Source organism: Anoplopoma fimbria, chromosome 2 (assembly GCF_027596085.1).
Source record: "Anoplopoma fimbria isolate UVic2021 breed Golden Eagle Sablefish chromosome 2, Afim_UVic_2022, whole genome shotgun sequence".
NCBI classification, from domain to species: Eukaryota; Metazoa; Chordata; class Actinopteri; order Perciformes; family Anoplopomatidae; genus Anoplopoma; species Anoplopoma fimbria.
The window spans coordinates 25443696-25581758 of NC_072450.1; the positions used below are offsets into that span (position 1 = coordinate 25443696).

Here is a 138063-nt window from a genome sequence, read left to right on the forward strand (position 1 = left end):
ATATAAATGAATTCGAAACTGAATATATACAAGATGAAATATTTTCAACTCTTTTTAAGTGTGGATTTTTCATTTTCTAGCCTCAATATTTACTTATTAAAGAAAATAGTCTTTAAAAATCTTCAAAATTATTATAATTAAGATTTGAATTTAAAATAATTATGAAAATATTTCATAAGAATATGATTTACATATGAAGAATATGTAAATCATATTCTTCCATTTATGACTGAAATGTCAGCTCATTATTGCTTGCTTTAATCTTAAATGTGATCAACTGCCCTTAAGTGTATTTGCAAAAACAGTTACTTTTTTTGCCGAGTCTCTCGAAACTAGAATAAATCACAAATCCATCTTTGTTTAAACGAAGGCTTTCACATTTATTACACAGTAACACCATTTTATATTTTTAGCATCACTTTTTGAAGACACATACAAACGGATGATGGTAGATGAACACAACAGCTACCACAGTAGATGCTGTCCGTAGCAATAACTCAGGTATTTAATCTATTTGTTGATCAACTGTCCCATGTAAGTCCAGCCCGTGCCAGGGCACACTGATCGCCATTATGCAAGTGAACCTGCTCCGCTTCCCCCCTGAGATCTCCGGCGCATGTTGCTAAATTCTTCGCTAAACCCAGACGTTCTGCTCGCTGAAGTCGCAGCAGGTCTGGCCTGTTTACACTGCAGCAGGTAGTATGTTGTCATAGCTTTTAGGAGGTAATGGACACCATGTTGTTAGGACTCAGGATCTCAATCCAGTAACCATCAGGGTCCTGAATGAAGGCCAAGCCTTTCATTTTACCTGAGGAGAAAATAGGAAGAAAAATAATTGATAATGCTGTAAGAATAAACATGTATAATACCTATGTTTTAAAGATTCAGAATGAGTGCTCTCTAATGGCAGTATGTAATGACAACAGGTACTGAGCAGTGGTTTTCTGATATTATGTAATGAGGCAGTACATGGAAAGCTATAGCAGAATATTAGGGCAATAGATCATATTTATCTTTTGTGAATTACTTGTCATTATCTGGTTAGAGTTCACAGAAATCTGCAAACAGCAAAGGCATTGCTTTAATAATCTTGGGTTGATGTGAATGAAAGATGAAGATGTGCTGTGTAGAAATGACTACAGTCTTGGTAGATTTATGGTTTAAAATAATAACACTACTTGTGAGAAAGCTATTTTTTTTTTTCATCTTTACTGTAGTATATTTTACCGCCCACCCCGAGAATTTGAATCAAGACTTTTCTTTCTTGTATACATGATTTCAACCCTTATTACAGTTTTAGTTGGTGACTATTTTGATTGTTTGGGCCAACTGAGTGCCATAGAGAAAGAAATAATTATATATACACTTTACTGAAAAGGCTGTCAAATCTTATCGATTATACGATATATGACCCTCATATTCACAAACACTTTACATCTTACCATCATCTGGCTTCTTGACAAATGCAACTCCTTGCTCTTCAAACAGTTTGCAGGCTGCATAGACGTCAGGAACTGCAATTCCAATGTGTCCTGTTAAACGCCAGGTAGAAAAATAGAGCGCGGTCACTATAAATCCACACTACAGTTGCACAAAGTCTGCTCAGGTGAGCCTTTAAAAGTACCAGTAAACAGTTAAACAGCAACAAAAAAAGGCATAAATGACGGATGAATTGGCATTGTATGAATCTTAAAAAACACAGCTCATGACAGCTAAAATGTAACTGTTAAAACTAGAGTGTGTTTAATCATTTTACGGTGTGTTCCTACATTTTAAGTCAATGGAATCATTTCAAAGTTTTCTTCTTTCAAGAAAACTTTCTCTTGTAGGACAACAAAGTCTTGAAATGTAAATCTAACTTTCCATGGCACTTTAAAAAAAAAGTGTTATAAAAAAAAGGGAAGCAATCTTACCAAAGCCACGTGGATCTGAGTTTCCATTGTGATAAGACTGGCTCTCATCAGCCTCGGAGCCCCAGTTACTGAAAGACAGGAGGGGGACGGGAGGAGGAATAGAAGAAGGTAAGAGCGGAAATGAGGAGAAGAAGAAGGAGGAATTAAAAAAATAAAGCTCATATTGAAGACCCTTACTGAGTCAGCTCAATGGTGGCTCTTCTGGAGAAGGTCCAGGCCGTCTTCTCCTTCACATCTGTGGGAATCTCCTTCTTGTCCTCGTAGCCCAAGAAGAACAGTGAGAAACGCATGGAGGGGAAGTCAAACTTCTGCATAAGCCTGGAAGATATTGCACACCAGAGAGAAAAAAAAACACTTTAGCCACCAAGTGAAGCTTGTTTATGGGATAAGTTCTCATCAACACGCACACAAACAAGCAAGAACAGCTCCAAAAATGTTCATTGTGTCACTTTTTTAGGACAATTTAATGCAAGTGGATATGAAGATTCATTGAACTGAAGACATACTCACGTCATGCCGAGGATTCTAGTGTAAAAATCCAAGGATTTGACTGGATCTTTAACCCGCAGCATAGTCTGCTGCATCATGAAATCCTAAAACACAGAAACACAAAAAACAGAGCTTTATGACACTGTAAAACAAGCAGTCAGCAGCACTAGGAATCTAGTTTGCATGTTAGCCAACGCCACTCTTTTTCCTGTTATGCTAATTCCCTGTGAGCAGTACACTGTATGTGCATTTAAAGTTTGCTTCCCCCACCGAAAAAAATGAAATGACATGAATACACATACAAAAGGATTAACACTTGAGATGTAAGGTACAGCGGGGATAGTTACAGATGTGAAATATAAAGCAGTGTATCATATAATTCTGTTGCAAAGCCACGAGAGGCTTTCAAAACACATTTGCCTGCAGGGTAGGACGAATTCCAACAGAGGAAAATTTGTGGCCTGGCACTCCCTCGAGGGATTTCAGCCAAGCTACACCTCTGTGCAACAAGGCGTAAATACATCTATGTGAACTATGCCTCGGTCAGTATCACCACACGGAGCAGACCAGGCCTGCTTGGATAAGTGAAGTCTGATGATGTCCTGAAATGTGTGCCGTACTAGGGGCCAGTTTAACAGAAGCGTTTTGCGAATAAATACTAAAAGCATCACATTTCACAAGGGGTTGCTGCTCATCAATTCTAGAGTCCTGCAGGGATCAGGCGTGGCCATGGACGGGTCAGAAGTTCACGCGTCTTTTTTGATTGGTTTAATGTGTCACAACTGATGCGAGAGGAAAATATCTCATAAATTGCAGCTTGCATGTGGCAAACTCCGTGTAGCTTGTTTTCTCTCTGATCCTGATGTTGTATGAGTGCGAAAACAGAACTGGGCTCTGTGCGTGGTTCACAGTTGAGTGTTATCTCTGTGGTTGCCGACTGTTTCTCTTTCCTGCGCCCCTTCCTACAGCAGTGTCAAATTTTCACTATGTGCAAAAGTGTCAACACATCCATAGAAACCCCCCCAAACACTGCTGCGGCACAATCCGTCTCCCCACTCAACCACGTCCACACGTTGCAAACAGTCGCAGTTCTGTCGCCTTGTAGCTAAATTCATTACTTCTGTGAAGGGATGACACAGAAGCGGTGCATTTGGCGACGCTGTCACGCTCTGATTATGTGGAAAAACTCTAAGCAAACAAACAGCAGAGAAGTGGATCACGATGCAACAGAGGTTTCTATTGATGTCCATCCAGTATCATGAAGTCTCTCAGATGTGGACTCTGATCTCTGATTCTGCTCCCACTATAGCTGGAGACACATTCTTGAAGGTGTTAAGCGTGGAGTTTGATGATAGACCTCTTCAAGAAGTACTACCCTGAGCCTTCCACTTAGCACTTATTGTATTCATATTAGTTTGTTGCACTTATTGTTCATATTAGTTTGTTGCACTTATTGTATTCATATTAGTTTGTTGCACTTTATTAGTTTGTTGCACTTATTGTATTCATATTAGTTTATTGCACTTATTGTATTCGTATTAGTTTGTTTCTGCACTATACTTTTGCTCTGGTTTCTGCTCTTAGATGCTTGTTTAAGAAAGGAGATGCACTTATGACTTCTGGTGACTAGTAGTTCTCTTGAATACCTATGTTGAATACACTTATTGTAAGTCGCTTTGGATAAAAGCGTCTGCTAAATGACTGTAATGTAATGTTATGTAATGTAATGTAAAGTAATGTAATGTAATGTAAAGTAATGTAATGTAATGTAATGTAAAGTAAAGTAATGTAATGTAATGTAAAGTAATGTAATGTAATGTAATGTAAAGTAAAGTAATGTAATGTAAAGTAATGTAATGTAATGTAAAGTAATGTAGTAAATGACCCCCAGAGCAAATATTTAAAGAGTTCAACTTTTTTTTTTTATTTTACAAGGGCTTGCAGAATAGAAGGAATCCCCAGAGTCCAGACAATTTGGGAGATATGGAGATATAGATCTGCCCCTGAGCAGAAATGGATTGTTTATATCATTGGGTATGGTGTACACACAGTGTCAGTGGAAGAATGCAGGCAACACAGTTGGGAGGGAAGTTGAATGACAGGCAGTGAGGACAAAAACATTTATAGCATCAAAAAAAGGTGCATAATAAACTTGTGGACGCTGGCCTGGTTAGCTGCAGCGGCTAATGCTTGCAACACGTCCCACATTTACGCCGCAGACAGAAAGTATACGTCATTCTGTAACAACTATTGTTGTGTCTGGTGTTAAAAAGGACAAAAGTCAACTTACCTTGGTGATTGGATCTGCATCTTTACAAGCTGACGCCGCTGCCTCGTCCGACAGACCTTTGTCGCTCATTTTTGCTGACAGACTGTACAAAGCTGGAGCAAAGCTCTGCGGGACTGACTGACTGACTGGGAATCAGCTGCGGGGATCTTTAACACAGAGACACCTTCCGGTACTAGATTTCAAAATAAAAGGCATGTATTCGGAGTGTGCGATTGATCCAGTCTTTACGGTAATGCAAGAGCATATTCGTCCACTCTGAAGTTGTCGTAAAATCCTGCAAGTAACACTTCAGGTCTGGATTTCAAAGTAAAGGATTCTGGTTCAACTCTCATGTGGTATTAAAAAAAAAAACATTCTTCCATAAGTAGTTTATGAAACTAATATTTAATACTTAATACCTCTTAGACTATCTGCACACATACTATGAACTACTTTTACTGTGTGCTTTTTGAGTAATCCAAGTCTCTTTCAGTGACCAAGACTTTGATGTGGTATTAAAACACTTTTTTCCATAAGTAGTTTATGAATCTAATATCCTTGGACTAAGTACTTCTTAGGCTACTCGGACAGATATTATGAAGTAATTTTACTGTTTACTTTTTGAATAATCATATGTCAAAATCCCCCTCACAGAACAAGAATATGCCTTTTTTGTCTTACTTTGACGTTAAATAAAAACCCTTTCTTCCATAAGTAGTTTATGGTTCTGATATATTTTGACTAAATACTTCCTAATCTATATGCACAAATACTATGAAGTACTTTCACTGTGTACTTTTTGAGTAATCCACGGTCAAAGTCTCTTACAGTGACCAAGATTCAGCCTTTTCTTCTAACTTTGATGTGGGATAAAAACACTTTCTTCCATAAGTAGCTTATGAATCTAATATCCTTGGACTAAGTACTTCTTAGGCTACTCGGACAGATATTATGAAGTAATTTTACTGTTTACTTTTTGAGTAAACATATGTCAAAATCCCCAACAAGAATATGCCTTTTTTGTCTTACTTTGACGTTAAATAAAAACCCTTTCTTCCATAAGTAGTTTATGGTTCTGATATATTTTGACTAAATACTTCCTAATCTATATGCACAAATACTATGAAGTACTTTTACTGTGTACTTTTTGAGTAATCCACGGTCAAAGTCTCTTCCAGTGACCAAGATTCAGCCTTTTCTTCTAACTTTGATGTGGGATAAAAACACTTTCTTCCATAAGTAGCTTATGAATCTAATATCCTTGGACTAAGTACTTCTTAGGCTACTCGGACAGATATTATGAAGTCATTTTACTGTTTACTTTTTGAGTAATCATATGTCAAAATCCCCCTCACAGAACAAGAATATGCCTAAACACTTTCTTTCATAAGTAGTTTATGAGTCTACTATTTTTAGACTGAATACTTCTTGGACTACTTGCACAAATACTATAAAGTATTTAGTAACCCTACAGTATATAGGTAGGCCTACTGTACCACACGTCACTTTTTTTGTTTTAAATTATATTTAGATGCTGTTTGTACTTTTATTTAAGAAACATTTTGAATGGAGTTTTGTTTTCACTACTCATCAATGTATTAATTGATATTATTATTTTTCTTATAATTTTTGTGGTTCACCTTGTAAGGCAATCATCAATGTATTATTTATTATATTTTTTTGAAATTATTATTTATTTTTTTTCTAAATATAATTTAAAACAAAAAAGTTAATGTACTGTGACATTCCATCCCCAGATTGGTAGGATTGGTGTATCAAACTGAAACATGATGTTGGAAATATTCAAGTCCATATTTGTACTGTTTCTCTGGAAGGGATTTGTCATTAATTCAAAAAGTGCACAGTAAAAGATCTTCCAAGTTCTTTTTGCAACTATTCTAAGAAGTAATAAGTCAAAAAATATTAGACTCATAAACTACTTTTTTTTATCCCACATCAAAGTTTGAGGAAAATGCTGAATCTTGGTCCCCTGAAGAGACTTTGACCTTAGATTATTCAAAAAGTACAAAGTAAAAGTATTTTATAGTATTTGTGCATATAGGTTAGGAAGTGCGTACTCAAAATATATCAGACTCATAAACTACTTATGGAAGAAAGTGTTTTTATTCAACATCAAATTTAGACAAAAAAGGCATATTCTTGTTCTGTGGGGGGGATTTTGACATTAGATTACTCAAAAAGTACACAGTAAAATTACTTCATAATACCTGTCCAAGTAGCCTAGGAAGTACTTAGTCCAAGAATATTAGATTAATAAACTACTTATGAGAGAAAGTGTTTTAATACAACATCAAAGTTGGAGAAAAAGGCTGAATCTTGGTCACTGGAAGAGACTTGGATTACTCAGAAAGTACACAGTAAAAGTAGTTCATATCATTGCTGCAGGTAGTCTAAGAGGCACTAAGTATAAAACATAAGTTTCATAAACTACTTATGGAAGAATGTTTTTTTTCATCCCACATCAGAGTTGAACCCAAATACACGAGATCCTTTACTTTGAAATCCAGACTGGAAGTATTCCTTGAAGGGATTTGCGGTAGCTTTAAAAGACGAGTTTTCCATTGCATTACCGTAAAAACTGGATGAAACGCACACTCAGAACACAGCGTCAAAAAAGCATTCCCGCAAATTTGAATGCTGAAAGGGCCTGCAGAGCATGCTGGATCTGTACATCCAGAGGTGCGTGGACATTGGAGGCAGGCTGAGAGCACGCATGGCCCCTGCAGGCGCAAGCTTCCAGAAAACCTTGTGGCAAATAATCGATTATGCATCTCTTTTTGTAAAATTGCCAATGTTCAAAATCTACAAAGTTGATCTCTCTTGAGTCAAACTTAGCTAAGCTTTCCAATAGATTCCAATTTTTCAGAAATGAGTTTAATGGTTAAAAAGCATACTAAAATTGTAAAACCTGTTGGAAAGTAGAGTAGATAAAGATAAAGATAAAGAGGTTTTTATTGTCATTGTAGTGATACAATGAAATTCCGTTTGGTAGCCCTCAGCCAGCCAGCAGCAGCGAACAACAAACACAATAACAACAATATACAACACAATAACAACAATATACAAGATAAAAATACACAAAAGGAATGAAAACTTTACTATGTACATCACATTTGTGCAAACAGTGCAGTGTAAACATTTGTTTTGGCAGTGCAAACAGAGTATAAAGTATGAATTTTCAGCAGGTTGATGGGGGGTGGTGATGGAGGCCACAGCTCTGGGGAAGAAGCTGTTCCTCAGTCTGTTTGTGTGAGTTTTTATTGTTCTGTACCTTCTCCGATGGCAGGGGGACAAACAGACTGTGACCTGGGTGGGTGGGGTCCTAGCTGATGTTGCTAGCCTTCTTGTGTAGAAGACTCGCATAAACCGTGTCCAGAGCCGGGAGCTTGGTTCCTATGATCCTCTGAGCTGTTTTAACTACCCGGGCCAAGTCTTTCCGGTTCTCTGCTGTGCACCACAGTGGTGCAGTGGCAGAGGATTGTGGCTGAGAGTAGAGTTTGGCTTTTTTGAGTTTCCTCAAGAAGAAGAGCCTCTGTTGGGCTTTCTTCACCAGGTGGGAGGTGTTAAGGGCCCGTGTCAGATCCTTTGTGATGTGGATTCCCAGGAATTTGATGTCACTTACACTCTCCACCTCTTCACCATTTATGTGGAGATGGGGAGGTGTGGTCTTCCTGGTTCACCTGAAATCCACGATGATCTCTTTGGTTTTTACAGTGTTAAGGACCAGGTTATTGTCAGTACACCACTCAACCAGATGTTGTACCTCCTCTATGTAGTGCGCCTCCTCGTTGTCTGATACTATACTATAGTGGTGTCATCAGCAAACTTCACTATAGTGTTAGAGGAATGGATGGGTGTGCAGTCATGGGTGTAAAGGGTGAAAAGGGCAGGACTGAGCACACAGCCCTGCGGTGCTCCTGTGTTCAGGATGAGGGTGGAGGATGTGCGGTTGCCCATTCTGACGGTTTGTGGTCTGTTTGTGAGGAAGTCCATAATCCATGAGCAGAGTGTAGTGGGTAATCCAAGGTTATTGAGTTTGTTTACCAGTTTTTGGGGGACTATTGTGTTGAAAGCGGAGCTGAAATCAACAAATAACATCCTGGCGTAAGTGTTTGGATGCTCCAGGTGGGACAGGGATGTATGAAGTGCTATTGAGACAGCATCCTCCGTAGATCTGTTTCCCCGGTAGGCAAACTGGTGGCTGTCCAGATCAGTGGGGATGTTGGCCTTGATGTGTGATAGTACAAGTTTCTCAAAGCACTTCATCGCAATTGGTGTCAGGGCTATTGGGCGATAGTCATTGAGACCTCTGACTGTTTGTTTTTTGGGCACGGGGGTAATGGTAGTGGATTTGAGGCATGTGGGGACCACAGACTGTTGCAGTGAGAGGTTGAAGATGTTGGTAAACACCCCTGCTAGTTGGTCGACACATGACTTCAGTGTGCGGCCTGATACCCTGTCTGGTCCTGCTGCTTTGGTGATGTCAATCTTCATCAGAGTGGATCTCACCTGGTGGCGCTGTAGGACGAGTGCAGGCTCCTCCCTTGGTGGTGTTGTCTTAGTTCGCACTCTGCTGGTGTGGTTGTCAAAGCGAGCAAAGAACTGGTTCAGGACATCAGGAAGCGTGTTGTTGGGTCCCATAAAAACACTTCTAAATGACTTGTTTTCATAAAAATAATATATGGTGGACAACAGGTGACACATTTTACTTAATAGGATGTTTCTGAAGAAAGTTTGCTTCCTAAAGGGTCTGTAGACTCAGTATTTAAAGTGCAGGTTTTAGTCATCAGATGGAATGTTTTTCCAACTCTCAGGCTGGTTCTACCATTTTCTGAGAAGTTATGACCATTTGAGAGAATAACAATTGGGTACACAATGTGTTTCTTAGAGTACTGTCGTTTAGCGTCTCTCAACGCCTTGCTAAACCTGTATTTTGACTCTTTAATCGTGTCCTTTTCCCCACTGCTAAATGCCATTGTCCATTTAATCTCCATTGGCCTCACTTTGAATTTGAAAAGGTTCCATTTCTCTATCTGGATTTAAAGTTAAAAAATAAAGAGAAAAGACTGGTATGGCAATTTGCCATTTGGGTAAGGACAATTGGCCTGAATGACCAGATGGCAGAAAGTGTCCCGAACGGCAGTCCATTTTTGTATTCTTCCTTAAAGAACTTGCAATTGAGTTGTTATCATGAAATTGAGATATAGTCCACAACAGAGCTTTTTTTGAACAAATTGAAAATAAATAAAGAAATAAAGGGGTTTGTGTGTGTGTGTGTGTATTTGTCTGTAGTTGGGGCTGCAGCACTCTCTGCAGTATTCATAGAATCAGAGGCAGACTCTCTGGCACCGCCCCTGAACAGCTTAGCCAATCAGAACAGGGCTTGAGTGGACTTACCCTCTCTCTCTCTCACAGCCACAGCATTTAGTTACCTGATCCTCCAGAGAGAAACACATGCTTCTGTAAAAACTATCTCTCTCTTTACCTCCCTTCTTTTCAGGTAAATTGAGTTCAAAACCTTTGTTATCTCTCTGTAGCTATTGCTCTCTTTTCCTCCGTTTTTTGTTATGTATTGAACTCAAGACATGAGTGTGTGAGTGCAGGGATCAAAGTTAAGCAGTATACAATTTATAAATGGCTCAATTCGTGAATTACACATTAGCTAACTAATTTTACTGTTTTAAATGTGAGATATATTGAAGTCGGCAGTTTTTTTCTGGTTGTCGAATATTTATAGGTGCAATATGGTTAAAAAAAACCCAAACCTTTTTCTGATCTACTTAATTTTTGCAGTTTTATCCATGTGTGGGTTCACTGCTAAAATGTCAACCTCATAGCTCAAGGTATAGCAGAATTATCGCCACTTATTACCGTTTGAGATGTTTCAAGAGGATCTTTTTCGTGCCATATGCCTTGCTGTTCAGCCCAAGTTAGTATTTGCTAGTATTCATCACCTATGTTTTTTGTCTAAAGATGTCTCTTTTTCTTGTTTTGTTCTTTCAGAAATGTCCCCGCCAAAGTTAATCATCATCTGCCCACTGTGCCTCAATGACTACGCGGCCTTGCCAAATCATCTCACGAGGTCACACAGGGTCAGAAATACCGAAGAGAGAAGACTAATTCTCAACCTCGGAACCGGTCGCGTAAACATCCGTTTGGAGGCTTGTCCAGTCTTGGGCTGCAAATATAAGAGCACAAGACTGGACAAGCACATTCTGGATGGCCACGCAGAGCTCAGTGAGGACCGCATCCAGTTCCACCTGCAAGCTGTAAGACAGCAGCTCACTTTGCGTCTCCTGGCGGCTCTGAGGGCATCGAACCCTTCCGTCCCTATGGTAACGGAACTTGACCTTGAGCTGAAGGAGGGGGAGGAGGAGCACAACTTGGCACAATCTATGAAAGGAGAGGAAGAAGGGGGATTTGCAGCAACCCAAAATGCACCCATCTAAGGGAGACCAATAAGTGTCTGTCAGAACGGGCAAAAAGTCTGGAGAATGAGCTGTCCAGGGCCCTTAAGTTGTCCCAGAGGCTTGCGAAAAAGCTCCGCCGCGTCTCCTCTGCACGTAAAACGGTGAGTGCAGAGCCGAAGCCAAGTGAAGCTGGCAGCGGGGCAGGTGAAGAGGAGACATCCGACAAATTTTACGCTCTGATGCTGGACACCGCCCAGGCCAAAGAGTTGTGGAGGCAGTTGGAGCATTCTCCCATCACCCCTGCCTCCTCCTCCCCGGCCTCCATCTCGCTACTCGAGTTCACCTCTGCCTCATCCTCTAAAAAGAGGAAAATCAAGAGGGCAGGACGGACTGAAAACTCAGACAGTGATGGACATGTATCCGACCAGGAGTTGGGCGACTCCTACAAAGAGGAGGATCAAGAGGACATAAACATAGAGGAGTTCCCCCGGGATGTGGAACGTGTAAGTAAAGATATCTATTTTAAAGTTGTGCGACATCAAACCTCAAATCGAGATACTCAACGTGTGTTTTGGGTTTGTCTTCCTCACTAGACTGTCTAAATAACTGTTCAAAATGTAGCTAACTTTCCTTCTATAGGAAGTCTATTTGGCTGGATGATTATGAAAAACTTGAGTTGTGTTTTAGGAAAGGAACCTTCTTTGTAGCAGTTTTTATTTGCCAGGCCTGGGAGAGAAGGCAGAATGTTTTGTTTAAGATGGCGCGGTGAAGCAACCGGTTGTTTTGTAATCAAATGTGACCTGATGAGATGTGGATCCACTGCAACTGTACTGTCGGGCGGCTGTGGCGTAGTGGAGAGCAAGGTAGTTCTCCATTCAGAGGATCGGTGGTTCGATACCCGGCTTCAGCAGTCGATGTAGCACACTTAACCCCAAGTTGCTCCTGAAGGCTTGCCATCGGTGTAGACTGGATGTTGCATGAATGTTAGTTAGAGTCTGATGGTGGCACCTTGCATGGTAGCCCTGTCATCAGTGTGTGAATGGGTGAATGATCTGTAATATACTACTGATATAATACTGTAATATACTACTGATTGTAAGTCGCTTTGGATAAAAGCGTCTGCTAAATGACTGTAATGTAATGTAATGTTGGTGTCTTGTAAACCCATGAGGGTTGGGCACGTTTTTGTGCATGACACGAAAATAAAAAAATATCTATCTATAGGTTTATTGATGATTGTTTTATAAGTATTATTCAATTTGATTCATAGTTGTACATGATGTTTATATATTTTCTTGAATAAATCATTTTTTTGCTGATATCGATCACTGCTTGTTCACTTAAAATGTCATGGGTGGTTACCAATGTCTGTCCAAAGGGGTCTTATTTGTCCTACTGACATTCGGGACACATTCTGCCATTTGAGTAAGCACAATTTGCAGCCATGTCCACTCCATACAAATGTGGTCAAAATGGCAGATTCCTTATTTCTTGAGATCTGCTATTGGGACTACATTTTGATGGGCTGGTCATGTAGTCAATTGTCTGAACCCAGATTGCAGAGTTTTTGGTCCGCGGGAAGTTATTTGTTTTGGTTTTGGAAACTAATATGCGCGAAGTAACTCTCGCAAATGATCGCGGATGGTTTCTATGTAACAAAGGAAAATTGGGCTACTACTTTAATCCTTTACAACATTTACATGCTTTGCCTTCATTGACATATGTACAACTTGCATTTAATTTGCCCTCCAACACAAATAATTTATGATCCCCTGGTTTAACATCACCCCCCTTTATCCTGGATCAAAAACAACACAGGCCAGTTTGCCATGGAAATAACTTTATAACGGACAAGTTGTAGAGTTCATTTGACAGGTGACTAAATAACTATTAACCATATTCAGTTCCTTACAGCATTTTGTCATTTGGCTCCGATGGATCTGAGGAATTTACATTAATCTGTGAATTATGAGCCACATACTGTAACCAGTCAAACAGAGAGAGCAAGCATGATAAAGCTGTGAGAATAATACAACATCTACAAGCCTGAATACCTGCTTGTAGTTCCTGAGACAGTTTAGGACTGTTGCCAGGCAACAAGTACTTTTCCCCAGACAGCAATTGATGGTATGGTTCTCAGGATTTATTTCCCCTTCAGTGTTACTGAATCAGTAAATGTTTTCAGAAACCAAAAAAAAAACCAAACCACATTTTTTGTCCGACAGTTTTGAGTAGGAACTTATAAAAAAATATCAATTCTGAAAGGATAGGAAAGACTTAATTGTTTGGTTTCTGGTGGTATTTCCAATGCTAATACAAACCTCTGCAGGACAGTTAGTGTTTGTTTGGTATAACCTTTAAAGAGCAATGAGCCATGTGGGAGAGAAGCAGCGCCACACAACCATTTCCTCTCGTAACGGAATTCAAAGAGTAAACAGTTTCTCTCACCTCCATTTTCTTCCAGATGCGTTTATAACTATGTTAACATATGTTATAAAAAAACAAACAAAACACCTTCCCATTATAATACCACAGTCCAGTCACCTCATACTCCTATCACCCTATATGCTCACAACAGACCGGACAAAAAGAAACAGATGGGAGAAGGTAGGGAAGCCCTTTTTCGACTAAGATGTTCACCCTCGTTCTCCAGCAGAACAGGTGTTCAGTAGCTGCGTCCAAACAGGGTGTAGTACTGGGCCGCCTCCTTGCCACTGATACACATCTGACCAGGCTGCAGGGTCTTCAGGGGTGAGAAGGGGATGCAGAGGCTCTTGGCTCCCATTGAAGGAGCTCCAGGCTCCAGGTCCTGGTCCCTACAGGACAAACAAGCACAACAATGTATTTTAATGGTTGAAATTCAAACGCAAAGCAAAATCAGGGTAGTATGTGCAGTAAAAAATAATCTTGTGACATTTTTTCTTTTTTAAAATGATTTGAATGGGACAAATTATTATATCACTTTACAAATAACCTGAATCTTGAATACATGCATTTGAAAATTACTTTTTGCCTATGAATATTTTATGGATACTCGTTATCATCATCTGTACACATAGTGATGTGGGCGACTTGGTTGTGTGGTTGAGCAAAATCTTTCACAACAACTCGTGTCAGCCAGTGATATGTTAAGACATACTTGGCAGTGGTTTTCTTGATCCAATCTTCGCACTCGATTCCTCCACAGAACGGGATCTGGACCATCTACAGAGCGAGGTAAATGTGTTGTCAATCATTCCCTCAGGTGAGAGACAGACAATGAAACGTTGTGAGCTGGATGTGGTGGTTTGTGGTACTCACCTTGCCCTGGTCCAACTCTTTCTGGAACTGTTCCATTGTGTCTGCAGGCACCATATTTCTCTTCAAGTCGTTTGAAGCTCTGACAAACACAGACGTGACACACTTTTATCAATCTTGTATATTTATGAACACCTGTAAGCATCCAATTATTTTGCTGTAATTCTGTGTATTCTCATTTAACAGCTAGATCTGTCATAGTCTGTGTACATCATTTTCTGACAAAATGTTTCTCCCAGCTGGTTGGGAAACAATATCGTTTAAAAATCTTTGTGTTAAAATCCTTTCAGTGAGATTTAGAACAGGCAACAGGCACTGCAGGTTTTTTTCCCTAACAACAAAACACAAGAGTATTGTGCAAGTCTGACCCTAGTGGGAAGTGCTGCATCTTACTTGTTGAACAGGCTGGTCTGGATGTCCTCCAACATGGCGACCATCCTCTTCTCGACCTCAGCCTCAGGAATTGTCACCTTTGCCCCCGAGTCTCTCCTCACTGCGACGCACTGACGCTGCTGCATATCTTTAGGACCAACTTCCAGACGTATAGGAACTCCCTGGACGAGAAATGCAGAAATACACAGATGGAGACAACAAAGAGAGAGAAAGAGAAACAGTTAGTCACTATCAATGCCTTCACAACAATCCTGGCTGTGGTGACTCATCTTTTTTGTATTGTCTCATATTGATGCCTTCAGATAAAGCACTTCTATAGCTATCACATTATTTCTGACCTTGAGTTCCCAGTGGTTGAACTTCCATCCTGGGGAGTAATTTTCTCGGAGGTCAGTCTTCACCCTGATGCCAGCATCCAGCAGCCTGTTCAGGTATTTAGAGCACTGGGTCAACAGAGCCTCCTTCTCCTGCTCCGGCAGGGAGGCAGTGATCCCACATGCAATGATGACAACCTAGACAAAAGAAGAGACATTTTAACCAGTGCTGTGTGAGAGAAGATTAAAACGCAGCTGACTTGGGCTAAATGGGTATGTTATTACACATTTGTCAGTTAACCTGCTGTATTTCCATGTCTCTGTGTGAGAATGTGTGAGTGTCTACCTGCAGGCAGGCCACCCTGGGTGGCAGCACGAGTCCCATGTTGTCTCCGTGGACCATGGTGAGGACACCGATGGTCCTGGTTGTGATTCCCCAGGAGTTCTGGAAAACCAGCTGTTTCTCACCAGGCTTCTTTGGATCTTCAAACATGATCTCGAACATCTTGGCGAAGTTCTGACCGAGATGGTGAGATGTAGCACCCTGAGGAAGCAGAAAGAATTGCAAAAGGCAAGATGATTTTATCTTTTCTTTTGCAGTGCAATGTTTACTACCGCATGTGGATAATGAATATAAAGAATAGAAAAATTAGGAACTAAAAGTAATATTCTGCTAGCCTCAGCTTGAAAGGATCAAATGAAGTGGCCCAGTATGACACAGTACCTGAATGGCTCGGCCGCTGGCAGAGATGAAGGCTTCCACAGTGGTGGTGTAATCTCCTCCTGCAAACTTCTCCTTCTCCGTCTTCCTCCCCTTCACCACGGGGATCGCCATCAGCTCCTCGTACACCCTGGCGTACAGATCCAGGATCTGAAGCACCTGCAGATACATAATGTGTAAAGCACACAAAGTCTTAGTTTTGAGAAATACAGCATAGTTACTAATTTGTCACTAATTTGTACTGTAAAAGGTAAAAGGTACATCTCAGCGCTGATACACTAAAACAGTTCTGGTGTATTTTATCAAACATAACGTGCTCGTGGTAGATTTAAGGCAGCGTTGCTGTGGCTGTTACCTCCTCTTCTGCCTCCTCTTTGGTGGCAAAGGCCGTATGTCCCTCCTGCCACAGGAACTCTCTCGTCCTCAGGAAGGGCTGGGGGTGTTTGAACTCCCATCTCTGGGGGAAATGTGGGGGAGAGAAAAATACTTCAGGATGCCAGTCTTTTGTGTACCAATTTTCTTTAACAAGCTTTTAATTTCAAAGTAAAGATGCACAAGTGGGAGGTGTGGAATAGCAATCACAGATGAAGAGGGTGTAGATGTTACTGTAGGAGGATACTGACCACGACGTTACACCACTGGTTGAGTTTGATTGGCAGGTCTCTGTGGGACTGGACCCATTTGGCGTAGGCAGGGTACATCGCTGAAGCAAAACAAAACAGAGCACAGGTTCATAGGGAACAGCAAAAGCACGGCGACCTATGCATTAAGAAAAGATCATTGTTTAAAAAGATATTTACATATTAAATGTATTGCATGTGTCTGCATTGATATATATACAGTGTAGTTTGGTCTTAAAGTCAGAGTCTACTAAAGAGTTGTGGTTCAGACCTGTCTCACTGGTGGGTCTGACAGCAATGGGCTCAGCCAGCTCGGTCTTTCCTGACCGGGTTACCCAGGCAACCTAAAAAAGATGACGACATCATCATTAAGTGATTATCAACATTGTGAATTCCTATTGTTGTGCTGCATTCATTTGCTTCTTGTTTCAGTAAAGTACACTTCTGTTAGTTCTATTTTCATGTTTATTTCCCTGCATTATGTAATTAGACCTATGGGAGGTCCTTTTACCTCTGGAGCAAAATCTTCTATGTGGCTTTTTTCCTTCTCCAGGGCAGCCTGGGAGACGAACATGGGGAAGTAGCAGTTCTCCACGCCCATCTTCCTTATCTCCTTGTTAAAGAATTCTTGAATGGCCTCCCAGATGGAGTAGGCCCACGGCCGCAGCACGTAGCATCCGCTGACGTCATAGTACTCAATCAGCTCCGCTTTCGTGATGACCTGGAGGAGCAACATTACATTGAAAAGAGGAATTTTCAAAAGACATTTCAGAAAAACACTGGGATTTTAAAAATGTTTTAAAAAGCTTTTCTTTAAGTAGGAAAAAGGTTTTATCGGAGTTACTCACCTGAGAGTACCAGTCGGCAAGGTTCTCCTCTTTCTTGGCCTCCAAGCCCAACCTGTCAGGAGACGGACAACAAAGTGAGTGTGATGCAACCTTGCAATTAAGATGTCCAAAATACCGCATTACAACACATATTAAAGTGTTATGAGCTATGGTGTTTTTATTTTGTTAATCACACATTTCAATTTATTTTTTGCTTGTAGACATCACATTTTTAAAGAAGCAAAGATTGCTGTTTTTGTCTGTTTATTATTAGGGAATACCCACTCAAACTGTTATATTTAGTTAACTGAATTAATAGCTTGTCAAATTAAGAGGAGGTGGTGATAAAACGATGCCCAAACACAGTTACAAAGCATGTGGTAAATTATCACAACACAACTATAATATGTCAGACCATGCCTCCTGTTAGCTACTCTAGGGCTGTACCGAACACCATTTTTTACATTAAGAATTTCTAATTAGGTTTTTGAAAGCAGTTTAGATTGGCATCCCCCTGACCAAGGAAAAAGATTTTGTGTTATTGTGGTTGTATAAATGCAACTTATGGTGTTGATAGATTGATGCATGACCACCCCGTTAATACAGGTGTGCCGCCCTTTGAGTGCGGCAAGCAGGAGAGCAAACCATTTTTACCGCAATAAAATTGTAGATTTTGAAAGGCTTAATGCCAACAAATATGGATTGAAGCAGAATATTTCGTTTGATAAAAACATGTTGTGAATTATGGAAATTATTCAATCCACCTTTTTCAATTCAGTTGGACTTTTGGACTTTAAACCATCAGTCGGAAACAATCCTTTTGCAGCCATCACTGAAATCTACTTCTATAAATAGTATAACATGAATAATATTAGTGTAGCCTGATCTTTATCTGCTAGTGTGCAGAAACATTGTGTTCAAATAAACAAAGAATAAAGCTGCTGCACAGCTTTCGTATGTTAGTTTAGAATTCAAATTTGGGGGGAACCTTATGAATGCTTCGTCAAAGCTTCGATCTATTCGATAAAGCCCTAGTGCAGGTACAAGAGTACTCAAGTGCGGTAACACAATTGAAACAAAACACAGCCATTCCCAGCACAGACAACCATGCAACTCAAAGCTCACATCAGTAGCTATGAAGCCTGCAAACCAGCTTCCAACTGCTAACTGACAACACAGAGATACAGCTGAACCATAAGGGCCAAATCTTATTTTCCATTTTTGGGGCGATATTGTGATTATCAATATGATCAGTCTTTATCTGAGGAACAGAAGTATTTATACTTTTGCATCTTACATCAAAACCTTATCAACTTCAGAGGGTCTTCAGGATTTAAGGGTGCCGATATGTTCTGTATTTACTCTGCATAGCAAACCATGCAACAGAGCGATCACATTTCATTCATAGGACTTACAGCAGACTACAAGCACTGATCAAGCAGAGGAAAAACACACCAACCATTAAATACTCACTTAATCTGATTACAAAAAACCTCCTCAGTCGTTAAGCAATCCATCTTCAGTGGCCAAGTAAGAAATCCGAGCATGTGCCTCTGTCCCCACAATGTGTCACCGCTCCAGTATTTGTTTAAAGACTAAAAATATTCAACTCACGGAACCGCTGCATGTTCAACGTTTACTGGTAACAATTCAAAAACCTCCGTACAAAACAAATGCATCTCGCTAAGGAAGCATCTCATTCAACAAACTATATAGGTGTCCTTAACAGAAAAGACCGTTCAGAACAAGGCGTGTTATTGGCTCTGCCGATAAGAGCCAACTGACATCTTAAGTTTAGCCAAATTGATTTCAGAACAATCAACTGTAACTGCCGTATGATCTCGCCATGCATCGGTTCATCTTACTGCCTATAAATCCATACATCTTTCTTAAGTCTCCACATGTTGGATGACAGAGAAATACCTTCACTATTTCGGGCATCAAAATAAAACTAAAAGCAGGTTAATGTTTAGAAAATCATGTAGGAGGGTAAATCTGCACTGACAGAGAAAGGCTGAAAGACGGAGTTCGAAGTAGAAAAGTTGACTTCAGATGCAAAAAGTACAATAACATTTTGTTCCTCAGTACACAACTGATTGAAATGTTATCAAAATCGCAACATGGACTACTGAAATTATAAAATCGGGGGAGTATTTGTAAAAGTAGAAATGTGTGTCAAAATACCATTATAAACTAAATATTGTCACACTGCAGAGATGTCTTGGCCTATTCTACAGACTGTAGAAAAAACTTTTTACATCATAAATGAGAATTATGATGTAAAATTAACAATTCTCTCTGAATCGCATATCATAACGCAATTGCAACAGTCAAAAACAAAACACAGTTAAGATGAATTTCTTTTAATTGTTCAGCCCTACTAAGTAACCTTATAATGATGTTCACAGTATTGGTTATTAGGATTTGATCTGAAATCAGATACGACTCACCATTATGGAGCCCATTTTATACTAAACATTGATCTGGCTGGTAACATTTCACACTACTGCTAAATGAAGAAAAAGCTAGTTTATCATCATCTGGATCGACCTCTTCACCCCTCTCCTTCTAGAACCGTTTCCAGTCTCTCACCGTGTTTGTTTCTTAGGTCCTTGACCCTCTCCTGAGCCTCCTGCTCCTCCTGACGCCTCCTTGCCTTGGCTGGCTTTGTCTCCTTTACCCTTCTTTCCTCCTCCTGGTCCTCCTCCTCCCTGTTTCTCAGACTTGTTCTCTCTCTCCTTGCGGTTTTTGTCCTCTCCTCCAGTGGCTCCAGCAGCGGCCACTGGTTTGTAGTCCTGTCCAGTAAGCGTCTTGTACCTGCTCTTTAGGTCCAGGAGAGACTTCACGGCTTCATCCACCTGGTCCTGAAATGGAAGCAGAGTTGTTGTTATTTTCTCTCCAGTACCAGCTGTGTATTTAACTACACTCTGTGATTTGCTCCTTACCTTGGGGGCCTTCTCGGATTTCAACTTCCTCACTCGCTCTCCCTGTTGGGTCACCTGGGAGAAGAGTTCCTCGGCCTGCGGTGGAGAGCTGGACTTGGTCGAGGAGGAGCTGGTCTGGGTCTGGGCCTGGCTTCCTGGGGCTTGTAATCCTGGTTTGTAATCCTGTCCGGTCTGCTGTTTATACTCTGCCTTTAGGGCCAAGAGCTGCTTCACTGCAGCGTCTACCTGATCCTGATGAACAGCCAGCACAAAGACAGCCGTTTAGTCCTAGCAGCAGTGACAGTTGCAGGACTACGACTACTACTACTTATCTAATAATTAAGGACTCTAAAAACAAGGGAAAAACAGGTAGTAGATGGATATGTAGTAGTTGTGATGCTGTAGTTACAGTCTTACCTTGGGGGCCTTTTCCATCTTCAGTTTCCTGACCACTTCTCCCTGCTCAGAGACCTTCTCATACAGACTGTTGGCAGCAGGGGCAGAGCTAGGACTGTTCTGGACCGGGGCCTGGGCTTTCTGGACCGGGGCCTGGGCTTTCTGGACCGGGGCCTGGGCTTTCTGGACCGGGGCCTGGGCTTTCTGGACCGGGGCTGCTCCAGGCTTGTACTCCTGGCCTGTAGCCTGTTTGTATTCGGCCTTCAGGGCAAGCAGCTGCTTCACTGCAGCGTCAACCTGATCCTGATGAACAGCCAGCACAAAGAGAACCGTTTAGTCCGAGCAGCAGTTACAGTTGCAGGACTATCTAATAATTAAGGACTCTAAAAACAGGGGAAAAACAGGTAGTAGATGGATATGTAGTAGTTGTGATGCTGTAGTTACAGTCTTACCTTGGGGGCCTTTTCCCCCTTCAGTTTCCTGACCACTTCTCCCTGCTCTGAGACCTTCTCATGCAGACCGTTGGCAGCAGGGGCAGAGCTAGGACTGTTCTGGACTGGGACGGGGGCTTTCTGGACTGGGGCGGGGGCTTTCTGGACTGGGGCGGGGGCTTTCTGGACTGGGGCTGCTCCAGGCTTGTACTCCTGGCCTGTAGCCTGTTTGTATTCGGCCTTCAGGGCAAGCAGCTGCTTCACTGCAGCGTCAACCTGGTCCTGGGGACACACGGACAATAATACTGTGACTGAATTTATATTTTTATTATCCTGTAATGGGTAAAAACTTTGTATCAACACATGTGCATAATTAGCAAAAGCACCGTGTAAAAAATATTAGCATTGTGATGATGAAAATCAGCGGCCAGGTCAGCCCAAATTTAGCCGTGTTTTAGCCTCGATGTCAATTTGCTTGTTGGTCTTCGGCTATGATTAGAAGTGTAATAAATTCATCAACAGTACAATTCCCACTGTAGCCCAGCTGGTGGCTAGGAACAGCTGTTCTTTTTTCCTTTTCTTGGACAGAGGAGAATGTAGAGGCAGATTCAAAAATGTGTGAGAGAGAGAGAGAGGTATGAAATGCAGCGAGGGTCCCACAGCTGGAATGGAAACGACCAGAAATCAGACCAGAAACAGCCCTCGCAATGTTACTTCAAGGAAGCTTTGAGTGGCTCAGACTTTACACATTTTTTAACCAATACATTTCCAAGACTTCTCCATGACTTTGAGGCAAATTGTCATTCAGCGTATGTATATTAATTACATATTAGAATTACAGGTCAGAGTCTGACCCACGCAGATAAACAACTTATTTTTCCAGAACTTTTCCAGGCCTTGAAATGACTTTTTTCAAATTCCAACACTTTTCCAGGTTTTTAATGAACTTACAAAACCTGTATGGAGGCCTCCCTGGATCAGACACTAGCTAGTGAACCTAAAATGGTCATTTTAGAAATCTGACGTTAATTTGTTTTATTTAAATGGTGTTTGTATGTGTAATGAGGTACTCTTCATTAGGGACAATAGGTAGCTACCTGTAGCACACTGATTTGCAAAATTATGCTTTGGGTTTTTATAAGCACTTTTTCGTTATTTCTAAATTGTTTTCAGTAACTACGTCGTTCTCTACTGTCTGCATCAGAATACCTTGGGGGCTTTTTCAGACTTCAGTTTCCTCACATTCTCCCCCTGTTGGGAAACGCGCTCATACAGGCCGGAAGAAGAGCAGGAGGAGGAAGCAGAAGAGGAGATCGCAGGAGACGGAGCAGAGGAAGAGGCAGGAGCGGAAGGGGCCATCCCAGGTTTGTAATCCTGACCAGTCAGCTTTTTAAACTCCGCCTTGAGAGCGAGGAGCTGCTTCACTGCAACGTCAATCTGGTCCTGGTGCCATCAACAAACCAGCTTATTGTTGCAGGTAGTTATGGATTAACTTGACTGGCATGCAAACGACGTGGGGACATGCGCAATGACTGGACAAATCATTTAGGACACGAGCAACGGAGCGACCAGACAAACGACTTTGGACGTGAGGATTCACTCGACAAAAAATGAGGACACGAGGGATGACTGGACGAAACACTCGGCACAATATTAATGAACGAACAGATGGCTGATTGACGGATGGGGACATGAAGAGTGAGAGGACAAGAAAATGTGGACATGATCAGTTGTTGAACAAATGTCCAGCTACCTTAGGTGCCTTCTCTGTCTTCAGTTTCCTGACCAGCTCGCCCTGCTCGGTAACTCTGGTGAACGGACAGGAGGCGGAGTCTGTTGATGCGGCGGGCGGGGCTGGAGCTGAGGTGGGAGGGGCCATGCCTGGCTTGTAGTCCACACCTGTCTGCTGCTTAAACTGTGCCTGCAGAGAAAGAGCAAGAATGAGATTGCAAATCATTTGAATAAATAAAGAGTGTTGTCATTGCTTTGCATTCCAGCTGACGTACCTTTAGAGAAAGCAACTGCTGAACTGCCTTGTCCACCTCTTCTTTAGCAGCCTTGGCAACCTTTAGTTGACGGACAGCTTCACCTTGTGCTAAGATGCTGGAGAACAAGTCACTGGCTGAGGTTGCGGCAGGCGTGGGGGCAGAGGTTGAGGCAGCTTTGGCCGGGGTCGAGGCAGGCTGAGACGAGAGGAATGTCAGATTTAACAAGATCCAACGGGTACCAGCTCATCCCAGACAACAAAGAGATGAATGCAAATTCTTCTTCTCTTTCGCTCCACTGGTATATCTGGACTCAAAGCCAATCTAATTTTAGTCTAGCTATCATTTGGCCCACCTTTGCATTACTGGTTGGACCAGTTGGCATTCACTAGCACTCAGGTTCCTGATTCTACTGCTGTCACAGCTAACTCCTCTTACAACTTCTCTCTTTACCCAGCACCCTTTGACCCTTCTTAAGACTATAGAGCGATCCAGATCTGTCATTTTACATACACAATTAGTGGATTCTAAGAAACAAAAGATCAAAAAGAGTGCACAAGGGTCTAAATAATCAGTGAGCTGACTTAAGAGGAGGACCACAGCCGTGCTCTCTGCGGCTGTTGGATTATTAATTAAGGAGATCTTATACACGGATTATGAGTCTGATTTACAGATATAATTGGGCATACAGCTCATTGGAAGATAAGTAAAAAAAATAAAAACATTTTAATGGGGTTTTCTTGAAGAGCACTCACTGTTTTGTTGGAGGCCTGGCTCTTGCTCTTGTCCTTGTCCTTGGATCCAGCAGTCGGCATCTCCTTTACGTGTCCATCAGGAATGTAGAACAGGACACAGGGACTCTCCTTACAGCTGTTAGGACTGAAAATGTTGACTACAGTTAGACACACACAGAAGAACAACCAGCACAGTGAGATCGAAGTATTTGTTGATCTCCAAGAAATGGGGTGGTTCTAAACCCAAACATATGTCCTTCCCCTCACCTGATGGGCTCATAAGGCTGGTCACAGATGTAGAAGCCCCGTCTCTGGAGCTGGATGATGTCACCTTTCTTCAGGCTCTGCAGACAAGGATCGCCGAGCATCTTCTCCTCCAGCTGAAAGAGTGAGAACCAGACGATCAACCAAAAGAAAGAATTTGAAAATGACAAATGCGAGGCAAGCCGTGAGATTAAGAAGACGCTTCCCAGAGCAGACCTTGCTGTTTTTATTGATGTACTCCTTGAAGTCGTCTTCTTTGGTGATGACGGCCTTGGAGATGAGAGGCTGGTAGTTTATGCAGATGGTGGGTAGCAGGGGGGCACTGTCTGTGTCGGCCAGCCACGTGATCTTTGTCGTCTTCTTGAAGTCTTTGTTCTCCAGGTTCAGACGAGCCTCCATGGACACGACCTTAGCATCGGCCCCTCTGAGCAGGGAGAAAGGGTGCGTTTCATTACTTTTAATTCTACTCCCAACAACAATCCGGATGAGCTGAGCAGTGGTCCTACATACTTGTTGATCTTGGTGATGATGAGGTTGCCCCAGTTGATGAAGGTGACCATCTCTCCCTCTGAGAAGGTCTCAGCATCGGCTCCTTCAACCAGAACTCGAGGTCCGTACCAAACCTTCTTCATGCCCACCTCTGCGTTCTGGAGGGACACAGAAATGAGATTACAAAAAAAAAAAAAAAAAAAAAAAAAAAGATGTTGGACAAAACAGAAGATGATATGGCAAAAAACAGAAGATGATATGGCAAAAAACAGAAGATGATATGGCAAAAAGCAGCATCCACTCAACATTTTTTTTAATCTTCTGCATCAGAATTTCTCCAGGCAAAAACAACATCACAAGTTTGAGGGCTGCTGATTAAAGTGTTGCTCTAACCTTAGGGTGTTTGGCCACCTCCTTCATCTCCTCTGTAGCCTCGGAGACGGTGACAGGAACCACGTAAGAGCTGGACAGAGCTGTGAACCTGGGAGCTACCGGGTCAATAACCTAACACAAGACATGCACACACAAAAACACACACACACACACACACACACAGAGAGAGACAACGGTCAGGAAAAGAAACAGCAGACCGGTGCTTTGTAACAATCTCTACATACAAAATGCTGAGTAATGAAAGGACAAAGCAGAGATTGATGCAACTTATTTCATAAACAGTTTTCAAACAAAAAATGATTGAAAAATAACCCAGCTCAGTAAGTGACAAATGGAGAAAGTAAGACAAACAAGAAAAAAGACAATTGGAGAAAGAAAAGCAGATTAAATGAGCAAATCATGATCATATGCAGTGGAGTGAAACAAGCTTTTCTTCAGTGGCTTCTTCAGTCACCTTTCACTTTCACTATTTTACCAGCCAGCTTGAGTGTGTCAGAGCCCAAATGACGGGTTGAATGATTTGCAGAATAGAATAACCAAGAAGAACACAACCAAACGATCACAGAGGAGAGTCGTTTGGAGACTTCTATGCAAACTACTTGACAGTACAATAGAAGTAGACATTTACAAAAAGTATGGAACAGAACCACTTGATAGGCTCAGTTAAGTCACAATATAAAACCAGACACTCTTCAAACTAAAAAATATATTTTATTTTGATTGCTCTTTCAAAATAATTATAATTATCTGTTTTTACATCTATTTATGGTGATTTAGGAAATGAAAGTGTGAGGCACTTTTGAAATCTCACATAAAGGAATGAACATGTTATATAAGTGGATATAGTAAACAAATGAAGAGGAAACATCTTAAGTGCTCGCTAAAAAAACTGCAATGGATTAAAGGATGAAGGGAAGGGATTCGAGTGGGAGGAACACATTAAGGGAGGAGGACTGTCTGACTTATTAAATGTAGCACTTAATGTTACCAGTCTGTTTTTCTAGAGATTCAGACCTGCATTTTTTTTAAATCCCTCTGTTAATTCTAACCATCTTTCTCCCTGAGTTTTAACTCATTCCAGATCACAGAATGGCTGCAGACTGGAGCATCCTGACAACGCAGTCTCACTGTTGTGGTCCCAATTATTCCCATAACTGGTTTGGTGTTTGGTATGAGCAAATGGCATATCCTGTACTGATAAGTTTCCATAGCATCATTCCGTTATTTCTTATTCTTACTCCATTAGTTCTGGTAAAAGCCAGGTTCCGTATTATTATGAACATAGAAAACTAAACCCAAACAAATGTCTCCTCAACACCTCCATCCCACCTCCTACAGCCACATTTACTTTCTTCAAAGCCAAAGCAAGCACATTGCTCACTATTAACTTCAACATTGGTCAGAATCAGTTTAAGTCTGTCAGGATGGAGAATAAAACGATGAAAGTCAGGCTGGGCAATTATCTTATGTGATCATTCATCGTCTTTTAATGGGACCATACCGTGATGAAATCATAAATACAGAATTGTTATCAATTGTGATACACAACTCACTTGAAATTGTTATGTTCATTTTGCACTAAAGTTCTTAATAAAATGAGAAAATGTGTGTTTATAAATAAGTACTTCTGTATACATACTTCTCAGTGCGTTTTTTACCCTGTAGTTGTTTCATACAGACTATTTGAACTACCAGAAAACATACATATTGTTTTCTATATGACCAATTCAGAGTTTTAGAGAATCCAACATAAGATAACAAGTTTACCTATCACTTTCTATTTCTCCTTACTACATCCTCCAAAATGAGGTCAGACGTCGGTTTTAAAAAGCCCCTGGGAGCTGGTGGAGACTACCTGTTTCTATCACGTCTCTCTGACTTCCTACCACACAACTCTGCTGTCGTTTGCTTTTGAACACGGTTGGTTCTTCGACAGGTAACCAGTCATTATTTGGATACACTATACATCTGATCGGCTGGTAAAACAGTGAAGGCTGTTGGTGGATTCTCAGTAAAAACCAGCCCATGACGAAAGCAGGGAGGGAGTGGGTGAAAATAAGCAAGAGGAGGTGGAGCGGGAGGTGGAGGAGTACCTTCAGACAGCTAATTGGCAGCTTGGAAACAGAAGAGTGAGATGCTGTTTAATGTCAGATACAAGGAGGAGGGAAGAGAGAGAGGAGAGAGGTAGAGACACATTTACATAGAATGGAACGTTTACAATATTTACCCCTCACCGCTTTTTCCTCAATATAACTGTTACAACTTCCTGTTTTTGTTTGTTGTTACTGTTTGCGTCGCTAGTCACCTACAACTCTTGTCCTGAGAGAACATCATGCTAAACTGGATCTATGAAGTCTCATATGCATTTATCTTGGAACCCATCGGTCTGATGATGATTTGGCATCTTGGAGCAACTGCAAATATTTATTTGGAGGCGGTGTAGCCACCAAATATTCAGATAACAGATATTCAGCCCAATACTAGCTCTTCCGTTATTGTTTACAGTCGGATTAGCAACTTGAGACTCGATAACGGAGTTGGAGTTGAGATTTGACGTCCACCGCTAATCTCTAAAAACATATCTGCAAATGAATGCAGATAAATGAAAGAAAAAAGCTTATAAAAAGCTAAATCCTGGTCAGACGATTGCTGATGGGTTCTGAGATTGCATTTGGCCAATTTTTACGCATGGACTGTTTACCTGCATGCAACAAAAGCCTGCTCATACGTGATAGGTCAATTCTACTCTAACTACAAACAGATGCCAGAACACTTCCGATGCCAAACATCCTGTTACCTCCAGATTCTGCACTCATTGGCATATAACCGTTTATTGACATTAGCTATGCGGATAAATCCAATATAAATGTGATAAATAATTCAAAAAAATTAATTTCTGTACTCTAGAGATCTTATGACTGTTTATAATCTGTACGTTTTCTGTTGGCCCCAAAAAATTGAATGGGATCAAAATATCAATTGGACCGAGTAAAATCTATGACAAGAGCAAAAGCACAGAGGTGTTTCTGTCGAGAAGACCTTTGAAGAAGTTATGCGACTTAATAACATATGCATTCCCATGTTCACTGAACTCGGAGGCTTAAGCTTAATAATTTACCTTCGAAATCAAACAGCTGTTACAGCAAATTTTAAAATACCCAAGTTGACTTAAAGAAACTTTGGGGTCTTGAAACTGTCTGAAGAGGGCAGGGAGGAGTGGGTTAGTGGAACATGCATATGAAGCCGAAGTTTGTTCCCAAGACGCCAACTGTCATCACTACTTTGGTAGATCTTCTTGGTATAAAATGTTCTTTAAACTTTAAAATTTAAACTAGGGTCACTTACACGTTCTTTCCCTAGCATTAGGTATGTATGCTGTCTCTGTTTATGTGCATTTTTAAACTATAAACTTCACACCTTTTACTTGACTCAGGGATGAAGCAGCAACTGCCAGCAGGGAAAACCACACAGAGGAAGCAACACTGGTGTCCAGACAGATGAAAATGGGGAAAACAAAACATGACTACAATCAAATGTGGGACATGAAATGAGGCGACTGTTTGGGTTTTTGAGGATTTCAGTGTTATTAGGGGGTGATATGGAGGGTGAGGTAACGAGGCAGGAAACCGGGTAGCAAATGAAAGCGTTCAACAGAATGAGAACAGCAAAGCAGAAAGAAGCCATGCCAGCAGCAAACCCACGGCCCATTCTCTGAACCTCTGTCAAATACAGTGTCAGATTCATTTAAAACATTGTCTAACATACGAGCCAGGTCCAACTAACATAGAATTAGCCATTAATCTTCAAAACTACCACAATACACAAATGTCAGTGCTCCAAAATGGTCTGTTGTATCTTATAAGATACAATTCAACGACGGCCTACAGAAAGACCCTTTGAAAAATGTTATAAATTATTCGTACATCTTGGAAGGCCGTGCCTAAAAAAATAATTGAGCACCATTCAATTTCGGAATCATTATTTTTATACAGCTAGGCTCACACCATCAGGCCTAGATGCAAGATGACACAGGAGAAAAATGTACCTTCTTATTAAAGGCCCAGATCTTGTCCCACTCCATGTTCACCACTGACCGTGATCCACCCTGGAAGGAAGCGGATAGAAGAAAAACACGTTTTTTTTAAATGCAAAAGCCTTTTGCACTCAATGGAATAGGGAAGCTTTATTAGATTTGACATATTTGCCAACTCTCTTAAGTCCTTGATTTTGACATTGTGACACTTAAAAGAGGAAACAGAAAAGGTAATTGTCTATGAAATCATGTACGCAATGTTTAAAAGTATACCAAACTAGAGTAGAACTAATAAAAAAAAGGTTTTCAGGTGACAACATGTACAATTTTCTCTGGTCTGGTTTCTCATTTATTCTTTATCTGAAATGATCAACTCCTGTCTTTGTTTTAAAGATGAATCCAGGCTTTTGCGTCGCCCATCTTTAACTACGACAGATGTACCTGAGCTGCTATGAACTGCTTCAGACCGTCTACGGTCATTCCTCTCCTCAGGACTCCTCTGACAGTGGGGAAGCGAGGGTCATCCCTGGAGGACGAGATGAGACAGGTCAAAAGAGAACATGTAAGAGAGGGGGGGGGGAAGTAAAGGTAAAGAGAAGAAGGGGAGGAAATAAAGGGGGGATTTGGGGACAGGGCTGCACGGTGGTGTAGTGGTTAGCACTGTCGCCTCACAGCAAGAGGGCAGACACACACAACCTTCTGTGTGGAGTTTGCATGTTCTCCCCGTGTCAGCGTGGGTTCTCTCCGGGTTCTCCGGCTTCCTCCCACAGTCCAAAGACATGCAGCTAAGGTTCATTGAAGACTCTAAATTGCCCGTAGGTGTGAATGTGAGTGTGAGTGGTTGTCTGTCTCTATATGTCTGCCCTGTGATAGGCTGGCGACCTGTCCATAGTGTACCCTGCCTTCGCCCAATGACAGCTGGGATCGGCTCCAGCACCCCCGCAACCCTTAACTGGATAAGCGGTTACGGAAGATGGATGGATGGATTTGGGGACAGGGAGTGGAAGAGGATGTTGTGAAAGGCCACCAAGAGGGAACAGAAGAAATAGATGCCTTAAACATTCTGGATGGACACACGAAGAAGCATCAATCAACAGATAAATCAAAGCAGACCTACCATCCGTCGACGTATCCCTGGTCGACAAACCAGGTGAGCTTCCTCTTGGACAGCACTGTGTTGTTGAGGTTGAGTCGAGCGTACTCCCAGATGTAGGGCTTCCTGAGGCGCAGAGCTTCGATTATCCAGTAGAACTGATCATCGCGATCGTGATACTCAGTGGTCCTAAGGGCATGGGTCACACCCTCCAAACTGTCCACGATGGGACAGGCAAAGTCGTATGTTGGGTAGACTCTGAAGGAAATGAAGGGGACAGTTTGAACAATGAGTACTTGTAGGATATTTCAATATCTGATGTAAATAATCCTGATGTTAAAGTACAAATTGTCAATTTGCCATCCCAGGACTTATTTAAGTTAAGTACTTGTAGGTGCTTCCAGTGCGAGGGTGGGGCGTGTTCTTGCAGCGGTAGAGGGTGGGGTCTCTCAGGCAGCCGTTGTTGGAGTTCATGTCGATCTTGGCCCTCATGCAGCAGGTCTGACCGCTCTCTGTCCCAGCTTTCATCTCCGACCACATCTTCATGTTCTGCTCCACGGCTACAGAGAAGAGAGAGAAAGAGAGAGCCTTCAGCTACATGAATTCTCACTGTAGCTTCAACATTCTCGGTGATTGGTAAACAGCGCATGTTTCCTCTGCCGTACTGTTATTTCTGCATTTGGACTCGGTGCGCTGCTCCCTCTCCAGCTTCATCTGCTCAGGAGGCGTGTTGTCGACGTAGGCTTTGCCCTCAGCGAGCAGCTGTTCCGCATATCCCATTATGGTGACGAAATGGTCGCTGGTGTAGGTGAACTGGTCTGGACTGATCTGGAGCATGGCGACATCTTCCAGGATCACCTGAGAAGCAATAGAGACGAGTAGAAATAAGAACACATAACCCTATTTTGGCCGTTTTTTTAATCTGAATGATGAAGAGACGGCACTATTTCCTCCCAGGTAGTATGGAAATAATAACTAATTCACATGTCTCACCTTCTCAAAGTCCTCCTTTTCCTTCTCAGGGTTGGTGTCGTCGAAGCGCATGATGAGCTTGCCTTTGAATGTGACCTGGTAGTGCTGGTTGAGCAGCGCAGCCTTGGCATGGCCGATGTGCAGGTATCTGGAGAGATAGAAAATAGGTCTCTGTTAAGAAAGGTACTACATGACCATGTATAATCTGAACCTCTCCTAAAGATTAAAATTTACCCGCTGGCCTCAGGAGGGAATCGAACCACCACCTTGCCCATCTCGGCTCCTGGCAAATCCGCAAACTTGCCAACATCTTGCTTCTTATCATCGGACTGTCAAACAGGGACACAAACAGTCAAAGAGAGTTCCACTGAGGTCTAACTAAGAGTTCATTTGAATTATCTGAATACAAAATTAATAAATCAACCAATGAATCTGTGAGGATTGAGAAATGTTTTTTTCAAGATAGAATTTATAAATACAGTTACTATACAAGACAAGAGCTTGTGTTGTTTTGTTATCAAATAAAACGACACTAATCATTAGTTTTTTCTCTAGTACAGTGAGCATAAACACTCCAGGTCAGCACTACCTGGCTTCAAAATGATAACCCTTTTCACCAAATATTTTGACCATTAAATCACAAATCACTTAATAATAATTGAAATAACACTTACGTTGGCTTTGTTCAATGGAGCTTTCTTCCCGGCATACTTGTTTCCCACAGCAGTGAAGGGAACCTGCGAGCTCAGGAAAGAGAACCAGCGATTGACGTGGGAGAAGGACTTGCCCTGGCTCGGCCATTCCCCATGACCTGCAGAGAAACAACCACAACCTGTAGTGCTCCATTTCACCTTTGAAGCTAGAGAAAGTCCACACTTAAATAGACAAACAGATCCAAACTAACATATCCTGGATGGTACTACTGACCTTTGAGTGCAGCCCAGACTGAAAGGTCAGCCAGGGTGATGGTGTGTCCAACCAGGAAGGTCCGCAGGGAAAGGGCTTTATCCAATTCACCCAGTGCTTTGCTCAGAGCAGGCTGACCACACAGACTCCGAGCACTGAACTCCAACCAGTGGTCGACCTGCAGGTACCAGACAGTATCTCAAATGAGGGGAAAAGACCACCAAACACAACAACAACAAAAAAATCACTTAAAATGCACAAACACACACCTCAGTCTGCTCCATCATGTTGGCTCCGTAGAGGCCAAGAGCGGGAGCCACTCGGGCCAAGTACCGACTGATAGAGTTGGTATCATTGAACTGGATCGCACTGAGGGAAGGAAAGTGCACACAGAGTAGATATAGAAGAATTTAAAACACAAAAATTGCATATCCTAGGATTTTTTCTAAAGAGCAATCTTACGACACAATAATGTCACCTACTCTGAGACGTGAAGCTGGGTGTCTTTGCCTTCCTCCACTGAAACCTGCACACTGCCCTTCACATGCTCTGCTGTCAGAAGGGCTCCTGCAGGACAGAGGAGAAAATTTAGTGTCAGAGTTTGTTGTGAGTCTGGGTAAACATGGCTGAAGAGCCTAAATCAGCTGCTATCAACTTTGTTTAGAGAACCTAGAAGAGTAAAGTCAAGGGCAACTTGACTTTAGATTCTTCCATGTAAACGCATCTTCGGTGCCAAAAAAACATGACCTGTAGGACTATCAATCTTCACAGACATTTTGATTTGAGTACCAGTTGAACTGGTCTTGTTATGCACTGCAGTGTTTCATGTTACTCTGTTAGCTGCATTCTTTGTAGAAGTACTGCCTTCGTTATGCAGTGGTTTTCAACGTGTCAGTACTCGAGTGGCTTGGCCTAAAAATAGTTTGCGTTGCTTGTGAGACGTAATAATACGTAGAATGGAGCATGAGCTCGAAGCACAACCAAAATATCCTCGGAAGATACATTGACAATTCTCTGGGATTAGAAAAAAAGTGAGGCAATCCTACAAATTTTAACAGGTTATAAAAAAATAAATAAACATTTGAATACGAAATAGACTCATTATTTAGCTCAGGCTCAGAGTCAATGATGTTCCCCTGCTTATATAAGCCCCATTATCTTTATCCCCATGTAAACTTGCATTGATATATCCTCTTTTGACCCCTCAAAGCACTACGTGCCATGCCAACATGTAACCTATTCATACACCAATGGAAGAGGCTGCCATACAAGGTGCTCAATCACACAACTATGGGACAGCCATCACTACATGGACAGGCCGACTCAGCCTCCTGAGCCACAGCTGCTCCATGCTCCCAGCATTCTTGATTTGTCTTATACCTTAACAGTCTACCATAAATGATCTAGTGAAAGAGCTGCTTTCACTTTTAAGGGGCGGCTGTGGTGTAGTGTAGTGCAGTGGTTGCATGAATGTTAGTTAGAGTCTGATGGTGGCACCTTGCATGGTAGCCCTGTCATCAGTGTGTGAATGGGTGAATGATATGTAATATACTACTGATTGTAAGTCGCTTTGGATAAAAGCGTCTGCTAAATGACTGTAATGTAATGTAAGGTTCACCTCTACAGAGAAAACACTGAGTCAGTAGGCACACACTCAACCCCTGACCAATGGTCTCCTGGCAATACACTTTCCCTTAGTGCTGATGTTAAGCAAATGAAACAGCAATCAGCTCTTATGCCAAACGATGCACACTCCATACCCGGCCCTCCACGTTTCAACAGGCTTGCATCAGCCTGCTGTACTCAGTGTGGACGCAGGGGGCGCTGCTGAGCCGCTGTCACAGCCAGGAACCATCACATCAGCCCTGGGAAGCTTTGTTCTGACTTTTGTTGAACGTGACACAGTAAACAATCCCACACTGATACAATACGTGTCAGCATATTGATGCATTTTTGCAGCACGTTATTCCATTAATGTCTAACCCCAACCATGCGTAAACCACGTGATGCATGTGTGTGTGATGTGTTATGTCCAAGTTTATGAAGAGGTTTTGCATTTTGTTTATATGCATCACACGGTGAGAGTTGGAGAGTGAAATTGCAGTAAAGAGTATGCTGCTGTCATTAAAAGGGACATTTGAACGACTTGTCTGCATGTTGTGGTCCCCAGTGCCACGACGACAGCATGCACAGCCTCCATATTAACTTTCTGTTGATTAATATTGTCTTTTCTACAGTCCTCTTCATCTCGTCCGCATGAACCAAATCACATGACCCGCCCGGTGTCTTTAATTGTCTTGGACACAGCTGTTGATCTTGTTTTAATACGCAGATAAACATTAAAAGGTGGTATTTTTTGAATTAGTCTCATTGGTGAGGGTGACACGTAACACTGGTACATGCGCACGACTCATTGCAGAAGTATTTACTCAGGGGTCGCAGGCTGCAACTCACCTAGAGGCGGATTGCTCGTGTTGATGGTGAGGTTCAACGCCATACTGTGAAATCCTTCTTCAAACACAAGGGGCTGCACTGTTTAAGAAGATGCACGGCAATCCGGTAGACACCCAAGACCACACTACACACCGAGCACCCAGTGGCAGGAGAAAGAGGCTCCTCCTCCTCCTCCTCCTCTTCCTCCTCCTTTGAGGTTCATTGGCGGATGGTGAACAATGTGCATTACTGCCACCAGCTGGTGTGGAGTGTGGATCAGGATGTCCATTACTTATTTCTCAATAAGATTATACATTACTTAAGATAATCCTTTATTAGTCCACAAGCACACAAGAGACATAGTAGAAGAAGACAAGATAAAAAATAAAAAATGAAAATATAAAATAAAACAGTATTATAAATAAGCAATAAAAAAAAAACTAGAAAAACAACAGTAACTGAAATATTATATTTACAGACAGAGAAAAAAACAAAACAACTATTTTAACTATTTTAAACTTTTTTACTATTATTGCACAGTGTAATGTGTAATGTGTAATGTATTGCACAGGATTTTTATTGTCATGTGGTCATACTTATTTCTCAATAAGATTATACAGAAATAGTATTTGATGACACTTACTTCTTGAGTTCTTTTGCAGAATATCTATAGATATCAAAATGTACTTTTATCCTGCTGAGGTTTCCAAATAGGTGCCTTCTTTCTTGCTCATATTTATGACAGAGTACAATAACATGGTCTACTATTCTTTCACACAATAATCGCATTGGCCCATATCATGTTTTCCTAGTTTTAGTAGCGTACTGTTAAACACCGTGTGTCCAAATCTAAGTCTTGCTGTTACTGTTTCATCCCTCCTGTTCCTTCATGCACATCTTATTTCTCACACCTCCCCCTGAACTCTGTAAAACCATCGTCCTTTTTGTCTTCCTCCCATTTCGTCTGACACCTTTCCTTCAACCTCTGTTTGATAATACTTTTGGTTTCTGATTTACTGAAGCTGACTGCAACATCAGTGCAGCTATTTTTTTGCAGCCTCTTTTTCAGCTTTCCCTGCCTTTTCATTTCCTTTGACACCAACATGTGCTGCTACCCTTAGGAATACAACTGTTTGACCCCTCATTTGAATTCTGTAAAATGTTTTTTATATTTTAGCATAGATGTCTGGTATACTGTCTGAATGGCTGTTCTGTAAGCTGACTAATGAAAACCGTGATCAGAACAAATGATTGCCCTCACTAGTCTTACGTCCTCTATCCACTGTAGTGCTAACATCATTGCCAGCATTTCCCCTGTGTACACTGATAGTCCCGCAGTGATCATTTGACCTATTTTGACATTAAATTCCAGAATAATAAATGCTACTCCCACCTTATTTACTATTTACTTTGATGCGTCTGTGAAAACCTGGACTAACCGTGGTTACTGTCAATATGTGACTGTATTGTGTGCAAATTGAAATTACCCCCTCTGCCCTTCTTGTTATTTTTTAATAATGCAAAGTCTACTATGGATTCAGGCAGTATCCACGGTGCTATTGCTGGTAGGCTGAAATTTAATTGAGCTATGCTAAATTCCGTTCCTTTTTGTGCATCTGCCTTTCCAAAGCTTCTTGTCTCCCTCCTCTCCTTTTCCCTGCATGGTTTTAAAGTTTCCTTTGATGGATGCTCTTTAATGTGGCCCTGTAGATTAGCCCAATAATTCAATGCTAACTGAGTCCTTCTTAATTCTAACAGCAGTTGTCCCTTTTCCACCTGTCCATAAACTCATTGCCAGATTTTCAGCCAATTTTTTTGAAAGACTGGCTTGCTGCTGATCCATACACTACACAACCATAATCTAATATGGATCAGATGAATCCACTATATATGGCTTTCAAAGCAGTTAGGTGAGACAGGCTAAGACTGCCTTTTATTTTATGACTGATAACCAACAATTCATTGGTGCAATACTGCCACCAACTGTCCAGGAGTATGAACAAACAGACACAAATTACAAGCACAGAACTGAGACTGTATTTTTTTTTTTTATTGTGAGTAGAAGCCAGTGGGTGAAGGGTATTAGTGATTTGTGTTGTTAGTTAGCACGTTATTGTACTGTCTTACAATATGATGATTTAATGGATTTTAAAGCTCAGAAGGTGTTTGATCATGTGCTATAGTATATCACATAGTAGACTTTAAGATAGAAAGCAACTGCAGAAGTGCCTTGACTCAAGAATTAATGCCTATTGTTTTACTTAATTACAACTAAAACATTTGATTTAAATATTGATAACAGCCCCTGAAATATATTTCACATATGTATGATATACACTTTTTTTTTATAATCAGTGACATGTTTTTCTGAGTTCAGAACTTCTTTTATATGGTGCTTCTATTATGATGACAGCGGTGTTCTACATTCCATATACTGAACATAAGGGGTATTGTAGATTCTGAGTCATTTGATTTGAGTGCTTAGTGGTCTAAACCCTTCGTACGAACCGATGCATTCACTCACTGTGATCAACAAACTCTGAGAGTTTTTTCTTTGTATCAGGTATGTTTATTCTTCATTTCTTTTGCCTAGTTGATAAATAAAAACAGAAAGAAACGCATCTTCTAAACAGGAACTTGGTAAATTAAAATGCGCTCCATACGGTGATACACATCATCTTAACTAGATGTTATATTGCATTTGTGCTGCTTTTCTCTCTCTCTCAGAAGTTGGACACCTGTTCAAAATGGAAACTCGCTTCACTTTTCAAAGAGTCCAACAAATGAGACTGTCTACTTTCTCAGAGAAAGAGAGACACCTCTACCAAGCAGAGGTCAGTCACTGTAAATGGCCGTACTCGTGCGCTGTTCTTAAGAAAATACCATTTTAGTATATTGCATGACGCCTCTGTGTCAGCATGCTTCACACTGAATCTGTTTTGCAGAAAACTATAATGAGACAGTTTATGCTCATGAAGCAACGGGACCAAGTTCCTGCATATTTGACTGTCAAGGACATGAAGACCTGGCTGCTGGCAGGAAGAAGCTTCCAGGAAGAGTGAGTTAAACTACTCATTGATGTGACCACCAAGCTGGAGGAAAACTGACATTTTACACTAGCTTTTGTCTCCTCACGTTGGAACAAATGGATAACAGAATTGTTCCATTTAATTTTAAAGGTTTGATGAAATAGCAGAGGGGACAGAGGCAAGAAATCTCCTGGATTCTGAACTGGTGAGTATAACACAGCTCCTACATGTGGCACTTGATGGCATACAATGGAACAAACTACTACTAGCTGCATTATCTTCCTGTCGAGACTAACTAAAGAGTGACATGCACAGGACCGGACCACAGCGAGGCGCTTATGTCTCAGTCAAATGGAGCAAGAGCTCCTGGACGAACTGAACGAAGAAAGGCGCCTCTCAGAGCACTTCAGCAGGAAGGTCAGGAAAAAAAGTCCAGCATGATCAACAGTGTACTTGTTACAGACAATAAATCACTCTTCATCTTCTCTCTCTCTGTCCCCGAAGGTCACATTGGAGGGCATTCAAATGTTTGTCTCAGTCATCCGCCCAGGAGCAGAAGAGGATGTCGAAACCCTCCTCCGATCCCTGTTCAGCCAGCTGCTGGAAACTTTTGTCGGCATTCAAATAACCAGAAGTCCACTCTCTGTGGGGGACCAGAAACCAGAAAAGGTCCTGAAGCTAGAGCACAGTGCTTTGCTCCTGGTACCAAAGATTGTGGTGACCGCTCTAAAGTTCCTCCTGGAAGAACCAGTGAAGGAGAACCAGACCAGCTCTTCCAGTGCTGAGATTGGCAGACTGCTGGCTGAGTCAACAGCTCCATGCCTGGCTGAGTGGGGATCCCCTCCAAAAACCCTTTTGCTTGGGGTGTGCACTCTAGCGGCCAGGTGCATGGTCAAAGCTGTGTGCAAGAGATTTGATGACCGCTCCAAGTCCTTCCATCAGATGGACTACGATGACAGCTCTTTTGCTGCCAGAGAGAGCGTTGTACGTGCCATCAAGGACATGGAGATCGCTGCTAGCAGCCAGGCTCTCAGTCAGTTCAGGACCCCACAGGGGCCAGGAATAGACACATCATTGCTCAGGGTGGAGATTGGCGTGGTTGTGTGCTCAGATTATGACATCAAGCTGTACGGACTGCAACAGGAAGAAATGAATGATTCTGTGAAAGAGGAAAACGTGTCCTTCTTCAGTTTCATCTGGGACACGATGACTTCTTGCTTCGGTCGGAGTAACTTACAAAAAACAACATAAACTGTATAATAACTATATTAATGGCATTCAATAAAATATTAATTTTAATTGAGATTGTAATTTTCTCTGCTATAGTTTGCTTCTGTCATTTTTTTACACTTATGTCATGTTGAATACTATAATTAATCCATTCAACATGCCGTGTGATTCCATTTATAAACACTTGAAAGTCAATAGAGATGAACACTAACAACGTTTTTGTGACACATCATTTACAACACATTTTGTAGGGGGGGAAAACCACAGCAAGTCTTTTAATCCCATAAGAGGAGTTGGGTTTTACAGGCCTCCAGCAGAGGACTATGGCAGGTCTCCAATGGGATGAAATATGTGTAAATGTTTGGCTGTAAATACTCAACAAGAAAGAAGAGCATTATGATTATTTTCATCATGGATTCATCTGCTGATTAGTTTCTCCATTAGTCGATTGATTGTTTGGCTTGGAAAAATTCTGAATTCAGTGAGAAATGCCGTCACAAGTTCTCAGAGCACAAAGTGACACCTCCACAATTCCAAATGATTAAAGATAAATGAAAATGATTGAACTTATTAAAAAGTAAAAGCATTAAGGAACCCTAAAATAAAATGCACAATATAATTTACAAAGCCTCCACAGAAATAATTAGTTAAATAACTTACATTTATATATAAATACTAACAGAAATGATAACAATAACAACAAACATAATCAAAGACTAAATGTTAAATAAACCATGTGATTTAAACATGTGTACCAGCCCTTAGTTGTTAAACCCATCAATTAGTCTCTGGTTTGTATTTACATCCCGCTGTTGAGGCGGAACTACATGAATCAGCAGGAAAAGGAGTTCCGACCCGGACACGTGTTCCCTGCGCACCTCCTGCACTGTGGTGTGTTTCATGTGAATGCATTGTATTAGGTTCGTTTATTGGTGGATTAATAAGAGTCACAACATCATTCACTGCGCTGCTGCTCACATATCTGACTTGGTAAAGCAAACATCATGCACGACCTTTACGTTATTTACGCTCTTCACAACCATAAAACTATTTTATCATCTTATCACTTGCAAATTGCAGAACTTGCATGATCGGTTTTACTTGTCTTCTTTTATTATTTATGTTTACTGTGTTGACCGTTAGTATAAACGCTTTTTTTGTGCTGTGCATTACAGTATAATTCATATTTTGCCCATTTTTGGACGATTTCGTTGAAGCATGCTTTGATGTTATTGTGCATAAGCACATGTAGTTAATATAAGCTGACACATTTTACATTAAGACCCAGTAGTAAGGCCAATGCTATTGACTTTGCACTTTGCAATCATTCGAAATAGCCTTGATGCACCCAAATGCTGACATACTGTCAGTTGTTTTTTTCCAGCTGCAAACATCATTGATAATTTAACCTGTCTCTATTGGGTTATTTTTTATAAACTGGTATTGTCACAGATCAGACTGGTTCCATCCATCATGACTGACCAGTGGCTTTACTTCAGGCTTGCTCTCATCCTGATGCTCAGCTGATGCTTGATCTCTCTGTGTCTCTGGCCAGGCATGTCTCAGGACAGTCAACATGGCAGGTGGACCATCTCCAGCAGTGATGACGATGATGAGGCTATCCCTCTCTCTGGGACGACAACGTCCAAGCCCCACCGACCCGCTGCATCCAGTCACGGCTCCCATCTGTCTGCTTTGCCCCCTAGCCCCAAACTGGAACCAGTAACGGCCACTGTGGAGCTGAAACCAGAACCAGCTCACACTCCAGTATCCTCACTAGTCATTGGCTCTGAGGCCAGACAGTCAGCAGCAACAAACCAGTTAAATCCGGTGAAGTACGAAACCAGTCCATCGTTGGCTGGAAAGCGAAAGAAAGATGCGTCAGACGGCTCAGGCTGGGCTCTCTCAGACAGTGACGATGATGATGATGGAGATGGGAAGGGGAAGAGGGCCCCTCCGAGCCCCAAAACAAAGAAACCCAAGGTTGAGACGGAGCGCCCTCCGAGTCCCTACGGTCGCCTCGCCTACATCGACGAGCCAGACGACTTCTACGAGTCCACTATTCCTTGTCTGAATGACACCTACAGGTTTTACCTCAACAAAGTCACAGGTCTGGACAGGAAGTACAACAGTGGGGCTCTGCACATCAGAGGTGAGAAGAGCCTCATTTAATAACATCTGGTCCAGACAGTTTCATTATAATAACAATTAAGTCATGCTCTTGATCAGAATGTTGCTAGTCAAAAACCCAGACCAGTAGGATTTCTGGCATCACTCATTCTTTATATATAATACTTATTTTTGTTATGTTATTTTATAAAATGGTAGTAGGTCAATAGTATGGAAATCCTTTGGTAAGATGAAGGTCCTAGTTTCTTGCTCTGACTGCAGATTTCTCTTTGTTCTTACTGTTTGAAATCATTGTACTACCACCTCTTGTCATCTGTCTTTTACACATTATATTCTAGTAAGTTTTACTTTTTCTTTTATCTAGACATTCTCTCGCCATTATTTGGGACCCTGAAAGAGTCAGTTCAGGTGAGTAAGTTATTACCTGTGTTTTTGTTTTAGTCATGTTAGTGGCATGGCAATGTCGGTCTGTTAGTTGGTTGATCCGTCTACTACTTAAGTCCAGACTAAAATATCTCAACTATGGGATGGATTGCTGTGAACTATTGTACAAACACTCCTAGTCTCCAGAGGATGAATCCTACTAACTTTGGAGATCATGTGACTTTTCATTTGGTCATCATGATGATGATAATGTCATGTTCCCCTCAGGATGAAACTTAATCACTTTGGTCATCCCTTAACTTTTCATCAGGCCAAAAATGTTAAACTAAAGACAGTCGCATCAGCCTCAGTTGTACTTTGTGTTTAGTGCCAATTAGCGTATGTTAGCATGCTAATATGCTTAACTAAGGTTTAAAACATGGTAAGTGTTATAAATGCTGAACAATCGTCATGTTTGCGTGGTGCACATGTTAGCGTGCTGACATTAGCATTAAGAGCAAGTACATTCTCACAGCTAGCTGCTAGCATGGCTGCAGACTAATGGTTTTAACCTTTTCGTGTCGGGACCCCCCAGTTTTCATTCATTAACTCTAACAAACAAACTCAATAGAATCTATTTTAGGGCAAATGATATCCCTTGTACAGGCGATGTAATGTAAAAAATCCCCAGTCTGAAATATGTTTATATTTTCCCGTAACATTTGCTAACTACACAGAAAAGATCTCGCGACCCCCTTGGGGGTCCAGACCCCCAGGTTAAGAACCACTCCTGTAGACTCTCTGGATGCATCTTCCTATCAGGGTTGGAGGGAACTTCGGCCATTAACACATGTCTAATATATTTTCTTCTTAGTTTAACTACTGCTTTGATATCGCCTGGATGGTTAAGCAGTACCCATCAGAGTTTAGGTAAGTTATGCTTCTGCAATTCTGCAACAAGCCATGTATTAGTTTGGACTTTTCTTTCACATAGACTCACAGTTAAGAGGAGAATGTTGTCGCGTTTACAGGGACCGTCCAGTTCTGATCGTCCATGGAGATAAGAGGGAGGCCAAGGCCCGGCTGCTCCAGCAGGCTAAGCCTTTTCCACATATTCGCTTCTGTCAGGTACAGACTCACCACCACATGACACAGTTGTTCAACATCAGTTTCTCCGTAGTGCAGTTTGGCTGATATAACATACAATGAGCTGTAAAGTAGGATAGTCATACTGAGGTATCCCTGTTAATAAGGTCCCAGGATTTCCCTTTAAATTGGACTGATGTGTGTGTCTCTCCCTGACAGGCCAAGCTGGATATTGCTTTTGGAACTCACCACACGTAAGCATTTCTTTCCCTGCATGGTAACTTACCTGTTTTTCTCATCAGTTTCAGATTTTTTTGTTGCAGTTCTATGTAAAGCTCAGTTGGTTGGTCTACCACTCTGGTCCACACCATAGAAGCGGACTTAGCCACAGTCACGTAGTCTGTCATTATTGCACTGTTATCAACCTTTATTAACGTATAACTTATATGAAGTATTTCTAAATTCCCTGTAAATTCTGGATGAAATTATTTAACATGAGCGGACAATGCAGATACAGTCAGTGGTATTGTAAATTGGAGGAGGTTACTTTGTAATATGAACATTTAGTGACTTACATTACGGATTCAACAGTTCTCTTTGTTTATTGTCATATAAAGCAGAAAATTGTGTTGTCATTGTGCAGGAAGATGATGTTGCTTTGGTACGAGGAAGGCTTCAGAGTCATCATTACGACCTCCAACCTCATCAGAGCCGACTGGTACCAGAAAACACAAGGGTGAGTCTGTCTGTTGTAGAAGGAAACGTTTTTCGGTCTCAGCAGCCACAAGAAAGGATTAAATCAACTTCAGAACGACGGTAGTTTCGTATTGTTTCCAGTTCAAATGTTTGGTTACGGGAATGCACCTGAATATTATCATTTCCAAACCAGAATGTGGATGAGCCCCGTGTTTCCACGGTTACCAAAGGGCAGCAGTGAGAACGCAGGTGAGTCACCGACCTTCTTCAAGAGGGACCTGCTGGAATACCTGGCGTCGTACCGCGCACCTGAACTCGAGGAGTGGATCCGGCGAATCGAAGAGCACGATCTGTCAGAGGCCAGGTAAACACTAGGCACGTACGGGCACACGTACGCATACGCACGTTTAACACAGATCTGATGCAGACGTTACTGTTGAGCATCTTCTGTGATGGTAGTAGCCATATAACAATAACTCAACCAGGTATATAAGACATTGATCTGCTGCTAAATGATGGCCCTGCAGAATTCAGTGCAGTGATGAGTGAATATAAAATCTAGATTAACTCATAATCTTCCACACATATCTTCTACTACTAGAGTTTATTTGGTCGGCTCAACCCCAGGAAGATATGTTGGCTCAGACATGGAGCGCTGGGGCCACCTGAAGCTGAGGAAGGTAAAAATGTCTCCTCTTTAACTAGTTAATAACACCCCAATTACCAGGCGGAATTGGAAAAATATCTAAATGTTGCTAATGTAACCTCACAAGATGATGACAGCACTTTAAAATGTGATCAAATGTAACAATTTCCATGTGGTGTCTAACTGGGATTTTACTCATGTCTTCTTCTTGTTGTATTAGCTGTTGTATGACCATGCAGATCCTGTTCCCGGGGAGGAGAGGTGGCCTGTGATTGGCCAGTTCTCCAGCATCGGCTCTATGGGGCTTGATAAGACCAAATGGTTGACGGGGGAATTTCAGCGCACCATGACAACGCTGGGGAAATCCTCTCTCCGTCCAGACACCCCCATGCACTTGGTACGTTCCTAGAGAACACACTCGACCCTTACTTGTGTGATAGAGCTTTCAAATGCACAGGAAGAAATGATACGATGCAAATTAGGTTTTCTGCGACTGCTGCTATGTTCTCTAATAGAACATAACATTTGTCTCAGCTTCAAAGTGGGAAATTATTTTTACACTTCCTCCCTGCAAGACAATTGATCGGCTAAAACCAATTTGTAAAGGGTTTCAGACACAATAATGCTTGATTCGAAAAGTTAACCCCTACCTGCCTCATTGGTACAACTGACTGATCTCTGGCATGTAATGCACTGTGTGTCTGTGAAAGAAAGACATAAAAGTGAGACTACATAACTATTGAAAGAAGAAATAATACTTTCTTTCTCTTACATATTCAAAGCTAAAAAACATAAGCATAAAACACTATAACCAACATAAGTCAGTCACCTGACTGACTAACCTTTCTCTATCATTGCTCTACTGACCCCGACAGATCAGCGAGAGTTGCTCAGCCTCACTAGCTCAGAAATAAACAAGTCGTTGATTGGTTCATCTCTTACAGGTCTATCCATCAGTTGACGATGTGAGGACTAGTTTAGAAGGCTATCCAGGTGAGCAATGTTTTTTTATTTTTACTTTTGAAAATTGATGTGTTAATACGTCATGTGTTGTAGAGGTCACGACCTTAACTAAACGCAGGTAAAATGCACAGCATTAGCATGATCACGTTTGCATTCTTTTAGCTTTCCTTTTTTTCTATTTGTTATTTAAATCATCCACCTCAAACATGAAATTGCTCGATTGATCTTGCATTTGATTATTTGGTGACTGTCGTACATGTCTTTTGTCCTCCAGCGGGAGGCTCTCTTCCCTACAGCATCCAGACGGCTCAGAAACAACTCTGGCTCCACTCCTTCTTCCAGTAAGTTGACCTCTACTAACCTCTGTTAAACATGTTACCCGTCTTTCTCCTTTTTCATTCATTATACCCATAATGCCAATGACTGTAGCTGGTCCCACCAAACAAGGTTACAAACACCTAAATTACATTTTAAATTTGGTCAGAAATTATGGAGCAGGGCTATGTACAGGATGATTTAGACTTATTTGCTAACTGTTGACTCAGCCATATTCAAATTTATCATTCCATCAAGTTCAATTCTACGGATTAACAACTTGTTTGTGTGTGTGTGTGTGTGTGTGTGTGTGTGTGTGTGTGTGTGTGTGTGTGTGTGTGTGTGTGTGTGTGTGTGTGTGTGTGTGTGTGTGTGTGTGTGTGTGTGTGTGTGTGTGTGTGTGTGTAGCCGTTGGAAGGCCACTGCAACAGGAAGGAGTCATGCCATGCCACACATCAAGACATACATGAGGGCGTCACCAGATTTCACTCAGCTTGCCTGGTTCCTCGTCACAAGGTGTGTTTTGCTCTAGCTTTATGTTTGTTAATTCTTTTATTTTATATGTGTCTTCATGTGTACATGGGATTTTCTTGTTTTTTCTCTTAAATCTTACTTGTTACTTACTGCTAAAACTGTTGTGGTAACCCATTAAATGAATGGTACCATTAAAGTTCATCCAAGTGTTTCACCTTAAAATGTATTATGATGAACTTTCCCTAGATTCTCACTCTTAGGCATAAATCCTTTGCCTTTAGCAGAGTATTTCATTTACTATATAAAAACAAACACATTTTCATATTGTAAATTAACACAAAGACAACTTTTGTCATTTAATTTCCACCTCTTATTGAATTAGCAACATACTGGATGTCAGTTTACCAGAATAACCAGCTGCCAACACTGTTCATGGTATTACATTTTTTTTGCGCAGCACTGGGTTCTAGAGAAATTTGAAATGAGATAAACATTTTCAGATTATTGATATGCTGTAATGAAACATTCCGTGTGTATATGTGCGGTTCAGTGCCAACCTTTCCAAAGCAGCATGGGGTGCGCTGGAGAAGAACAACACTCAGGTGATGGTCCGTTCATACGAGCTGGGAGTCCTCTTCGTGCCCTCTGCCTTTGTAAGAACAACACACGGACAAACAACAGCAGTATGACTTGTCCTGAATAACAGTGAAAAATACACGAGACGTCGTATAGTAACGTGTGTTTGTCTCCTTCCAGAACATGAAGACCTTCCCCGTTCACAAAAGTCAATTTCCTGTCTCCTCCTCCTCTGGGTTCCCTGTGCCCTTTGACCTCCCCCCCACACCCTACTCTCCTCAAGGTACTCAACAGAAGTGTATGTGTGTCTGTGCAAGTTTATGTACGGACTGGATTATTCAGTGAGGCTGCTGGTTAAAATACTACATGGTCTCTGCTGTTTCTACTAATAATGCAGAAGGTTAAGCTTGAACTGCAGTCACAGTGACATCTAGTGTCATTTAGGTGAAAGAGTTTATACTCAAACCTTAGCTGGAAATGGCTGAAGAGAGCACATTATTTATTCCACTAAACACAGGTTCAAATTTGTCTTAATTGAGCTACGTTTTGTGTTTTAGTTTGTGCCTCGGTGTAAAACTCAACGACTCTCCCTCTGCTGGGTTCGACAAAATTGTGGTGATTAATTGCAGACATCTACAAAATCACTTCCCCAAATTGTCCTCATCAGAAAGTGTTGTTGGGGAATTGACGTACCGGAGGATCACTGTTGTTTATTTGTGAAATGCATTGTAGGTCCTTGTATTTCCTGGCTCCAGTAATGTAAGAGTTAGAGAGTCATTTAGCCATATTTATATATGTATAATTAGTTCAATTCAAAGCATATCGTAGATTATTTCTGAAGCCAGAGCCACTGATCATTTTTGAGTGGGGCATGCTCTTCCACTGACACAGCCAATGAAGACAGCATAAATGCTGACATTGACATTTTTGTCCAATACAATTTTGCTTTTTTTTATGTATGAAATAATGCATTATATATATATATATTTTTTTTTGTCACTGACTTCTTTTCTTTCTTTGTTTTTAGATCAGCCTTGGATCTGGAACATTCCGTACAACCAGGCACCCGACACACACGGCAACATCTGGGTTCCCTCCTGAACACACACACACACACACTCTCACACACACATATATATATATATAGACAAACCTCTCTGTTACTTTACAGCTGCTGTGTTTGTATTTGTCAGTACTATAGCTACAGTAGGTGTTAGTTGTCAGTAACATTTATTTTTATACTTTATACCTTTATACCGATTGTAGACTCAATTGTTTTCTAACAATGAATAAAATACTCTAATCATTGTCCAGGTGTGGTGTTATTTGGTGTTATGATTTGAAAGTAAATGCACATAACTCAGTAGTTTGGGTTAAACATACTGATTTCATTAGATCAGGATATTTAATGTTCAGTTTTTTTTTTTACACGTGGCCTGTCCAACAAGGCATTATAACGTGGACAGGAAGCCATCATTAACACTCAGTGATTCATTTATAGATTTTGATTGTATTCTTTAGAGGCACTGAATGTCGACAAATTATTAGCAGTGAGTGAACTAATCTATCCTTTAGAGGTCAGGTGGGATCATAATTTGGCCTAATGCAGCAGATTCAGCATCTTACCAAGTTTAACCGCAGCCAAAAAAAACCTTGCTGTACAGCAACTCCTAAATCTGTTCCTAAATATCATCCTGAAGTCAGTTTACAGTGGGTACGGAAAGTATTCAGACCCCTTTAAATTTTTCACTCTTTGTTTCATTGCAGCCATTTGCTAAAATCGAAAAAGTTCATTTTTTTTTTTTTTTTGCATTAATGTACACTCAGCAACCCATCTTGACAGAAAAAAACAGAAATGTAGAAATTTTTGCAAATTTATTAAAAAAGAAAAACTGAAATATCACATGGTCATAAGTATTCAGACCCTTTGCTGTGACACTCATATTTAACTCACATGCTGTCCATTTCTTCTGATCCTCCTTGAGATGGTTCTACTCCTTCATTGGAGTCCAGCTGTGTTTAATTAAACTGATTGGACTTGATTAGGAAAGGCACACACCTGTCTATATAAGACCTTACAGCTCACAGTGCATGTCAGAACAAATGAGAATCATGAGGTCGAAGGAACTGCCCAAGGAGCTCAGAGACAGAATTGTGGCAAGGCACAGATCTGGCCAAGGTTACAAAAGAATTTCTGCAGCACTCAAGGTTCCTAAGAGCACAGTGGCCTCCATAATCCTTAAATGGAAGAAGTATGGGATGACCAGAACTCTTCCTAGACCTGGCCGTCCAGCCAAACTGAGCAATCGTGGGAGAAGAGCCTTGGTGAGAGAGGTAAAGAAGAACCCAAAGATCACTGTGGCTGAGCTCCAGAGATGCAGTAGGGAGATGGGAGAAAGTTCCACAAAGTCAACTATCACTGCAGCCCTCCACCAGTCGGGGGCTTTATGGCAGAGTGGCCCGACGGAAGCCTCTCCTCAGTGCAAGACATATGAAAGCCCGCATAGAGTTTGCCAAAAAACACATGGAGGACTCCCAAACTATGAGAAATAAGATTCTCTGGTCTGATGAGACCAAGATTGAACTTTTTGGCGTTAATTCTAAGCGGTATGTGTGGAGAAAACCAGGCACTGCTCATCACCTGCCCAATACAATCCCAACAGTGAAACATGGTGGTGGCAGCATCATGCTATGGGGGTGTTTTTCAGCTGCAGGGACAGGACGACTGGTTGCAATTGAAGGAAAGATGAATGCGGCCAAGTACAGAGATATCCTGGAAGAAAACCTCCTCCAGAGTGCTCAGGACCTCAGACTGGGCCGAAGGTTCACCTTCCAACAAGACAATGACCCGAAGCACACAGCTAAAATAACAAAGGAGTGGCTTCGGAACAAGTCTGTGACCATTCTTGACTGGCCCAGCCAGAGCCCTGACCTAAACCCAATTGAGCATCTCTGGAGAGACCTGAAAATGGCTGTCCACCAACGTTCACCATCCAACCTGACAGAACTGGAGAGGATCTGCAAGGAAGAATGGCAGAGGATCCCCAAATCCAGGTGTGAGAAACTTGTTGCATCATTCCCAAGAAGACTCATGGCTGTACTAGCTCAAAAGGGTGCTTCTACTCAATACTGAGCAAAGGGTCTGAATACTTATGACCATGTGATATTTCAGTTTTTCTTTTTTAATAAATTTGCAAAAATTTCTACATTTCTGTTTTTTTCTGTCAAGATGGGTTGCTGAGTGTACATTAATGCAAAAAAAAAAATGAACTTTTTCGATTTTAGCAAATGGCTGCAATGAAACAAAGGGTGAAAAATTTAAAGGGGTCTGAATACTTTCCGTACCCACTGTACATCGTGGATAAAAACAGATTTATGTTAAAGGAACTGTATGAACCTTGCAGAGAGTTAATAGTTTACATTTTTCCTTTCATACAGCAGTGGTGGTCAGCACGGCAGTTCTTCTAACCTACCAGGTTGATAATTGTATTGCTTTGGTCTCCCAGGTGTTAATTTGTCACCGATTCAGCAGCTAGAATGCAAACCTGCAGGGCTCTCCATATAATGAGCTCAAGTGTCACCGATCTAGTGGTCGCACATAATTCCCTCTGTTACTGACACACCACTGGCATTCTGGGTAAAAGAGTTCTAAGCCCTGTTATCGGCTCCCAAAGAGTCACAACATGAGTGAGAATGCTTCATGTCACTAAACTGTTATACTGAGACCACCTGTCTGGTTCCATGTTTGCAGCTCTGAGGGTACAGGACAAGGCACTGGGGGGATCTTTTAATACCATGAAATAATCTTTACTTCTGCTGGATAATCTTTTATTTTATTTTTTTTTTTTTAATAATTATATCTGTTCTGAATCAAAAGAACAGGCTACATAAACATGTAATATTTAACATGTTATAAACACTATACTGCTACCTCCCCTTTTCTCCATAGAGGAGGATAAACACCTCTCTGGATCTGTCTACAAAAAAATAATCTTTACTTCTGCTAGATAATCTTTTTTTAAATAATTTGTGTGCGTTTTAAGTAAGTTATCTAAATGTGTACACTGAAATAAATGTAGTACATGGTTAAAGAAAAGTGATTTTGAAAAAGGAATACAAAAAGTTGTTTTTAAAGCTGCATATTATAGCTGTTCTGAATCAAAAGCAGGCTACATAAACATGTAATATTTAACATGTTATAAACACTATACTGCTACCTCCCCTTTTCTCCATAGAGGTGAATAAACACCTCTCTGGATCTGTCTACAAAAAAAGATATCTTTACTTCTGCTAGATAATCTTTTTTTAAATAATTTGTGTGTGTTTTAAGTAAGTTATCTAAATGTGTACACTGAAATAAATGTAACACATGGATAAAGAAAAGTGATTTTGAAAAAGGAATACAAAAAGTTGGTAAATTGGTTTTTAAAGCTGCATATTATAGCTGTTCTGAATCAAAAGCAGGCCACATAAACATGTAATATGTAACATGTTATAAACACTATGCCTCTACCTCCTCTTTTCTCCGTAGAGGAGGATAAACACCTCTCTGGCTCTGTCTACAAAAACAATAATCTTTACTTCTGCTGGATAATCTTTTTTATATTTTTAATAATTGTGTTTTAAATTAGTTATCTAAATGTGTACACTGAAATAAATGTAACACATGGATAAAGAAAAGTGATTTTGAAACAAAAAGTTGGTTCTGAAGCTGCATATTATAGCTGTTCTGAATCAAAAGCAGGCTACATAAACATGTAATATGTAACATGTTATAAACACTATACTGCTACCTCCTCTTTTCTCCATAGAGGTGAATAAACACCTCTCTGGATCTGTCTACAAAAAAATTATCTTTACTTCTGCTGGATAAACTTATTGTTTTTTTAATAATTGTGTGTGTTTTAAGTTAGTGTACACTGAAATAAATGTAACACATGGATAAAGAAAAGTGATTTTGAAAAAGGAATACAAAAAGTTGGTAAATTGGTTTTTAAAGCTGCATATTATAGCTGTTCTGAATCAAAAGCAGGCTACATAAACATGTAATATGTAACATGTTATAAACACTATACTGCTACCTCCTTTTTTTCCATAGAGGTGAATAAACACCTCTCTGGATTTGTCTACAAAAACATAATCTTTACTTCTGCTGGTTAATCTTTTTTTAAATAATGTGTGTTTTAAGTTAGTTATCTAAATGTGAACACTGAAATAAATGTAGTACATGGTTAAAGAAAAGTGATTTTGAAAAAGGAATACAAAAAGTTGTTTTTAAAAGTGCATATTATAGCTGTTCTGAATCAAAAGCAGGCTACATAAACATGTAATATTTAACATGTTAGAAACACTACACTGCTACCTCCTCTTTTCTCCATAGAGGTGAATAAACACCTCTCTGGATCTGTCTACAAAAAAAATATCTTTACTTCTGCTAGATAATCTTTTTTTAAATAATTTGTGTGCTTTTTAAGTAAGTTATCTAAATGTGTACACTGAAATAAATGTAACACATGGATAAAGAAAAGTGATTTTGAAACAAAAAGTTGGTAAATTGGTTTTTAAAGCTGCATATTATAGCTGTTCTGAATCAAAAGCAGGCTACATAAACATGTAATATGTAACATGTTATAAACACTATACTGCTACCTCCTCTTTTCTCCATAGAGGAGAATAAACACCTCTCTGGATCTGTCTACAAAAAAATAATCTTTACTTCTGCTGGATAATCTTTTTTTAAAATAATTGTGTTTTTAAATTAGTTATCTAAATGTGTACACTGAAATAAATGTAACACATGGATAAAGAAAAGTGATTTTGAAACAAAAAGTTGGTTCTTTTTAAAGCTGCATATTATAGCTGTTCTGAATCAAAAGCAGGCTACATAAACATGTAATATGTAACATGTTATAAACACTATACTGCTACCTCCTCTTTTCTCCATAGAGGAGAATAAACACCTCTCTGGATCTGTCTACAAAAAAAAATCTTTACTTCTGCTAGATAATCTTTTTTTAAATAATTTGTGTGTGTTTTAAGTAAGTTATCTAAATGTGTACACTGAAATAAATGTAGTACATGGTTAAAGAAAAGTGATTTTGAAAAAGGAATACAAAAAGTTGGTTTTTGGTTTGGTTTTTAAAGCTGCATATTATAGCTGTTCTGAATCAAAAGCAGGCTACATAAACATGTAATATGTAACATGTTATAAACACTATACCTCCACCTCCTCTTTTCTCCATAGAGGAGAATAAACACCTCTCTGGATCTGTCTACAAAAAAATATCTTTACTTCTGCTGGATAATCTTTTTTATTTTTTTAATAATTGTGTTTTAAATTAGTTATCTAAATGTGTACACTGAAATAAATGTAACACATGGATAAAGAAAAGTGCTTTTGATACAAAAAGTTGGTAAATTGGTTTTTAAAGCTGCATATTATAGCTGTTCTGAATCAAAAGCAGGCTACATAAACATGTAATATGTAACATGTTATAAACACTATACCTCTACCTCCTCTTTTCCCCATAGAGGAGGATAAACACCTCTCTGGCTCTGTCTCCACAGCCTCACACTGTGATGAATCCCCCTGTAGACAGGCGGACCTGACACACTGGCACCGCGTACAGTAAGTTCTGCAAACTGCGTCTCCCGTCGGTCCTTGCGTCATTGTGTCAACATGGCGCCTGTCTGCCGGACAAAAGGCGAATCTGTCTGACGGAGGATTGAAACCCAATTAGAGACAGAGGAGACATTTTGGGAAAACTGTCAGCGTCCGTGTGTCCCGGCGCCCCGAGGCCACAGATATATGGTCAAACACACGTCGGCGGAGGCTCTTGGACCGGGATATTAAGGTAAGTCAAGTCCTGCAGCTCCAACTACTGCTTCCTTAAAAACGATCCTGCTCGCCCGATACATTTCCTCCTCTCTGTGTGTGTGTGTGTGTGCTGAAAACTCCTCAAATGTAAGGCTGTGCGTCGGTGTTTTACTCTGCACACTGTCTTTACTGTACCGCACGGTGTTACATGGATGGAAAACAGTCTGCTTTTAATTCGGCATGCCCCATAGTGCACCAACAAACAGTTGAACAAACACAATGTCAACTTTTCCAGTCTGGTCTGCAATGCTCTCTGCTAGAGAGTGATCAGCATGGAGAGCAATTAAATGTGCAATTGTGTTGTTTGTGGACTGGGTTAGTTTATAGGATGTGTGCCGGATTGAGGGGCTGTCCTTCACTATGCATATAGACATCTTCAGACACCTCCTAACAGGCATGGGGTTCGTCCTACAGGCAGGGCAACATTTAAATCCACCTTTTCTCCAATGTGATCTGGCTTGGTGGTGGATCACTCTTGCGTACTCCACATCTGGGATTGCTACAGTGTAGTCTGATCACATGAGCCAGCTGTTCTGTTTTTTGGTTACATTTTGGGGCCAGTTTTAAAAAGAAAAAAAAGAAAAAAAGAAAGTTGTCTACTGTAATTAAATAACTTGTCTGTGTGATCAGCTGACTCAGGATGGGGTTCAACGTTATGCCACGTCTGGTTGGCTGGGTTCACAGGGTTTAGTTAAAGAGTAAAAGAAATACTCTTTTTTTGGGGGGGGGGTGGACAAACACATGAACCTGATCTTGATAGGAAGCTTCAGCCGAGAGAGACAATACCAGAGTTCATTGATGGATTACAATGTAACCCTCTGGAGGGGGGTTGTGTTGAGAAGCTCTCTGCTCCACGGGGAGGTCAGAGGTCAGGTCAAGTTCAGCTACAGAGCAGCACCTGGAGCTGGTCTTGCTTGATGACACTTAAGGATTTGAGTTGTACTGTTAGTGTGTGTGTGTGTGTGTGTGTGTGTGTGTGTGTGCTGTGTGTGTGTGTGTGTGTGTGTGCGCTCACTCACTCCAACTTCCTTCTGTTGCTGCTAAATTTGTGAGGGGGTTAAGCAGTCGGCATCATGTCTTTCCTACTGCTCCAATATCCTAGTTTCCTCTTTAGAATGATACAAACAAAGACACAATCCAGGGTTCTCTGATAAGGCAACGTTTCCTTACTGTACAAATATTATCTTATTAACAAAAGGTAGTGCGGCTGCTGGAAATGCTCTGTTAATGCACTGAAAATGTAGTGAGCACCAAGCTGTCAAGGTCCTCATTCCATATATTGTGGGGGGAAAAAAGTAAAAAAATTGCGCAACTCAACACCGATCATACAACCAGATAAATAACTCAAAAAGGTTTCCTTACAGTGTTGACATAGGAATAAACCAGACTCTACTTAATAGATGAGCACAGAAGGAGATGCAGTCAGCAGGTTCCATTCATGCAGAACGGTTTATTTTCACAGGCACATTTCTCATTAGTCCCTCTTTGCCTCTGTCTGTTGATTTAGCTCTGCAAAGAGAGAACAATAAATCAGAACATTTCGCCAGATACTGTGCAACAAGGTAAATCAAAAGCATTAAATAATGATATAAACTCACAGGACGCACACATCATGTCTGAGGTCAGAAAAGAAGGAACAAAGGGAGGAAGGCAGCTTATAAAGCCGCTCGTTTAGTAGGAGCGATCGCACCTGAGGATGGGTGGGTCCTCTCCAGGCAGAAGTGTTTGTTTTATGCCCCTGCCTCAGGTGTGGTCATGTGTTCACAAGAACAAAAAAAAAAAAAAAAATCTGCAGAAAATGAGACTGTTTTGATAAGTATGTGTGTATGTCAGGGCAGGTCGGCACCGAACTTTAAATAGCTTCAGCTTTAGAGCGCTGTCTTGCAAGGCTGCCACTGGTCTTATGTGGACCAATCAACTTGCACTTGGATCCATCTGGTTTCATCCTAAATAAGACAGCATCAGGCCAACTTTTTCGTTGAGTTGTTGTTGTTGTCTTGTTGTAGTACCCCACAATTCACAAGTGTATGTCGAGCAAAACTAAACGTTAGAACCATGTCATTGTAAAAATGGAAGATCTTAGAGTAGAGTCGTTCTGGACAAACTCAGACAGAGGTGAGAATGGCCCGGGAACTGTGAGGCTTAAGAAGGCGGGACTAATTAAAAGTTGTTTGTTGTGGAACGTTGCTGGCCCGAGGTTTAGCCAAAGAATTAAAATCCAAGTCATATTTGTCACTTATCAATTAAGTCTCCTTGCATGCTCAGAAAAATGTTGTATAAACCGCAGATACTTTGGTTTGAAAGTGTATCACAAGGAACAAGTACTGATGCTGTACAAACTGTTAAGGGAAATCATGTCATTGCTAATTTGCAACCAAATATTGTAAACTGAATGGTTGTTATGAAATGAAAACATAATAGCTGAGCCGAACATTTCCCCGTAATTTAGCAGCCCTGTATGGAACATATGTATCAGTCTAACTTCATATAGCGTGACTCATCCTCTGCAGCAGTGAGAGAAAGTATGGAGCTTGGCTGCCTGAGATGTAAATTTTACTGGCATTTTTCCCAAGACGACACACACACACACACACACACACACACACACACACACACACACACACACACACACACACACACACACACACACACACACACACACACCCTCCTCCTCCTCCTCCTCTATATAAGTGTTGACATGTCTGCTCTGCTGACTTTGATTCTCTGCTGTGGCCTGTTTTTCTTCTCGGCATCAGTAAGAAAAGCATCAAGACAGATGCGTTATGGGCTTTCTCTCTCCCCCTCACTTTGGTTCTGTGACTATTATTAAGACAGATTTTTTTTTTTTCTTTCCAGAAATGATATTGAATCAGTGTGTTTCTTAACGGCATATTGGAGCGAGCATGTTTTTGGTTTGAATAAATAGCATACTTTACAATAGTAGGGCCCACTTTATATGATTATTGGGGTTGGAAACGTATCCACTATGATAAAAGCCGTATTTAATCTGCAGGAATGCATTGTATATCTGGATAGCAGCTGCCGAGCTCTGACGTGTGTGTGTGTGTGTGTGTGTGTGTGTGTGTGTGTGTGTGTGTGTGTGTGTGTGTGTGTGTGTGTGTGTGTGTGTGTGTGTGTGTGTGTGTGTGTGTGTGTGTGTGTGTGTGTGTGTGTGTGTGTGTGTGTGTGTGTGTGTGTGTGTGTGTGTGTGTGTGTGTGTGCGCTGTAAATCTGCTGGCAGGAAGCTAACAGATGTGACCGTTCTTCCATTTTGTTCTGTGATTGTCTCATTGACGGGGATGTGAAGCTCTGATTGTAGAGAGAGGTCACCAATGAGCTTAAAATGTATTCATGAATCAGGAGTAGAAAATGCGGATTTTCATTATGTCAGGCTCCATTTTTGTTTTATATTTATGGCCAGCATCCTTTATGCAAGAGCCACTCAATGTGTGTGCATTTGTCAATTTCCTCTCTTCCGAATATCTTAACGTTTATTTAAATAGGAAGTAACATTGACATTAAAAAACTATTTCACATGTGAGACTTAGGCAAGACAGGGTCAAATAGCAGCAACACATTACAGGACAAGAACATCAGATCCCAGCAGTGATCAACAATAGATATGAGAAAAAGCAACTGCAACGAGCAGCGACCACTTTCCTTTTATTCTAAGTTTAAAATCATTTTAAGGGATAAGGCGCTCAAGTTCAAGCTTGGCCTGCAGATCGATCGTGGACCAGGGGCCGTAGTGGAACAGTCTTGTTCTTTGACAGCCTTAAACAAAGCCATTTGTGCAACCTAAGATTATTACTGCTTTGACGGCACAGTGCGACAGTTCCAATTGAATATGGTCCACAGGATCTTAAAGGAACAGTGTGTAACATTTAGGGGGATTTATTGGCAGGAATGGAATATAACATTCTTAACTATGTTTTCGTTGGTGTATAATGACCTGAAACTAAGATTCATTATGTTTTCGTTAGCTTAGAAAAAGCCATGTATATCTACACATTCCTCTTCGCGGAGTCCGTAATGTTGCTCCGCCAAGTTTCTACATCAGCTCAGACCTGGAAAACTGGTTCTAGCGTTTAAACGTTACCTGAAGGTAGGGGTGGGTCTCAGTATTGAACGGGCCACTGTGCAAAATGAGTCCTGACGTTACTGCTGCTCTTTATTAGTACTTTTTAATGTTTTGGTGTACTTTAGGTCACGCTGCAGCGAGCATCTCCTCTGCTCTCTGTGTGAGGGCTGAGCTCCTCCAACTACACACACACATAGACACACATAGACACACATAGACACACACACACACACACACACACACACACACACACACACACACACACACACACACACACACACACACACACACACACACACACAGAGAAGTCAGTTAGCTGTGAGGCCACAGTGGAGACGGTTCAGTGAACCAGGGGAAGTGAAATGACAACACGCATGTTACTGTACATGCAGTAAGGCATTTGCAAGTATGAATCCAATACTTTATCAATCCTGTCAGCGAGCATGAACATGTAAACGAAACCTGTTTCAATCTGCTCTGTCTGCAGTCCCTCATTCACCGCCGCTATGTTTACACAAGCACAACACGATAGCTCGGCTAAAAGCTTTTTTTTTTTTTTTTTTTTTTTTTTTTAACAGACAAGCTAAAATGAAAGCGGCATGTTGTCTAACTGTTTAACTTAGTTTGTTCTGGTAAACTTCTCTGCTGGCTGAAACAAAGAAGTCCTCCTCCCTCTACCAGCGGTACCTGCAGGCAGTGAATCAGCAGAGACACTATCTGATATCTCTGTTCTTCATTCTTTATAAACTTCACTCAGGAATGTTAGTTATTCCATTGTTAGATTTGTTTCCATTGAGCTATTAAGGGATTTATATAGTGACTTTGCTTTTGTTAACATTACTGTTGCTGCTCGAGAAATAGTATTTAGTTGAATATAAAAAAAAATCCTGTTTTCAATTTATTTGTTTTCAAAATTATAAATGTTTTAAAAGAGAATATTAAGTCTTGAAAACTAATTGAGTATTGTTAAGGGTAGCGCCTTGAAGTAATGACATCCTTATCCCATACCCAATACCCATCTCTTCCTGAAGGACAACAAGGGAGGGCTGAGCTCAGGGGTATTTAGTTTGTTGCAATCTGTAACCTCCCCACTAGATGTCACTAAATCTTACATACTGTCCCTTTTAAGAAAAAGGTTAAGACACTGCTAGAAAACATCTCCAAATAAGGACATGGTCATTTTAATACATTGAAATTCAGTTTTTTTTTTCGTTTATAAAGATAAAAATATAATATGTCATTATATCTTTTAATTTAATTGTTAGTGGATTGTACGTCTGTCTCCATCTTGTTGTGGCGAGTATGAACTGATGAAACAACAGAGACCACGATGGAAATAAGTCCTGGACTTTGCCGTGTTATCCCTGACAATGCCACCTATGCTTGTATTTATTTTTTACTGCTGTATTTAGAATTTTGTCTACTAGACGAACAAACTCTTTTAATTTTTCTTTGCCATTTACGGTATTGTTGTTGATGATCTCCTTCAGGATGTTCCAGCAGTGCGAGGAGCCTCGTTTCACCATCGAGCAGATCGACCTCCTCCAGAGGCTCAGGAGGACGGGAATCACACAGACGGAGGTCCTCCACGCCCTGGACACGCTGGACCACCTGGACCGCCAACATGGACACAAGCTGACCCACAAACCTCCCTACGGACCTCCCTCCTCCTCCCTGTCTTCCTCCAGCGCCGTCGTCGCCTCCTCCTCCATGACTTCCACAGCCACCCAGACAAGTTTCCCGAACAACAGACTCTCGCTGTCACCCAACAACAACTTCGACACCACCTCCCCGCCTCTCCCGATGCCGGTGGCCTCGCCTGTCACCATGGCAGCGGTGGTCCAGAACGGCCTGGTTGCAGTCACCAACGGGAAGCTGTCACCGCCCCGGTTTCCTATCAGTGTGGTTAGCGGCGGCGTGACGGGGCCAGGCTACGGGTTTGAGACCAGTGAAGAGGACATGGATATTGATGACAAGGTGGAGGACTTCATGAGGTAAGACCAGACTGGACTCATCTTAGATGAGGTTGGATCAGAGCTAGACCAGGAAGAACCAGATCAGCTGATGAATGACAAGAAGTTGAAGCAAAAAATGGTGTCACGCTTTTATAGTTGGTACACCAGAGAGTAATGACAAGTTTGTTTACCAACTGTAAAAGGTTATTCCCAGTACATTTCTTCAGTGCACAAAATTGTTTGTACTAGTTGGCAAACTCCATGCCTCGTGCATTTCCTTAGGGTGCCAAGAAACCGAACATTGTTGCTGACAGTATTAAAGCTAGGAAGACGTAAAGTTACATGCACCGACCAACTGCATTCAGAGCCTTCGGATAACAAGTAAATTGGGTACAGTTTGCTACAACCAACGGTTCCATTATATATAATTAGCATCAACATCATGATTGTGATTCCTTTTTGCAAATAAAGGGCATTAAGAGTATATTGCTGCAGCAGACGGCTGGGCTTGACGTTCGACATCTGCCTGTAGCTCACACTGAATCTGAATGATTCAAAGATTAACGCCTGCACACACACACACACACACACACACACACACACACACACACACACTGACACGTACAGTACTGCACACAGACACATACTCACCAGTGCCCCTCATCTGTAGTCTGCAGTCAGACAGCAGCAATCAGTGCGGTATTGATTCAAGGGTGTGTGAAGCTGAAATCAAAGCAGAAAAGCAGCGAATATTACAGCAGCGTCTGGCCTCTGATTCCTGCACATATTCCGCCTCAGCAGCTGCTGCCATGAATTTATATGTGTGTGGAGTTATAGCTGGTTTTAAGTGGGCACTATATGTGTAATGTCATTCTGTACTTTGTGGTAAAACAGTACACCCCCCCTCTGCTTGTAGGAGGGACAGTGCCATGATCAAAGAGGAGATTAAGTCCTTCCTGGCGAACAGGCGGATCTCCCAGGCCGTGGTCGCTCAGGTAACGGGTGAGTATTGACTTCAGCCCGGCCCACTGAATCTCCATCAGAAAGAGTTGACATGACGGCAGGCGTCCAGCCTCCTGACTATACAGATCTCGCTGTGTTTCCTCCCCCCCCATCCAGGGATCAGTCAGAGCCGGATCTCCCATTGGCTCCTCCAGCAGGGATCAGACCTCAGCGAGCAGAAGAAACGGGCCTTCTTTCGCTGGTACCAGCTGGAGAAGACCAACCCCGGTAAATCCACCCTCCACTTTGTAAAAAAACCAAAAAAAAACCCCACTGTAAAGCAAAAGAGGTAACATGTTTTTTCAAAACCAGCTGCACTGATTGCATGACCGGTAGTGCTGACTTCAATAACACACAGCTTTTATTAACGCTGACTGAGCAAAAATCAATCCATTCAGACTTAGGAGGACAATCCCTACTAGAACAGATTGGGAGGAGCTTGTTATCTGTTAAAAACATGTTGCCGACGCACATTGTCAAAGTCTCCCTGAGTGGGACCCTGGACCTCCCCAGACTGACAGCTCCAATACACCAGAGCAGAAAAGAAAATTGTACCTCAGCTCATTGGTATTCATAGCTTTGATTTCATCATTAACTAGGAGAGGTGAGTTCCTCAGTTTGGCGGAGGTGGACGGGGTTTCCAGGGTTCGGAGAGTTGCAGATAAATTGTAATCAAAGCAAAGAAAATATGTGTGTGTGTTTTTAATGGGCGTCTTGAGATGTCCCTGGTAACGGGAATAAGAGGCTGTTAACTGTTTTCCTGTGATTGAACACTGACTACATTGTGTTGAGTTGAGACCAACACAGTGGAACGTACGAAGAAATCAGTGCATTCTAGTTATCCCTGTGTTGTGGCATGGTGCCTTAATTAGAATGTCTTGACTTTAATTTAGTTCATAGGCTCGATGCTCTTAATAGGTAAATAGATAAATGTCAGGGTTTAATGGATTACTTTTTGTTCTTGCAACCTCATGATGAAGCGTACACATGCTAAAGCTACATAGCAAATTTCCAATATTCAGTAATCACCTTTCATCGTTATATTTGAGACATTTTTAGGTGGAGTAACGCTGAAAAGAAGCTGCTTGTGATTTATCATCACACCGTATGCGGAACTTGCTGAAACGCTGCCTTTGTGACTTCAGGTGCCACTCTTGCCATGCGAGCCGCCCCAATGGCCCTGGAGGAGGTAATCGACTGGCAGCAAGCCCCGCCCCCGTTCAGCTCGGCCCCCGGGGGCTTCCGTCTGCGGCGAGGGAGCAGGTTCACCTGGAGGAAGGAGTGCCTGGCTGTTATGGAGAGGTGAGGAGGAGGTGTAACAAAGTATGGTGTTCAATTGGCTTTGGGATTATAAGGTGATGAGTGTGTGTGTGTGTGTGTGTGTGTGTGTGTGTGTCTACACAGCTACTTCATTGACAACCAGTACCCCGATGAAGCAAAGAGAGAGGAGATCGCCACCGCCTGCAACGCCGTCATTCAGAAACCAGGTAGGTCAAAACATTAACGAGTGACTTGGACTGAAAGGGGAAATAGTGTAAATATCATTGCTTTGGTTTTAACAAATTAGTTTTAGTCTTTGCTTTTAGCATCTTACACAAACAAAGTTGTAAATGAGCTCTCTGGTATTGGTAGCAGCTGAGAGGAATACCTGCCATGTCAAGGAGCCACATGGTTCAAATGCAACTACATGGTTATTTCTAGATGTGAATAATGACTTGGGGGGGGGCGGGGGACAATGATTAATAGGAAACTGTTAAGTTTCCTCTGTCATGTCCATTACTTTGTATACCTAGACGCATCAGAAAGTGAAATTATGCTTGAACAACGTCCTCTTGTCAGGACTGCAAACTGGCATCCGTTTTACTTTCGTTTCGTGGCTATGGTGACTATATGTGGTCGTATGTATTTGGAGAACTGATTCGATTGTATTAGTTGCCAATCAGTCCGGATCATGACTACCAAATATTTACGGAATTTAACCCTTTAAATGCCAGTTTGTTCAAATAATGCCACTGTAGTTTTTTTTTAATGAAGGCAAAAAAACCCACCAACTTTTAATGATTTTCTGCATACTAAATGCTAGGGGGATTTTTTTTGCCGTGCCAAAATGTATGCCACATGCTTTAACACAGCCAAAGTGATGGAGAAATGGTCCCAAGTGATGCAAAGGGGTCAAACACGGTATGTTGGATAAATAAGAACTGCATTGTAAGCTAACTTGGTTCAGAAAAATAAAGCATCATCTGTCAAAGGAAGAGACTTTCTGACCAGTGAAGTTAAACAGGGTTGAATGAACCTTCAAAAACACTCACAGGGAGGGACTGAAGGAGTAGAGGAGAGAGAAGCAGAAGTGAAACTGTGTGTGTGTGTTGCAGGAAAGAAGCTGTCTGATCTGGAGAGGGTAACGTCTCTGAAGGTCTACAACTGGTTTGCCAACCGCCGCAAAGACATCAAGAGGCGCGCTAACATCGGTAATGTCCACCCCTGTCCGTCTGTGTGTGTGTACATACTCGCCAGATACTTACAAACTCAATGCGTGTTATCCCTTTAAGAGCCATATACCCGCTGTCTCTGAATAAATCAATACACACACGCACACATTAAAGAGCTTTCACTACTCAGCCCACATCCTTGTTGGATGCTCGCTGCTCTCTGTATCGCAGCCAACACTTAGATGCCATCCTGCTTGACACGGCGTTGCTATGGTATTTCACACACCTGGGCATCAGTGAGGAACACACATTCCTCTCCTGACCCCTTCTGGAAACTCGTCCCTTTTCACCAGCAGCACAGACGGGACGTTGTTCTCCTCTTTAAAAGAGCGACTTCCTTCTCTCTTACCTAGCGCGTCGTTTGAGGTCGATATGCTATGATGAGCTTTGTGTTTTTGAAGAAGCAGCCATCTTGGAGAGCCACGGCATCGAGGTTCAGAGTCCAGGCGGCCAGTCCAACAGCGACGAGGTCGACGGCAACGACTTCCCCGACCAGGTAAACCGGACGTCAATGAGTCGCAGGATGTGTTTTGCACTGAACTGAGGTGTGCAATCGAGGACCAGTGAGCCCCTGACCCCTGTTGTGAAAATAATCTTTGCTTTGAGTAACCAGTTTGAGTTTACATTTAGTCACATATTTGACATTGTTAATAACTAGCTGTGAAGAGGGGTCGCAGCATTATGGCACTATTCTTGTTGCGGTAGAATGACCTGGTTATTGTGTAACCTGTGTGTCGCTGTGTCACAGGGCTGTGAGGTGTCCTTATTTGACAAAAGAGCTTCAGCAAAGCAGTTTGGTTTCAGTCGAGCTGACCTGTCCTCTCCAACCCAGGTACAACCCGACTAAACACACACACACACACACACACACACACACACACACACACACACACACACACACACACACACACACACACACACACACACACACACACACACACACACTGCCTCCTCCCTGCATCTGCTCCACAAAGAGCTTTGGCCACGACTATCCATTCTCTTCATTTATCTTCTCCTCGCTCAGGTACCCACGCTGCTCCCTAGCTGGTTTTCCGCCATGAGTAGAGGAGCCTTGTCCGGACAGAGGGGCCCCTCTCTGATTGGCCGCTCCCTCGTGTCAGGGGCAGGCCCCCAGGCGGAAGGTTCCAGATTGACGGGCGTGTCCTGGTCTCCCCCGTCGCCCTCCCTCCAAGACGAACCCACCATTCACGGCGCACTGTCCGAGCCCCAGGACCCAATCGGTCTGGAGAAGGCAGCTGTCAATCACGTTAGCCGCGTCCTGGCCAATCAGGCCGACGGGGTGGTGTGCAGCATCGGGAATGAAATCAAGACGGAAACGCTGGACGACGACTGAGGTCATCGGCGGACATTGGAGTTGTCAGAGCAATGAATGGAGCAGTATCAGAGGTGTGTTAATATGCAAGCAGATTTTATAGGAATGTAATAAGTGAAAAAAAAAAAGACCAAAAGTCGTGTTAAGTCCAACCCTGAGATACCTCCCAACCCTACCTCCAACCACCAACCTGCTCTGCTACGCTCTTATAGGAATTACTAGTATATTATAATAATAACGATATTAATAACAATAAACTTTTATTTACTTTTATTTGCTCCCCAGCAGGCTATGGAAGGTTAAAAATGCCCAAATCAAACAAAGAAAGTGAAATAGATCATATATTCTTTTATTATGACCCATAAAAGGAAGTACACATGATGTGTAGTGTTTTTCACTTCAGTTCTATTATTGATTTGTTTGAGGCATTTTAAATCCTCCATAGAGACACGATGTATTGTGCAGGTTTCTTTAGAAGCTGCATTTTTCACCGCAGGACAACACTGTATTTGACACGGGGCGCACTGTGATCATAACACAACTGAACAGCCTCAAAAGATAAACAGAAGAGTTGGAAAGTTAAGTTCATTTTTGAAATTATGTCGCGCATTTCATCACAGTTGATTTATATTTCATATTTTTTGCTGTTGGTTCCTTCCAGTGTGAATAACAGCAGAATAAGCTCATTTTTTTTTCAAGGTCATACTTTCTGTGAGCTTATGATGATTTGAACATGTGGAAAACAGAAAGAAACAGAATGACCCACTCTAACACCCACTGCCCTGGTAGAATAAGCTCAATATATGGAAGCAAAGAAAGGAATACCTGAATGTATAATATTGAAATGTTTTACTTTAAAAACAATCTATCTGAAATTGAGTGGTTAAATACCTAGGAAGTATTTTAAGTTCTCCAACTGTTCAGCTGTGCAGGTTTTTCATCTGAACTCCATTCATGCATCACCTGACTGACAGAACGTCGCCTGATAGGCCGGATTCCATCTAGGATTCACTGCTTATCCTCTTGTCCCAAACATTTTTTTTGTTCAGAAAATAAATTTAGTTGAGCAACTTCAAATAAATCTGATGACCAAAGAAACAAAAATTGAAGGGTTCTCAAAATTCAAGTGTTAAAAACTTAAAAAATTGTAAAGAGTATTTCAAACCACAATAATAGGTAGTTATGTAGATAAAATATTATAAACATACTATAAATTCAGCAGTACTTTAATACCAGGTATTCAGTAGAGATTTCACTTTTAGGCATTCAGTTGCTTATTAAACTTAATCATCATGTCCTCTCTTTGCTTCCATTTTAATAACAAGTAATACAAAAAAGTCATTCAATACATAACTGCATACAGATTTGTATGAGAACTAGAAACCCAGACGTCCAGGTGACCGGGTGTTATTCATTTGTGGTCTGGCATAATAAATTATTACTGTTGGATGATCTATAACCAATATAGATCAGTCATTTTGGAGGTATTCAACAGTGTAATGACACTGTTTAGCTACTACAGATTAAAGTGTAAAGTGAATACATACATAAACTAAACATGTATTTATGCATATACAGTATGTTATATAAACCGTGGGGTATATATACATATATATATATGTATATGTGTGTACCCTGATCCATTTCTATTTACAGTATATAGACATATTCTCGTCAAATGAGAGAAAGCGTTAGTATGAGTCTGTCTTGTTGGTGAAAGGTGAGTGACGCATTAGCCAAAGTATTACGTTTTTAATTTTGCGTATTTTCCCGAGTGTGTGCGTGTGATAGTCATGGATTGAGCTATGTGTTTAGAGATATGCTAATCAAAGATGCATCAGATGTGTCAAATTATTGCAAAGTAAATTAATTTCCTTTTTAGGCATATCCGTTTGTGCTTGATATGCCATGTGTTCTAAACACATGTTGTCCAGTTTAAATCGTATTTTCATTTAAAATGACACTTTATTGGATCAATATCATGGTGCTTAGAGTCCCTGCTGTTTTAAACATTCGATTGATCAGTATGAATGACTGACAGACCAGAGAGGCAGTAGGAAGAGAGGATGATTTGGGAAACTGACTGAGTTGGATTCCCACAGCGAGAAGTGTTCTTTGGAAAAGAACAAATAAACTATACAATTCAAGAAATATGTATCCAAGTACAGCCATTGTAGAAGTCTTTTTCTGAATTTTTGTTCATCTCCAGCCAAACAAGGAATTATTTTTACTACTTACTTACATACTTAACCGAAGTCTGAAACTAATTGGATCGTTAAATTTTAAAGAGGTCTACAAACATCTTACCACGTGCTCATTCCCTAGCTTATGAGCAAACAGTCTTAGCTTATGTTATACACGCCACTATATTTGTCTTCCAAACATGCTGCTCTCTTTGAGCTCTGTTTTTGCTGCCACCAAACCCTGAAGAAAATATCTGTCTCTTTAGCTGCCAAATGCTCCTCTATGTTCACCAGCTAACGTTAGTTGCTAACTTTGTTAGTTTGCTGTTTGGTGCTGTGCAGATAGTGTACAGTGGTTTTATTGGAGCTTTTCACTGAAAACTCACGAAAGCTATATTGAGAGTCGAGTTCGTGGGCTTGACAACCAAAACAATGAGCTAAAAATAGGTAGTTGTACAAGACATTTCATTCAATCTTGCGAAAACAAAATTAACTCACCAAGCTGTCTGCCCGCCTAGCAGCGGCTGAGCTGCGGCAATGTTCAGCAGTGTGCGTACTGGTAGTTTCGTTAGCCGTTAGCAGCTAGCCAAAAACACTGTCCAAAACAACAGAAGTGGGCTGGTACAGCAGTGTGTGTACAGGTAGTTCTGTGAACTGTAAGCCAAACACAACGCAGTAGTTATTGAGGAGTCAAAAATGTCATGTCTGCTGCAACTCAATGTGAGATTAGCCATGGACAGACAAAGAGGTGCACACTAACTCACTAGCTCACGGATGAATGCGACCGAAAACAAAACTAAGTGCAGCTTTAATTGATCAGGTTCTAATTTAAATACTACATTTTAACAACACGGTAAGTTAACGTTGAAATTCGTTGTAGAAATTCTATCACACATTGGAAACCTCCTTCTGTTGGCGTGAGTGTAGATAGCTTGTACTTTACTGTATCTTTTTACCTTTTTGTGACAAATTAACATTTGCCACTGAACACTTTCTCACTACTTAAAGAGTAAATAATCCTGGAGTTTTGGCGTCAGTTACGAGGTGATCCAGCCATCCAGAATAATTTCAGTAATATTTTTTTCCGACACATGATATGTATCGAATGGTTTTAAGTTGAAGTGCCTTATTTATTTCCTGTGTATTAACACAGGATCATTGCGTGAAGAAGGACCTCCACAATGGCTGTACATTCATCACTGTACTAGAAACCAATGCAAGAAAGAACATGGTGTTCTGTAACGGCCAACACTAAGTGGCCTCATTCAAACCGGTTCATCATTGTTCATCACCAGGTGCTTTACAGGCTAAGCTACTAGTTCAGAGTTTAAAAAGCTCAACACAAATACCTCACTTTACCCCGCTCAGCTATAAGCTACACCCCGCAGGTTCCTCCGCAGCTGCTTCAATGTGAATCAAAGTTTAGACAGTCAAGAGTGAAAGTAACTGTAGAGCCAATTTATTCAGAGGAGACTGGCGGCAAACTGTGAGGAGGCTGTAAAGACGATTCACCGGCTGATCTGGCATCAGAAATGTCAGCGTCCTCTAAAAGGGAAATTCCTTCTTGAACTTGAGCCAATACATTTTAAGTTTGAACATAAAGGGAAATTCCACTCCAAAAATAGAATTTATTATTCCTGCTTCCACCAAGTCCAAGAAATACTTATAATAATACCTATGATATTATATATGAGAAAATGTTTCCCTCATGCTGGTGGAATACTAACACAACCCGTCAGTGTTGGTCTCAGATTGAACGTCTTTGAGAATTAAAAGTTTTGTGGTGGATTGTCTCATTAATTGTACGGCAGCACAGCTGTCCCAGATGTCTTTTGCTTTAAGCGTTTGTAAAACTCTGTCATCATTAGTCGGTGATGTACCTTTCTGTCATCTGTTTGAATTATTTACACCAAAATATCAACATATTCTTCTAACAAAGGGTTAGAAAATGTATTTTTTTTCTTCTTTTTTTAAATCTGCCAAGCAGAAGCCTTTCTAAGGTGAATCTATGGGTTCATTTATGACAATGTGTTGTTTTGAGATTATTTCAGGTTTTTAAACCATTTCAGTTGCTGCCTTCACGATCCTCTCATGAAGTTGTACTTTTGTGATCTGAAGTAGCACATTAATATGATATGAAAAATGAGTTTTTTTGTGTCATTTTAAGTTATTTTAGAGCCAAACAATCTGAAAGGAAAAAGAAATGAAAAACATAAGAGAATTCAAATTCGTCCAAAAAATTTGAAAACACGTCGACCATAATGAGAAACCAAAAAATACAAAAGCAAACTTCCGATTTATTTATCTTGTTTCTCGTTTACAGTCAACATTCCCTTTGATTGGTCTGAATATTTCACTTTTCTTTCAGTTTTTGACCCTAAACTGGCTCCATACTTTTTTTTTTTTTTTTTTTTTTTTTTTACATGTGTTTTAAAGTGTTTATTCTCATTATAATCAACTTGGAATGCATCGTGAGTCAAAGTGATCATGAAATAGAAACACAGCAAATACCTTTTTTTTTTTTCTCAATAAACATGACCTTTGCTCTTCCAGTTAGATTCAGCACTTTGTTTGACAGTGCTGATGGCAACATGTTGCATCTCTTCATTGCTTTAAATGCAGTTGTATCACCTGCCTTTAGCCCTCTGTTGCCTTGCTGTACTGTTTAGTTTAAATGGATGAGCTTCCATTCGTTGGTTCCTCCCAGGAAAGAAAAAAAAAAAAAAAAAAGCATCATGTCTGGCATTGACTCTATCTTGATCACATTTGTCTTTCTCCTGCCAAGTCCAACTTCCTCCGGCAATATCCCCATCCCTCTACACAGACAGTGCAGTGAATATTTGTCCTAACCACACGGTTTGGATTGGCACAGTTTTAGCGTGACAACATTAGGGTGCAGGTCGATGAAGGTGTTAATGGGGTTGCAGAGGATCTTGATCTGCCGTGTGAACAAATAGAAAGGTTTCAGTTAGTTCTGGCCTCAGGACTGAATGTTGCCGTTGTGCGTCAATGTTGTGAATACTCAAGATACCGTATGACATTTGCAGAGTTGTGTCCCGAAATGCTGTTTTTATTTAGGTGAAAAAAAACATTCATGCATTCATCATAAAATGTAGATGTTCCAGTCTTAATGTCCTCCCTGAATCAGCCAATGACTGTAAATAAATACTAGTTTAAAACAATGGTTCAAACATTTTATCAGTCATGTAAGAAAAGCAAACTTCTGAGTGGTTTCTATTTCATTTTGGCAATAAAATATTCAATATATCTCTATAGAATGAAAAATATCAAACCTCAGCAGGATGTTTGTTGAATCACTTTGACTTGATTTTTATCCCCTCGTTTGTTTTCTATTTCAAGATTTAGTGCCTTTTTTGGACGGTAGACTGTTCTGTAATCGCTATGTAGAAAATCTACATATGCCTTTTGTTACTTTTTCATCTGTTGGAAAAACCTAATTTGTTATTTTTAAGGTGTTTTTATTGATATTCTATTTACAAGGGAATAAAACGTGATCCGAGTCCATGCAGTGTGTCTTGGTTTGTTTTGTCTGATTGACTTTGTGTGCGTGTGCAGTTAACACAGCGAGGGCCGGCTGCTACCGCGTACTGTAAATGTGTATAAGTACTGTAAAGTGTCAGTGAATGCTCAATTTCACATCTAACTTTCGTTGTCAAACAATAAATATTCATAGCTAAAGAAGAAACAGTTACGTTTTTTGAAAAAGAAAACATCAAGAGCTGACGCGGAGCACATTTGAACATATGTGAAATACCCCGAACGGTTAAACCAATCCCAAATCATGGTCCACTGACTATTTTTGTTTTTGTTGCTTGAGCTTTCAACTGTATCGCCTGTTTTTGGTGGACGGGGTTCTCAGGACGACACGGTCCCGAGCTCGTCAACAGATCCATCTCCATGACAACTGAGCAAACTTCATCCGCTGATGAAGACAAAGCGGAAACATTGAAAGCTCTGGGAAAAAATGTTAGTAAGTGGACCATGAGTTGGAACTGTTTTGTTACAATTTAGTCGGTTTAAGTTAATTGAGCCAGATTTGTTTTAACTAATACTGTCACAGTACCTTATTAAAATAATATTTTGTAGATCTTAAAAAAATAAAAGCACAACTAAACATCAGTTACTACTTATATATACCTACTAATTCAAGTTCTCACTTTGTCAGTTTTATGTTAAGTAACACTCATAACACTACATGCTCGGCACATTTCTTTAAACATTAAATCCTTTTGGTACAAATAAAGACCAAATACTCTTTTAATCTTCCTTTCTTTATTTTTTCTTACCAGATTACGGTTCAGATGATAAAAAAAAAAAAATTATAAATGTATTATAATACATGTTTATTCTTTGGATTGCAGCATAGAATTACATAAAACAATTAAATTAATCAAAACCCAAACTTGTGCTCAGATTTGTCTTTTTATAAGTCTTAATATGCGCATATATACACACATACATACACAGAACGACCACTCACACTTACAAATGACACATCAAGGCAAACCCGCCGCCACAGAATCAACAGTAGCAACAGATCATTGATAATGATTAGTCAGGATGATATAGTAACACTGTCGACCAGGCCGAGGCCGCGTTAAACCCACGACGGATTATTCAAACAGTTGAATGTGGGAACGGTTTCTGGAGGGTCTTCTCTGCAGGAGGAACATGACTTAGCAAGCACCAAGCCCTCTGCTTAAGTTCCTATTAGCCTCCCATTATTACTCAGCTTAGTTAAATATGGCTGCTGGTACCGAGGAAATTGAAATGCAACATTGCACGGATACCAACTGCCTTTAAAAAATGCACCAAGACGAGAAGTCGTATCGGAATTATTTTTTTTCCTGGAATTCCGGCTGTTGAAATAATCGGTTATTGCAAAAATCAAACAAAACTAAAATAACCCGCGTCGCCTGACAGCCACGTATTGCTCGTTTGTGTGGTTTATTCTAATACGTGAGAACACACAGAGTGGAGGCAGCCAGTTCAGTAGGGAAGCAGGTTACAACTCTTGTCAGCTAAAAAAAAAAAGAAAAAAAAAGGCCCTTAGGGTAGAAGTTGGCAGAACACTCTGGAGAGGTGAGAAAGAGGTAGTAAAAAAACACTCACTACCAAGGCAGGAAAATGTGTTGTAGTGCCTGTCAAATACAGAAAAAAATGTAAATATCAAGCCAACTACTTTACTGCAGGTAAAATGTTTTTAAAAACAGAACACCGCCTCAGATCTGGTGATGATCCAAGGCAGTCCGAAGCCGGCACTGCTGTAGGGCAGTGGTTGGTAGTAAATCCACTGATTTTGATGATTTTATGGTGGTATATAAAATTCCCTGTGTGGAAGTCAGGCCCCTCCAGCAAGGCAGTAATACAGGAGCTTAAATCTGTGAAAGAATGATTCTGAGATCCCTTTGATGTCTTTAAAACGGGAGAGCAGTGGTGACCAAATGAAGATAAAGTTACTTAAAAAACGTAACCCAGAATAGTTTCATATAATTTTGGAATGATCCGGTTAAACAATAAGGTTTATAGTACAGCAGTGATTTGTGTTTATTTGGAGAGCTGGGATTGTTCCTGCTAAAAAGCAGTCTGGCTCCAGGCTGAAGGCCACAGTGAGGGGGACGTGTTGCTCCAGACCGCTTATCCAACAGAGCGACAGGAAATGCAACAGGAGGTGAATGCAACGAAGATATGGGAGCGAAACAGAAGCATTTTACACAAGAACAGAAAGCAACAAAAAGAGAAACGATAAAAAAGAAAAAACATTCTGAGGGGCTTATGTTTCAAACCGATAAATATGAATATGCTTGGACACAAATCGCATCAATCCAAATTGAGCTGGATGTGGTTCCTACAGTCATATAAATAACACTTCTGGCTTTGCTCTAATCTCTACAGTGGCAGACATGGAGGCCACTGAATTACAAGTTACAACATCAAATCCATTCTGAGCATAACAGTTATCTCGAACGCTAGTTTTCCTCTTTACAGTTCATTTTTTAAATGGCTGCCGAGCATCAGGCAGCACTCAAGCTGCACTCAAGCTGCACTTTCTCTTTCTGCCAGCGTCACACTTAATCTGATAAAGTAATGCACATATGACGCTGCAAAAAAATCTGTGAGCTATAGAGACGTGTTTTTGCTCTGCTGTCACGTGAAATAATAGCTCTCCGTTTAATAAATAGTCTTATTTGTGATTATAATGTAGTTGAGCAGTGAGTGATTGAATATGGCTGAAGAATATTGAATTGAAAGCAGAAAACTTAGAACAATTTCTGTACAATTAAAAGAACTTGAGAACTCTGCATCATGACATTAGATCAGGTTGTATTTTCCTTCTACATATACAAGTGTACCCAAAATGAACTCTTCCATTCCCTCTGGGGTGGGGGTTTGGAGGGGTGGGGGGGGTTTTTGTGCAAATGAACTGAAGCGTCGTCGATATGAAAACAGTGTGTGGGAGAAACACGTTCACATGGTTTCTGAGGCACAAACACGTACAAGGGACATCAAGAAGCCTGAAGTGATCTCAAAACCCCCCTAGAACAATGCCGCGAGGCCAAGGCCAGGACGGGAAAGTCCACCAGCCACAGAGACCGGGGGCGGCGGGGGGGATTTAGAATCCATCAAGAGAGAATTTGGTTGCCCCGCAGCTGAAGTCCTAAGGTTATTAAGGAAAGTGGCAGCTGGTGGTCATTTCTCGTCTTGGCGAGAACTCGCAGACATAACTGAATCAGAGCCAGGTCCGCCCAACATTCACACGCAGTCAGACACACAGAAGAATACACACGCTAAAACTGTACTCTCTTCCTTCATTATTACCACATGACTGTTATGAACCACGATATTATAAAATGAACACGAGTCCAACCTACAAACCACTTCACAATTTGCCAACTTATAACATACCAGACAGCCACCAAAATAGTAACCAACCAACCAACCAACCGACCGACCGACCGACCAACCAACCAGAGGACTCCAGGGTCCCGGGCTTTAAGGCCAGATAATAAATACACAGATTATAACTAGACTATGCTGATATATATATATATATATTTTGTCTCCTCTCCCAACATTACACTTCCTCTTCAAAGCTCCATGCAGGCGTGATTTGTCACCCAGAAAATATTCCATCCGTTTACTCACAGCTCATCTTCAAGGCTCACACGATCAAAGTGCCTCATTTTTAGGATTTTTTTTTTTTTTAACCGCTTCATATTAAAAAATATATATCGGCTGCTTAACCAAAGCGCTGACTTTAGTTTCTCCTCTTGGATTAAAAAAAGAAAAGAAAACAAGACTACTGGAATCCCAATCTCTTATACAGTAATAGATACAGAGTGTTAGATAAATCGACCGATCCATTTACAGGTAGATTTACAATGCTAATAGCAGCAATTTTCATGGAATCATTTGTGCAATATTCATCAAAAAGAAAAAGGCGTTTATCAATTTTCATGCGATAAATGCATGTATACAAGCATTTAAATATAAATAGTTAATTCAGGCCTCTCGAATTAAGAAGACGCATGATAAAACATGTTTCCATTAAAGATCATGATGGTGCTTGAAAATACTGAGTGCGTTAACATGCGCGTAGTATCCAGATTATATGTTCATAAGTGTGCATCATCGCAACAGAAATCTGTATCGACTCCTTTGTATACATGGGTGTCACCATAGAAACCGCATATTATAATAGCATATTCAGGTTTATCATCAGGATATGAACTTAGAATAGCTGTTGTTAATAAAGACATGGTACTAAAGTAAGCAGTGATGCTGATCACGATGATGATGAAATATTACTTTTCCATCATCATATCGACCAATCAGAACATGCCTTTTTCTCACTTGGTGAGACAGCATCGCTCCGACTCAGAACGACTCAAACCAAACCCTTTACTCTGACCTTAAATTAGTTTAGAAAAAGGGGCACCACCCTTCTCAGACTTTATAAGAGAAGACATTATATAACTGTTTTCACAGGCTGGTAGTTCATGTGTAACATTAGAGGAGTGCCCCTTTAATTTATGGAAAAGTACTAGCCGCACATGTGTAGTCTGTGTCCACGTTCTTCATGAATTGATGCTAAACATAAACTATGACACTCATGTGCTGTGATGTACTGCTAATGCTTTCCCACAAATGAACACACAGAGAATAAGGACACTGTCAAATGTAAAGAGTCTCTCTGGAATGTGATGTTCAATAAGAAAAATAAATTTGAAATAATCCCAAAGTCTGCCACATCATTTAGCATTTTCCCCCAACAGACGTGGCAGGAATGTCCAGTCAGGACTGCTCCTGTTTAAAACACTCGTTCTCCCAGTTATTCTTCTCCCGTTTAGAAATAAATGAAAAAAAACACACAAGAGTCTTTTAAAAACAGATGAAATGCAGAGGAGCAAATCGATTCTCATCCCAATGCGTCAAATACCCAAGAAGAGCTTCTGCGTGTCTATATCACTTTCTTCCCCTCAACACATACACATGCCTATCTAGTCCCACCGACCACACCGGAGTACTGCAGCGCCCCCTGGTGTCCAAACGACAGTCACAGAGGATTCAAGAAGAGACATCCAGATAGAGAATATACTCCAGATTAAGGTCATCCACAACCATTTTCACTTTACTAGTTGGTTCGAGGAATCCGTTAACGCTCGTCTGTCTGCCTGTCTCACTGCACTGCGACCACAGACACGTTCTGCTCACTTACAGATGCTTCTTATCCAACGTCTCCAGTGCAAAATCGACTTTTTAAAGCCTCCCATTACTAGCAACTTGCTCCCATAGTGGCTTTGTCCAACTAAGGACACGTCTTTTCCTGCTTAACACACATAGTCTTCAACACCGACACGACCACAACAATAGGAACTTATTTGTGCACACAGGGCAACACTGTACAACATTTACAACCACACACACACTTCCTTGTCCTTTCCCCTCTGCGGTCCCTGAGATCACCTCACACTTAGCACAAGGCATTCTCTTAAACACAAACACAGCTGACAAAAATTAAATAAAAGAGAAAAAATACAACTGCAAACCAAGCCGTGGTGAAGGCACATTCTGGGAGGATCCATCTTCAAAAGAAAAAGGAGTCCAGGAGGAGGAGACGAGTCTCAGACAATGAGTCAAAGTGTTCAGTTTGGAGACGAAAGGAGTTCGGGGGTGCGGCAGCCGGAGCAGAGGATTCTGGGACATACGGTCTCAGGGCTAGCAGGTAGAGACATCATATCCAGGGATGCAAACACACAGTATGATACATTGTAGCACAGTATGACTGGTTTGACTCTCTGACCCCTAATTTAAATAAAATAGTCAAACAAATTAATTTGATCCATTTTTGTTTCCCCATTCACGAAAGCACATGATAGTTAGACTTGAAAGGAGGAAAAAAATGCAAAAGAAACACAAAAAAATCTATTAATTATTTAAAGAAGCTATGACTATTATTAATAACTAATTGTGAATAAAAAAAGGCAAATAATAATAAAAATAATAGCCAGCGTCCAAGTAGAAAAGAGGAAGCCTTTTCATTCTTGAAGTGTTTTAAAAGTTTTAAATGTTCTCTCAGATGTGAACTGGGATCAGAAAAGTGACTCGTGACCAGTTTGCATCCCTGTATATCAGCTAATGTTTTGCTGTAGCCGCAGAGCTCCGACAGTCCGGGTACGACAGAGTCTGCACTGACTTCCGTTCACTCTCAGCAGTCTTCCCATTGACCGCCATTCACTTAGCATTATCTTCTCACATGATAAATAGTCCTTCCCAGGACTTGTATATACTCTGCATAGTCTTTCATCAACTTCCTTGCATTCGTTCTGAATGCTCTCTTCATTGTGTTTATTCTACTTCCATCCATTACCTGTGAATGGATGTAGTGGGTGTAGTTTCAAACAAGAGGAGGGGAGGCAGTGTGTCAGTTCTGATGTTTGAGCCTGTTGCATAGCTGGGAGGAGAGGAAGAGAGGAAGAGGAGGAGGAGGGCTGTGGGGAGTTCATCTCTCCCATCCAGCTCCTACTTTCCCTGTCTCAACTGCTCCAGGACTTGCGGTTCTCCCCCCGGCGGGAAACAATGGCTTCTCCTCGCAACACGGGGACATGGGCGGGAGCAGGGAAGTCTCCCGTGCGCGGCTGGTCCGATCGCGGCAGGACAGCCGGTCCGGGCGAACCAGCACCCCGTAACCCGGTTTACAGTGGAAATACCGATGACCTCCGACTGAACCGTCATTTTTACCTGTAGGGAGAAGAAAGAAAAAAAAAGAAGGTCATCAGGGCCAGTCGGACGTCATTCAGAGGTATACTGTGGTCAGCTCCAACCAATCAAAGGGAGTACATTAACAGGTCATTCAGAAAGTATGTGGAATATTACAAAACTACAGTATATTATTTTACTCTGCCATAACCGGATGCTTGAGGAAGTGTGTAGCGACCCTTTAATTGTGTACTTACCTATAGGGGTGTCCAGCTCCACCCCCACCCACACTCCATCAGCGAACTGCGTCATTCCCACGTAACGCACTGTCCCGGCCTTATTGCTTCCTACTGTAACATACGCCCCTTCTGTCAGCCAATCAGGCAGTACGTCGTCATGGCTGCGCTCGTCATCGTCCATTAAGATCTCCAGCCTCTCAAAGCCCCCTCCTCCTTCTCCTCCTCCTCCTCCTCCTGAGTTGACCAGCTTGTGTTCAGAGAAGGAGTTTTCTGCAGCGACGTTGTTGTGATTGGCTGAGCTGTGTGAAGCGGGTGGAGCGACGGCGGCCATCTTGGTGCCACACTGAGAAGGAGAGGTTACAACATCGTTCCTGTCAGCACCCTGCTGCTGGGGGTTTGTGGGTAACGCGCTCTCGGCAGCCAGGAGGGAGGTAGACGAGGACGAGGGTTGGAGGACGTCAGACAGGGTTACCGTAGAAACACTACTGGAGAAGTAGCCGCTTGATGACTGGCTGAGGGGGCTGAGGGGGGTGATGTCATGCGGGTCATGCACAGGAAGAGGAGGGACCTCTGGGAACTCTGCCCGTCTGTCTTTGGCTGGGGGCCGTAGAACAGCAGTCTACAGGAAACCAACGGTTGCCACGGGAACAGAGGGACAGGCGAGAGCATGCAAGGCAAAACAACAGAACAAAAATCATCAATGACATCAACTTCCCCAAAAATGTCACAGTCACCCTTTGGACCAATCAGGTGCTCTTAAATCCAGCGTTTGTAATGTGCAGAATGAAGACAGCACAAATAACGCAGTCGCCCAGATCAGGGACCAAAAAGGAAGCAGGACAGGAAGTTCATAAGACGTGAGTATTCCCAGAGAGAGGGGGCCTAAGTAAAATATACTTTTGGCTGCTTCACTGGAAGTATATGATCCAGTCTATCTGGAGTTTGTCCCAAATTGTGGATACAAATACAGGATTATCTGAGGCTCTGCTGCCTTACCGTCTCTGCCAGCCCCCCATGATAAATAGCTGCAGCGACCCTTTAACGTGATGGCAGTAGATCATTTAATGTCCAGAGTGAACCCCAGATTACAAACGCTATCAGTGCTGTGCTGCTTGAATATGACTGGGTATTAGATTGAGAAAAACTGCACTGCTTATTCACAGACCAATTATTTGATCCAATCCACAAATGCACAAAACACAACCCATATTAATCAAATCCAAATGTTACAATAATCACTATCTGAAGATCAAACGAGAGAAACTTGCAGAGTGGAAGGTGAACCATTCTCACCGTCTCAGCTTTGACTCGATTGTCGTCCCCTCCTGATGTCATGATGCGAGGAACATGCTGCCGAGTAACAACAAACAAGGTCATGACATGACAACGCATGCATACGTTTGCATTCCTGTACACTCACCTCGCTGCCAGAGCTTGACATTTTTGAACCAGTTTAGCATAAATTTACTAATAATTAAATACTGTAATAATAATAATTTTGATTGACTCTATTCCCTCAGCGAGGCTCCCTGGAATTCAACCATCCACCCAGTAAAACAAAGCACTGCGCTGTGCTGACCTGCTGGTTTTGCGGCGACGGTCTCAGCTCCTTCTTTTCGTCGCGCGCTGGAAACAGAGACTTGAGCAGTTTGGGCATCTGAGGAACCAGCGCCTTAACTGAAAGATAAGAGGCAGCAAGTCCTGAACGACCTGGGGGAGGGGGTTGAGGAGGAGGAGGAGGAGGAGGAGGAGGAGGAAAGGAGCAAAGAAAGAGGAGCAGGTGTGGGAGGTAGAGGAGGTGTGAAAGATTAAGACCAGAAAGTTGAAAGCGGGTCCGGGAAATGCCAAAAAAAAAAAACAGAACAGTGATAGACTGACAGAAGAAGCCCTCAGCCTGCAATTAGGCACACTGATGGTTGATTTAGCAATTACAATGTGATTACAAAAAACAAACTACTACTAAAAATATTAATTCGGTTCAATTTTGTGAACCGAATTAATCTAAAACACGTCACAATAACATGAATTCTGAAATGGACAAGAAATCACTATGAGACAGAAATAATCAGATTGATCCGAGCAGTTGATTACACTGAAAAGCTTTTGTTAATGAATATGAGGAGAGAGGAGAAAGAAGTTCACAGCACTGCATTAGGCCAAGACGGTTACAGAAATGGATGTAAGCAACACCAAAAGGAGCAGGTGGGAAGAGACAACTCATCTTACACATCACAACATTTAGACCCAGCATTTAGGTACATAAATGACACGATGATATTTTTTGGCAACATCAAACGCAAGCAGTGAAGTCTCATGATTAAGATCAAAGTCTTATGCACGTAGTAGAAATGGATGAACCCGTTTAGGAGAGAAGAAGGATGGAAGAACTGGTAGGAGATGGAAAAGTTTGGGGGGGTGTGGAGGAAAAGTGACAAGAGATGTATGGTAGAGAAGAGAGTAGAGGTAGAGGGAGTAAAGGGAGGAGGTCTACCTTGCTCTGGCTCCTGGTTCTGAGGAGGCGACATGCCGAAGGGAGTCGGGGATGAATTCGGAGAGGTGGAGTAGGTGGAAGGGGAAGAGGCGGGCCGGGGGAGGGTCCGGTAGAACTGAGAGGGCATGAAGATATCCTGCTGACTCTCCCATCGCCCCTGAGAAACAAAGAGAGATGATAGGAAAAGAATGAAACATGGCGTCAGAGCTACCAGTTTGTCAACGCTACATATGAACAGATCGTTACACAACATCAAGTTTTCACATTTGCTAGTTTAAACAGTAAGTGGCTGGTAGGTTTTGTGTGTTAGTTAAATCAGACCAGCCGCTGTTGAGAACAGTCAACATGTAGGCAAGAAGCAAAAACTGTGTTACCTTGTCCTCCAGGCAGCTTGTGGACAGGTCTTGTCTACTTCCAGACAGCTGAGGACGGATGGACAGAGACAGAGAGTATATTAAGTGATATCATATTATATTGTCCTATTTTGCATCGTGCAGTGCATTATAATGGCATAATATTAATATATTTATAAATAGATTATAATATATTTGTGTTTTACCCTGTGGACAGAAGGAGAACTGATGCTCCGTCTGTTGCTCTTCCCTCTGCTGGTCAGTTGCTCCTTCACTGCCACCTCCTAAAAACACACACAGCACATTTCAACATATTAGAAAGTGCTCAATCGAAAAGGTCAAAGTGTAAAAAGAAATTAAAACCTTAGAAAAATGTATAATAAAGCAAGCCATTTGTCTTCTAGGCTGCTGTGTGTTAGAACACTACATGTTAGATCAATAGATCTGTAGAGACTGTATCTCTAGCAGTTTCTTCACATTACCTGTCTGAGTCTATCCAGAGTCAGGATGTTCTCCAGACTGAGGACACTGCGGAGGTATTTCTCAATTGCGGCCTCCTCATCAGCTGACTGGCTGTTGTGTGCGCTGGCGGCGAGGTTGGCCAGCATCTCCCTGTCCTCTGAACCCGGGGCGTCCTGAAGGGACAAAAACATCAGAAAATGTTTTTGTTTGATAATCCACCCAGCTGAACGTTTCTTAGACAACACTAAATGCCTTTGATCTTCCCCCTGGCCTCACCCCGGGGATGTTGGAGACCACCTCGAAGGTGACCCCACAGCCAGGTATGGTGCTGCGGGTGGACATCCTTTTGAGAAAGTTGTGTGCGAAACCCTGGCGTCCCGGGTTAACGTTGACGCAGATCCTCTTCCTCAGGACCAGCTGCATGTCGGCGGGGTGGCTGAGCTGAACCACCACTCGAACCGTCAGGTAAACCCGATGCTCCAGCCACGCCCCCCCACGACTGAGCTGGGGACACTCGTGGACGGTAGAGTCCCATGATGCCTCTGCTTTAACCTGCAGGGTTCGCAAAACACACTTGGTTAATGACACAGTTTCCTAAGTGGACTTCCATGGAAAAAATACCTTAAGTGGGTCCCTCATCCTCACCTCTCCATCGTAGTGTTTGACGATCTGTAGGTCAAAGAAGTCGTCCTCGTCCTCTCCAATCAGGGTGGCGTCCCAACCTCCGGCCTCAGGAACCTCAAACTGCTCTTGAGAGCTGAGGTCATCAGCTGGGGGAAAAACAACCAGAAAAAAAACATTGCAAATCAGCCGGCGAGTAGAAAATCATGTAAGCAGTCATATATTATTTAGCAAAGACGTGACATACGTTTGAGGTTCAGGAAGAGGACAGGAGTATGAGTCTCCATGCCCGGCAGAGGAACCCTGTGAACAAACAAGCGATACACACTGGGATCAACACATAAACATGACCGTGCCTTACAAAAGTAAAGTTGAGGGCGGCCACCACAAGGAAATATTAATCAACTCAAATGAGAGATGTGCACGTATCCTGCCGTGTGTCATACCATTCAGCAGGTGCTCCAGGAATGCCGCTGCCAGCAGAGGGCACCATGACAGCGTTTCTCTCCTCCGTCAGAGTCAAGCGCCACTCCAGCAGCTGGGCCTCCCTCTCCATGTCATCCTCTGTCTTTTCTGTGCACACAACAACGCCCACACATTTAACACTTCCTACGCTGAAAACCACCAAACAAGCCAAAGAGAGGGCAGATTTTGAAATGCGGAAGCGTGTTTTGATGAATGCTTGTATACACATTGTGTGTGTGTATATATGTTACCTGCTTTGCTGACCAGGCTCTGCAGGTGCTGGTCGAGGTATTCCTGTCTCTTGGTGAGAGCAGCTAACCACTGGCGCCGCAAACGTTCCAGGTCTCTTTCCTGCACAACAAAGCAGTCAGTTAGTCATCTTTGGCTTCAGTTCACTTGTAAGTTACTTATTTAAAAAAGGCAAACGCCTGTGGACAAAGCTGTATTCAGATGATCTACCTGATAACTGTCCATCTCATCTCCTTCCAGGTCTGCTGCTGTGTTTTGGATCTCCACACAACCCACTGACACTGCAAGCAGTATTTCTGCTATCAGAGGCATGGTGCCCGAGTCCTGAACCGAACGCACGTCCACCTGGATTCGCCTGGACTGACCCTGAGGATGAGGAGGAGGAGCAAGACACAGACGTTCAGAAAATATTTAGAATCTGGCTTTTCAGCTGAGGTTTGCTAGTTCCGCCTGCTGCGATCCGGTTGACTGTGGTTGCGTTAGGGCTTTCCCTCTACCTGGCGAAGCTGGAAGATTCCCCCGGTCCGCACATCTCTAGCAGGAACCACTTCCACTGGGACAAAGTCTCCGTTCTCGTTTATCTCCAGGATTTGAAGCCACAGCTCCAGGCGACGGGTCACCTCGCTCCACCTACAAAAACAAACATCATCAGCACATCTGGGCAACACCAGCGCATCGGATTTTCATCAGTCACTGCAGAGCAAAGGGAAAGCAAAGACTGTCTACCTGTCTCGTAGTGTGCGCGTCTTGGCCTGGATGATGCTGAGGTCCCACAGGGCGGGGTTTCTTCCTGCATCAGCCTGTCTGTGTCCAAATACCTCGATGGCTACTGCCCCTTCAGTCAGGTATTCTATGAAATCCTCCGACACCGACACTGCCACCTCCTACAGGACCAAAGAAAGATCAGTCTTACACCAACAACTCATAACTCACCAGTACCCCCACACCACCTTTTTATATAAATAATGGCTTTCCATCTCCCTATGTGTCAGTTTAATACAATAACCATTGTTGTCGTCCCCATCCTCCCTCCCATTCTTCACCTTGCAGCTGTCAAACACCACCATGCAGTGTGGGTCCTTGGTGCTGGGCTCCGAGGACCCTGGGTCTACTTCAGGAGCCACGATGATGGGCTCAGGCTGGTCCCAGAATGAATACTGACAGAAGACGAAGTTGGACAGGTACTGGGGAAGACCAGTGGCCTGCAGGATCTTAATCTGTAGAGAAGACACGGGTCAAAAGTCATTTTAAAACAACAAAATGCTCGTTCAGTTAAGTCAATGCCTTGCTGAATAAGCAACATGAAGGTAGAATTTATTGCAGGACTGTGCAGGTCCTCCTGGAAGGATTTGAAACTACGGTCTGAATACCACAGATAGTGAACTTCTCTCTGATGATCCGTCTGTCTTACCATGCAGACCAGTTTGCGATCCTGCACTTCAGTGTCTTGGTTGTTGTCGGGTTCATCTCCTCCGGCCATGTTGTCCTCTAATCCCCCTCCAACCCTCACCACCTCCACATGAAGACGCCCTGCCACCTGATCACAGGAGAAGAGATGGAAAAACATTAAATAACAACTTAACCATAGCTTACATTTAAGACATTCATTATACGCCAAGTCTGGAGACTCTCTCTCCCATGCTCTGATTCCTTATTGATTCCCTTCTTCATGACAAAGAGATGGAGGAATTTAATTTGATAGCCAACAGGCCTGTGTCTACCTACCTCCCCCTTCTGGTTGATGATGGGAACAGCGTACTGCAGCTTGACATCATAGAAGAGACAGGAAAGGAAGACGTTTGCAACGCCGATCAGGCTGTGGTTTTCCTGTTCGTCAAAGAACGGGTCTGCTCGACGGAAATACGAGCGCATCACCTGAACACAGAATAAAGAAGAATGTAGAATACAACAGAGGAGAACCTTGTTTTACTGAAATGTCTTAGCATATCTTAACCACACGTAGAACTCAGCAGTGCTTTTCGTTTATGATTCCATAAGCTCATGTCCTCATTTCTCACTACATAATTAATACAGTTGTTTACTGTGTCCTCACTTGTAATCGTGTACTTCTGCGTAAAGACAGTTATGTCCTGGGTTATTGTTAGGCTTCACAATGCAAATTTGTCAAGTTAACTCACAGGGTTGTCATGGTGATGGATCTGGTAGTCCTGCCACTCTTGGTAGAGCTCCCTCATGTCAACCAGACGGTTCTCCATCTTCTCCAAACTCCAGATCTGCTTCCCCCGACACCGACGTCGAACCTGAATCGCTGGTTCACTGAGCACTGCATCCCTCTATACACACACACACACACGCACACACACACACACACACACACACACACACACACACACACACGCACACGCACACACACGCACACACACACACACACACACACACACACACAGATGTATTTTGAGAATTGTCTGTGCCAAAAACAGATGATGGGAGACTCTGCATGTGTGATAGCTACATGCTTGTGTGTGTGTGTGTGTGTGTGTGTGTGTGTGTGTGTGTGTGTGTGTGTGTGTGTGTGTGTGTGTGTGTGTGACCTTGCGGTTTGCGTTGAGATTGTCTGACGGGATCTGCAGAGTGACTCTGTACTCTGTGTGTCGCTCCAGCTCCTCAGAAATGAAACAGGCTTCTTGCACCAGGAGGTTTGCTCTCACTATCTGCTCCCTCAACCGCCGCAGACTCCTGACCAACACCGCCTCCCTGAAGGGGGATCGGAGGTGGCAGTAAAGAAGAGGAGACAGAGGCGAGGGGGAGGGAATACAAGGAGGTGGTGTTTAGTATATCCAAATGAAATTTTTAAAAAAAATTCTTAAAAAGTCTCTAATTCAGTGTGCTCACTCTAACCTGTCTTCATTCCACTGCCTCAGTCTGCTCTGAGCGCTGGTTGAATGACTCATCCCTCCCATGCTGAGCCTCTCCAGGCTGCGGTAGTGGGACTGCTGTCCTGGACCCTGCTGGCCGGACGTTGGCCCTCCAGAGGGGCCGGTCGACAGGCGATCCGGGTTCAGCTTCTTGCGGAGCTGCTGGAGTTCCTGCTCGTACATTTGTCTCTGTCGCTCCAGAGCAGAGCGCTTCTCCTCCTCATGCTGCCTCTCCAGAGATTGCAGGACTGCTTGCATGGGGTCTAACGGGAAAAAACGTAGAGGAGTCAGAATAGACGGGAGACTTGGCTAACTAAAGCTCTGTCAATGCAGAATAGAGATATTGTATTTCCTTAACGCCTCCTTACCATTATTGCCCAGGGCCTTCATCATGACCTCTGTCTGGGCGAACTCGTAGGAGAAGCTGACTTCACTGGACACTTCGCTGGCTGTGTCACCGTCCGCATCCAGCTGCTCACTGCTGCCGCTGTTCTTCATCACGCCACCCTCACCCTCCTCGTCATCAGCTCCCCGGGAGCGCCGTTTAGGCAGGTTGATCCTGCAGGTAGGATGTTCAGTTAATTGACCATAATATTTGGTCTCGGTGGGTTGAGTTTCTATCAACTTAGCGATATGTTGTATATCTTTAAATGGTGCTATAGCTTCGATCCTTTCTGCAGGGAGCCAGTGCAGAAACATTGCTAGGATGAATAGGCAAAATGTGAGATACCGTGTCAAATAAATTGAGTAAATATTTATATTAAAGAAAGTTATACGTACATATTTAAAGGAGGTGCACGTTATGTAAAATCGATTTTACAAAAACAGTCTGGTGCATACAGGCTGGGGAAACGAAAACCAAGCAACCAACCAAGCAACCAAGCAACCAACAACTAACCAGCCAACCAATCAAATCTTGAGATAATTTTCTCTGTTACCTGAAGAAGTGGTTGTTTCCCCAGAAGATTCGGTCGCCATGGTGAAGCTGCAGAGCACTGGTCACTGGAGAACCATTAACACATGTCCTATAACACAATACAAACAGCAATGACATGAGGATTTACTGTTTAAGACTGATGTCTCCAGTGTTGTCAAAAGAACCTCAAACCCTGGCTGTAGGTGCTTTTTCCCCCCAATACACACTCAGACTTTGGGGTCTGTGATGTTGGTGTTCCTTACCGAGCGTTGCGGTAGGGACTGAGGATGACTCCAGAATCCGCCATTATGTCGATGACACAGTGCTCGGCCTGGATGCCCATGCCACACAGCTGTATGTCCTGAGAGTCTGCCGAGCCCACTTTAGTGTGTTCCTGAGAAACAACGTTCGAGATATGACTAAAACGTTATCAGCAGAGTCCAACAATAAAATTAATATGGCAGAATCCTCCAGTAGACAGGAGTAAATCCTCCACACAACTTCATAACGCGCATCAATTTTTGTTAGAAATGCAATCACGGCCTGTCTTGATACATAACTTAATCTGTTCTGCTATAGCACATCAAACACCAGCACATTTATATCTTCTTGAAAGCTGTTTTGTGCTTTCAAATTTGGTATAACTGGTATAATTCCTGTCTTGAGGCCTCCCAACACACATAACACTGTTTTCCTAGAAAGGACCTACTCTCAGTCAGATAACAACTGACTCCTGCTCAGCCAGTTGGTTGTTGAAATGGAACTTCAGTTTCCATAACCCAAATAGCTTGCATGTGTGAAAATTTGAGTCGAGATGTAATATTTAAAAGGGTGAAGATGGAAAGTGAACTCAAATATAGTGATAATACTGTTTGGTATTCAGTGTGTACCTTCAGATAGTACACCAGCAGTTCGTTGAGGGCAGGATCGGCGTTAAGGTTCACAAGAAAACTCTTATCATCTCCAACTTTGATCCCTGAAGACTGGAGAGAAATACCCAGACTCTCCAACTGCTTCTGGCGCTCCTGCAAAAAACACATTGAAAAATCCCATTCACACATTGTAAAATCCAATATCTAAAATTCTTGCTGAGGATTAACCAAATGTAGTGGTTATGTCTTGTAGCCAAATATGTTTGGTTTAATAACAATATACTCACAACTCTTGTGTGACTTACCTGTGCAACCTCCTCAGTTTTGCGAAGCTTCTCCTCCCACGTGATGGTCATCTCTTGAATCAACTTCTCTGACTCTTCCAGACGGTCTTTTAGCTCTGGAGCCTTCAAAGACTGGAGAGAAAAAAACAAACATCAGATGAGGTTATGGTTAAGCAGAGATTCCTATATGCTGATTTCTAAGATTTTTAAGATCTCCCACCTCTGCCTGAGTCAGTTGCACTCGCAGTTTCTCTACTTCCTCTCTGAGTTCCCTGATGATGCGAGCGTTGGGGTCCTCGTTGACAACCGCGTGGTTAACAATGCTCTTCGCTCGGTCCGCATAGCGCAGCGTCGACAGCGTCTCCTCATAGTTGTCTGCTGCTGGACTTATGGTTGCAACCATTGCCGTGCGACTGTTGCCACCCAGACAGTCCTGGAGAATGAGGAGACAAGAGAGAGACACAAAGAGAGACACAGAGAGAAATTATAAGACGATGAAAAACATGCACTTGATAGTCAAAAAAGAGAAAATGTTTCCTGCCTATTATGGACATGGAAATCTTGTATGTACCTTCAGCAGCCATGTCAGAACAGAGTCTCTGTAAGGAACAAACTTGTTCTTGTTCTTGGCGTTTCCCTGTTCAGCTAGCGCCGAGATCACAAGGCCCAGCGTGGTGAGAGACCTAAAAAAACACACAAAAACACTCGGGTCAAGTTCTTCTCATGTCATTTCATGCATCTGTTCAATGGTTGATATCGCTGTGTCCCTGTGTGTTGGGATTACCTAACAGCAAGCTAGTTTTAGGGTTTTTCCAGACACATTCACTTAGTATTATTCTATGGTTTAACTGAAAGTAAAGTTGCTGTGGTTGGGTACCACCAAAAAAAGAATCTAACCGCAAATTACAAAACTAAAATAAAGCAGCATATGATAACAATCTGTGGTTATGACAAAAGGTCTTGCGAAAGAAGGCAACCCAGGCAGGGCAAAACATCTGGAAGAAAATTTATGGGGTAGAGACTTGACAAACAGCCTGATGTGAAAGAACCCAATCGTGGGTTTGTGTGTTTTTGTTGAACTGCTCTTGCGTACTTGTTGATGTTGCTTCCCTCCTTGAGTCGTTCCCCCGCTGCTCCAGTCTTTGCTGCTCGCTCGCTTCCAGCCAAGTCCACCAGACTCAACCGGCTCACCTTCTCCCCGCTCGTCTGCAGACAAAGAGAGACAGAGACTGATTATCGTACCATTCTCTACAGTATATTCAGCTGTTAAACTGACACCTTGCATACTTTTTTTATTAAAACATTAATGCCGCCCCCCTACTTTCCATTAGAAAAGAAAAATGGTTTTGCGGATGATTGTTTCGATTTTTCTGTCAACGTTTTTGTCCAAACGAGAATTTGCCTCGCTGGACAATTCTGCGCAGATCTGCCCTTGCCAAAACTGGCAGTATTGAACATTAGGCAATACTTCCTCAATGAATCATCCCTGTCAGAGAACTTTCTTTTTGTTTTGTAGCAAAATGCATCATGCAGTCTCAGTAGGCTGGATGGATGTGTAGCTTCAACAGTGGCCTTTAAGCATGACACGGGTTGATTTTCATTACCGTCCACTGCAAAATCAAAACCAGCGTAGGTTCTGTTCTAGGACATAAATAACTTGGCTCTGCGATATAGGACATGAGGGAGAGCAGAACTGTACATCCATATGAGGTCTGACGGGATGGCTCATTAATCACCAACTAGGCACTACATCAAGACAACCGCTCTGGGGTTTTCAGCAGCTTTCAACTGAGCATCACTCTGATTTGCCAGCATGATAGCAAAAGACAACTCAGGAATAAACAACAAGGTGTTTGGCTTTATCAGAAAGCTCCCCTCGACATTTTTGCTCTCGCCTGGCTGGATGCTTTTGTCATCTCTTGTTCAGAGGACCTTCTCTATGCTTTCTCCTATTCCTGTGATTCTACCAGCGATTCCAAAGTGTTCTGCTAGACTTTGGTTTCTCATCTTTCAGTCTCTTGTTGACAGGTTCCTTCGGTTTCTGCTCACGGGCTGCTGAAGGTGAGGATATCACATTGCCATCTATACTGGGACAGATCCACTCCTGACCAAGCGTGACAGGTCAGTAGCTGACAGGGCTGAATGTTAACACCTGACCTTTACCTGACTGCTGCACAGCAGAGCTTCTGTGAAGTACAAGCCTTCACATAGCCATTGTTTATGTCTATGTCGACTGAGAACCGTCTGTAAAATATGTCTAGTGTTAAAGCTTCATCCGCTAGTTGTCTATATAATAAGACTCCGAATGGAAAGAGTTTTCCCATCAACGTCAGATATAAAAGGAGGTTCCTGACACTGCCCAGGTCCTGTGATATTTCCCTTCTTGTTGAGGAAACAGGTTGACTCCTACACACTTTATGTTCCTCCATTAAATCATCTGGATTCCACACTGCTTCTGCTATCTTCTTCAGTGGTGTGACCTTTGTAACAATAAACTGACTGAAAACATATGTTTTAAAAAATAAAAAAGTGCCTAATCACCCTCTTTGCGAATGATCACAATAAGAATCATTGTGGTGCTTAAGAAATTAAAGTTGAAAAAGAAAAAACAATGACTAAAGTTAGTCATGAGTACAGAACAAGAGACTGTACGACACACAAACTTCATTTCGTTGCATACTAGTGTGTGTTTGACCGTACATTTTTTGTTTGGTTTTGGGGTTTCCATTGAATTGTGAATACAAAAGAAATTTGAAAGGTTGATGGTAAAAACATCCCCAAGAAAAAGTTATTGCACAGCTAAATTCACATTTAAATGTCAGGCAAATCCAAAACCTGAATCCTGAAAAGACCTGCTCTTAAGACTAACTGATAAAGATCAGCAACTGCACTGGTACAGATCAGCCTCAGACCAGCACTGCTTCAAATACCCCCTAGAGAAAATAAATTATTAAACAAGCAAGAGATTTTTATCTGGGACACTGAGCAAATAAAATCCAAAAATAGACATTTTTTTTCATTTCTAAAAATAGAGACTGTGACTGTAAATAACTATTGGAGAGCCAGATAGAAGGGAGGAGAAGCTGGTGACTGTGAACAGCAGCAGGAAGCTACAACTTGGAGAAATTCAATAATCACAGCTCCTTATTGCGATGGATTCTAACGTACAGTGCCAGGTCCTGTTACATGTTACTTTGAAATAATTACCAGTAAACCACTTTCTTTTCAATGTGCATGTCTCTACAGATTTATTAATTGCGTTCAGCATGCAGAAACTCTTTGTCCCATTCAATTCATAACGTCTAGATGCCTGAATAAATGGAAATAAAAGGAGGAAATACCAGCCACTGAAGAATTTTCCTTTCTTAACAAGGGATTCATGTAACCATTGGAGCTGATACATGGGTCAGTAACCATGCCAGCAGGCAGGACATACAGCCTGTCAGCACAGAACAAGTGTCAGGGCATTAATACACGCTACATGTGTTAAACAATCTACTAGATGACTTCAGGGGGAAAAAAACATTCCTTTTTTAACAATGATCTTTACTCAACTAAGTCATCAAAGCTTCAGATTCAGCAGAGCACAGAACGAAACAGTAAACAACTGAGAGCTGGCAGCAAACAGGACCAAAGTTCAATCTGACTGAACTTTGAGTCTTTGGTTGACAAGTCTGAGCAGGACATGCTACTGAAAGGAAATCCTGTGATGAGCACCAGAATGACTCATCCAATGAGTTCGCTACCAGTCATCGGTAGCTTTTAGATTTTAAAACCCGTCTCTTCATCACCGTTTCTCCTACTGGCTGAGCCATCAGGGGGCACAGATGAGCTCCGATGCTGTGATCATTAAACAGAAGATGGTCTGCATAGAATTAAAGCTTAACTGAACACTACATCCAGTAATTTCAGTCAAATGTACAACAGTTTCAAGAATGCAACCAATAATCATGTTCATTACCGATTAATCTAGTAATGATTTCATTGATTAATTAATTAATTCTTAAGCCAATAATAAGTCAGAAAATAGTGAATAATGCACATCACAAGTTCTTGAAGTTACTTGTTTTGTCCGATGAACAATACAAAACCCCCAAATACTTAAAATATATTTAATTCTGTAACATACAAAAACTGAAAAAAGCAACTAATCCTACATTGTGAGAAGCTGGAACATGAGCAGTTTTGCTTGATAAATAATCTTAACGATTAATTGATTTTCAAAAAAGTTGCCATTTATTTTTCTGAGGATTGACTAATTGGTGGTCTGAAAAACTTTATAAATATGTATCCTTGCTTTCCATATATATAAATTAAGAAATGGGTAAACGACAAGCTAAGATATCCATTTTGTTGTTTTCATTCACACTCTGTGCATGCATCTAGAAAACACTCTGGGGCTTCCATACCGGTGAGATGATACTGTAGCTACTGTCTCTTTCTGCACATGAAACGTTGTTGTCTGAGGACCAGCTGTTGTTATGAAGCACTTAAGAAATGTTGGTATTTTTGCATACTCTTCAAAGCAATGCGTGTGGTTTTTTTTTGTCAAATGCTTGTGTTCTTTGTTTTCTTCTTCCACACTTTGAACACAGGTCGAACATCCCTTATAACTAATGAGCACCACGAAGCAACACAAAGTGTAACATAAAAGCATCATACTAAATACTAACAAAACAACCGTGTAAATAAGAAATCTAATTAATAATCAGAACATATCTCAAATTGCACAGACATGAGCTGACATCTGGTCTAGTGCAGCTTGTATTGGACAAAGTGGAGTCCCTCTGTTAGAATGCAAAGTCATTTGAAAATTTCTTTCCAATTTTTTTTTGTATGTAGAATAAGGAGCCCAAAAAAATAAAACCATAAAAACAATAAAGAATTGACTCATCCAGACACAGGACGTGATTCACTGACTAATCAGTCTACGTATTAGCCGTTTGCTTTTTGAAGCTACTGACTGACTGACCAACCCAGTGGCTGACTGGGTGCGCCGTGAAAACAGAGCAGGCTGTATCAGCTGACAAACTGAAAGTCATTCCTTTGAATTATTAACAGGATTCGCTGGTGGTATGTTTAACTGGAAATAAGAGCAATGAGCAGGAGAGCCGAAATGGGTCAGTGAGGATGGAGAATTAGTCATTAGTCTCTTTTCCCAGAGTGCCCGGTCAGACAGCTGAGCTGACATCATCCTGTTTTGTAACTACCTTTCCCCCCGTTGGCGGCAGGGGGGGTGATTGATCTACACCAGACACTGTTTGCCCAGTCAAGTGTACACAATTACGCATACATACATACATTCTGTTCTGGCACAGAATAAAAAATGTCTGGAATATGTTGACAGATATTATAAATCACAGAAAAACACTACCACATCCAAGATGTAGCAGAAAGATTCCGAGGCAACAGAAGGAGAGAGGGAACGGCTGATGATGTTCAAACTAGGATAAGCTTATAGTGCACTAGTCGAGGAGTGGATGGGACACATTGAAAAAGGATGGACTTCTTCTGGATACCGTTGCAACTTCTGCACTAAAAACAGTAAGCCAGTGACTGCTGAGTCCCTGCCCCGTGTGTGTTATATCTTACCCCGGACTTCAAGTCTTTCAGTGTGTGTGTGAGGATGATGTTGAAGACGGCGTGCGATCGACTGCTCTCCTCATTCATGTTGGTGGCGGCGACGGTCCGAGACTTATTCCCCTCTGACATCAGAGACTCTATGTCCTGGCAGAGCAACAGAACTCAAACAGTAAATACATGAATAATTAAACAATAATAATTCATATTTTAAGACTGTGAGGAATATTAAACAGCACATTTGGTGAGATAATGCCTTTTAAGACTGTGAGGAATATTAAACAGCACATTTGGTGAGATTCAATGCCTGTTTACTTATTTAGTGACTGCTTCAATTGATGAAGAGTTTGAGTCTGAAGGCAAAATATAAACTGAAAAATGTTATTAATTCTGATATTTTTATACTAGCCTCTTTCCAGTGTGATGGTAAGCCAGTTTCAAAGCAAACTACTACCATCAGTGAGCAACGCTGTTACAAATCTTTAAAGTTTAAAGATCAAAGTTAGAAGGAATGCAGTAGTAGGATGCGTTGCACACATCGGTGTCTGCTGGACACTGACACGCTGGTCAGAGTGGCAGCCAGGATGCAACACAGCAGTAGACGTGAATTAGCTTGTCAATAAACCATCAAACGATTCTTTAAAATGCTTAAATCTAAGATAAATATTTTTACCTTGTAGCAGGCCACAGCAAGTCGAGACAGGCCGTCCACGTAGGGACCCAAAACTTTATGTTCCCTCACCCTCAGAGTTTGTCTTCCCCTGGACAGAAAATAAAAGCAGGTTTATAACACAGACAAACAACATGGTCACTCCTGGTCAATTACTATTCATCTGATCTAATAAAAGGCTCAGCTGGTTCTGGCCAACACTACAACTTGCCCCAGTTCATAGGGACTTGGTTGGCACTTGGCTCTCTGACCCCGGTTCAAACTTGCTCCAGGCCTCACAACTTCATCATTCTCTGCTCCACGGCAAAGCCCATATGGCTGTCAGATGGTCTGCTTCTCTTTGGCCCCTTTCACTGGGGCTAAAGGTCACATAGTGAGGGAAGGTCAGAGGTCATGCTGTCTGGGGCGGCAGACACAGGCCTGCGCTCCTGATTTACTGCTGACCTGCTGGACATGAACTGGACTCCATCAGTGACTGCGAGGTAGAGGAGTGATCTTTTTCATCCACTGACCACAGCAGCTGGTGGTACCAGACTCCACCAGCAACTTTCTCTAGTTCTACCAACTAACTGGAGGTTAAAATGACTTCAGACACTGGTCTGTCACACACAAGGTAGCCAAACCTACAAGAGACAGACAGCATTAACTTATATTTAAGGTTGATGCTACAGTCCATGACTAAAAACTAAAAAGGAGCCTTGGACCTTATAGAGCATATTGAGAGAAAGAAAACGATTCTTCCTTTTAACAAAAGGGTTTGAGGACTAGGTCCAGGTCGTACCCTTTGGGGTCGAGCAGATCTCGGACTTTCTCGTTGTAGATCTCCATGTAGGACACCTCAACGGTGAAGCTCTCCTGCTCCCGCTGTTCCATCTGGGTTCTATCAAACAAAGCGCTGCACAGCCGCGGAATCAGACCCGGCTGGTCCCCCGAACCCATCATGGTGTACGACTTCCCCGAACCTGGTAAAGACACACACAGCCGGTGTCAACAGGGACAGGTTATTGGAACTGGGGGAAAATGGCAGCTGATGCATAAACTTCGAGAAACGCAGTCAAGTTAGTCATGCCATTTCCACTGAGTCATTAAATATTAAACAACAAAGTGGCCACTACATTAGGTACATGTATGCAAGATAATGAAAGTCAATAAAACGGCTCTGGCATAAATGATACTGTTATAATGTGAATAACGTTTTCCTTGTCATTGTCGAAAATGTGTAAATTCAATGATATGTTTATTACTGAGGTTAGAGTTGAAGGTGGTGTTGCACTGGACTGGATTATATTGATCACATGTTTGTCCTTCCATTTAAATACATGAGATGAGCCAAACATTAAAAACACCTTTGAATAAAATCGATGCCACTTCACCAAGTCTGACCTTAATGCTAAAACATAAAGGTTAATTAACACCTCTATGAAAGTGTCAAAAACCTGGAACATTACAGCCATCATAAAATAATAAAAGCAGTTTGTAGTGCATTACGATAGTAATAAACTCATTCTGGCTTTGTGTAGACATCAGTCTGATATGTCTGATGGAATGAAAACACTGTTATATTAAACAGTGCAGATATCTACGCTGTATGCACAACACAGCTAACGTGTGTTTGGGTTTTTTGCAACACTGTGTCAGTCTTTTGAGCCTCTCAAGTTCTGCTTTTGGTTGAAAACTGCATTTGAGCTTTGGTATTCGGTTCACACTGTAGAGAACAGAGGCTGTCCAACCTTCCTGCTGCAACACATCCTTACTGACACTCCTCTCTTAATCACTACACAAAATGAGGGCACAGAGACATTGTTCATAAGGTGTGCCCTGCAGTTATTTAATAGGCCCTGTAATAAAATAGATTCAAATCATATTGGCAACAGATGAGTGAGTTGTCTCATGGTTAATTACCAGTTTGTCCATAGGCAAAGATACAGGCATTGTAGCCCTGGAAGGCGTTGTGGAGAAGACTTTCCCCAAGGCACTGGAAGACCACCTCCTGACCTGGGGGGGGAGGAGGGGAGAGAGAGAGAGAGAGAGAGAGAGAGAGAGAGAGAGAGAGAGAGAGAGAGAGAGAGACACACACACAAGGAATTTTATTCTATTTCATTGTTAATATTGAATCATTCTAAACTCATCTGTTTGGCTTTTTAGTGATGAAATGTTAAAACGTTGGTGAACTAACCAGCAAATCTCTCCTTATCGGTCTCATCCATGGACCAGAAACAGTAATCGTAGGCAAAGACCTGGGAACAGAAACATGTAGCAGCATGAGACACAAATCTATGGCCGACTGTTATGCAGCAATCTTAACATTTAAAAACTAATTTTACCTCGGACTTGCCATACAGTTTTTTGGAAACATGTCCATATATAAATATGAAACTGGGGTTTAATGCAACTGTAGCTTATATAGGAATGTAGAGTTATTTCTTAAATGGCAGTCAACTGGGATTTATGACGTAGTTATTATTCGTCCAACCAGAAACATTTGGGATTTTATTGACTTTAAGAAACGTCGGATGAAAATGAATTATTTTTCTTTTTCAACTTTGTCCAACTTGTTTGATTTAATTGGCTTTCAGAAACAGAGAAACAAAGTCGGATATAAATAACTGTTTTCAACTTTGTGTAACATAGTGTGTTGTACACGTCATGTTGTTTATGGGTTAGGGTCAGGGCAGTTGGGGAGTGTTTTCACATTACAGAAGGAAAAGAGAAATGCTAACATACAGCTGCAGTACAGCCAGAGAAGGTTCCTAGCAACACATATTCCTCTGGGGTATAAAGTCAATAAATTAAACAACACTCTTCTGGCAATTTTTTTACAAATCATTACTTTATATCACTGCCTGGGCGGTTGCTCCCGATTCACAAACCGAGTCGGTGAAATACAGCGGCTTCTTTGTTTGACACAGTGATGATTCACAACCATGGAATAAGCCCAGTGTTAAAAGTAACTGTGCATGTTTGTGTGTGCCGTTACCTTGGGCTGACTCCTGATGATGTTGGGTGGGTCAAGGTCCAGAGCAGCATGTGGAGAGATAGCAAGATGACATTTAGTGCACATGTTAAAGAATGCATTACGTTAAGCCATTCAATAGGCTTTTCACACTGCGAGAGTTGACCCTGGGATAACTTGGCACCTTTTCACACACAGGTTGAGCTGCCCTATTGACCCCGCACTGCTACTGGCCCAAAAACATGCAGCTTTTTTTAATTAAGCCCCGTTTCATACTGGCAACTTTTACCCCCGCATTTAGTTGGCTTTCAAAGGAAAGGCATAACCCCGCTAACTCGAGGCTAACCCTGCTGCAGGGCAGGGAAAGCAAGCCAACTCTAGACCAAGAATAGAAATTATTTATCATCTTTTTTTTTTTTTTTTTTTTTAGACAAAGAGAGGGAGCGAGTCAGAAAGAGCAATAAAGACACGGGTGAGCAGAGACAGAATGAAAGACAAAAGGCCCAGATTGAGGCCTCGGGCTCAGTCGCTTTGCCACACATTTGATTCATAATCAGCCTTGTGCGCGAGTAGCTTGTTTACGTCTTGTTTGTTTGTCACATGTCAGACCAACTTCCCGGGGGATTTGGTAAGGGTGTGCGTCTGTGGATGTCAGGGTAGGACCAGCATTCATGTCTGAGGGATTGCGGAGATATTAAAAAATAGTCTGGGACTATGTTGTAGACTGTTGTGGGAATGTCTGTGTGTGGGCATGTGTGTGTGTGCGTGGAGGGGGTTGGTAGTGAAGTTGGCAGAGGGTAGTGCTGGAATCAGATGGTGGCGTAGCGGGGTTACTGGGTCGAAGTCATGCTCAGAGATGAACAGGGAAAATGCCCCTTAGTTATAAAAAAATAATTGACTTTAAAAAGAAAAAGGTGGATTGGCCCCAATATCCGCTTGATCTTTGATAGGAAAACTGGGGAAATACTATTATAAATAATAAAAATTTTAACAATAAAAACAGGAACATTAAGTTGCAAACACATAAACCTCTTCATCATTCTCTGCAAAAAACTGAAAAATATGCTGCATGTAAATCACAAGAGCACTTGTTTTTAAAAAAAATAATAAAAGTACCAGATACAGTCTTTGACAGATCAGCTGACTGTCTCCTGACTGGTCTAGAATAATACTCACTCACACTGCTAATGCATTAACCAGTTGTTCTCCGTATTCGGGACCGATGTAAGTTACCAGTAATTCATTACAACTTCCAAACTACCCGGCATCGAGTCGTCGGTACTCATTCTGCTTATTCAGCATCAATCATCTTTTTGAACATGGTTTGTTTCAACCTATTGGACATATAAGATGGGTCGTATTTATTATAAAAAAAGGACAATTAATATAGAGTTATATTAGTGCAACACAGAAATGATAAATTCTAACTCTGCCTTGGAAGTCTACAAGAGAAACGGTCACCATGCACCCTGAATGGAAAGTCAACACCATCCACTAAACAAATGATGGGTGGTTGTCTCTATTTTGACACATTTTAAATTTAACACCATCAGGAACTGGATGAAAATCATCACAACATGGTAAAGAAAATACATCTAACCTGTCAAATATAAGCCAACAATTTACTTCCGCTAATGTCATGTCAATTCCTTGTCAAATATGAATAAAAATAACTGACACGCTTTCTCTTGCCTGAATTATCATTAGGGCATTGATGTCAGTCATTTGGTATTACTTCAATAGGACAACGTCATGACCAGCGACCCCTGAGGGAACAGAATCCACAACAATAGCAGCCAAAAACAAAACCTGCAGTGCTCGAATGAATTTTCTTTTTTCTTTATAAAAAAAATCATTTCGTTTCAGCAGTTTCTAGAAAAACATTTACACCAAAGTTATGCTCTTCTCTCGTCTCTTCTTTCAGCTTTGATCTTCCTCATTATAGGCGACCCCTAGTCATCTTCCTCTTCCTCCATCTTGGCAGCTGTCAATCAGAGAGCTGCTTCAAGTCAGATGATGAGGCCAGAGGTAAGAACCCACACGCTTCTAACCCTCAACTACATTCATTCTATTCATCAGTAAAGCTCTCCATCAGTGCTAAAAGCCAGACCTGACACCATCCTATCTAACCTTGACCCTAAGACACATCACAAAGCTGTCTCAGACTAGCTCTCGTACAGGAACACACACAAAGTGACTCGCACACCTGTTTCCTTTTACCCGTGCACATTCTTTACAAAACGCCAAAGCTGCAGTTCTCGCGCTGAACCAGCCAGCATCCAGTCCAATCTGTAACACTCCATATTTCACCCAACGTTCCACTGCTGACGTGCTGCATTCAGAGAGCGAATGCATGCAGTGTAATTCCGATCCGAAAATGGTTCCAGCAGCTCTCTTCAAAACCGGGAGACAGTTAGTAGGAGAAGGATTAAGTGTTGTTTACATGTTGGAAAAATGAGTTATATTCTCTAATAATACAAAAGAAAGGACAAGACAGGATGCTACTGCAATTCTGTAAAAACAATTCTATGCTTCTTTTCAAATTGGAATCCCTCCAACGTGTATGAATCTAAAGGCTCGACGGTGTTGTTTATGAATCTATGGTTCCCCATTATTCTATGACAAGCTCTTCTCTGGGGGCTTCTGGAGCATCCTCAATGTCTACCATCTCCCCACGGTCATATCGCCAAAGACTTTAGGCCAGAAATCTGTGTGACGGGTTTTGACGTACGTAGTGATGACAGCTGTCATGGCCGCTTCAGAGGCTGCAGGGGAGAAGGTTCGCCCAGACGCCTCAGACGCCCATGAACGCAGCTAAAGCCCCCGCTCCCCATTGACCAATGAGACGGAAGAATGAGGCAGTCAGGAGAGCCGTGAGCCCGCCTCCCTCGGCCCTCGAACACTTCCATTCGTCCCTCCTCCCTTCGGCCTGCTCCTCCGCTCTGATCACCGTCATTTAAAAAATAACTTAATGCATGGCTGCTCCCCCCGATGGCCCCCCCCTTCTCTTTCTCTACTGTCCTTGCATTCTCTTTTTTTCCCCCTCTAGGACTGTACCATCCGAGGCTGTGTAGGGAGGAATGGAGGATGGAAAGGAGGCTGAAGGTAGCCAGGGGGGTTGGGGAGGAAAGAGGCTGGGCCTGAGACTGGAATGTTAAGCTGAAGCAGAAACAGCATCGGCGTAACACAGTACACACTGAGGGCAGAGGACAACAGGACATGTAACAGGCTAAACTGTATGTTAAGTACATTTTTACCAAATCACTGCTCAGGTGCTGTGTTACTTTACAAACGTACATTTAAAGCCCTGTATTCTAGCAGCCTACGGATGACATCGAAATTATGAAATAAAATTCACTGCCATGTCAGAGGGCCATGTTTCACCACATTATTCACACAGCCTGAGGAGATTTGTCTCTGGCAGGTGGTTATATTTTACTTGCCTTTATGTCATTAAAATGTAAATGTAAATACATTGCATGTGTAGCTGTTGGCTTAAGGCAGATTTGTCGCATTCTTTATGTCAACTCAATGTTTCATGGTTCCTATAGCGCATGCCAAGAATTCTAGACAATCAAATCCAGGCAGTGAGAATATCTGATGCTCCTACTTTCACTCCTCTTTGCTCATTAGCACCAAGACACCTTTAAATAAATCCAACATACAAGATAACATAGTATACGTTCTACTGTGAAATTGAAAGGATGACTTATTTGTTTGAAATCAGGCTTGACAGTTAAAGCTGAGAATTACAAACACTGTATATGCATTAATAATTCCTTCACTGATTGATTTGGACCATGCCACGCTTATAGCGGGTGGAGCATACAAGGACCATTTAAATCAATGCGTGTGTCTCCACATTAAGCCGTCGCATCAAATAAAAAACCCTAATATACATATTTCATTTTCCATTTATGTCATGCCCATTAACCGGAGCTCTGGATAGTTGTGCTTTCTCATGCTAGCTTTCAAGCTCTTCACAGAAATTCAACAGAAAAAGCTGACCTAGAAAATATAAATAGATTTGCATGATTAATGTTTAGCGTCTTGCTATCATCGACAGTTAAAAAGTTCATAACTAAGACATTGTCTTGGGCTTGATGCTAATTTCATCCATTCACACAGTCGGGGTTTCAGCCTCACTAGAAGGAAAATCTGCATATTTGGATGCAAAGCTGCTGTCCAACTATGCATAGTTGGACAGTAGGGCGCTACATGGGCAGTGGTGACTATGGTAGCCTCCTCACATATTTGAGAGATGGCCCAATGCGCTGTCTCTGCTCTCCTTCTTCACCCTGGAGCTCCAACGCAGCTAAAGAATGGGAAACGTAATGCTTCCTCTTCACTCTTTATCAGTCCTTTACTCTTCCGGCTGAATGATGATCTAACTCTCTTCACATTAACTCTGATTTAAGGTCAGGGATCACATTCATGATAGTTTACATTTTTATCTCATGTTCTCCTTACTGCAGCCCGGACAAACTCAGTTTATACTCATCATGGTGATGCATTTATGGGAGAGTCCAATACTCAGTAGGCTGCTAAATAACATTTCGATTATGGCTCGGATTTTCTGACCAACAGCTTGTGAATGCGATGTTGTTTGGAACCTGACAGAGGCCTCAGACGCTTGAGTTACCACCAGCACACGAACGCACCACATACTGCTTAATCACATATGCTCCAATGTGTAAATACTTTTATATTCACTTTTTTCTAAATTGATTCAGTAGCATTAACTGGCCAAAACCTGAGGATGATCTGAAACTGGAAAATTGTGTTGGAAATGAGCCAGTGTGGCCTGTGAACGAATGACACCCTCTTTCCTTAATTTTTTTTAACTCTGTCATTATGTTAGTGGGCTGTTAGAAACTCCTTCAACCACACGTTTGGTTCAGGCTGGACTGTTAAAACACTTTGCCTTGTCTTGCATTAACATCTCCGTTCCTACGGTAACAAATATACTGTAGATCCTTCACGTCCTTAAAACATATGTTCGTGAACAGACACACACAAAATGTCCAACATCATTCAAAAGGTACACGGCCCCACAGCCTCTTTTGTGTATCGCCTTGGTAACCAAGCCGCTCGTGTGTTGCCTCACCGATGTCTGACAGGAGACAGATCGTTGTCGGAGTGTGTCAACATCCAGCTTCACCACTCCAATGCAAACAGCCTCAGGTCTTCATGCAAACTGCAGTGTCTGACAACACGGTTGCGAGGGAGCTAAGCTGTCTGCTTATCAGACGGACTGGTGCAAAGTGCCCTGGCCCTGCAGTTCAAACTCTGGAGGTCAGGACATCCCTGGTGGTTGCAAAGTGATTCAGGGAGGGCAAACGCCACACAAAATAAAATGTGTGCACTATGTTAGGTACGATTTTCAATACCAGACAGCAACAAAAAAACTCTAAACCTAAGCTATCAGAGAGCTCGTACATCACAGCCTTAATACTTCCTTGATGATCCTCTATAAGCAGCACTTAAAGGAGGCAAAAATACTTTATGAAAAAAGATTTATGCCATCATCATCGCCACAGTGACTCACTGAGAGTGGCAGCGTGAGGAACTAAAGTCTGGCTGCCCAGCGTGCGCTGCCGGTGGAAAAACTGAATCAGACACACAAGCAAAACACACAACTGAGGAGGGAGAAAAAAATAAAAGGGAAATGATCTCCAAATAAGGAAGAAATTCTAAAATAGTGTGTGGCTGTTTTGATCAGGTAAAACCCAGAATGAAACTTCTGTCCCAAGTTAAAAGGTGGTTTCGTTTGAAGAAGATTGTTTGGCATTGAACTCTTATCTTTTGTGGCTTTTGGGAGTGACTTTGTGTTTTAATCAACTAGGTGGGTGTGTAACAGAACTAATTAAAAATCTAAAAATCTAATTCTAACAAATGAATTATTACAATTCACTGATTAATTCCTGTCTCGTAGCTCAGGCCTTATGCTATTGTAACGGCATGTGGTAGAGAGAGAGGCTATGACTCGGTCTACACACTGGGTGAACAAGGTCTATTGTGTGTCAGGGTTGTTCAAGGTTCAGTGTTTAACCAATCCTGTTCATGGTCTGCTTCCAATGATGGGTGGTCTTTTCTCTCCCGTTCCTGAGTGGACCAGGCGGTCACTGCTAAGTATAGTAAGAGAATGTGAAGTTAAAAGGATAAGAGGGCCACAAGAGACCTGAAACATGATGTACACTCAATAAACGGAACAAGATATTGAGTTATACCTCAATAATGCCTTTGAAAGTTCTCTCCCCCTACATTTTCTATGTGCTGACCCCTGTAACCGATTATGTAAACCAATTAGGAAATGACAGCAAACACTGTTCAATAGTATGTTAAGTCTGTTAAATAAGTCTTCAACAGGCAATGAACCATCGTTTTGGCGTCTTTGGGTAATATCCCAACCTTGTTGTAAGCAGAACACAAAAAGAAAAAAGGGAAAAATGAACTTTGACTTGAAATAAATGGGCTCTATATGTCCAAATAAAAAAACTAAACAGGTTGGTGTTTAATTGTTCTAGCTGTAGGGAATGCGGCCCCCTTACTTAACGGGTCGAAGCTCCACAGCAAAGACATTTACACCTTCAAATGAATGTTCTACTCCCCAGCTACCGTCACCCTTTAAAGCATATCAGATCAACCCCAACGGGTTTCATCAATTGGGTGGATGGAAAAGTGTTTCTGAGAGCCCTAGAGAAAAAGAAAATCTTTCATCTATATTTATCAGCCAACCAACCCCGCAAAAACACAACTGGAGACATTTTTTGAAAACTTCACATAACACTGCAGAGACCAAGAGTCTGCTGCTGAACATTTTGAATATATATGTCACAGGTAAAAGGTCCCAGAGGAGATAATTAACAGTAGGGTGGCACTGCATCACAAAAGACGTAGCGAGAGTGAAAACAGCCCTGTGTTAAAAACGTTAAAAACAATATAATGTGCTGCATTGGTGGTGGTGGTGGTTGTGTTGCTTCAGGTACTGGTGAGACAGAGAGTCCAGTTTGGCTTATGGGCTGCAAAAACACTGTACAGAGTTTTTTTTTAATACTCACAAGATTTTGCGACGCTAAAAAAAATATTTGGACGCTATTATTTTATCTAGGGATGTACCCAATGAGTAATTCTCCAGACGTTAAAAAAAGAGGTTGAAAATTAGACTGGTCGATTTGTCTAAAAGTTAAAAAAAACAACACACATTTAGCACAACTTTAAGGTAAAAAGTAAGTATTGCTTATATTACCTTTTATCACAACTATCACAAGGTAAAAGAAACAGTAGATCTACTCCGTTCATATTACAAAGTAATCCATCAGGACAGAACAGAACACCACTCTTTCATATCCAATCCTGTTGTTCGTTCAATAACCTGAGCATCCTTGAAACACTTTGTGCTGATCAATGTAATGATATATAAGTATCTTATATTACAACGTCTCTAGTTTTTGCAGATGAGCAGTAAAAAGAATATCCCGGGTTCGGATTCAGACAGGAAGCTGCAATCTCTTTTTTATGTGTCATCTGCTGCAGATATGTCTGTCCAGTTTTAAACAAAGAGCATCCTGGTAATAGAGTTAGGCAAACACAATGCACCTGCAACATCCTAACTTTACCGCATGCTTCCTTTGCTCAACCACTCCAGTCTTTCTCAACTATTAACAACCAAGTAAAATACTGAGTAAACGATAATCCTCCAATTTAAACAGTATGGACATAGAAAATGGAAAACAAACAAAATGAAAATAGCATCTGCACGCTGAGGGCGGCCATCAGTCAGTCCATCCTCCTGCTGCTTCCTCGCTCCTTTGTCATCGAGAGACGGAGAGAGAAACTACAGCTCTGCTCTTGTTTAGTCCTCCATAAACGTCACTCGGGAAGTTTATGGTCGACAGATGCTCGAGTAAATGAGGGTACTTTATTTATTTTTTACCCCCTCTTCCATCGTGTCCTCACTCAAGGAAGGGGCTTGACGGTCACCGACGGCGACCCGGAGTTAACCTCCCCCTGTGTTGCCACGGAAACGGAAGAGCTGAGAAAAAGGGAGGAAGCCAGGCGGTGGGAGTTACGACCCGGCGGAGTGTTGGAAAAGAGGAGCGGACTGGAGTCTCTCTTTTCATGTATAATTATCTCTGTCCGCCTCTGTCTCGATGCTGTTGTGTCTCTTCAAGGCAGAGGCACCTCTGGCACACACACACACACACACACACACACACACACACGCACACACACACACACAAGCTGCTGTCTGCTCATCCAGCCTTACTCACTACTTCTGAACTTGCAGTCTGCAGCCGGCTCCACCAGCAACAAGGAGATCTTTCTTCTGACACAGCTGGCTTCCTCCAAGATGGCGGGGATGGCCCACAGGCTGATTTTGAGCCATAACATAATAGAATCTAACAGCTGTAATTATTAAAGTGCTTTCATTACAGATGTGGTGATTAACTTCCAGTGTTGCAACTGCTGCAGCACTCCCTCTCTCAGACACCGCCCCGACAACGGGCTCACACACAAAAGTGCATGGAGTCACACATTTCTGCCTGCTGCAACCGAATCCAACACGTCTGCCTCAGAGACACTCAAGACTCGGAGCACATTTCAGCATTACCCAGGAAACAGCAGCTGGTTCACAGGATGGAAACGAAGTAAACGCCAAGCAGGGGAAACGAGTGATTGGAGTTGAAATACACCTGCCTCTAGGAGGCCCAACAGCCACACAGCTTCCTGCCATAAGCTACACCATGACGACAAAGGAACATTCCAGCCTTTTAAAAGAAGCAATTGGTAAAAGGATAGAAGAAAATTTCCAAAGGCGATGCATATCAATCAGAGCACAGTAGGGATAAAAGAATTATAGCACAGCTGTGAATGTACCTAGTGTCTGTGTGAGGGCAACGGAAAGGGGCTCATGGCTCACATAAGATACTTAGGTCCATACTGTACTGACACACAAGTCATGTAGTCGTGTATCTTGTCTATGTTTTGAGATTTGACTGAAGTATGACTCCGAGAGAGAATACAAAGTCATGCAAATTGCAGCAATCGAACGGTAATCATTCCATACCATAACTGCCTCCATGAGCCGTGTGTGTGTGTGTGTGTGTGTGTGTGTGTGTGTGTGTGTGTGTGTGTGTGTGTGTGTGTGTGTGTGTGTGTGTGGATAAGTGGGAAAAACTACCATAACTAACTCCCCGTTGTTTTCAGATCACCTGCAGGCACCTGTTCCTTCCAGCTCACACACACTATCTGTGCTTCACGTCTCCCAGTACTATTTTTCTTGATCAGTGATGCGTAAGATGTATAGTGCAATACACAGTCCCCCTCGTTAAGACAAAATATATACAAACGTATATAAAACATACATTTATAGGCACCGACTTGTTGAACTAGATATGTGTGAAGAGAATAAATCATTTTTGTGGACACAGATTTTAGTCAAACTTGCGACAAACGTACCTGGAGTCTCCTTTGCCGTGGTTAGCTCCACCAGGATGGAGGATGGTCTGGTTCTTCTCCATCTCCACGATACATTTAGTGTTTAGATCCTTTTCTGTGGATCACACGACACATAGTGTTACAACACAAGATAAAAAAAAAAAAAAAACCACAACATGTTTCTACTGTTATCCTTGATCCTCTTAAACTTTTTACACAATGTCAGGGATGCAGCACACAAGTTTAATAGTTATATTAGCACAATTATTTCCTGTGGATGATCAAGTTCAAACAGCTGTGTGAGCGGGCCGGGTAACATGACCTTTGAGTGAGAATTAAGCCAATCAATCAAACAGGACTTGTTCAGGGAATCGGTTTCTCTCCTTCCTCACACACACACACACACACACACACACACACAGACACAGACACACACACACACACACACACACACACAACTATTGAGGCTATGTTATTAAGGTTGTAGTTTTACCTACTGCAATTTCACCTTCCCATCAGAAATAGAGTGCTTTTCCTAAACTGCAAGTTAATGCATTGGTGCAGAGGAACTCTCTGATCTCTTCTTGACAAAAAAACCCAGATAATTCACATGTTCCCAGTATAAAGCACCACATATTGTGTTTGTTTTCATAGCTGAGTCAGTCTTCGGATCTTCTAATAGAAGCCTTGCTGTGAAAGTAACCAGCAGAAGAGATGGAAAATAACAACATGAACCGCACTGGAAACTCACAAGGCCGGTAAGTCTCTCCATTCATCCAGTCTTGCCAGTGAGTCCTAATGATGGTTGTCTAAACATGCCAGCATGTCCTGGGCATCCAGTTTTGGGCAGAACTGGTTGTTCATTTAAAAGTTTTTATTAAAAAAAGCATTTGACAATTGGTTACTTGCTGAGCACATTCATTTAACAGTAACAGAAGTCATGTCTCAACTGCTGGTGAATGTTTTTTTTTTTTTTTTTGTTTTATGGCCAATTGCTGCAATTTATTAAACTGACTACACCAATGTACTTAATTACTAAAATAAAATGTCTTGTTAAGGGTCACAACATTTTTTTAATGAACATAATTAGGAGCATACAAATTAGTTTTTTAAGAAAATACTTGTAGCCTGTATGCTAATCAATAATACAGGATCAGGTCACCCACATGCTTGTCTCTGCAATCAGGAAGCTTGTCTGTCAAAGTGGGCAACAAAACTCAATGACATATTCAAGCTATTTAACCTGATAAGATAAAAAGGTGGGACTCAGGATTCTTGGCCCCGCCCCCTATGCTGCTCCTGGTGGGGATATACTCTTCTTGTTTGCCCCCTTCCACAGGTAGGGTCAGAGGTCAAGGCTTGAACACACTCCTTTATTTACACATCAGTGTTTGCTCAGGGACACTAGGGCAGAGAGGGGGCTTGCTGGTAATAACTAATGTCCTTCAACTTAAAGACCTGGTTCAAGCCCCCCCATGTAAACAAGCATCCATCCTGTAGTTTAAAGTGTATCACTGTATTGGCTATCACCGTATTTACATGGACTGCTAGATATCTAAGACACAATCATGACCCCAGATGACTGCAAATGATCACGTTTCCATTATGCAGAACTTTCAGCAAATGTGGACAGGAAGAAACGGTCCGCGGTTTCAATTCCTTTCTTTTACAGGAACTGTCTTAAGCAGTATTACATTTTGACAGTTTATGGTATTTACGCCTTCAGTTGATTTTGTCTGATCGGGGCATGACTACTCTGAAGCGCGTACAGTACAGTGACTTAGTCATGATAACGAATTGGTTTCACTTTCTCAAAGTCAAGTGCAATATCCAGGGTTTATAACTGTGTATGGGAGGCGGGGCCATTTCAAATAAACCTTTCCTCCATGCGTGATGACTACACCACACGACCACTTATTGCTTTTGTGAAGAGGAGGAGCGCTGTTGCAAGAAGCTTAGCATTCTTACCGAACACTACCGGGCAATACCTGCCCACTCTGTTCCTGTTTTCAACTGCTGTGTAAGTGGACAGCAGGCTGTGTGTGTTTTCCATGCCAAACTATTAGCGTGGTATTGTTTTCCTAACAAACACATAGAAATCACCTTTTTATCTGGCTGGAAAAGCAGGTAGAAGTCGCTTCACAAGTGTGTTACTTTCCCTCAGAGTGGCTGCTTGAGTAGACTACTCGAACTTCCCATTCAAAGTCAAATGCTAACATCATTTCCCTCCCTGAGATGCAAAGGGGAATCCCAACCTGAGGAGCTCTAGGTCTGAGGAAGAAGCTAGCTGTGCCTGTGCTAACCAGGACCATTTGGGATTTGGGGCTAAACAGAGGGGTAGAGCCATGGAAACTTGGTGTCAAAAGGTCAGAGGACCTGAATCAACCTCCAATTATTCTGCTGTCAAGGATACTACAGAGCAAAAGAAAAGAAAGAAGCTGGGTGAGCCAACAGAGAATGAGTGACTAAAAGACAAGATACAGTTAAAACAGGGGGACTGACACAGAGAGGCTGAGCTTTCTCTCCTCTCTGCTGCTGCTGCCTACATTACCCATGTGCCCCTACTGCTGCAGCTTCACTTCCTGGTAACCAGAGGGGAAAGTGTGATGTGGTGTGGTGGTGATGAGGATAAATGTGCCCATTGTTATCTGCCTCTCCTTGCTCCATAACCAGCGGCTCCCACTTTCCACTTCTCTCTGGTGCTTCTACCGGTGCTGAGGTTTTGGCACTGCGGCCCTGCCATCGGCCAGGAAGCCGATTGGCCGCAGTGTTTTGCCGTTGCTACGCCTGGGGTTGCTCTGTTCTTCGAAGGCCACAGCCATGGGAACACGGAGCATTACGCAACGTTAGCAAATATTCATTCAGACTCACTCCCTTCCTGCCTTTGTCCAGCTCGGCTGTTACACCACCTCTCCTCCTCAACCTGGGACACGCAGGGACAGTGCCCCTCGAGGTTAAAGAAGCCGGCTTATTATTTCAGAGTCGCAGGTCTGAATCGCTGCACCAGCTGGGGAAACGTGGACTGCTCCTACTGTGTCCTGAAGCAGAGGACAGGCAAGGAGCTGTACCTGAACTGAGCAGCTCAAAGAATTTGTAGAGGCCTGGATAGCAAACGATGTGGAGCTGGATTTTGTTTTTTTCTTCAAGGGGCAATTCAGTTCTTCTGAACTGACATGTGACGCAAGAAATGTGTGTCCACTCAGAGCTAATTTAGTATTCTGGGGCTATTTGAAATCATAAAAGTCTTACATTAACTCTGAGATATGGACAGAAACTCCATTCAGACAGGGATCAGAAACACACGAGTGGAAACGTGGCACCGCTGGTTCCAAACCCTTTACCACTGCCTTTAGTAAGCCATCAATTTGCCTGCTCGCTCACCTTCACCAAAATCATAATTAACCTTCTCGTGCTGAGCAACGGAAGACACGTGCAGGACCTTGTTTACACTGTTAACAGAAAAAGCCTTTTCATGTTTCGAAATCAAGCACCAGTAAAGCTGGACATACAGCTACTGGGAACACAGGTTTTTCTTCTTTTTTTAAACTTGGCTGCAGCCAGGAGACTTTGGTCTTTTGGTGGACTTGGCTTCATTGAACTCGTCTACTATTGACAGGGTATGTGTTGGTGCTTTAATCATGGTTGTTTCAAATGAAACAAAAACACAGGAAGGATTTTGTGTTCTATACTCAGAGTACTGAGAGTTCAATCAACACTGGAATTAAAGTGGAACACAAAAAAGGAGGTGGTGGTGCGTCAGTAAGGTAAATCTGGCAGACAGTTTTGCCATCACCTGTACCTGACTAAACAAGTTCACATTTACAGCTGAAAGTGAACATGGGCATACTGGGAAGTAGTCAAGAAGATAACTCCTCCCATTAGCTATGAATAGGATGTGGCCAGAAAAAGGCATTACAGTAAATTCCATCCCTTTATGAATCCAAACGTACCTGATCTGAAGCTGATTTCCACCAGATCTAACCTGTGCCCTACCCATCTCTGTCTCACTGTTTAGTAAACGAGAACGGATTCATGTTTGTCTTCCAAAAACTAGAAATACATGGAATTTATTTGCATCCCCAAAACAAATGTCCAACCTTGCAGTGTCACGACTGAAAACCAAAAAGAAAAAAACCTCCTGAGTGCTCAGTTTCTCCAGATTAGAGTTCATGGTAGATCCCTGCTTAAGGGAACAGTGTGGTGATCCACTGCCTTGGTCTTGTGACCGACTTTTCCAGCTCACAGAGGAGAGGGAGAGAGAGAGACAGAGAGGGGGAGAGAGAGAGAGAGGGAGGGAGGGTGAGGGAGAGAGATAAACGTGATTCAATCTGCCAGTTGTCGGTCAGCCACTCTGCCTCAGCAGCTCTCCTCCTCCTCCTCCTCCTCCTCCTCCTACTTCATTCATGGGACACATGGTCTCCCACGGCAAAAACACGGCTTGGCAATCGACCAGGAAAGGTCACCCGTCCTTTACTGTGTGGTGCACTGAAAATTTGCAATATAATTGACCGGAGCATTTGCACGCAAATGTGTGCAACACTGAGCCTTTGTTACCCCGGGCTTTTCTAAAATTAGGGACGAGGATTGTGACAATACGTAGACAGAACATGTAGCGGCCCGGGGGAGATTGGTGGACTGAAGATACGTGAATGTTTGCCAAATGTTAGCGAGGCAGCGATGACGGGAGTAAGAGAAGAATAATTCATCATCACTGAGCAACTTCATTTCTAGTGAAAAACCACTGATGCCCCTGAGAAGAGCTGTTTCTAACATATTGCTTGTGTGCACATTAAATGTTGTTCCAGCAAGTGACAGATGAAGTCAAGAGGCTATTGGCATCTGGGCATCAGCCAGCGAAGAAGACAAAGCGTCTGGACTTTTTTTAAACAGTAGATCTCACACAGCAGCACAGCTTTAAATCTAGCTGGATGGCAGGCAGCCATGAGGGAAGCCCTATGGCAGCACTGTACAAACATGTGCCATCAAGCCCACAGCTTTTTTTTTTTTTTTCATCTGCAGGAGCTCATTTCACTAATGGGTGGGTGAATTCTGACTGGCATCCCAATGCCAAGAAAATTAATTAAAGCCAGCCTCCTGTTATGGTGAAATGCAGTTTGTTTACAGTGGCTGTTTCTGCATCGTACACACCTAAAAAGATTGTCAATGTTAATCTGGTGTATTCATATTAATAATCTGGCATTCAGATGCACCATGGAGACAGATGGAGCCTCCATGCACAAGCACTGGTGTGAGAGTCAGGGTAACAACAGCAGATCCCCTCACCTCTCCTGTTCATGGGCCGCACACGGACAGCCACCTTGACATTGGAGTCGTCCAGGCTGGGCTCCCCCATGCTGGCTCCTTACCCCGGGCGAGGGGAGGTACTGCTGCTCCCAAACAAATCAGCTCTTCAGCCAAACAGTCATCCAGCCAGCTAGCTCCGCTCAGCTTTGCTCCATAGACCAGGCATGTCCACGGGAAGAGAAAGAAAAAACAAAAAGCCTTTGCAAAATCCTGCAGGAAGCCAGCCTCTCTGCCTCTCTGCTGCTGCTTATCTTCTTCTTCTCCTGCTGCTCATAGTCCAGGCCGATGTAAATCCACTGCAAGGGAAGGGAGACATGTAAATGAAGTGGGTTGTTAAAGCAGCTGGTGGATGTGACTGAGCAAACATGCTATTCTGCAACACACACACACACACACACACACACAAAAAAAAAAAAAAAAAACGGGCTAGCCAGCTAATTTGCCAGCCACACTGAAGGGCAGGAAAGGGAGAAAGTTTGGTCCCTTCCCGGCCGTCTGACCACATAACACCCCCGGACACAACCCCGCCCTCCAGCCACACACCTGTGCGGACTCATCCCGGAGGTGACGCCGCTGTCCTGCACGTATAACGGGGGAGAGATCCGCAGAGGAGCAGCCGGGCGATGATCCTCCTCCTCCCGATGGAGTCCGCCGTGTCCTCCCTGCGCGGTCAAGCTGGAGGCAGCGAGCAGCACCAGCACTTCCGCCGGAGTGTGCGGCCCTTCAAAATAAAAGCGCGTCGGTGAATCTAGTGTCGCGGTAGCTGCAGCCAGTGTCCACGGGGGGACAGCGTTACCCACCCGGTGTGCGAGAGAAGCTCAAAGCACCGGTCCGGCTCGGTTGGTCTGAAGTTCGCCTACAGCTGTACACGCCTACAAGGGAGAGCTGACTGAGTAGCAGCTTAGTTTCTGCTTCTTTTTGATCAAATATGGGGGAAAAAACGTGCCTGTTACCAGATGTGTTGAAGACCCCGGTCAGTCACATGACACTTCCGCTGTCCACCGTCAAAGTAAAAACACTGTAACGTGACACTTCCTGCTAACGCCTTCAGAATAAAACCACAGTAACGCAGAGTCAGTCCAGTTTAGTTTCATTGCATTCAGCTTCACATAAAAACACAATACAGCACAGTAGGATACCTTTGGCCTAACTAACACTAACTAGTAAAAAAAAAAAGCTTATTATATTATATAATTTCCGTATTAAGAATCCACAATTGCAGCCATTTAAAGCAATTAGGCTTCAATATATCAATGCTGGCATATATTGTGTAATTTAAAATAAACAATAACAAAAATATGTCATCTGCTTTTTTACCTGCTATCCAGTCAGCTAGTAAAAGACTCAATTAGAATTAAGAGTTGGTTAAAGAGTTCATGATTAATCAATGAATACAGCACCATTACTTGTTATGTACTTTGATGATAAAGATAAAGAGATAAAGATAAAGAGGTTTTTATTGTCATTGTAGTGATACAATGAAATTCTGTTTGGTAGCCCTCAGCCAGCCAGCAGCAGCGAACAACAAACACAATAACAACAATATACAAGATACAAATACACAAAAGGAATGAAAACTTTACCATGTACGATGATAGATTCATACATAGTGTTAACATTAGGTTAACATGATCAATTGCACAATATGACACATGCAAAACTCCCAAGTATTCACCAAAATGAGCAATTAATCATCTGTATTGTTTAGTTAAACATGTATTGATATTTAGTTTTCAGCTCCTTTAGCTATTTTTAATATTTCTGTAAATCTTACGGCTCCTAATCTAAAATTGCAGCAAATACCACGCATCAAACATTTAACAGTTACTAAACATTTTTTTTATATTTTTATAACGGAATCAGCTATTATGTTGAAAAACAAGGACCGGAAGTAATGACACATCCTTCAAAGAAACAAAGGATTCTTGTCAATTTAAATTCCGACTGTGCTTTGGGCCTATGAGGCTGGGAGGTTGCTGACCCCTGCTGGGCACATTTGGTACTACGTGACAATATTACTATGAAACAATGAGGCACTATCTTGCCTAATATTAGGCACCATGCCGTGAAGGAGTTGTTCCTTTTTTTTGTTGTTGCTGAAACTAAAGTCATGATTGACTAAACATTTAAATATGGTCGATGGCCATTTGACCCACAGCTACTCCATGTCATGTGCTTCTGCAAATTTCCCCGCTGCGGGACTAATAAAGGATTATCTTATCTTATCTTATCTTATCTTATCTTATCTTATCTTATCTTCCACTGTGAATGTGAGAAAGTGTGTGGAGGTGAAGCCAGATGGAGGTGGTTATATTAAGTCCGAAATATGAGGGAAAGGATGATGAGGGGCCTCCTTCAGCTATAGTGAGGACATTCAATGGAATTTTTGAGTACACTTCTGGATTTGAGCCAGTTACTTTTTGTGCACTCTGTGGGACTTCCGGGTATTCATTTCTCATTTTCTTTTCAGTCTCTCTTATTTGAAGAGAAATACGACTGAAGACATGCCATGTTTACTATTGATTACCTTTAAAGAATCTTCTTGAAACAGGACACAACAATTGTTTTGATTTGTAGGAACACTTAATGAAATACAGTTTAAACCAATCTACTCTTTGTGGAGAAAAAAAATAAAAAATCGATGAAAATCCAAATCTTTCTCCGTCTTAAAGAGAGCTTCACCATCATATCTCAGCAGAGGGGTCAGAGGTCAAGTATACGGTTTGGTACCTCATAAGCAGGTGCACTGGCTGTTGTTGGGATCTGATGAGTGGAGCAGTTGAAACCCCTAGAGGGCACTCTGGTGCAAGATGTGGCAGCGTTGAAGTGTAATCGTGGTGGATGACAGAGAACAACTGTCTGTTTCATATAAAACACTCCTTGCATTGTAGAGTTGCAGTAGTATGATAGTATAGAATATTTCATTTGAAATCATATAAAGGTGAAAACACAAGTTAGGTTGTTACCTTATTAGGTTTTTGTTATAATATGAGTGGGGGTGTGCCTCATGATAAAAGACAGAAGTCATGATTTACACTCTTTTTATATTCACCCCATCATTAACACGAGCATATACCCTCCCCAGGTGAACTGCAACTATTGGAAATGGTGACCGGAGGGACAGAGTGTATTGAGCGCTCATCGTCACATCACCGAGAGCGTAGGCAGAGGGGAGAAATACGCAGACAGAGATTGCTACCCCGCCTCTTTTTCCAGGAACCACGCAAACACCAGAGTCTGCTGTCAAGGCTTACGATTTAAGGCTGTCACTTTTTTCTACTTGGTGGCTCCCAGTGTTGATGTACTGAGGAGCTATACGAGTATCAGTTAGAAAGATGTGCAGTGGTCAGCTAAAGCGTTTCCTCAAAAGATTGAGATTTGGGAAATGAAAGTTGTAGAAAAGTAAATGCATCTTTGAAAACAGGACCAACAGGATGTAGATGCAATCTCAATGTAATGGTGCTCTTCAGCAGTAAAGCAGAGAGATGGCTAGTTTCAGTGCTGAAGTGTTGTCAAGAATACTCAGTGCTTGAGAAACAAACATACTGTACTCGGCGGCTGTGACGTAGTGGAGAGCAAGGTAGTTCTCCAATCAGAGGGTCAGTGGTTCGATACCCGGCTTCGGCAGTCGATGTGTCCTTGGGCAAGACACTTAACCCCAAGTTGCTCCCTGATGAGGCTTGCCATCGGTGTGGACTGGATGTTAATATACTACTGATTGTAAGTCGCTTTGGATAAAAGCGTCTGCTAAATGACTGTAATGTAATGTAATGTAATGTACTCATTCATAATTGAGAGAATCTCTGAAACCATCGTGACCAATGAAAGTTATTATTGAAATTGTGAGATTAAGGATACGGTCTGTAGTTGAATAAGAGAAAAAGGCTTGTGTGGCTTAATATTGTCTGGCGTTGGTATCGAGTATGTCTTATTCATGTCTGATAAATGAGATGTGAAGAAAGACATTTTTATAGGAAATACAATTATTATTATCATTTTTTTTAAATCCATCCAAACCAGAAAGGGGAAATAAAATGACACAGCAAAAAAATAACTGCACATATTGTGTTCCACAAGTGTACCTGTTTCGGTGTACATGCATTTTCTTAGTTGTATGAAAATGATCGTCTTTGGACAAAATAAATTATTTCTTAAAATGAGCTTGAATTCTTGAAATTGTGAAAGACATTTATCACTTCTTTTTTTTTTTATAGCTAGTAATGCACATGTTTAAATATCAGGGTACATCTGCTATGAAGTTATTTAAATACACAGCCTTGGCTACAGTATGTTGTTATGAACCAGCTCTTCTTAGGCAATTCATGTGTAACCAATCCATTTAGGAAAACTCACATTTAAATTGCATGTCGGGCCATTTCGTTCGCTTTTGAGGCATCCGAGTGCTGGTGGAGTTAAAGAATAGTTTGAGAGGGTACAGAGGGCAGGAGGAGGGAGAGAACTGCAGCAGCAGCGATGCAGACAAAGACAGGGAGCGCCGGGTCCAGGTGTTCCCATTTAGCACTAACGATCCCCTTCCATCTGGAAAACAAGTAGAGAAGGCAGGGGTCGTCACAATATCTAGTCTCTTCACAAAGCACACACACCCCTTCACTTATTTCACACTGGATTGTTATTGAAACTTAATTTTAAATGGATAAAATGTACTTTTTTCCCCTGTCAATCTACAAAAAGTGAAATTATGCTTTATACATTTTGGCAAATGTAATAAAAAAAGAAAAGAAAAAGGAGTGGGAACATACATAGCTTAAGAAATGGTGTTATACCCTTGTGGTCTACAGAGAGTTCCTTGGATTTCATAGCTTGGTTTTTGTCCTGATTTTGGGATGGTATATACGCAGGCGTGTGCCTCTCTAAACTAAATGGAACCAATCCATTCAGTTTGCCACAGGTGGACTCCAGTCAAGTCAGACACACCTCAAGGATAATCAAAGCGTAAGGGATGCACCTGAGCACAATCTGGAGCCACAGCAATGACTGAACTTTATACTTTTATGAATGACAGATTTCAGTTTTTGATTATTTAAAATCAAAAACTGAATATTTAAAACCCGTAGATTGATGGGAACATTTTTTTTTATTCATTTAAAACTCAATTTACAATACTATCAAGCGGGCAAAAATGAAAGGGGTCTTTACACTTTCTAAAGCTACGCACTGTACCTTGCATTCAAATCATGCCAGCCCACACAGTACAGTACAGCAGTGATAGCATGGTGGTAGCTTTTACATAAAGCCACTGGGGGGATTCCATCTGCAAAGGGAACTGAAAAGTTGTGTCTATTTATAAAAAAGCTCACAGTATTAGGCCATGCTCATCAAAAATAGACAAAATGATGACAATAGTTATTTGGACTTGGGATATCAGAGAGATGTTATCATTATTCCATAAGAAAGTTTTGTTAGGAGATAAGTTGGGGATGAAGCATGACTTCCAAGCAAGAAGGGATTGCTGATGAAATTTAGATTTAAAAAAGCAGATGAGTTTTTAGATGAGTAGAGAGAGGCTGTCATTTTCTTAAAAAAAAATATATAGTGGGGGATGAAGAACACAAATAATTTGTGTTTGCCAGGTGTTTCTTTGGCCAATTCATTTTAAATCTGTTTACAGAACGGATGAAATCAAGACCTCCCTCTGCTCAACTGTTACAACGTACTGGCTTTTTTTCTAAGGTGGTGAGTTTTACGTCAGGGAATAACTCGTTGATTTTATTACAGTGGCTGTGGGTGCTCCCCTACCTCCTCACTCTGCACGTGACCACACACATGACGTACAGTGCTACGTAAGTGCTGAACGGAAGTTAATAAGGGGATGTCAAAGGATTAAAGACGCGCACCACTCCTCTTATACATAGAAGTACTGGAAATAGCAGGTTTAAACAGAAGACGTGGGGGGCACAGTACGGAGGAGAGAAGGATGTCAGCTGTCACCACGACACATTTTAAGTGACTGGATAAAAAAAATTAAAAAATAAAGTTGTGCCCCACAGGTCTGTTTACTTGCCTTCAAGCTGGTTAATTCAAAGTAAACGTTTGCACCCCACAACCGAAGGAAACGTGGAGGGCTTAGATTGATTAAGACTCCCAAGTGGTTTTCCTAAGCAAAGGGCAGGGGCTTTGAAGTATATTAAGAACACTTCTGATCATATTATTCCATTTCAATCAGCATCTTCCACCCAGGGTATACAGCTAGGAAGCAATGACTGCAGGAGGTGTGGCCTTGTAGATCATTGCGTCTGACGGGAATTAACAACATAGTGAGTACAATTTTATTATTAGTAAAATAAATGATCATAAACTGCAAAAAAATAAGATCTTAGTTGTTAAACCGGGAGCAGCAATCTACAGAAAAAGACAAGAGGGAGACAAGGGAGTAACAATTTGACATTTTAAAGGAGAAGAAAAAATAAATTACACTGTTTTTGGTACAGGAAATATGGTGTTAACGACACTGATATTTATAAAACTAACAATTTTTATTGCAGCTTTTTAGAGAAAATATGACCAAAAATAGTTGAGCAATGAATCTATAAACCAAAAGTCCAGCTCATAACCAGCAGTCTGGATTGGAAAACAAGCATGCTTGCCTCATGCTTTGATTTTAACATCAAAAAGTAATAATAAAACACATAAAACTTAAACATTATTACTTAAATTACACAGTAAGAAGAATATGCATAGAAGAGGACACTATAAAATCTTGAATGCTCATGCTTTTTTGTGGGAAGGCTTTGGTGGACATCTGTAGGAAATATAACTTTTCTCCTGTATATCTATATCTATTTCCCCCTGTGTGTGTGTGTGTGTGTGTGTGTGTGTGTGTGTGTGTGTGTGTGTGTGTGTGTGTGTGTGTGTGTGTGTGTGTGTGTGTGTGTGTGCGTGTGCGTGTGTGTGCGGTAATGTGAGTGATAAGGGCGGAGGGGTGGAGGGGAAAGTCTGACTCCTTATCTGCTCCTTTGCTGAGATGACACGATTACAGTAATTGTTCCGGCCACTAATCATATATATATATATATATATATATATATATATATATATATATATATATATATATATATATATATACTTTGTGTGTGATGATTAGCTGAAAGATGGGTATTATCTAAACTGGTCTTCAGCGCAGCGCAGCATACACTACAGTTATTGTTTCATTTGGGCAACCTGAGTGGGTACAGCTATAGTCCATGATATCCTTTTTGTGTTTGTGTGTAATATTACAATTTGCCGATAATCCCTCCCTTACAGTTGCATAATTATGATCCATAGCTTTTCATTAAAGGCCAGTGGTCTATTTTTCCTTTTTTGGAGTTTTCCTTTGTTCCCTAACATTCTGGTCTCTGGTGCCTCACCCAAGCGCATGTGGGAGGTTGTTACTGAGAATTAGAAGGGCACTACACATTCTTTCTCCTTGTGCAGGTGGTGATAATGCGATATATTAAATGTTCCACACAGTGGGGACATTAACCAGCTTTTCTTGCGTCCTGGACAGTCTGCAGCTACAACAGGTTACAGGAGCCAGCTAGTGATTGGAGGACTGCTGGGTTGAATTCCCCAAAGGCTCGAGGAAATCCAGGCGTGTTGAAGACATAATTGAGTGATGTTACCCTCCAGCGGGGTGCTGTGCACACACAAACACCCTGTTTAGTGGGGGGGTTTATAATGATGTCTGCTACTGCAACACTACTTTTTAGCCCCCAGGTTATAACCTCTATCATCACTCAATGGAGGTTAAAAACAAGGCTGTGTGAGACTTACAGTACTGTGAGACTAAATGTCCTCTTGTATTTTACCAGGGAGTTAAATATTTAAAGTTGAACAGTGTTGACTATCCTATCCAAAGAAAAAGAATAGGTGGAGAGCGGAAATTCCCAATAAAATTAACATAGTAGGCTGGCACGAATGGCGTCCATTTTTATGTGTACTCTTGCCATTGCGACCACTGTAACAGGCTTACTTACATATTAACTCAACTGACTTCCGGCAAGTCACTGAAGTGAGGGTTTACAGTAACGACTAAAGTGAGCAGTAATGTGGTAACGTTAGGAAGCGCAGAGAGCCAATTGACAAGCTAGCTAGCTAACTAGCTAATGGAAAGCTGGCTAGTCAATCCCCACCACTCCCGAGGAGGAGAAGATACTGACATAACAAGCCAGCCATCAGCCAGCTGCGTCCGCTCTCTTCCGATAACACTGCGATAACACTTTATGCCCTAACTAACGTGTGTTGTCACTATAGCAGCTTTCAACAATCACCTTTTTGGTTTTTTTGGCCAGTCAAATGACCACTAGCCAAGGTTCAATGTCCGTTCTGCTTCCGTGGTCTGCATCGCAAACTGGAGAACATCGTCCAGTGGCGTTTAACATCTGGATATGATCAGAGCGCAGTCCACCTGAGAGCGCAGTCACGACCTGAGCGATGTGATGTCATCCTGTCCATAACAAGAGGCAAAGCAATGCATCAAACCTCCCACATCTCCCTAACCTGAATTGCCAGCCGACTAAATCCTAATGGGATCTCGAATGGTTGCTTAATATAATTGTCTTTATTGCCAAATGCTTCAGTGTAGGGCATGGCGGCTGTTAGGGGTGCAGTTAGTGTTGGATTTGTGCAGGGGTGAGGGGGGTGGGGTGGGGTAAGGTATGCGGCTAAAAGCAGAGCCCTGTTCAGGAGACAGTGGAGATTGCTCTTTATGGCCTTGGTGGCGGAGGTCCATGCCAGAATATGGCCATCCATTACAGCGGGCTCTTTAAGGTTAATGACTTTAGAAGCTTTATGGCCATGAGCTCATTACTTAGACAGTCCAATCTAATCAGAAGCCGCACCGGTGACCACCAACAAGCACACTAGTCTGTTTCTAACAATGGTACCAAGGGTTTTCCCTCTGCAGCTTGGAAGATACTCCGTCGTTTGTAGACTGAAACTAACACCACCCATGTACAGTGCACTTGAAGAAGAGGCTCTCCATGAGTTTTGATAATTGCAGTGGTAGACCTTTATTTCCAACTAACGTCACAGTTACCAAAAAAACTATGAGGCTATGATGTGCATACGGTGACAAAATGAAAAAGGTTGTTAAAATGTCTTAAACAGCATGTGTGTGTCTGTGCGTGATGAAACACAGCAGCAGCAGCAGCAGCATCGACAGTTCCTGCATTGACTCACCGCCCTGGTGCTTCCTGGGTCCTGCGGTGTTCAATAGGAAGCTGCAGGAGTTTGTTTGGGTCATCTCATTCATCAACCACTGACAGGGTTATTTTTAACCCAGAGTTTGATGGTACACAGTGGTTAAGAAGCTGGGGACGTGGCTTGTGATGTCCAGGTTGACATGTGATGTCCTATTTGTTTTATCAAATGTTCAGCGCACTTTGTTTTCCGATTACGATGTGTTTCCACCCTGACTTATCTGCCTTGGATGGTTGCTGATTTCCTTCAGTATGTTTTCCATTTCTAATATGCACGTAGAGTCCACAGATTAAGTGATAATGAGCATACTGGTTAATATGACGCCCATTAGAAAGTTTTTTTCCGGGAGAAAAATACAAAGAAACAAAACCTCATTGCCAGACAGAATAATAATACTGACGTATCTGCAAAATCTGAGAGGACATTTGATAATATTTTTCAATGTTCAATGCCAATGTTTTTTTAACAAATTCAATTAATATTAAAAAAGTAAGTTAATACCAGCTGACAATCTTGTTTTTGTTGACCACCCTTTGCTGCAGAGATGTACAAGTGTACTCCAGGGTGTGGCCAGTACATTATGGCATCACAGCTGGGTTTGATTACAGGTGCAACTGATTTGGAACTCTCAGTGAAAGTCTGGTATGTTATTGTTTAAATCATTGTCATCTGTGCATGACAACTACAGTACAATTAGTTCGGGAAAATTGTGTTATTATAGTAAATGTATTGGAACTTAAACACTTATTTAAGGTTGAGAAAAGGTTAAAGGTTATGGCAAAAATAAGACAATAACGGTTGCCGGAGAAGAAATGTGAGCTTCCGTCTCTCCAGCATGAAAGTCAGATGCACTACCCTCCTCAGCACCAACCTGACCTACTTTCCACAGTGCTAGTGGACCAGAACACTACTTCATGCATTGGCATTTTACATTGGAAATGTTGTCTTCTGCAAAAATCATCCAATGTGAACGTAATGCCTTTGTTATATTTGACTGTTTGGTCACAATGCAGTTTGAACTGTTCATTTTGGGAAATTAGATTCTTTGCCGCTTTAAAAAATATATTTTACTGTATGTAATGGTCCTTGGTTGTGTTTTTGTTGACCCTCAGTGCTCATGGTCTCTTTAGCAAGATACTTGCACCATAAATCTAGTTTTTCAGGTTAACATAAAGGCTCTATGACGAACTTTCATTTTGTGTTGATTTTGGCTGTCTCTGTCGATAAAAGCGGTGGTGTTTCCGAGCACCACAGTCCCCTTAGAAAAACCTCCCATTTTTACTGCTGCACGGTCTTACAGTCTACTCCTCTCAGTCCTGGTTCTGGTTCTCCCGTGCCTCCCTTCCTTCTAGTGAGCCCAACAATACGTCCTGGCCCTCAAACAGGGTGCCATCTGTGTTGGCTCCCAGCAGATACTGCTTATAGTTCATTATCTAGCCCAAGTATGTCAAAATAGCTCACTATTTTCACTTGGCTGTTCTGTATACTGGTAAATGGTAAATGGACTATACTTGTATAGCGCTTTTCTAGTCTTCCGACCACTCAAAGCGCTTTTACATTACTAATCATTCACCCTTTCATACCCATTCATACACTGATGACAGGGGCTACCATGCAAGGTGCCACCTGTCCATCAGGATCTATCTAATCATTCACACCCATTCATACACCGATGGCACAGCCTTCGGGAGCAACTCAGGGTTAAGTGTCTTGCCCAAGGACACATCGACATGGACTGCCGGAGCCAGGGATCGAACCGCCGATCCTCTGATATATGCCAAGAACATATACTTGTTCTTGGCATTTTGTTCACCATTGCACACCATTTAATTCAGTGGCAAGTTATTAAAGAGAACAAATAAGGCTTCCTGAGTTAACAAGCTTGCAAAAGGTCCGATAGAAGAAGAAGTTTACACTGGTTAAAAATAAGTAAATGGTGCAACCCAACAAATGAGCTACGATAGCCTTTTCCGTTTTACATTCTGTGGCTCTCTGTCCCCTCAAAGATCGATAACGCCGCAAATTTGCATGTGAAGTCTTAACTCGATTGAATTCTACATTTAAACAGATTAATTTCAACTCCTTTAGTGGATCCAATGATGGCAGTGGTGCCACTGAAATGAATACATTTTTTGTGGAAAGTTTCATCCTGGTGTGTTTCAAGCCAAACCAAACCACAATCCTCATAGCAGACATTTTTTAACCTAGACTAGTAGCTGCTCCCAAAATTTAGTTGTGTATTTTTTCCAACGTAACTCTTCATTTCACACTTTCCCCTTTTTCTCTGTCCTCTATTTTCAACTGTTCCCTCAGTGCTACATTTATTCCTTCACTGTGCAGTTTCATGAAATGTGAAGCTTTGCTGCTGACATATGGGTCTGTGCATGATTGTAAGTCTGAGAGTGTTTTGTGTGTGTGTGTGTGTGTGTGTGTGTGTGTGTGTGTGTGTGTGTGTGTGTGTGTGTGTGTGTGTGTGTGTGTGTGTGTGTGTGTGTGTGTGTGTGTTGTGAGAGACAGAGACATGAGGCATCCTGGGAACACTGGTAGATAACAGAGTGTTTCTGTTCTCTGCTCTGCTGAACACCAATCACTTCCTCTCTCAGATAAAAACCCGGAGGAGTTAAAATAGACTGGTGAATGTGTGTATGTGCCGGTGTGATTTTAAGTCCACACAGGGATGTGTGACAATGAAACGTTTACTGTTTAAGGAGTCCCGTATTAAATATTTCAGCAGTTCTGCTGATGCAGCTGTCCTTGAGTCACTTTTTCTCATCTTGGTTTCAGACTGACCCTCAGGGGGTGAAAACCAAGCCACAAACCATTGGGTCGTGCGTCTCTCAGTCCCTGATGCTTTGGCCTGCTGTCCACATCCAGATTTCTTAGCTAATGGTTCTGACCTCTATTAATGCCCCTTTCCATCAGAGACTCACCTCTTCCGTCCTCCTCCACATGTCGGCCTCCTCCTGTTCGGCTCACGACTCCTCCTGTTTCTTAAAAGTAGCCTTTACTCTTTTTCTCAACTATCCTCGCCAAATCCAAGAAGGATGCCGCAGTCCCTAACATGCGAAACATCTGCACTGGATCAAGACATCATGACACTCAATTGGGGTTAAACCATCAATGTGACCAAAAGAACACAAGGTTTGGTAAAGGTAACAGCAGTGTAGTAGTTTCAGAACGGTCACCGAAAACTTGTTGATTGTCATGCACATTTTTACTTGGTCTTGTCTCGGTCTCAGACAAAGCGGACTTGGGTTTTTATTTCCGGACTGGTTAAGACCACAACTCCGGGGATATCACTAAATTTCTTAAGCCTTGTGAGATTTATTTATTGATATGATTTCTGTGATTGTTCATAGAGAACAAAGGGAAATCCCCACACATAAAATTCACCGATACCTTTTGATTATTTTTTCAAGACATTTGGCACACTTGTACACATAGTATATATGGCAATAAAAGAGGTGGATGAAAAGGAATATTTTTTTCTTTGGGTGTTTTAATCTTTTTTAGAATGTGGATCCCTCGGGTGAATTTGTGCCTATATGGTTTGCATGTTCCACATTTTATCAAGTGTGTTATGCAGTGTGCGACTGGTCTGGTCTTGTCTGGGTCTAAGTGGTCTTCAATAAGTCACTGTTTATCAGGCAAACAGTAGAGACTCAAGGAAGAGATGGCACTGTTCCAAGAACTACTAGGGTACATAACTGTTTTTATAACTGTCTGAGGTACAACATGGTAATGAGCGACCTTTACAGGTGCTGGTAGAGTATCTTTCTCCCCTGTGGACAGAGCCACATGTAAGATCACCAAGAATTTAAAGCTTGACTATTACTTTTGACATAAAACATACTAAGTACTCATATCTTATGTATATTCATTTTGTGTTCTCTATAATATTGTGACATTTTAATATTATATAGGTGGGAGACTTCAAATAAGCCCGGTGGGCTTTCTGCCTCTTCCTGCAATACAAATACAATGTGCAATTATAGTTATAATAGTTTTCTGTCTGTATAAATAATATTTCAGTTATTTTGGATTCTTTACTGTTTTTATTGCTTATTTATAATACTTGTTTTTTTTAATCTTGTTTTTCTTTTACTATGCAAATTTCCCCGCTGCGGGACTAATAAAGGATTATCTTATCTTATCTTATCTTATCTTATCTTATCTTATCTTATCTTATGTCTCTTGTTTGCACTATAACCTATGCTGCTGTAATCCTGTAAATTTCCCTGGTTTGACAGAGTGGCTCCTAGTTACAGAAATTGTGTTTAAAGAAAACTGTAATAAAAGACACCATCCAGATATGGGGCCCTGCTGGGAGGGAACACATCTGTCCATTTGACGCAGAAATCCCAGATGTGGCACTGTGGACCGTTTATCTTGGAATTGAGGAGCGTGTTGAATTCCTTTCCCTTCTCAGTCTGATCCTCCTCCTTCATCTTGTTTTCCTCTACTCTCCGTCACCTATTCAATTGAGCAAACAGTGGCTAGATCATTGACGCTCTCCCTTTTGACCAGCTGATGACTCCTCGCTATGAATAATGGGTATTGCATTGAATTTTACAGCGCCAGCACCAGCTCTCAGTCATCGTTAAACGCCTAGGATGCAACAGGCCATCACGAGACAGTGATGGAGAAATATGTTTATCCAATCTTTTACTCATGAGTTCCAGCTAATGTGGCCATCACGGCGTGGCCTTTAGAGGCTGATGAATCAGCCGTCGAGGTGGAGGCTGGATTAAAGCATGATTGGATCTAGCCTCAACGTCTACCGTTAAATGAAGCTGTCGATGCCGAAGAGAGAAGCAAAAACTAGCTGCGATCCCCACTGTCGCCACCGTAGGCATCAGTCAAGGCCATGACGATGAGGTGAAACGCCTCCTTCTAAGGATCAGGATCACAAAATAATTGTTCTTTCTGAAATGTATCTGGGAATAGGAGAGGAGAAAATCTGAAGACAGAAATACAAAATAATCTCCACCTTTTGAATTACTCAAATGTAGAAAATCAGCTCCAGTGCTCCAGTTTTACATCAGTAATTAAGCAAACGATCCAAAAATTTACTTTAGCCGTAAATGTGTTTCAATTCAGAAACTGCAGGATTGGACCCAAACGCAGATGAACTGAAGAGGAGGTAAAAGGAAGAGTTGTGAGATTTATTGAAAAATAAACCTACAGTCCAAATAAAACAGTTTGTGCGGCTGAAAGGTGATAGGTATTAAATCCAAAGGGCAGTATACAGGGAACAAAAACAGTGAAAGGCTACATACAGCTGTGAGAAACTAGAAAAAAAAGCTGAAACACTACAAACTGGGTTTAAAAAAAAAGACAAACTGGAGAAGTGTGCTCAAATATGAAATACACAAGCAAAGGAGGGTGATAACGAGGGACATGTGAAACAATCAGGGCGGAGCAGACAATCACACTGGCGGGGAATGGAAAAGACAGGGAGTAAAGTTGTCAGCAACGACAGAGGCGCAGAGTATCAAAATAAAACCGGCGATACTAAGCATGAACAACTAACAGAAGACCCAAAACCAGGAACCCAAAATCTTCAATATAACAGATCAAGAGGTCAGAGGTCATAGAGCCAGCCTGTTGTTTCCTAATAATGACAGTATGCTACAAATGACGTGGAGAGAAGCTGAAGTGTACATCATCATCAGATACGAGGATGGTTGTGGCGATGCCCATTAACCTTAATAGACAGCGGCTCAATTATGTGGGGAAGAACGGCAGCCAGCTGCAGCTGGGAGGAATAGGGCAGTCGCAGTAACCTTTTTGGCATCTTGGTGGGTAAGAAAATGACAAGGTCTGACGCCTTCTGAGTGAATCACATCTGTGACATTTGGTCAATCGAGAGGTTTTTCACACGTGGTCCGGTGGCTAGCAGCACCCCCGCATCGGCAACTGAACAACAATCGACACTGCTCGGGGAAGAGAAGTTTGGTCAGGACTGTACGCTGCCTCTTCTGTATTTGGTTCAGGAAGTTCTGCCTCCATAACTTGTGTGCTTCCAAAAACATTCTCAATTAGTATCTCTTTTGACATCAGTCTTAAAAAAAAACCCTCGTCCAAAAACATCTCCCACTTAAATCAATGCAATGCTCCTTCACGATGACATGAAATCTAACAAAACGACCCTCCCCCCAACCCACCCCTCCATCAGCACCTTTGTTTTCCTCCTGAAACCTACTTCTTATTGAGGCTCGGGCGTAGAAGTCGATGAATTGCTTTAACCAGGTCTCGATCGGATCAGGCCTCCCGGCGTCTGGTGGGGAGGAGATAAGACCCGTTATCTCTTTCCGACAAACCCGCAACCTCTCTCCGTCCTCTCCGTGACTGGACCAGAGGGAGGGGAAATGAGAGGGAAGGAGAGAAACGTCAGAAAATACATCAGCTTAGATATCATTAGCAATGCTGGAAATGATATAACTATAAATATATGAAAATCTAGAAATTGGAAGAAATTTGTAAAACGGCGAAAGAAAAATGTTCTGGGTTTAAACAATATTTGTAACATTTCTTCTGGGTGTGTTTTGCGTTGTCCTTTTACACAGTGCTGCTGTTATTGGGAACATTCTTACTAGTAATGAATTTATACATGCAGCAGCAGGGTTAGGGTTAGGGTTAGGGTTAGGGTTAACCCGGTTTTGACAGAGGGGCTTGTTTATTAACAATTCATAGCCTGATCTATTGAAAATGTTATTCCTAAAAATATGGTGAAAACAGTTTTTTTACATTTTTGACAGTACTTTCAGATTTATGGAGTGAGAAGTATCAAAAATGGCGTCCTTTCACTCTAAACTCGAATTTTGAACCTGGCTTTATCCAATGTTCTAATTTCTGTTTTGAAAATGTAATGCAAATTAAAATAAAAAAAGATAAAGTTATCAACTGTGGAAGTCCCTTGGCAATATCTATTAGTTAGTTATTTTTTACCTTATTCATCTGTGGTTTCTTCCCTTAGGCAACAACTAAAAAAGAGAAGGACATCTTATTGGTGTAACTTTAAATCATTTTGTTTTCTTCAGAAGCCGGCTAAAATTAGCATTGTGGTTCTGTCTAATTTACTGTTTAGCTATCAGCCATTTCCCACAGGAAAAGTCCTAACGAGTATTTAATTAATGACATTGATTCATTTGGTGGAGGAAAATCTGCTTCGTGGATCAGACACATGAGATCGGACAAAGCGATGTCTCTCATAATTTTCTTAGCCCTCGTGTCAGTTACTCACTTTTGGGTTTTACATGTAACACTCTATTCTTCTTTAAATGTCTTCATTGTGTCACACTGCTTACAGATGGTCCCCTGTGGAAAGCCGTCATTTCTCCGCGGTGCTGTTTGGCTCAATTAGCGACCGACTAGCTGCGGTCGTCTCCACAATACAACCCTAATTGCTCATTTAGCGTTTTGTGTCTCTTTTCAGATTGCCAAAACACCAGAATGTGTAATCAGGGGTGGGCACTCGATGAGGCGAGGCAAATAAGTCAACATCTCAGACCATCATTACTGTGTGGGTGACTGATGCCGTAGAGGTTTATTTCCTCCTGTCTAGTCTCTGAAGATGGAGGGGAGGGCAACTTTGAGCTGAGGGAGATATGCATCTGATCACTCTGCTCTCTGCTCTCTGTTCATTTGATTGGTTGTTTGAGTTCTGGACATATTTGATCTAAGCCGAGTCTAGTGGAATAATTCTTTCTAGCTCATTTTTGAAAACCAAGCCACCACCGCTGCCAATCAGTGTAAATCACAACCGACTGGGGAAGATTTATTGAGTACTGACGAGGCGATAAAAAGCATTGTCTTAACGGTGAAGTTGTGTCCTTAAACCACAGTGAACTGTAGGCGATCACAATTCATATTGCTGCTCTGCACCAAACATTCCATTTCCATTCAGCAATGAACGTTGAGAAATTTTCGATGCTTCTGAGAGTTAACCAATGTTTGTGGAGTGCTTTGAAGCGGATCATGACATGACACACCGCATGAATAGTGGGGCTGGACGGAAATGTGAGATAGTTGGGCAATGAACCTGTGACGTCTTGATTATGAGTCTTTTTGGATTACTTGACCGAGCTGCTGTCTCTGCTGTGATGCCTATCTACTAATGAACCGCTGACTAGAGGAGACAAACACAATAATAGCCTATTGAACTCCAGAGGGCTGTCTTTACTGCCAAATCAACCAGTCCGTCCGAGCAGCAGTTTGCTGGTTTGTCGGAAGTTAAGAAACCTTTTTGATGACACGTCACAGAGATGAGGCTGACCAGTGACTCATCATTTATAAGATCCTCCAAATCTAAGTCTGTCTGCCACAGTTAATAGTAATGCATTATGTACCAACTGTGTATTGTATTGGGTGGAGATCCCTATACTTGATACAGCTCTCTCTCCGTCTCTCGCTCCAATTTAAACTGTTACATCACCGAAAGGCATACTGTACACAACTCGCTCGCAAGGATATAACACAAATAAAGCTGCTTACTAACAACTATAAAGTTCACTAATAATATGTGTGATTTGTTGAATTTGTGGCCGTGTCCCTGCAGATGTGTAGTATTTCATGTGTTTCCAGCACCTCCTGTCTGCTCCAGGTTTTACACACACACCTGCCATCATTGGCTCGTCATCCCTTCCAGTCTGCTCACATGCCCCTCATCAGTCTTGCAAAATTTCACACATCCAGTGCCAGATCGTTGACTAAGTGACTTCAGGCTTCTGTGGTTTTGTATTTTTGGGGGTAAAATTCCCTGCGTTGGGACTGTTCTTTTCCCCGTGTGCCTCAGGATCACCCACCTGCGTGCTAACCCCGTGAAGCCTCACCCTCGTCCACCCTGGTCTGCCATTCGCCATCGCCCCCTTTGCCCAGGGCCTCACCCACCGTTCCCTTTTGACTAGCAGTAACCTTCACCAACCTCAGTCTTTGTGCTACGCTAAACTAACCATGTCCTGGCTCCAGCTTTATATTTATCGGCAAACACAAGAGTCATATTAATCTTCTTGTTGAACTCTTAGCATAAAAATGAATGACTATACTGTCCAAAACGTCAAACTTAGTCTTTAAGAATAAGAAATGTCCGCTGGCATGTCCGTCAGTTTGTTGAGTGTGTAGTGTGTGTGTGTGTGTGTGTGTGTGTGTGTGTGTGTGTGTGTGTGTGTGTGGACTGAAGAGGCAGAGATTCTGCAGTTTTCTCATCACACAAAACCTCTGTTGACTTAAGGAAACCAAACATGATGCACACAACATGAGACAGGAAATGCTCCAGAAATAGTAAACTAACCCACCAGGTAGACATGTATCCTCATGAGAAAAATCTATTTTAGGTTGCTTCAGGTCCTCTAAAACTGAATAATCAGTTTGAACAATCTGAATTTCATCCTGCTTTGTAATGCATGGTCAAAGTAAAGTAACCCTAATCAGAGAGAAACAAAAATCCTACCGATAATGAGGGCCAGACAGATGCATAATAAGAAACTCTGCTCCTTGTGGATCTTTTGTTTGCGGCACTGATTTTTGTTTGTGAGCAGAATTGACAGTAATACAGTCCTGCCACAGCCTGAAGAGAGGTTGGAGAACATCTGACTGTCACTCCCACAACATGGTGGAGGAGTGACAGTCAGATGTCCTCCAACCTCTCCTCAAAAGAACGCTGCACATAAATACAACATTTTCTTTGTTTTTGACTGTATATTCAGTCTGAGTAATATGAAACTACAAAGTAGTATGACGGTGTAAGGAATAATCAGCTTAAAGGCAAGGTTGAGTGAAAAATAGGACTTAGTGACCTTTGCAATTAAAATTTAAAGTGCTCAATAGGAAATTTTGAGCATATCTATGATTGAGGCATTCCCTCATCACCCCTCTCAACATGGTGACGACTGAGCTGACGGCTAGCAGCTAATAGTGCTAACAGTGTTAACCTAAGGGGGATTTGGAGTGTTCAGATTCTAACATACTATTAATATTTTATGTATATGTAATGGCAGGTACAATTAGAGAAAAAAAATCCCTCTACAGATGTTTTTGCCCAGTTAGGGAATAATGTTCACATCATATATGTAGATATATAGGTAAACTGTGATGATTCCTGTTGATAATTTGACAAGATGAAAATACGAATGCAGTAAAATGCAATAAAATTTACTGAAACATTTGTGCAAACCATTTAAGTCCCCCTTCACTCAAAAATGTGTTTTGCTCATTGATACTTTAGTTGGATGTTTGAGCTGCACTGCTGCACGGAATGATGTATGTGCCGAGTTTGACACTTAAATTGAACTTTTCAGTGAAGTAGGAGACATCTTGTGTCCAGCAGTGAAACTCTTGGAATAAACCATATTTTTTTCTTAATTTCTGAAGTGTCTTTAATGTCTCAACTTAACCAGAAAAGTTAAAAATGTAAATTTCTTGTAGCAAAGAATCAACTCCCCCACCCACCATTAAAGATTGACAGATAGATGGTTGCCTTCCTTCATCTTTTCCTTCTCTGTTATCATCCCTTCTCCTTTCTTCTCCCATTTTCATTTTCCCACCTCTCCATCACCCTTCTTTTCTCTCCCTCTTCCATCTCCCTCTCTCTTACAATCCTTTTGTCCCTTTCTCTTTTTTCCCCTGCCATATTCTCTCTTGCCTCCCTGTTTTTCTCCTCCCTTCATCTCGCCACTTACTTTTCCTCCCATCCTAACTCCTGTCTAATCCTAATCTGTCTCTCCTCCTCTCTCTCCCTACCTCACACCCCGTCCCTGCTCTTCCCCCCATCTCCTCCCCCTGTATATCATCCCTCTCTCTCTTTCTCTCCGTGATGAAAGAGGGAGTTTTAAAAGAGAGCGAGAATCAGAGGAGGAGGTTGAAGGGGAGGGGTGGGTTCCCTATAAGAGCAGCTGCCTCCAGCATCCACGTAGCCAGAAAAACCACTCTGAGACCGAGGGAAGGAAACGTATACGCTGACAAACCTCAACCTGCACCCAAGGGACCCCTACAGGCACCCACAACCTCACCCCAACACAGGTAAGGGGACCCTGTGGAGGAGTAGGGAGACGGAGGAGGAACATCATTGGCTTGACCTCTGACCTTTGATACAGAACCTTTTGCACTTTGCAAAACAGTCTTATTGGAGAAAGTAAGGACAGATCTTTTTACTAGTTGCTTTTTAAGTTATGTTATGTTAATATGGCAGATTTAGAGAGCCCAATAAGTGGCAACAATCCAAATGTGAATTCCATTTTAATTTAATCAAAATTAAATGGAAACAATTGGACTCAGGGGAAGACAACTGGCCCGTTTTTTTTCATCCAGTTAGAATTTATTTAATCAATCAATCAGTCTTTGTCTCCATCACTTGTCTATCATCAACGCCTGCTGTAGAGTCCCAGATTAACTGTTGCAGCCATTGTCACGCTGCTGTTACCTCTTGACCATTGGGTTCCTTGAGGCTGAGAGCTTGTAATGACGCCAATCACAGACTTGAGGCTTTAACTATTGTTGACGGACAATAACGACCTTCCTCGATGTTAAATCCTACGTGTGTGAGTGGGTTAAAAGCATAATGCAGCAGGGAGCAGGGGGTGCAGATGCTCCATCTGAGGACTGCAGTTTGTTTTGTCAAGAGGGAAAGGTCATAAATACTACGTCGCCATTATTCATAATCGTTAAGGCCTGATTTACTGCCGCGCTCTGATGGCTTTCATGAATGAAAGGTGGTGTTTGTGTTTAGGCTGTGGCTTAAGACAGAGTAATGGTAGGTAATCTGGGTAAGTGCAGGTTGATTAGTCAGGGTCAGATTTTCTCGGCTCACTTTATTAGAAGGTTATTTTCAGGTTTTCAAAGGCTTTTGCCTGAACTGAGTCAATAGTTTGATATAAAAAATACCTGCCAAATGACGTATGAAAAATAACTTGATTAAAGGTTTAATTCATGCCCTAAAAAACTTGAATAATAGAGTAATGGGTACCTATGGACTGATTCTTCCTTTTTTTTTTGATGTCGCAATGTGAAATGGAACCTGCTTTTAAATCTAGAGTTCCACTGAAAAGAAATCGGGAAATTCTCAGGACGCTCAGTAAATGGAGGGAGGTTAAAAGTTAAAGACAGAAATTAAAATAGATTTTGATTGATCCCATATAAAAATGTAATTCGTATCAGGCCGATAGTGTCACTGCAGACACCCCTTACCCTTGAGTCCAAATCCATCTTAGAAAAACATCTTAAATCCAATTATGGATAAACGGTAGAAATGTATTCTATGTAATGGTTTGGAATTAAGTTTATGGAATGATTTTTGGATAATAACTCATTATTTCAACCTCATCATTGTTAGTATTATGTTTAATATCTCATTATCAAAAACTCATAAAACTCATTATCATTAAGTGTATCTTTAAGCTGTCAAGAATCGATCATGAAGTCAATCAACTTTAAGATTGGGTGTCACCTCTTTTTTCGACGTTGAATAATCAACATCGTGTTATTGTTTAGCCTGGGGCTCAGTTATTCATTTGACCTTGACAGAAACTCCATAAACAAAGACGCTGTTTAAAATCAGTTACTTTAAGTAAGCTTTTACATTAAAAGGCTCTTTCAACAACCACAGATGATAACAGATTTGAAAGTGCACGTAACTGGTGCTAATTATCAGAGTAAGAAAAGCTTGCTGTCTATCAGAAAGAGGCTAGATACTGTGGTGCTCTGGCTGAAACAACGCTGTTCTGAACTGATTCGGGAAATCTAGAGGCTGCGTTCTCACACCTTAGGGCAGATAATCATAGCTGTAACATGTATTTATTTTCTGATTTGCTTTTTATTATGTTCTAGCATTTCTGCATTGGCTGGTTGGAATAGATCGCAGAGTTAATAAACTAATTGAATTATTTGATGAAGAGCTGGGAGTAGAGAGAAACAAGAAAGTCCCCTTGAAATCAAGAAAAAGACAAATCCATAGAGTACCACGCGTTAATTAACCTTAAACTTACCCAAAAAACCCACTGACTGCACAAATCATTAAGAACCTTTTACTGGATTGCAGCCCCATTTCTTCCGCAATGTGTCCCATCTCCTTAATGAATCATCTGGTGTCTTCCACAACACGGTACACTTAAATAAACCTTAGGACACCATTATCCCTCGAAGGCTGGCTGGGGAAAATGGAGGTGGTATAAGGGGATCGTAGGTCATTGTGAGGTTGTGTATAGCTCTGGTGTCTGCACTGAACTGGCTTTGTGAATGTGGAGTGGAGTTAATCCAAGGATACAATATTCCTAACACGGCAGGGTCCCTGTACATCCTTTTGTGCTGGGAGGATTTCATCCTCGTTGCCCTCAGCGTGCTCCTCTTTCTCCCTGCCTGTTTTCATATCAACGGAAAAATGACTCATAACAGACACAGTTGCACTCCTTTTAATTGTGGTGGCAGAGATATACATTTTCTTTTGCTGTTGTTGATTACGTGAATGTTCCTCGGCTCAGGACAACTATAAGAGCGCAAAGGCCCTGACCATTCTTCAGTATTTTTTTAATTTATTTTTTATAAATCTTGGTAATCTAGGAGTTAAAGCATTTGTTTGGAGGCAAAAACTAAAAGTGGAGGTTAGTGTCAGTTAATTTCAAATGAACATACTTCCTCTTTGTATTCTACTCAATGATATATCAAAGGAACAGTGTGCAGCATTTAGGGGTATCTATTGGCAGAAAAGGAATGTAATGTTAAGTAAAGTTAATTACTTAGCATTACTTAGTCTTTAGCATTTACAGAGGAGTAAATGTTTGTAACTTTGTAATGCAAGACATCATAGGCAATGAGTCGGCAAGTGGGATCAGGGAAAGACACACTACCACAAAGCTAACTAGCTAATATGAGCAACCAAGTAAGAAAAAAACTACTTTCAGATAATCCCAGATGTATTCTGAGTCAGAGATATCAGGAATTTCTGACAGCTACAATATCTCCTGCTTGGTGAAAAGAAAAATAGGAAGTGTCAACTAACCGCCAACCAACCTCAAAATGGCTGTAAAGCCACCATCACTGACAGTCACGTCTAAAATAAATACATTATAAAGACTTATACGGTTGATTCAGGTTAAAATGAGCTATACCGTTTGTATCTGGTTTAACGTTGCAAATACCACAAAAGTAGCAGATTTTGGCTTTATTGTAAAATGATGTGACTACAAGGCTGGGGTATCCATTTTAAAATAAGAGTCGGAAATACTGAAAGTCCTCCTGTTTTTCCCATTCTGCCGACATAAGGTGAACGCAGTGCAAACAAATAAATGTCAAATGCAGGTGGGATGGAAAAGCAAAATTAAAATTACAGGGCATCTCAAAACATAAACCAAAGAAAATCAATATGAAATGTTTTTGAATGTGAGTGTGTGAGTGTGTGTGAGCACACCTCCCAACCATTAATCGATCTTAAGTGATTAGGTGCATTGAGAAGGGGAAATTGATTCAGTTTAGCGTGTCTGCCTGTAATGGCTTTGGCATGTAATCTACTGCCACGTCACACACAGCCTGACTGACAGGGAACATCTTGTAAAAGGTTTCTTCAAAAGGTTTCTTCTGGCTGGAGATGTGTCAAAACGCCAGCTCTCAGACACATGTGAGCTGCCATGACCTCTGACAAAGAAATTAAGTGTACATGTACCATTACAACCTGCAGGTTTTAGGGTGTCTTACAATAAATCTGAACAATATATCGACCATATAGATTCAAAAGTAAGGGAGATGTTTGTATCCAGAAACTGGTGAAATAATTAATGTGAAACGGCCTCTTTTTTTTAATGCTAGAATTTAGTAATTCAGTTTTTGTGACACGAATAGAGGAGAATAGTGAAGCTCCTTTATGAACTTTTATGCCAATGGTATTAGTAGTTTTTGTCGCTTTTTTTTATGTGTGTGGAAAAAGAAGCGCATGACAGGGGGAGGGGGAGAGAAAGAGCATGAGTGGGAGAGATCGAGACTTATAGAGGCAGAAAGCAAAAAATTAGAGGAAGAGGGAGGTAATGACAGATAAAGCAGTAGGTACAGAGTGTATGTAGGCCATGACAGAGACGATTAATATATAGATTAGATATGTTTAATCAACTTGATTGGTAATATAGATCCTTCTTCCTGGAATGTGTCACATCAATGACCACCCTGCCATTTTGCCATATAGCTATCAATATTAAAACAAAGAGGACAATGTATCTTGAGTGGGCCTGAGACAAGCTGCCAATCAAAGTGACTTTTCTGACAGTTTAAGATGTCGGCCATCTGGCTCCAGGCAGAAGACTAAGTAACATTTAATTACCTGTCAAACTGACTCATCAACCAACAAAGCCAACATCACGAATACGCTTTAATTGTTATCTTAAACAGGAGGATCATGCGATCGGTTGCGTGTGTGATTGTGTGTGTGTGTGCGTCCGTGACTGTACGCCTCTCTGTCTGAGTACACTGCTGAGTACCTCGCGGCTGCTGCTCTGCTGCTCATTTCTATTGTTTTAAACCAGGTGTTTGGCTTACCCCTAACAGCTAAAGGAACTACCAGTACAAACACACTGTACCACTCTGTAAACTATGTCCTAAACTATTGTTTGTTGTTGATGTCCATCAGAGTTTTGTGTGTTTTGCAGTAACCTGGCTGCAAACTAATTTCCAAGTAAGCGACAATAAAGTTACTTTGAACTGTTCCTCACAGTAATTCAGCCGCTGCTAAGTGGGCAGACAGCTTGGTGAGTGTATTACACAACGAATTCTACCCGATTGCCTGAATACATCGCCGCTTGTTTTCAAGTTTGAATGAAGAGCTACACTCTGCTTATTGCACTTACTAGTTTGTTTCCATTAATATTCTGGTTCTCTCTCCTTTAAGGGTGGGAAGTTTAATCAGTTAAACGTAAAGCTTTTCAATTTAAAGCCGCAGTTTATAAGGCCAGTATGTAGTTGTGGACAATAACTTTAGTGTATGTACTTTAAAAAAATCATTCAATTTAACAGTTACTATTTCATTGGCCTTTTTTCAGATGCATTCAGGCTTTTCATATATGAAGGGTCAAGAAAGGAAAACTTCATTTGCATAATAAAAATTGATCTAAAAATAAAGGCAATGATTCTTTACGTCTACAGTATGTCCACATGTCTGGACCAACATTATATAGAAAGCACCTACAAATGCCCTGAAAAGTACATGGTGTACAGACGTGAATATTGCGGTTACATTTAAGTTAAGTAAAAACCTGCAGTCTGGAAATAAAGAAGAACTGCAAGACGGATGCACGCTTCTCCTCCGTTCAACCACGCGTGCATAATCCGGCTTTAAGTCGCTCTTCAGGCTGAGGGTAATTTATTTCACACTTCCTGTTCTTGATGAGAAAATGGCAATAATGGAGAAAAATAATGGTGGAAACAGTTGATAACACAGACGGTTGTGAGTTGTCGGATGACAAGACCACAAATCAGACTTGAACCTACTTTTGAATGTTTCTGCAATTTTAACAGTACTTATTCATGGTTGACAACACTTTTTAATCAACAACTTGAAGATGGTCTCAATGTGAGTACTTTTTCCATTTAACCAGGCTTATTGAACTTAAACACAGCTACACATATGCATACTTTCCAAAGTGACATACGAGTGCTGTCGTGTGTCATTTCATTTATATTTGTCTGAATACAAGGTAAGTTCTACAGAATACCATAGCTGCTCCTTTGGTAGCCTTGAATTGCAACAACATTTTTTAGGTAGTAATACAGCTCAAATGTCACAACATCAGCAGGTAACAGGTTGAGCTAGGATAGGAGATACTACTGAGAGATATTCTATGGACACTGGTTCCTTTCATCTGAATTATATACTATATCATCTACTAGGCTGCATACCTCCGTCAGCAGCGCCTCAGCGCAGCACCAGACAGTAATGACTTAATTAACTGGTTTATTTAGTGGTTAATCAGTTGATTAAAAGTAAAGTAATTGGGTTTTTAGGGCTCTAGAGAGAGGACCTGGCAGACGTCAGTAGAAGGATGAGAGAGAGGAGGAACACGCACCAGTGTTGAAGAGGTGCTGACGTAAGTGAAAATACAAAGAAGCAAACTCGTAGTCGTGATGTAAAGAAATAATGATGATTTACCTTTTCTTCTTGGTACTGAGGGATAAAAAACGCTCTGCAGGCGTTAATCAGGGGACATGACACAGGTGTGCTCAATGAGATAAGTGTCCTCAAACAAATTTACACATTGTGGGAGGAGCACATAGCTACCTGATTCATCCGACATTTAAAAGTCACATCAGAAAAACTGGGTGATTGTACAGTCATTATATAGCACAGAGTACTTTATAGACAAGAAGACAAAATAAAACAGATAAAGACTACAGTCAGTGGAGTGCATACCTGCATGTATGTCAGTGTGTGCATCTGTAATATTCTGAGTGACTGCAGCCAGGCTGTATGCATTCTGTGTTGGTGTGTACTTGATAGGAAATCATGAATCAATCATTTTTAGCAGGAAAGAAAGACTTGGGAACTGCCAGAACTCAAATTGACCGCAAGTAGGATTTAGACTTCTACATAAACCTCCAATGACAGCTGTCAAATCATATTCGGTGATTCATGTTTATTCATGTTTCATAAATTTAAGATTATTATGGAAAAAGCTTCCCCACAGGCATGGACCATTTCAGGGGTCATATAGACCTCTATGTTTCACTTAGCGTTAGCTTTAAATCATATTGCGTTTGTCCGCCATTTTGGTCCGGACTGAATCATCTCAGTTATTGGTGGATGGATTGACATGACATTTGGTGCACACATTTATGGTTACTACATGAAGAATCCTTATAATTTTGGTGATCCATTCAAGGTCCAATATTTTAAAAAGCTAGTTTTTCTATAACTTTTTCTATTGTAAATACTGTGAAAGTATCAAACGCTCAATCAATGGAGTAATACACAGTCCGTATTCAGAAACCCATGCCTTCAAACGAATATGTCTCCTTTTACCGCCTATCGAGCATCAGTGAAATTGGTAACAAGAGGTGCTTGTGACGAGCCCAAAGGATACCAAAAGACAATACCAGCCACTGCTTGTTAACCCTGCTTCCACCTAGCAAGAGACACAGAAGTATCATCGGCCGTACTACCAAACTTTAGAGTAGCTTCTTTCCTCAGGCTGTGAGACGCCTTAATTCAGCCTCTGTCCTCCATTTATAAAATAGTTCTATTTTTGTGTGTTTTTCAAAATGGGACCACAAGCTGTATTTTGGTGCATAACCCAAATGTACAATGACAATAAATATACTTGAAACTTGTAACCTTGATGGTGATCATGGTAAATATGCTAAATATGTCCAAGTACAGCCTTACATCTCTGCTGGCATGGCCGTAGACTCCTGGTCTTGTTAGACTACATGTGACGTTATGGTTTGAGATTATGAAGGTAAGCATGTATCCCACATTTCCTTACCTCCCATATTACAGCATTAAGGTTACAGCATTTAAATATGTATGCAACCTCGGTACACACCTCAGTAGATAACAGAGATGGGAGGCTGGGAAGTCTCCTCCATGCGTTATCCATAACGATGGCAGCTGATTTTTGGAAGCCAAATCAGCAACAAAGTCAGTGACAGGAGGTTCGAGAATAAGATGCATTTTGGACAAATGAACACGCCAAAGCTGTTTGTCTAAATCCAATGCCATCTGCTGATCTTGTCCCGCCCCTAGCTGTCCTCCAATATTCCCACCTAAAATGACTGCACTGCTCTTTTGTCCTTCACTGACAAACCCATCCCCTTTCCTATCGGACTTAAGACTCGACACACGCTTTTATTGTTTGCACGCTAGAATTAATTTTGATTAATTTTGCAGAGCTGCCGTTTAATGGGTAGCTAGAGATTTGAATGAACTGTAGTGTAATTACACTTTTATCAGTTTTTAATTACTCTGAATAAATCCAAAATTTCTAAGACATTATGAAGTAGCGATTGATTGAAGACAAATTAGTTTTACTTTCAGCCATGTCACTTTAATAGATAATGACAACCTACTCCTAAAAGAGCAGTGTAGTTTGTATGCATGTGTGTGAATGTATTTAAGTGTGTCTGCAATTGTATTGTCTA

The 138063-nt window shown here is 41.7% G+C and overlaps 5 protein-coding genes across 8 annotated transcripts; 2 read left to right on the forward strand and 3 right to left on the reverse strand.

Annotated features, from left to right (window-relative positions):
- Positions 1 to 262: 262 nt before the first annotated feature.
- On the reverse strand, positions 263 to 4828 carry LOC129104332 (lactoylglutathione lyase-like). Its single transcript, XM_054614967.1, has 6 exons — positions 4693 to 4828; positions 2424 to 2506; positions 2091 to 2231; positions 1914 to 1981; positions 1443 to 1532; positions 263 to 808 (listed from the first exon to the last, which is right to left on the reverse strand). Exons 1-6 carry the CDS (start codon positions 4759 to 4761, stop codon positions 717 to 719), a joined length of 543 nt encoding a protein of 180 aa, XP_054470942.1. The 5' UTR covers positions 4762 to 4828; the 3' UTR covers positions 263 to 716.
- An 8097-nt stretch (positions 4829 to 12925) lies between these two features.
- eprs1 (glutamyl-prolyl-tRNA synthetase 1) lies at positions 12926 to 34528 on the reverse strand. 3 transcript variants are annotated; one of them, XM_054612536.1, is made up of 36 exons: positions 34349 to 34528; positions 32377 to 32461; positions 32164 to 32263; positions 31916 to 32072; positions 31663 to 31799; positions 31223 to 31317; positions 31010 to 31136; positions 30682 to 30874; positions 30405 to 30576; positions 30041 to 30274; positions 29365 to 29449; positions 28936 to 28995; positions 24891 to 25001; positions 24519 to 24655; positions 24225 to 24432; positions 24012 to 24124; positions 23766 to 23889; positions 23032 to 23208; positions 22779 to 22946; positions 21047 to 21307; positions 20769 to 20897; positions 20616 to 20726; positions 20220 to 20450; positions 19867 to 20138; positions 17296 to 17347; positions 16959 to 17168; positions 16719 to 16791; positions 16451 to 16530; positions 16183 to 16284; positions 15831 to 15986; positions 15453 to 15650; positions 15131 to 15304; positions 14793 to 14953; positions 14403 to 14481; positions 14242 to 14306; positions 12926 to 13918 (listed from the first exon to the last, which is right to left on the reverse strand). In XM_054612536.1, the coding sequence occupies exons 1-36, from the start codon at positions 34389 to 34391 to the stop codon at positions 13768 to 13770; spliced, it is 5031 nt and encodes a 1676-aa protein (XP_054468511.1). In that variant the 5' UTR covers positions 34392 to 34528; the 3' UTR covers positions 12926 to 13767. The 3 variants fall into 3 exon arrangements, with proteins under 3 accessions (XP_054468511.1, XP_054468518.1, XP_054468502.1); XM_054612543.1 differs by adding an exon at positions 22235 to 22468 and having other exon boundaries at positions 20616 to 20897; XM_054612527.1 differs by having other exon boundaries at positions 20616 to 20897.
- Positions 34529 to 39455: 4927 nt separating this feature from the next.
- Positions 39456 to 47095, forward strand: tdp1 (tyrosyl-DNA phosphodiesterase 1). Of its 2 annotated transcripts, none has more exons than XM_054614285.1 (16): positions 39456 to 39576; positions 40142 to 40738; positions 41081 to 41124; positions 41954 to 42009; positions 42111 to 42207; positions 42385 to 42419; positions 42809 to 42901; positions 43055 to 43225; positions 43463 to 43541; positions 43728 to 43904; positions 44452 to 44500; positions 44745 to 44811; positions 45194 to 45301; positions 45810 to 45912; positions 46016 to 46118; positions 46863 to 47095. In XM_054614285.1, the coding sequence occupies exons 2-16, from the start codon at positions 40144 to 40146 to the stop codon at positions 46934 to 46936; spliced, it is 1851 nt and encodes a 616-aa protein (XP_054470260.1). In that variant the 5' UTR covers positions 39456 to 39576; positions 40142 to 40143; the 3' UTR covers positions 46937 to 47095. The 2 variants fall into 2 exon arrangements, with proteins under 2 accessions (XP_054470260.1, XP_054470268.1); XM_054614293.1 differs by having other exon boundaries at positions 39471 to 39506.
- A 5432-nt stretch (positions 47096 to 52527) lies between these two features.
- On the forward strand, positions 52528 to 69279 carry LOC129103601 (homeobox-containing protein 1-like). Its single transcript, XM_054614146.1, has 10 exons — positions 52528 to 52689; positions 58284 to 58787; positions 59665 to 59750; positions 59868 to 59978; positions 60896 to 61052; positions 61155 to 61237; positions 62126 to 62221; positions 62644 to 62738; positions 62991 to 63074; positions 63267 to 69279. Exons 2-10 carry the CDS (start codon positions 58285 to 58287, stop codon positions 63594 to 63596), a joined length of 1545 nt encoding a protein of 514 aa, XP_054470121.1. The 5' UTR covers positions 52528 to 52689; position 58284; the 3' UTR covers positions 63597 to 69279.
- A 761-nt stretch (positions 69280 to 70040) lies between these two features.
- Positions 70041 to 110680, reverse strand: kif13ba (kinesin family member 13Ba). The gene is given in 40 exon segments (XM_054608512.1): positions 70041 to 75917; positions 75920 to 76021; positions 76237 to 76837; positions 77512 to 77568; positions 77798 to 77928; positions 78710 to 78866; positions 79084 to 79131; positions 79269 to 79346; positions 79545 to 79697; positions 79801 to 80076; positions 80170 to 80294; positions 80393 to 80448; positions 80592 to 80718; positions 80862 to 80961; positions 81070 to 81225; positions 81357 to 81489; positions 81586 to 81743; positions 81903 to 82076; positions 82271 to 82396; positions 82585 to 82734; positions 82998 to 83153; positions 83412 to 83574; positions 83719 to 83998; positions 84104 to 84294; positions 84674 to 84760; positions 84915 to 85045; positions 85542 to 85676; positions 85829 to 85939; positions 86028 to 86240; positions 86379 to 86490; positions 86901 to 87013; positions 91400 to 91534; positions 92061 to 92148; positions 92839 to 93019; positions 93960 to 94052; positions 94234 to 94294; positions 95035 to 95047; positions 104473 to 104566; positions 109735 to 110051; positions 110299 to 110680. Coding segments are annotated over 39 exon segments (5436 nt in total). The 5' UTR covers positions 109805 to 110051; positions 110299 to 110680; the 3' UTR covers positions 70041 to 75816.
- Between the last annotated feature and the right edge of the window lie 27383 nt (positions 110681 to 138063).

Bases quoted from the DNA above. Each gene is read 5' to 3' on its own strand.
- LOC129104332 (XM_054614967.1), bottom strand. From the start codon at position 4,761: ATGAGCGACAAAGGTCTGTCGGACGAGGCAGCGGCGTCAGCTTGTAAA. The intron at 2,232-2,423 runs GTGAGTATGTCT...AATATCTTCCAG, and splicing joins ACTAGAATCCTCGGCATGAC to GCTTATGCAGAAGTTTGACT. The intron at 1,533-1,913 runs GTAAGATTGCTT...GGCGTTTAACAG, and splicing joins CTCAGATCCACGTGGCTTTG to GACACATTGGAATTGCAGTT.
- eprs1 (XM_054612543.1), bottom strand. From the start codon at position 34,391: ATGGCGTTGAACCTCACCATCAACACGAGCAATCCGCCTCTAG. The intron at 20,451-20,615 runs GTAAGACTGTAA...GCTGTTCATCAG, and splicing joins AGATGGAAAAGGCCCCCAAG to GATCAGGTAGACGCTGCAGT. The intron at 16,285-16,450 runs GTCAGTATCCTC...CATTTCCCCCAG, and splicing joins ACCAGTGGTGTAACGTCGTG to AGATGGGAGTTCAAACACCC.
- tdp1 (XM_054614285.1), top strand. From the start codon at position 40,144: ATGTCTCAGGACAGTCAACATGGCAGGTGGACCATCTCCAGCAGTGAT. The intron at 41,125-41,953 runs GTGAGTAAGTTA...TTTTCTTCTTAG, and splicing joins CCCTGAAAGAGTCAGTTCAG to TTTAACTACTGCTTTGATAT. The intron at 45,913-46,015 runs GTAAGAACAACA...GTCTCCTTCCAG, and splicing joins TCTTCGTGCCCTCTGCCTTT to AACATGAAGACCTTCCCCGT.
- LOC129103601 (XM_054614146.1), top strand. From the start codon at position 58,285: ATGTTCCAGCAGTGCGAGGAGCCTCGTTTCACCATCGAGCAGATCGAC. The intron at 61,053-61,154 runs GTGAGGAGGAGG...GTGTCTACACAG, and splicing joins TGCCTGGCTGTTATGGAGAG to CTACTTCATTGACAACCAGT. The intron at 63,075-63,266 runs GTACAACCCGAC...CTCCTCGCTCAG, and splicing joins ACCTGTCCTCTCCAACCCAG to GTACCCACGCTGCTCCCTAG.